The sequence below is a fragment of the Callorhinus ursinus genome, unplaced genomic scaffold (assembly GCF_003265705.2).
Source record: "Callorhinus ursinus isolate GAN/ISIS: 27379988/994484 unplaced genomic scaffold, GSC_fseal_2.0 scaffold4, whole genome shotgun sequence".
Classification (NCBI taxonomy): Eukaryota; Metazoa; Chordata; class Mammalia; order Carnivora; family Otariidae; genus Callorhinus; species Callorhinus ursinus.
Genome location: NW_027397066.1, coordinates 42,649,855 through 42,794,033, shown reverse-complemented (window position 1 = coordinate 42,794,033; position 144,179 = coordinate 42,649,855). Strand labels below are relative to the sequence as shown.

General features: G+C 42.4%; 1 long non-coding RNA gene across 3 annotated transcripts; it reads right to left on the bottom strand.

Moving 5' to 3' along the window:
- Positions 1–46,846: 46,846 nt before the first annotated feature.
- LOC112835981 (uncharacterized) lies at positions 46,847–127,690 on the bottom strand. Of its 3 annotated transcripts, XR_012377920.1 has the most exons (6): positions 127,145–127,690; positions 115,021–115,204; positions 113,339–113,580; positions 112,712–112,830; positions 81,381–81,433; positions 78,853–79,120 (listed from the first exon to the last, which is right to left on the bottom strand). It is a non-coding gene; the product is annotated as an uncharacterized lncRNA (long non-coding RNA). The 3 variants fall into 3 exon arrangements; XR_003211353.2 differs by lacking the exons at positions 78,853–79,120; positions 81,381–81,433 and adding an exon at positions 46,847–47,268; XR_012377921.1 differs by lacking the exon at positions 81,381–81,433 and having other exon boundaries at positions 79,083–79,120.
- Between the last annotated feature and the right edge of the window lie 16,489 nt (positions 127,691–144,179).

Genomic DNA, 144,179 nt, shown 5'->3' with positions numbered 1-144,179 from the left:
CCACACAGCTTTGGGTAATGAAGGCCACAAAATGCAAGAAAAGGTATAAACATAAACACTTCCTCCCTCAGAAATGTACAGGGGCTCCGATCTCTAGGTGATGAAATCTGACAAAGGTGTAAGACTGAGGGAGGGGAAGAGCAGAAGTGTAGTGGATATGAAGTCAATAGGAACTGTCTGCTTGAGATCGAAGATGGAGGAAGGGTAAATGAAATCTCAGAAAATTTTTCTGCATGGAACGCATAAAGGAACCCAGACCATGAAAGGGCGTCATGATCTCAGCCAGTAGCTCAGAAATCTGTGGGCAGAGACCACTGATTCTAAAGTAGTGATTCAGCTGTAAATGGAACAATTGGCCTGCCCATAACAGAACCTTCTCCATCACGTCCCAGATTCCAAACATCGTAAGGAAGAGAAATGTTAGAGGCTGAGCTGCCAACATCACAGGCCTGAGATGATTGTGACTATCACCTGCTGAAGACAGAAACAGGAGACCTACTCACCAGTCCGAGCCTGCTGCTGACTGCCCATTATGCTCTCTTTACACTTGTAAAATGGGTACAGAGAACCTGACTTCATCTAGTTCATAGAGATGTCACCAAGATAAACATGTCTTCTGGGCCAAAGGGGATTGTAAATTCATGCTTTTAGGCCCAGATCTACTCCGAATAAGTGCCAGATAAAGTTCTAAAAGAGAAAAATAAAACAGACACAACCCTCATTTCAAGACAAGGTAAACTTTTTTTTTTAATTTATTTTTTATTATGTTATGCTAGTCACCATACAGTACATCCTTAGTTTTGGATGTAGTGTTCCATGATTCATTGTTTGTGTATAACACCCAGTGCTCCATGCAGTACGTGCCCTCCTTAATACCCGTCACCGGGCTAACCCATCCCCCCATGCTCCCTCCCCTCTAGAACCCTCAGTTTGTTTCTCGGAGTCCACAGTCTCTCATGGTTCATCTCCCCCTCAGATTTCTCCCCCTTCATTTTTCCCTTCCTTCTCCTAATGTCCTCCCTGCTATTCCTTATGTTCCACAAATAAGTGAAACCATAGGATAATTGACTTTCTCTGCTTGACTTATTTCACTTAGCATAATCTCCTCCAGTCCCATCCATGTTGATGTAAAAGTTGGGTATTCATCCTTTCTGATGGCTGAGTCATATTCCATTGTAGATATGGACCACATCTTCTTCATCCATTCATCTGCTGAAGGGCATCTCGGCTCTTTCCACAGTTTGGCTATTGTGGACATTGCTGCTATGCACATTGGGGTGCTTATGGCTCTTCTTTTCACTACATCTGTGTCTATAAGGTAAACTTCTACAGGAATCAGCAGCACAAAGCAGGAAGAGTGTTCTTCCCTGCCACATGCACTGGAAAAATATATATGGAGCTAATATAGAGCTTTCTACTTGGGGAAAAGGGAGAGGGCAGACCCAGCTGCCTGTTGCTGCCTGCAGAGTGGTGACTGGACAGATGCTTCCTCAACTTTCACTAAAGGACAGTGGCCCTGAGTTTCCAGTAGAAGGCAGAGTTTTGGCTTAACAATGCAAGCAGTCTAATGAAGACATCTACAAAATACAAGGAGGGGTGATAATAGAGAGAAACAAAACAAAACCTTTCTGCTCAAAGTTGTACCTAGAAGTCAAAATTCTAAAACATAGAAGGAGAATAATCTAAAGAAGTTAGCCAACAACATAAAAATCAAGAGATTAATTCACTCCTGAAAACTAAACTATCATTTCCTTGGCACCTGTGACTCAAATGGGCCTATCTGAAAGTGACTATGTGAGTACATTTAAGGACCTCTAAGACATAGAGAAAGATTGCCATTCATAAAAAAGAACAAAAGGTCATGAGACAAATAGGAATAAATGATAATGGTAATAATAATAATCACAATAATAATAAAAATATACAGAATGCATAGATTTTAGAAATCTCAAAGATGACTTCTGGTTTCAGCTCCAACATGTAAAGAACTTGGAAGTCATCACTTTTGTCCTTGCAATAAGAAAAAAACTGAACAAACTAAAAACCAATAACTTTTCCTGAACCCATCAGAGAACTAGACAGACAGGTGGGTTCAGAGTCACAACCAAGATCTGATTTCCTGAAGCAGAAGATGCTGGAGCCCTGACCTGGTAGGAATACTCCCATGGTGGTTTTGGTGAATTGCAAGAGGCTGGGTATGGGCTAGCCTAAGAGTGAGAAATTCCTGGGAATCCAGTATTAGGAGGACCCCACACTTTCATGGGTTTTTATTCCAGGAACCCCACCAGGTTCTTATAGTCCTGATCTGAGAAAGATACCCTCGTAACTCTTACAGGAAGAAGGAAAGCATAATCCTTGTGAAATACACCCAGATCTTTCTCCATAACAAAGGCTTACTTTCCAGGGGAAAAATTTACTAGAGCCCTATCCCAGCAGAGTGGGAGTAAGGGGAACATTTCTCCCATTCCATCCCCTAGTCCTCTCATTTCATGTAGGAGGGGAAAACTGCTGAGCAACCATTGTGAAGGTCTCAGCCTAGGGATACAGGCCCATGGAAGGACAGATTGATTAAATAAAACTATAGAACACTTTCCCTCTCCCTTACCTTCCCACCACACCCATAGGGCTCCAGTGTAGTAACTGGGTTATGGTTGAAAGAGCTATAAGATGAGAACTCTGAGGAAGAGTTCTCAGGGAAACCAAAGTAAGAGAGGGAAAAAGGAAAACAAAAAACAAGGATACTAGAATAATTTGAAGGTTCTGGAATCTGTAGCTTCAGAAAAGATTAAACATAGCCCCGCTCCCAGATAGATTAATAGAAAACATCACACCAAATGTCTATTTACCTTGGTTCCTATAACTGGATGTATTACTATACACCATGCTCATCTTTTGACAAAAGATTGAAAGACATGGTAAAAGGTAAGAGAAAACACAGGCTGAAGAGATAAAGCAATCATCAGGACCAGACTCAGATGTGACACAGATCATGGAAATTTTTAGACAGAGAATTTAAAATTACTATGATTAACATGTTGAATGCTCTAATGGAAAAAAAAATGGAGGAACAGAGGGGTGTTATAAGCAGACAACTGGGAACTTGAAGAAAAAATCAAAAGGAAATGCTAGAAATCAAAAACACTACCACAGAAATGAAGAACGCCTTTGATGAGCCCTTCAGTAGTTGGGAGAGGGCTGAAGAAAGAGCTGGTGAGCCTGGAAATGGAAATTAATAGAAACTTCCCAAACTGCAAAGAGTAAAAGAGAATTAAAACAAAACAAACAAACAAAACCATTCAAACATTTTGGGACATCTTCAGAAGTGTTATATATGCATCGTTGAAATATCTGGGGGGGGGATGAGGAGAAATGCTTGAAGTCATAATGGACAAGAAATTGATAAAATTAATGACAGATTTTAAACCACAGATCTAAGAAACTCAGAGAACACCAAGCAGGATAAATATGAAGAAGACAACACTTAGTTAGGCATAGCATATTTAACCTACAGAAAACCAAAGACAAAGGGAAGATCTTGAAAGAAGTCAGAGGGAAAGAACACCTTACCTAGAGAGGAACAAGGATAGGAATTACAGCAAATTCTCATCATAAGCCATGTAAAGAAGAGACCATGTAAAATATTTAAAGCATTGAACAAAAACAAAAATTCACCAACCTATAGTTTTACATACAGTGAGATTATCCTTCAAAAGTGAAGGAGAAATAGACTTTCTCAGACAAAAACTAAGGGAATGCATTGCTAGCAGATCTGTCCTGCAAAGAATGTTAAAAGTTCTTTGGAGAAAAGGAAAGTTATATAAGTCAGAAAGTCACATCTACATGAAGAAATGAAGAATGTCAGAGAAGGAATAAATGAAGATAAAATAAAATATTTGATTGTTCTTATTCTTAATAAATCTAAAAGATAACTTTATTTGAAGGCATAATAAACATGACCTAGATGATTATAGCATACAGTTAAGTGAAATCAATTACAACAATATCATGAGCAATGGGAGGGGGGAATGGTGAGTACTCTATTATAAGGTAGGTACACTACATTGAAGGCAGTATATTGTTATCTGAAGATGGATTTACATTAGTTTAATCCAACTGTATCAATAATCACTTTAAATTTGAATGCTCTAAATACAGTAATTAAAAGATAGAGATTGCCCAAGTGGAAACAAACAAACAAGATTCAACTATGTTGTCCACAAGAAATGCCAGCAGAAAAAAAATGAAATTAAAAAATTCAATGGATGGAAAAAACTCAAGTTTGGTCACAGAGAGGGTATTTAGGAAATAAAATTCAAGAACAGCATCTATAAAGAACTTCTCAAACTCAACACCCAAAAAACAAATAATCAAGTCAAAAAATGGGCAGAAGACATGAAAAGACACTTTTCTGAAGAAGACTTACAAATGGCTAACAGATACGTGAAAAAATGTTCATCATCATTAGCCATCAGGGAAATTCAAATTAAAACCACATTGAGATACCACCTTACACCAATTAGAATGGCAAAAATTGACAGGGCAAGAAACAACAAATGGAGAGGTTGTAGAGAAAAGGGAACCCTCTTACACTGTTGGTGGGAATGCAAGCTGGAAAACAGTGTGGAGGTTCCTCAAAAAATTAAAAATAGAGCTACCCTATGACCCAGCAATTGCAGTCCTGGGTATTTACCCCAAAGACACAGATGTGGTCAAAAGAAGGGCCATATGCACCCCAGTGTTCATAGCAGCAATGTCCGCAATAGCCCAACTGTGGAAAGAGCCGAGATGCCCTTCAGCAGATGAATGGATAAAGAAGATGTGGTCCATATCTACAATGGAATATGACTCAGCCATCAGAAAGGATGAATACCCAACTTTTACATCAACATGGATGGGACTGGAGGAGATTATGCTAAGTGAAATGAGTCAAGTAGAGAAAGTCAATTATCATATGGTTTCACTTATTTGTGGAACATAAGGAATAGCAGGGAGGACATTAGGAGAAGGAAGGGAAAAATGAAGGGGGGAAAATCGGAGGGAAAGAGGAACCATGAGAGACTGTGGACTCTGAGAAACAAACAGGGTTTTAGAGGGGAGGGGCATGGGGGGATGAGTTAGCCCGGTGATGGGTATTAAAGAGGGCACATACTGCATGGAGCACTGGGTGTTATACGAAAACAATGAATTGTGGAACACTACATCAAAAACTAATGATGTACTGTATGGTGACTAACATAATAAAATAAATAAATAAACATTTATTCACCACCAAAAAATAAAAATAAAAATAAATAAAAATGATTAAGTGTGCTATTGAGGTACAAGAAGTTTTGATTGAGAGGCTTAAACATACCTTTTTTAAAAGATTTATTTTTATTTATTTGAGAGAGCAAGTGCAGCAGGGTGGGGAGGAAGGGGTGGAGAGAAAGTCTCAAGCAGACTCCACGCTGAGCACAGCGCCAGCTGCAGGGCTCAATCCCACAACCCCGATATCGCCACTCAAGCCAAAACCAAGAGTCAGAGGCCTAACCAATGGCACCACCTAGGCGCCCCTCAACATACTTTAACTAGGAGTTTCAGAAGAGGCTGGGGAAGAGTGGAGACACAATGTTCAAAGAGGAAATGGCTGAGAAATTGGCTCAGGACCAAAAAGGGATTTGAGACTTAGGAACACCCAGGGCGGAACAGAAAAGATGACAATAAATCCACACATATATGCAAGGAAGAGAAACTGCAAAATACAAAGAGGCTGTTTTAAAAGCTACCAGAAAGAGAAGACAGATTATTCTTCTCATTAGCAACAATGGATACCAGGAAAGCCAGGAGAAAAGAACCTCCAAATTCAAGGCATTGTATCTGCAGATGCTAATTAGGTTCAGGTACAAGTCCTAGAGAAACGCCAAATAGCAACCTAAATGATGGGAAAGTTTATTTGTGTCTTATGTCAAAGACCAGAAGATAATCTTCAGAACTACTATGGGGATACTCTTCCCTGCTCCTTAGGGATCCAGGCTCCTTCCATCTTTCAGATCTGCGGTCCCTAGGATGGGTCTGTCCCTCATCTCATAGCCCAAGAGGGCACTCCAGCCATCAGATCCACGTTCCAAGCAGCTGGATGGAGGAACTGGTAAAGGAGAAGCCAAAGGCACAACTGAACTGTCTATTGAGGAGGGTTCCAGAAGTGGATTTACAACACTTGCATCTACGTTCATTATCTAGAACTCAGTGACATAGCAACACTTCTCGAAAGGTTGGAAAGGGCAGTCTTCATTCTGTTGTGCCCAGTTAAAAATTGTCTTTCTACAGGAAAAGGAGACAATAGATCCTGGGGGGACAAGTAGCAATTCCTGCCATACTATGTATGCGAGAAGTTTGAGGGTTTTGTTTAAAAAAGAAGACATTTTGGGGCACATGTGTGGCTCAGTCGGTTCAGTGTCCAACTCTTGATTTCCGTTCAGGTCATTATCTTAGTGTCGTGAGATTGAGCCTCCCATTGGACTCTGTGGGGAGTCTGCTTGAGATTCTCTCTCTGCATCATCCTCTGACCCCCCCATGCTCTCTCTCTCTCTCTCTCTCTCTCTAAAATAAATAAATTTTTTTAAAGACATTTTAATTTCAAAAATCATAACTATAGCCTTATTTATTTATTTTGAGAGTGAGCGAGTGGAGTGAGTAGCAGAGGGAGAATGGTAGAATCTCCAGCAGACTCCCTGTTGAGTGCGGAGCCTAATGCTATGACCCTGAGATCACGACCTGAGCTGAAACCAAAAGTCAGACGCTCAACCAACTGAGCCACCCAGGTATCTCAACTATAGCCTTATTTAAAATAGCAAAAGCTAACAAAAATGTAACTGAGATCTAGTAAGATTTGGGAAACTATGGGTAACTTAGTTTCTATAATAGTGTTGCTCTCACATTCTTAGAGCAGGGTTTTTTTAACCTGGGTGTTCACGGATGGGTTTTAGGGGATCTGTCGACCTTCTGTAATTATATGCAGACTGTGGGGCGTTTGTGCCATTTCCTAGGAGATATTTCAGAGTTTTTGATAGGTTCCCAGAGGTGTCTAAAATTCCCAGAGGGGCTAAAATTAACTTTCAAACATGAGTTTAGGTTAAATCTTAAGAATTCTACTTAAATATTTATACCACTTTGAAGACTGAAAGCAAATTAGTTCAACCAAATTCTATAATATAAAAACTGCACATAATTAAATGGTGTAGCAGGTGTTCATAATGGGAAAATTTGCCCTATAGCCTCTTGGTTTGCACCACTTATCTGGTACAGAAACTCCTCTCTTATTAGTTATCTTCTTACATCTTGCCCACTAAGTAAATCACGTCCCCTTTAAGGCAAGACTTTGTTTCTTATACATCTTTGTATCATGTCAAACACAACTGCTTGCCCATAGTAATCCTACTGATTGTTAGACAGCCATTTAATTTTTCCCTAGTAACTACCTATCTGACTTGGCCCCAACCACTTCCTGTTGCCTAGAGGAGAGTCCATTTGGTGATATAAAGCTATTATTGTCCTTTTAATTTTTAACTTTATTTTCTGCTTCCTAATCGTTCTCTGAAATTAGGTTGCAGTGGTATGGTATCATTCTCGTCATAGAAAGGACAATGAGCTTGAGCTTTGGATATGTTAACTACCCAGTTTTGGATAATAAGCCCGCAGCAGAGTCCTATAGAACTCAAACTTCCTAATTCCCTCTTCTGCTCATACAGGCATAACCACACACTTTTTGCAGGGGATGAAGGGCAAGACTTGTCATTCTTGCTGTTTATGTTTTTTAAGATTTTATTTATTTATTTGACAGAGAGAGCCACAGCGAACACAAGCAGGGGGAGTGGGAGAGGGAGAAGCGGGCTCCCGATGCGGGGCTCGATCCCAGGACCCTGGGATCATGACCCGATCTGGAGGCAGATGCTTAAAGACTGAGCCACCCAGGTGCCCTCATTCTTGCTGTTTAGATACCACACCTAGTTTCTACCCCCAAGCAAACTTCTCCAAACCCTCTTCTACCATTGTGTTCTAGGCTGAGGAATAAGAGGATTTTATCAGTAATACACAACCACAGAGAACCTCAGACTTTCAAGCGCTCACCAAGCATCCTTATAGCAATCAATTAGGGTAGACACAATTGCTCCCATCAGCTTCTTTTTTGACAAATAAGGCAAATCACAACAAGAGTTGCTAACATTATTGAGCTATTTTATTATTGTTGCTTTTAAAGAGCACCTAATATATGTCAGGACTGACCTAAATGTTTTACATGAATCTAATCTTCCATGTGGCCCAAGGAATTTGGTGTTATAATATTTTTATCCCCATTTTGTAGATGAGAAAACCAAAGTGTGGAAAGATGAAGTTACTTGTCCAGTGTGACACAACTAGTAAGTGAAGGGGTCAGATTTCAAATCCAGACAATCTGGCTCCAGCTTGAGTTCTCACTCACTGCACCCAGGACAGGTGCCACAGAGCCAAGTGCCTTGACTAAGCTCGTGAGATTTTCAGGATGGTGTAGCGGTTTAAAGCATACACTCCGAAGTCAGGAAAAGCTGTGTATTAATTTCAGGTCCACTAGTACTAACCCAGGGAAGTTATTTAAACCTGATTTAATGAATATTTCAACCCTCTGAGCTGTTTCTCATCGGCCAAGTACCCATCCTTGTACCGTTCCTGCAGAATTGCTGTGTGGATGAAGTGTGAATTGCTTTACACATCGCCTGGCACAAAGCATGCACTTGATACGCACATCCATAAATAGAGACACATGGGATGTAAATGGAAGACCTGAGAGTCTATCCAAATATTTGACCCCTATCCAATCATATGTGTCATTTCAGAAAGTCTAGCTAGAGACAGCTGTTGACTCAAAAGACCTAAGTAATGAGGGGAGACAGGAAGCAGGAAAAAGTTGGATTGTGGAATCCAGCTTTGGCACGTAGGACTTCTGGTTTAAAACTCCTACGCGGTGCGTAAGAAGAGGCTGGGCTATAAGCAGCCTTCCAAACGCAGCCATGGGAAACGTTCAGGTCTAATTTTAAAATGGCTCAAAATGTTCCCTGAAGAAGCCTGAGCGCAGGGTGATGACAATGACCACACAGGAGACTTCTTGCTCCCCATAAAGGAGAGGAAGAAGGAAAGCTTAAACTGCATGTAGGCTAACAGACGGGAGGGAGGAAGCTCTTCCAGGAATCATGACTAGTGTCTAGTTCATCAGGAAGACAAAATCCAAGCCCAGATGAAGAATATTTAGGAGTGGAAAATTAAATGCAACTTTGCACATTAGATCTCATTAATGACACTTAAGACAAAGTTAAGAAGACTCGGGTGTCAGAGATAGTATTGCGTGGTAATAAATGTATTGATTATAGAATGCATAATAATTAAAAGAAGTTATTCCAGATAAGGCCTGTAGTTTCAAAGATATTTTAGGAAAAAAGGTGTTAAAAATTTGCAAGAGGTAACACAGTCCAGTAAATACAAGATCACTCCAGAGGTCTCTGTTTACCATTTTAAGGAAAGAAAACAAGCCCGGTAGTGGAAAATTCTGTTGGGTACTTTTAAATTGCCATTCTGGCTTTTTCCCTGGAGCCTAGAAAGGTTCCCGCATTCATCTACTAGGTTTGAATTGTAAAAGGCTCACTGCAAAACAGCATGGAGTAATTAATATGGCAGAAACTCATCAAGTTGTCTCCAGAAGGTCAAATGCATGATGCACAGAATACAATTAAAAGGTTAAACTGGCCTGTCAACTTTTACATTATTAGCTGCTTGTAGGGGTCAATACCTTTCAAGGATATGGGCCCAAGAGTGAAATTTCTAAGGAGCTGGCAGAATTGTGGAATCTTTTGTGTTTGCTTTAATCACCTGAGGCAAACATTTTAAAATCTCTTAAAAATGTTGAAAATATATAACATCTTTAAACCAACAGTCACGAAGAGACTGAGGTACATTTTCTAGTCAATAATAAGTGAAACAAGCAAATATATCCGTTAAATTGAAATCTTTAGTTCCATTCTAGCCAAAATAAGGTGCAAGAAACAAAATTCTCTGACCTCTGTGCTCCCAATCATACAAGACCTTTGGGGGGGATAAAGTCATTTCCACAATAAAGCAATCTGTGAGAGGAGAGAGGGCTGAAAGAGAAATGGAGCATCTGAGACTTTGTTATGCTACCCTGAATTCTGAACATTTTTAAATTAAATTAATAAGTGTATAATTAATTATTCAATCAGAAATGTTTTTTAAAGATTTTATTTATTTATCTGACAGAGAGAGAGCACAAGCAGGGGGAACGGCAGGCAGAGGGAGAGGGAGAATCAGACTCCCCACTGAGCAGGGGGCCCGATTCTGGACTGGATCCCAGGACCCTGAGATCATGACCTGAGCCGAAGGCAGACACTTAACCGACAGAACCACTCAGGCGCCCCTCAATAAGAAATTTTTAAAGAAAAAAATCTCTAAAGTGCATATATGGGTTTATGTGTGTCAGGGTACGTGGTCAGGAAGAATTTTAGAACACAGCTAGAAAAAGAGAGCTAGCTTGTTTTTGGAGGGGCGTAAATAGAAAGAGAAAGAACGAGCACCTTTTGCCACACTCTGCATTCTCACAACCAAAGGGCCCTGTAACCAATCATGACCATTCCCATCCCTCATTAAGACCAGATGGTTCTAGTAGAAACAGATATGCCCATATGTGTTCATAAAAAGGAGTAAGTTTACAGACACATATATACTATTTGTTGAACACCAATGTGGTAGATACTCTTTCAAGCATTTTAAATATGTGATCTCATTTAATTCATAAAGCAATCCTAGGAGAGGCAGGTAGTGTTCCCGTTTCCCTGAGTGGGAAAATGAGGCTTCTGTAGGTTCTCAAACTTTCTCAAGGTGACCCACCTAATAGCTGGACTCTAAAGCCTTTGCTTCTAGCACCATATCATGTTCTTATTCAAACACTGCCTGGCCCTTTGTCTTTGCCGAGAGGGGCTCTTACCACGTGATTAGAAACTGGGTTCACCATGATCTCTTTACATCCTAATTGACTTCTGGTGTCCTTGACATTTCTAAAATGCCCCAGGATGCCTCTTGGGATTTCCCCATCTCTCCTCTTTCTGGTTGGCCTTTTGCCTAAACTCCTAAGAGAAACCAGACAAAACAATGCAGGACAAAACAAAACCAGGCTTTATTTATTCCATTAAACTGTGGGCCTCTCAATGCCATGGGTTCCTCCAGAAAGTTTATGCCAATAACTTGAAACCCCCATGACCCTCTTTCTTAAGCCTATGTTCCTATTTAATTTTGACTCTGACCATCATCCCAGCAGGAGTAGATTTCCACTGATTCTCTTTTGCCAATGATTAGAGGGCCTGCTTGGAGATTCATATTTCTGAGACCCTTGGGTACATCCAGTTCTGACTCATAAAACCCAGTGAGGAATGTACAGCACTGATTTCTGCCATAAGGAGAAAATTGGCCACCTAATGTCATGTATGCAGAGGCCTCCCCCCCCTCCTCATCACTTCTTTATTAAACTACTCATGTCAAAGCAGGAGAGTATGCAGATGTTATTGTAGCTCAGAAACGTAACGAAATGATGAGCTGGGCATCTTCCCACTGCCCCGTCTCCCTGCACTGGGTTTCTGGCAGCTTGTCCACTGTGGTCTGCATCTGTAGGCTGCCCTGCCCCCTGGTTGGGTTGGTCAACAGGCGGGTGGAGAGTTGCAGCTGTGGTATTCATTCACACCTCCCTCCGTAAGGATTCACGGTGGGTTTCTGTGTCCCTTTAAGAACCTACAGCTCCTGTCATGCGCATCTCCCCACATAGCTCACTTTCCGGTTCCCTTAACTGTTCTCTTTAAGGTGATGGCTCCTCCATGGTGCTAGCCTGGGGCACTGCACCATCTCTCACTGTGCCTCCCTAAACCTGCCCCATCTTTGTTAATGGTCTCATTCTTAAACTCCCTAAATATTCATTGGCTGTGAGCCATCTTCCTGTTTGCTGAATTCTGATGAATACAGATGGGCATTCATGTGACTCGAGATTTTCCTTGTGTGAAAATGATTGCCTGTTTAATCAAATGACATTGTTAGAGATGGAGTCCAACCTGTGTACTGCATTGCCTGTGGTCTCATCAGAACCGAGATGTCCCCTCATGTGGGAAGGAATATTCCAGTAAGTGTATCAGGTTGTCATGCAAATGAAATGATGCCTCAGTGTCTTCAGAATGAGCTTGATCTGGGGGTCAGATTGGCTCACAAAAACCACCTGAGCCCTCAGGATGATTGTTTAAAAATCAAAATGAACCAAGTGGAAATGTAATCTTGACACTGGAGAGTCAAATATAATTGTCCCATCTAATGTCTTGGAGAAACCCAGAACATTCTCCTGGAGATCAATCCAGAGTCAAATGGTTTTCTAAATCCTTTATGTACACACTAAATATAGGAGCACTTCCCCAATATTTGTTATATTTGTTACTAACCTTTCTGAGGATGAGTTTAAACCATTTGAAAACCTTCTATTTAGGTGGGAGGCCAAACCAACCATGTACTTGCCTTCAAGGAACAAAGCCACAGCTGTTTGGGGGAAGAACTTAAGCCTGGAATGGAGTTTGCTTCTACTCAGTGATACAGGCCAACCACACCTTCCGCCTTTTCCTATGACCCAGACAGACAAGTCGTAGAAAGAAGTAAAGCAACAGGTTTGGTTTTCTTGATTTTATCTTATTTTTTTCACAAAGAGAATAAAGAGGATACAAGGCAGGAATGTAAGGAAAGTTGGTCTAAAAGGCAAGGAATGGGCACCTGGGTGGCTCAGTTGGTTAAGCGTTTGCCTTCGGCTCACGTCATGATCCCAGGGTCCTGGGATCGAGCCCCGCCTGCATCGGGCTCCTTGCTTGGGGGGAGGCTGCTTCTCCCTCTCCCTCTGCCCTCCGCTCCATTCTCTCTCACTCTCTATCTCAAATAAATAAATAAAATCTTTAAAACATCAAAAATAAAAGGCAAGGAATGAGCTCCTAGCCATCTTGAACATGACTTTTTGGGCAAGTGTTTTGGCATCATGTGCCCGTTTCCTCTTCTGCGGAGCGGAGGCCTGGATGAGCCTCCCTTCCACCAGAGCACATGCCATGGTCAGAAGTGAGGACAGAACAGGTAGCGTCCCAGGGGCCACAGAGCACAGCAACCGAGAGGACATAGCCAGGTCCCCCGAGCTGGGCTCCTGGACTCACCCCTTGGAAAGTGGGCCCTTGGCAAGTCACCTGAGCATTGCGATCCTATCAGTACCTCTCCTCAGAGAGTTGCCATGCGGATTGCAAGACTGAATATGCATAAATGTTCAGAACATGGCCTGATATGTGGGCAGCGCTAAGGGCTAACTGGGCTTACCAAGGCCAAGGCCGCCAGGGCCAGTGGGTCTGGGGGTGGGACGCCCTCCCATCCTCCGGCCCTGGGATTCCAGTCTCCAGCCAGGTGTGAGCTTACTGTGGTAAGCTAGGCCTGCACCGGGGAGTTTCTCTGAAGCAGCACAACCCTGAGTTGTTTGTGGGGCCCATTTAACACCAGCTCAGTCACAAGACAGTTTTTTGAGAGTGAGACTGTATGCTATTGTTTTTTTTCCCCTTCGTTATCTGAAACGAACAGTTTGCAATATGTGATAATACAGCCGGCATCTGTTTCTGAACGTTTCCACTCACGAGAACCCAAAAACTCCCATGAAGAAAAGACTCTTCTTTCTGCTGGGCTGGAGTCTTTCTCAAACAGCTTCTACTGGGAGATTAATTATAAAAGCCACTGTATTTCCTGAAAATGGTAAAACATGTTAAAGGATGATTGATAAATGGCTTGACTCTTTATTGCCTAACGATTCAAAAGAAAAAATGCATGTTTGAAAGAGAACAGGAGGTAATGGAAATCTAAGTAGATGGACTATAAAATGGATTTTATTAACTATTTACAGTGGCTACATAAATTCTTTTCATCTCTGCTCCAGAAAGTTCCCTGTCGGGGTTGCGGGGCCTTTCCTGATGCTTCTCTCTGATTTGGAGTAGAAAGGTGAGTGGCTCCAGGTGTGCAGGTTGTTAGCTAGATCCCCGGGGAAGCTTCACCAAGTACTGGTAACCTTGCCTTAGCGACGGTCTGTGTCCTTCAGAGAGAAGGTCCTCCACCGAGGAAAGGAAAGAACCACAAAAGACAGGTGCCTTTGCATGCTGGCGAATGTCTCCTGTCACCGTTGTCTCTGGCAATTTCCATAGTAGCAGAGCAAGAGGCCGCAAGTCAATCGTGCGGTCATTTCTTAGGACCCAATATAGAATCGACTCTACAACTTGCTAATCTATACATAACCTCTCTCTTGTCTCATTTGTGAAAAGTCTGCGAAATATTCCATATGTTTGGAATGAATTTTGACTTTTTAATATGGTGATTCCCTCTTGTCTCAAAAGGTACCATCACTTTTCCATCTCTTGTGGGATCTGTCAGGTCATTGGTGAGGCATCCAGACCCCCGGCTTCTCTGCTCTCGACCTACCTTCTGGTCCGTTTGCTGAGCATTGGGAGAGCCCTTGCAGTCGTGCTGTGTTACCCTATAGGTGGACTGGTTGTGCTGCAAAATGAGGACACCCAAAAAAACATCCTTTTAAAAAGAATGTGAAACTTGATATTTCAAAAGAAGCACGAAGACAGTCATCCCAGCGGCGAAAATATCAGAACATTGTTCTGCTGCTCCACACTTCATTATGATTTTGGTACCATTTCTATTTTTAATTATAGACGGGGGGAGGGGAGTGGCAGCCCCCTAATCTTCTTAGTGCTTAGGTCCTCTGAGATCTTCATCGAATCCTGCTATGGCTCTGGGCTTGGATGGGCATGAAGGGTCTCACATGGGCCTGCTGCAGATGCTGCGTTCATGCTGTGAGCTCCCCAAGACTAGAGACCGCGAGTCTGGTTGCCTTGCGATCCTCAGATCCTAGCACAATACTGGGCGCACAGCAGGTACACAGGGAGTCGCTGGTGCTGCTATTAACAGTCGCAGTGTGTGTTGCTATTAAGGCAGCTCAGTTTGACTGATGAAGCCAATGAATGTTTAAGGTGCTAGATAGCTCCCTTCTGGAGCCAGCGGAGGAGAGAGCCGTGTTTGAAGCAATTAGTATATGCAAAGCACTGTGCTGGGGCCTTGGCGTAAGTTAACTCTCTCTCTAATCCCAGTATCAGGCCCTGAAGTTGGCATTAGGTCCATTTTACACTAAAGGAACCTGAAGCAGCTTGACAAAAGTCATTCGACAGCAAATGAAATAGGAGAGTATCAGACCGAGGTTGGCCTGACCCCCTAACGAGTGCTCTTTGCATTACATGTGTTGCCAGACCACTTAAGTTCAATGGACCCACCTCTGGTGTACAAAACTAAGATAGATGCACGTCAAAAATAGCTCAGCCAGTCACCATCTTTCAAGTCATGTGCAGCAATTAAAAAAAAATTAAGGACCTATGTGCAAGATTGTAGGTGGGTGTGGGGTAGGAAGGCTTCCCTGCAAGTGTTAGGTCTCCAGGGAACAATTCCTGGGTCTGAATGAATCTTAGAAAACTCTTAGGACCTAGGCCCGCCCTTAGAGTTTTGAGAAGCGCTGGATTGGGGATGGAGCCAGGCACAGAGCTAGGAGCAGTGTGCCTGGCCTTGGATCATGTCTCACCTTCTCCAAGCTGGGAACATGGGGTGGGGAGACGTGGGGGGAAGTAGGCAGCGTCTGAGGAGTGGTGCCATGATGTTGGCAGAGGAAAGAGGAAAAGAAGGAAAACATTCCTTGTCCTCTTTTTTTTCTTTTTTTCTACCCCAAACGCTGGTTCAGTTCAAGACTATTTTCAGGAGATCTTGGACTTTCCACAATTAATCAAACTGTGGCAATGCCCAGAGGAACTAGAGAACAAAGTCTATAGGTCGTGGGCAGGAAAGGCAGCTGGGCGGGCAAAATAATCTCACCTTTCTGCCTGGGGGACATCTATACTTCCAGGGGGCATGACACAAACCTACTCTTCTGCCTGACAATGGAAGGAAAAGAGTCTGAACTGGAGAGGGAAAAGGTAGTAAGCAGCATAAAGGAAGAACCTTCTTAAATGGAGGGCAGAAACCTGGTATCCTGTGTATTCTTTTGAAATAGGAGTCAAAATCACCTGTCGGACTGGTGTGGGGCAAGACTGAAGTGCAGGGAGGTGGACAGAGAGCCTTTCAGAGTCCTTGCAGCCAGATGTTTCTATAATTATTTGTATGGCTCCTTTGGATAATTCCCCATTCTGTCTCATTCCTTCTAGTCTGGCTTTTCACTGGCTCCATTTACGGGAGAAAAGAGAAAGTTACTCCCTAGTTGCATAAGGCCAGGTTTGGGTCATTCGGTATAATAAAATGGGAAAGCTCACAGACCCCCACGTTCGACAACGAAAGAAGAAACTCACAGACCTCTGCTCATGACATGAAATGAGAACATGTGCATCTCACATCGTTCCCAGGGCACCAGGGCTTTTGAAGACCAGTGAGAGAGAGGAGGATGGGTTATCATATGCAATACTCCGTATCTGGTTTACCTGTCTAACCTACTCTTTGTTTTCCATAATATTTGGATACATTCTGAATTGTAAAATTTAATATCAAAGTTAAGGGTGTGAATAGAGTGTTAGGTATGATTAGTCATGAAAACGAGGTGGTTTATTTGTGCACTGACACGAAATTGAAGAACGCAGGCATCGAGTAATAATGAACCGTGTCAACGGAGAGGCCTAGGGAAGAAAGAAGAATGAGGTTTGGAAAAGAAAAAAAAATAGTCCCCATGGCAGGGGGCTAATTATCCTGACATCTAATCTTCCAGAAGGCTAACGGTTAGTTCACTTGCTAAAAGTCATCTAGGAGTGAGTCGCAGAGATATTTTTAAACATGCCATTTCATAATGCAGCCATGTCTGCATCTGATTGCCAAACCCTTAAGGACCCACTGTGAGAGCAAAATATGAAATACTCTGTTCAGCTTTGTGCTTCAGACACTGGGAGGTTATTAGCAATAATAAGCCCTTTGCCACCCTTCAAACGAGTTCCTGAAACTCGCACTTTGAGTGATTGCAGCACCTCTACGTGAATGGCCCAATACTCGATTTTGTGTCATTATTTTTGTCTGATTAGACTAATGGTTTTGGAAAGTGGTCTAGGCAGAGGGGTTGCGGGATACCGGAGGAATAAAAAAATACAAGAACAAGACGTAGGTAAGATTCTGGTGCCAGAACTCCAATTGACTTTGTTATCTCAGGCATTTAGATAAATTAATCGAGTTATAATGTTTCAGGCACTTTACATGAATTAGCTCATTAATCTCTGCAACAACCCCATGACGTAGATTCTGGCATTATCAGTCTTGTTACAGATAATGAAACTGAGGATCAGAGAGGTTAAGTAACTTGCCCAGGGTCACATAGGAAGTGACCCAGAGAGGTCAAATCTGCACCCAGCTTTTCCTCCTTGCAGAGTCCATGCTCTCCTCTTCCTTGGTATCTGACCTCCTGGAGCTGGTCAGTAATTACCATGTGTAGACAATGTACCACACACTGTGCTGGGCACTGAGTCATGGCTGGGCTACAGTGTGGACCAAACACACATGGCCCTTGTCCTCAGGGGGCTTCCAGCCCAGAAGTAAAGGCCGACGCCAAACAAATAATTTAAAATTCTTAAATAATCTCAAGTGAGCAAAGAACTCTGAAGAAGAAAGGAGCATTAGGTTTTTTTTCTCAAAAAAAAAAAAAATGAGGAAACTAAATTATACAGTCTCCCTTCCAACTCTATCATTCTACTCTCTTCAGAAACTTTATAACCCCAAGTAGAATGCAAGCCAAAGGTACAAATCATTCGACCTACAAAAATTTTGTTCAGCCCATAAAGCTTGCCCTGATCAATAAAAGCCTCACGTTCTTCAATTACAACAACTTTGCTTCTCTCTTTGAGGCCTCAAAGAGGGTCCAGCTTTGTTCTAATCCATAACATTTATAGAATACCTTTGAGTTGACCAACATGTTCCCACTCGTCCCCTCACTGAGTTTTCCCTAGAGTTTTGAGAGGTGGATGCTGGTCCTCTCATTTTGTAAGTAACAGTATTTACCGAGCCCTCTGTTATGTGCCAGACCCTGAGCTCAGCACTTCACATACTTTGCTCAGTCAATTCTCCTAACAACTCTATGAAGGAAATATCATGATATACATTGAGCCAGTCGAAGCTTGGGGAAGAATTTTGTCTAAAGCCCAATAGCTGGGAGGTGAAGGAACAGGGATCATCTGTTCCATAGCCTGAGCCCATGACACCTTGATCGGAGCTACGACTTTCCCAAGGCCATGTAGCCAGTGAAGGGCAATATCAGGGCTTGAGTCCTTTGTTCTTTCCTCCATAACCCAGAAAACTCCTATACCTAGGTCTGATTCTGGTGTTTGGGCACATAGGCTAGTGGAAAGAGATTCTGAAAGTAACTGATTCTGAAAGTGTAGATAAATTGAGGAATATGTTCTATTTCATTTTAAAATGATATATGGCTATTATCAGCTTGTTTTTTTTTTCCCCCTGGGAACAAAGAAGGTTTGCATTTATAAGGCAGAATCATTAGCAAAAGCATTGTCCATGTATGATTGGAGTTGATCCCCGCTGTAGCCTTATGCAATTTTGACATGTTTATTATTATGACAGTAAAAGTCAAGAAATGCAGAAACGTAGAATGCAGACACACTAAAATTAACTTCTAATGTAGTCAGCTAAAGAAACCAATCTCCAAGCCAATGCAATTGTCAAATGGTGATATTGCCCAAGAAAGTAGACTTTGAGGGGCACCTGGGTGGCTCAGTCGTTAAGCGTCTGCCTTCGGCTCGGGTCATGGTCCCAGGGTCCTGGGATCGAGCCCCGCATCGGGCTCCCTGCTCGGCGGGAGGCCTGCTTCTCCCTCTCCCGCTCCCCCCTTGCTTGTGTTCCCTTTCACTGTCTCTCTCTCTCTCTCTGTCAAATAAATAAATAAAATCTAAAAAGAAGAAAGTAGACTTTGAAAGCTTTAATCCCCTGAGATCTCTCCCTGGATTTCACTATGACTCAGTCTTGTTCCTCTAAAGCTCTTATGAGTAAAAAAATTCTCTGTGGTCTTTTGATAACATAAAATTGATAAATGAATAATATTATTTACATCAAATACAGTTTAATCTGTAAGTGCTATGTAATGCTATTCAGGAGAGATGACTGCTCACGTGTTAAAATTCAGTATAATTGCGGAAATCTGGCTAGTTTTAAGCAATGTTAATGTTTTTAGAGACTGGAATTTAAGTTATCAAGAAAAAAATTCCTGAGTATAAAAAGTTATCTATTCTTAGAAATAAGAGGCTAGGCGAAAGGGAGAGAGAGAGAGAGAGAAATAAAACATAATGGCCTGGGCACAAAGAGAAAAATGAAAGGTTCAGGTTAAAGATACCGGATAATTACCGCCCAGGTTTTTGACCAGCAATTTACTTCCCGGTCACTAGATGGGGCTCACTAGTCGAGGTTATTTCCCTTCAAGATTTGCATTTTGTGTCCAGCAACATAAAGAATTCAACTGGGCTTTGGGTTCAGCATATTAAAAGATAAGTGATTGGAAGGTATTCAATGGGAATCCTAATAAGATTGACTTTTTTGTTGACCACAATAGTCTTATTGAGCAAAGCTAGCTCTATCCCAATTTAACATGAAATAGGTCACTATTAGAAAAGACAGCTTTATTGTGTTTGTATTTGGGATTAACGGATAAAATAAATAGTTCTTTTCTTCCCACAGGGGTTGATGAGCCAGCTTTATTCTAAATGACTGAAGACTTCTGTTCTTTTCAACAAACACAGTCCTCCAATTAGGGGCTGCAAATAAGATTATATGCCCTGAATAAGTCTGAAAAGGTCCTTTTATAATTAGAAAGTTTGTGTGTGGGAAGTAGAAGCAGCATTAAGTGCTCACTGTGGCTTTATTAAGAGAGTGACATGAAGATTTCCCAAATCCTCCTCGGAGTGCTCTGAAATGATAAAAATAAAAATGATAGAAAACAGTAAGCATATTCCATTTCTTCTTCTTCTTTTTTTTCCCTGGAAGGCTTCATATTTAAGCTGTAGAAACAAGGCCGTGCTTTTTATTTCCCATCAGGCATATTTTGGAAACAGTGTCATTTAATAGCACAAAGATTGTTAAAATACAAGGGAACATAAATTCAATTAAGGGACAACATTAAGATCGTCTTGCTAACACAGGGCATTCTGTGTTAGAGAGATTTTTCTTTCCGTGTATTTTCACTTACACACTTTTATGCTTTTTGCTCTACCCCCTACTATGGCATAATATTTTGTTAAATGCTGTTGAGTTCCTGGCCTGTGGACACACAGTGGCAATTGTTCCCATCTAGAACCTTCCAGATCGACCAGATTTCAGTATGTGAATGGATATTTCCTGGGTGAATAAATGCCCTCCCCACAGCGCACTCAAGGACCCAGTTGACAGCTTCACAGAAAGATGCAGCCCCGCAAAGCCACCTGGGGTGGGGGTGTGGGGAAGGGGGCACAGCTTCCCCTAAACTCGGAGGGAGGGAAGGCAAGACTGACAAGGCAGAGGAAGAGCGGAGAGTCTCTAGGTATGAGGGAAAAACAGCAGCTCCTGGCAGCTGACACAAGCACATCCAGTCTCCAGCTCCGCCTCTTCCAAATAGACATTTCCAGTGCTTGCTTCCAGTAAGCCTGACGCTGTCCCCAAACTGGGGGTATAGCAGCAGACAGGACAAAGAGTCTGCCCTTATGGAACTGACGTTCCAGTCCCTTTTGAACTGTGTACCTTTCTTTGCCACACTGTTATCTTTAAAATGGGTATAATACCTACCTCACAGTCCTGGCAGACTGGAAACATTATAGCTAAGGGTTCAGCCAAGGCCCTGACACCTAGGAGGCATGCAGTAAATATTACATAAATGAATGCACACGCCCACATAATCAGAGACGGACTCACTACACCTGCTTTCCTGAACTTTTAAACCCACTTTAAAAAATTCCATTGCAGATACCATCTCCTAAGATTTAAATCCTGTATACACAAAATACACACACACACACCCAACCTTTAGAATCACTGAATACCTCCGGAGTGAGAAAGATCTTGTTGAGCACAACAACAAAGATCTTGTTGTTTTTTTCTAGTTTAAATTATGAAAAAGATGATTATTCAAAAATAAAATTTGATAATATTGATGTGCTCTTTCAAACTATAATTTCCCTACCTCATTCTTATCCAATCCAGAAATTAAGATCTATCTCTCCCTCTAGGGGTCACCATGCCAAATAGACAATAAATGTGGTTAACTGCTAGCCTGTTTAACCAACAGAAGGTTCATGGCCAAGTGGAACCACTTGTCATAGCAAGGTATAATTTAGACTAGTGGTTCTCCTGACTGCACACTGAAGTCATCCGGAGGAGCTTTATAAAAGCACCTAATGCCTATGATTTCTTGGCTCTGACACCGAAAGGCAGGCAATAATAACAAAATAAATAAGTGAGACTATATGAAAGTCAAAAGCTTCTGCATAGAAAAGGAAACAATCTGGGGCGCCTGGGTGGCTCAGTTGGTTAAGCGACTGCCTTCGGCTCAGGTCATGATCCTGGAGTCCCGGGATCGAGTCCCGCATCGGGCTCCCTGCTTGGCGGGGAGTCTGCTTCTCCCTCTGACCCTCTTCCCTCTCGTGCTCTCTATCTCTCATTCTCTCTCTCTCAAATAAATAAATAAAATCTTTAAAAAAAAAAAAAAAGAAAAGGAAACAATCACAAAATGAAAAGGAGACCTACAGAATAGGAGAACATACTTTCAAACCATATGTCTGATAAGAGGCTAATGACCAAAGTATATAAAGAACTCTTACAACTCAATAGCAAAACACCCAAATAACTCACAAAAAAACTTGAACAGACATTTCTCCAAGAAAGACATACAAATGGCCAACAGACACATGAAAAGATACTCAGTATCACCATCATCAGGGGAAGACAAATCAAAACCACAGTGAGATATAACCTTACACCTGTTAGAATGGCCATTATAAATTTAAAAAAAAAAATTAAGAAGCCCAAAATAACAAATATTGGCAAGGATGTGGAGAAGTCAAAACCTTGTATACTGTTAGTGGGCATGTAAAATGGTGCAGCCATTATGGAAAATAGACAGATTTTCCTCAAAAAATTAAAAATAGGGATGCCTGGGTAGCTCAGTCGGTTAAGTGTCTGCCTTTGGCTCAGTTCATGATCCCAGGGTCCTAGGATCGGGTCCCATATCAGGTTCCTTGCTTAGTGGAGAGCCTGCTTCTTCCTCTGCCTGCCACTCCCCCTGCTTATGCTCTCTCTCTCTCTCTCTCATAGAACTACCATATGATCCAACAATCCCACTTCTGGATATTCATCAAAAAGATATCAGGATCTTGAAGAGATATTTACACTCCATTGTTCATTGCAGTATTGTTTACAAAAGCCAAGACATGGAAACAACCTAAATGTTCATCAGCAGATGAATGAATACAGAAGATACAAACAATGGAATATTATTATTCAGCCTTAAAAAAGAAGGAAGTCCTGTCTTGTGCTACAACATGAATTAAACTCAAGGGCATTACGCTAAGTAAATACGTCAGGCACGGAGGGACAAATACTACGTGATTCTACTTATACACAGTATCTACAGTAGTCAAACTCATAGAAGCAGAAAGTCTAAGGGTGGTTACCAGGCCCTATGGGAGGGGGGAGAGGAAAGCTGCTCTTCAATAAGTAGAGAGTTTAAGTCATGCAAGATGAAAAAGATCCCCAAATTTCTGCTGCACAACAGTGTGCATATAGTTAGCAACCCTCTAGTACACCCTTAAAATCTATTAAGAGAGTAGATTTACACTGTTTTTTTTTTAATCCCAATTTTTAAAAAAGTACTTGGACCCATCCTAACCAATGAAATCAGAATCTCTGCGGGTTGGGGTGAACATCGCTTATTGTTTTCACTAATATTGCTGTTCTTCCTCTTTGGTTGTGCACATGAAAGAGTTCTATATTACTAGCTCTGTAAAGCTGCATTATCTTCTGTTGTAAGTATACATCCCCTTGCCCATATCTGTTCTCTAATAATAACTAGAATACTTAATACCTACTTTGATCAGTACTGTCATCCTTCAAGTTAGCTACCCTAGAAACTTGGGGGTCACCCCTTCATCGGGTCATCAAACACTGTTACTTCTACATCTTAAAGATCTGTCCATCCACCTCTCCTCTTACTCTCTCTCTCCACTACCACATCTTTAGAATGCTCTTTGTCTTTTCTGAAATCAAAAACTAATTATATTGCTCTCATTTTTCAAAAGTCTCAGCAAACAGCCTTGCTCTCTGGAGCAAAATTTAAAGCAAAGCCAATATACCCCTTTAGCCCATTCTACTCGCTAAAACAGAAGGGCGGGGTCAAATGAAAAGAGGTCAGCTTTCCATAGTATATTTTATACCCCTATAATTAACATTTCTTTCTGTGTACTAATCAAATTGGGGTTTGAGTTTTGAGTCACCCTTGCTATTCTAAGTGTCGCAATTGATTTGGATACGGCCGCGTATGTGATGGCCACGTCTCCGCCATCTCAGCCTGCTGCTCCAGCCTCGCCCTCACATGCGGACAAGGCTCCAGCATTTCCGGCCGCCTCGCGGCTCCTCAAGCGGGCCATCTCTCTCTGGCCTCTGAACGTTTCACAGGTTGTTCACACTCTCTGGAATATCTTCCCCACCCCTGCCCTTCTCCATCTGACTAACCCCTCTTCAGACTTCAAGATGGAGCGTACAGGTTACATTAGCTTAGGGGTTCAGACAGGGATGGTCACAGAAGTGGGTAATGTAAGGAACCTGGCAGGCAGCGCCCAAGGGCTTCTGAGCCTGTGCACTTTCCCTTCCAAAGCTGCCATCTGAAGCCAATCTGGCTAGCTCAGCTGAGTTTATAAGGACTCACTCATTGCCTCATCTTTGCAGGTTACCCAAAAGGGAATGCTCCAGAGGAAATGGCACCAAGCCACAGAATTTTAATTGCAGTTTAGAATTACAAATGTGAGTAAGCCAAAGTTGGAAAAATTTGCAAAACTGAGAAATCACTATGAATTTTGCAATGATGCCAGCAATGGTTGTGAGTAGGTCCGCACAAACATACACACAAGTTATATAAATACAAAAAGCTTTTTAAACCCATCCCCAACCACTAAAATGAAAGCCAATATGCTCTTTTTGTCTACCACCCGCTAAAATGGAAGGGAGAGGGGTCAACTGAAAAGAGGTAAGCTTTAGATAGCATATTTTATATCCCTACAATTAATATTACTTTCTGAACATTAACCAAATTGGGGTTTGGGTTTTGAGGGGGCCTCGCTCTTCTAAATGTTGCAGTTGATTGAGATATGGCTATTGATTTGCTTTTGAGACTATAATCCATTTGACAACCAGGGGAAATTATCTTCTTTGGATCTGACCTGCCAGATTTGATTCCCAGGAAACAATGAACATCCATTAGAGGGTCCATATATATTAATGAGCAAGAGGGTGTTGAACTGCATACGCTGTAATTATATCCCACAATTGCTTCTACATTTAAAACAAATTCTGATATTATTTGCATGCATCATTGAAAACCAATTATTTATACATGTTGCAATTTTGACTCATAAAAAATGAACACTTGTTTTATGCTTTTTGAGGAGGGATAAATGCAATGAATAGAATATAATGGGTTCTCTGAAATTATCAGTTACCAAAAATATTTCTTTTTAATCCAAGAAAGCCTGTTAAACAGGAATGTTTGCATTATTTAGTTTATTTACTTGCTTGCAGTTATTCTTGTTAAAATTTACAAGTCCAATTATTTGACTGTGACATTGGAATTATGTCCAAATAATTAGAGAAACATTTGCCTATTGGTAATTAAAGTTTCTGAGGTGAAAAGAACTTAAAAGATTATGTAAGAGATAATAAATAATATTATCTTCTGGTGAGTAACTGTCTCTTTAGTTCTTTGGGAAAGGAATGGTATTAACTCTTAATTTCTACTTAAGTAGGGCTGGGAGGGGAGGTTAATGAACACCAGCTACATGCCAGACACCATCCAGGGAACTGAAAACATGATGACAAATAAGCAAAACCTGTCCCTCAAGAAACTTGTATTTTAAAGGGCCACAGTGTCTGGGAGATGAAAATATCAGGTATGGGAAGATATGACAATATCCTCTCCATCAACACAGAGGGAGGCCAAGGCACTCTAAGAAGCTTGAATTAAGTGTGGGAAGGAGCATGAATATTTCAGAGGCTAGAAATATCTGCAGGCACATAAAGTTTGGGAACGTATACAAGGGGAGATTAAATTTGCTGATTTAACAGACAGATGAAGCCAAGTTTGCTCGCTTCTGAGCCTTCACACGTGGGAGACAGTGTAGTGTGGAGGTCACTGGCTCTGGAGCTAGGCTATCCATAGTCTCGGCTGTTTATTAGCTTAGGACTTCAAGCAACTGGCATAACAGTCTCCTGCCTCCGCTTAGACTTCTTGTGAAATGGAAGTAACACTTGTATTTACCCTGGAGGACTGCCGTGAAGGCTAGGTGAATGAATGCTTACAACAGGCCTGGGCCCCTGCAAGGGCTTAGGAAGTGCTACCTATGACTGTAAGGATCTCATCTGCTTCTCTCTCGACCCAAATCCTTCAGTGTCTCTAGAATTTTGCTTTAATCCATTTCCAATAGGTCATCTTAAGATTAACTCAAGACGTTTCCTGGGCCTGACTTGACAAGGAGAGGGAGTAGGGGACAAAATTGTCCCCACTGTCTGCCATTAGGTTTGAAATTACCTCATTAGTGCCTTCTTTTTTTTTTTTTTTCATAGTGCAGGCTTGAGGAACTTTGAAGAATTCCATCTCAAAATGCAGATTCCCCTGGGAGAGGCCTCTTCCAGTCTCAAGAAGAACAGAGGTGGCAAGTGTATGGCTCTGCGCTCTGCAGCTGCATTTGTAAACACGGCATTTGGAAGGAAAAAAAATCCTGGCCCAGAGCCACCTTTTTCCCCGATGCCCTGAGAACTGTTGCAGGTCCTTTCCCAAAGCTACATCTGTGAAAGGCAGAACTGGCAGGAACAATTCTCAATGCACAAGTGTCTGGGATGCCAGGCAGATGAAGAGCTCAGGCGAGCAGAGAGAACAGCCCCAGGCCCCTCCCTCTCTCGACAGGAATTTCAAGGGTGCAGACATTGAAGCCTAAGGTTTAGACAGACCACACGTATGTTTTCACTCTTAGGGTGTTGCGGTAAGGTGAATGCAGCATATTAAAATGAATACAGAATCAAGTAGCATCTCTCTTCCCCTCCTGATCTTCTATCTTATGGGGGGTGTGGTGAGAAAAGTTGCTACGGACAAGACAAGAGATGAAATGAAGAAGCTGATGTGGTGTCTGACCGGATCCGTGCTGTCCAGTAGAAAGACAGGTTGAGGCACATCTGTGAATGTGTGATTGTAAACATTCTAGTCACCACATTGGAGAAAAGGGAAAAAGGAGAAGTTCATTTTAATAAGGTATTTTCTCTAACCCCGTCGATCCAGGACATCGTCGATTCACAAAATAATTGATAAATTATTAACAAGATCTTTACATGCTTTTCTTCATACTAAGTTTTGGAAATCCAGTATGTGTTTTAGACTCACAGCACTCACAATTTGGACTAGGCACATTTCAAGTACCGAATTGCCACATGCTCCTAGTGGCTACCATTTTGGACAGAGCAGGACTAGACCCTTCTTTGAAAGGTACAAAAAACCAAAAAACTTCCACATTGCCAGACCAACGGAATGTCTACCATCCAAATGCATTGGGATAATCTGAGATTCATCTTTATAAGTTGTAGACTTTTCAGCCCCCAACTATGAATTGTCACTGGCTCTCTTTTCTGGCAGCAAGAGACAGCTGTCACTCCACCCCAAATCCCTGCTCTTCATATCACCTAGGAAGCATCTTTTTGGTTGATTTCTTTACATTTCCCAAGTTCCCAAGGAGTTAAGTAAGACTCCTCTGGGCATTCACAGTTACCAATTAAGGGTTTCTAGTTCTTCCTAACAAAAGGTCAGGCTGGGTAAGGGTCAAGAGCTGAAAATCCCAGATCAACTTTGGAACAATGCAGCCAATGTGGAGAATGGATTGCTCCATCCACTGTAAGGGAAAGGGGTGGGGAGTGGAAGAGCCTTTGTCCACCTCCCCATGATTTCCTTCCCTCCCAAACGTCCCCACCCAGTCCTTAGGAATCCATAATCCATGACCAAAACTTCTCTTATCATTCTGCTACTCACAGAATCATCTCTCTAATGCCATCTCCTAAGGACTCTGGCTTTCTCTATAGCTCACAGAGACGTTTTTCCTTCTCCCATACCTCAGGAGAGCCTACTGGGCCTAGCCCAAAGGTCTCCATTTTAAGGAAATCTTTTACTGGCCTGCAACTACAATAGTTGTTCATGAAATGAGTGTATGTTCTTTAAGCTCTCTGCAGTTTTCTATCATTCATGGTACTCCTCCTATTTTATAATTGTTATCAATCCGAGTGATTATAAAATTAATATCTATTCCCCCATATGTTTCACGCGGGCAGAAATGGAACTGTTTTGCCAACATTTTTTTTAAAGATTTTATTTATTTATTTGACAGAGAGAGACACAGCAAGAGAGGGAACACAAGCAGGAGGTGTGGGAGAGGGAGAAGCAGGCTTCCCACGTAGCGGGGAGCCCGATGTGGGGCTTGATCCCAGGACCCCGGGACCATGACCTGAGCCGCTTAAGGCTCTAAGGCAGACGCTTAACGACTGAGTCACCCAGGCGCCCCATGTTTTGCCAACTTTTAATGGAGAAATTATGGAGTATTACCCCACCCGCCAGCAATCCAACAACGCTATGGGGTCATTAAGAATTTAATACTGCCCCAAGCATAGAAAAAACTCAACCCCAACCCTCAACCAAATCTTCATTCACTGTTTTGTCTCTCTTTGTTTCATTTAGTCTTTAAACACAGACCGTTCTTCTTTGGCCCCCTTTTACAAGCCCTGCCTGAAGGTGGCCCACCCAGTCTGCAGAACACCCTTCTCTGCAGGGTGCACCCTCTTCTCTTCATCAGTGCCCACACCCCCCACGCCTGTCTCCCAGAGCCTCACCCAATATTTCAGAGACCATTAGAATGTTTCCTCTGGCTTATGGATAGACCAAGAACTCTGTGTTTCCATGGCTATATATTTTTTAAAGAATTCTTTATTTATTCTAGAGAGAGAGAGAAAGAGAGACAGAGTGCAAGCGCATGGGGGAGGGGCAGAGGGGGACAATCTCAAGCAGACTCCCGGCTGAGTGTGGAGCGCCACACGGGATTCAATCTCACAATCTCATGAGATCATGACCTGGGCAGAAACCAAGAGTCTGCCGCTTAACTGAGCCACCCAGGTTCCCCTCCATGGCTATACTTCTGAAGGGAAAGAAGCCATACCCTTAAATCCCTACCTTTTGTTGTGAACAACAACCACAAAATCACATCAGAATGCTTAAGGGAAAATATTGGCAAATCAAAAAGACAGACCATAAAGAAGCCTTATGTCAAGACAACTGCAAGCTCACATATTTCATAAGTCAGCCTGGGGTTCATTTTCCACTATTTCTGGCCTTGGCTATGACTTGTTTCAAGATCCTGCCAAATGAAGTAAGAATTTAGAAAGCTTCATGCAGGCTTCCTATTTTCCACAGATGACAGTAAACTAAAGGTTCTCCAGAGACATTTTGGTGAATGAAATTTTATTGTGAAGAGTGATTCAGTTCGGTGCCAGCAAGGAACTCTTGTTTGGAAAAACTCAGTGCCTGAAACAGTGGCTTTGGATAGTCCCTCTGGCTTCAAATATCATTATGAGTCACTGAAAATAATTCTCTTGGCAGCTTAGGAGGTCTCTGATTGCAATGTTTAGGTCCATGTCTGTGAACACCAGCACGAGAGGAAATGAAACATTTTGTTTTCTAGGCTAGGGCATGTGCTAAAATAAGTTATGATGAGTGGGACCTGTTCTTGGGGAGAAGAGCTGAAAATTCTTTGTGATTTGCAGAGAAACAGAAAAAAGAAAAGAAAAGAAAAAAAAATCCCTGCATAAAACATCAATAACAGCCAACGCTTGTAAAGGATTTTCACTTTGGTCCTCTGACAGAGACAGAAGGAACATTGTGGTCATTGCACAGATGGAGAAACTGAGTCTAAAACCTGCTGGGAGACTAAGAATAGCAAAGTCTGAACATGAGTAACTATTTCCTATTTTACCCACTATTCAATGCTATCACTCTCTCAATGTTATTTTTAAATTTAAGACCTCAATTTATCATCTTTGAATGATATCTGGAGAGTACATATACTATAAACACAAAGTGCTGCATTTTTATTGCTTTTTGCAAGTGACCGGAAAATCCTTTTAACCTACTAATAAGCTTTTGAAAGTTTGCTGAAGGGTGTAGCAATCATGTGTATTCCTGCAGAATTTGATATTATTCTTACAGATGTAGAGACAATGACATAGAACAGGAAAACATAATTACTTGTAAGCAGGGAATCTTTCATTGACTGGAGATTTCTCTCAGTAAATTGTCCTAGAGAGTAGGCACCAAAGGAGAGAAAGAAAGAGAGAATGTGTACCAAGAAGATCTCTTATCTTCCTTCCGGAGCAAAAAAGGACAGCATTATAAGAAAGAACTGTACACACACACACACACACACACACACACACACACACACACACACCTTCTTCTTTTCCTCCAGGCCTTAATAAAAACCCAAAAACAGCTTCTGCAAACAGCAGACCATTCCAGGGGAAAAGCAGATGTCCAGAGCACTCTGACTCAATCAATCAAACCCTGGACCTAAGAGCACAATTGAGCCATTTTCTCTTTATTGCAACAATTCATAAAATTGGAAGGAATAAAAAAAAAATCCATCGTTAATCCTACCAGCCCAACAGGACTATTTCCATGTTTGCAAATTCCCTTCCAGTTTTCCTTAATATGCTTATTTTTTCTGAAGTCCCTGTGATGTAGTTATGTTCCTTGAATTCTATCAACTATTTCAGAAGAAAAGTTTAAGTTGAAATACCAACACACTCTTGTTTCTGTGGTGGCCATTTTTATGTACTTTGGGAGTTATTTCAGAAGCTTATCTCCTGGGCAAAAGTTTTTGGCATCACTCCTTGTACTCAAGTTAAAAAGAATCTATTAATATTGTCCTTGACTCCCCCACACAGCCCAGTGTTTGGTCAAAATGCAAATTTATGTGACAACATATATTTCATAATAATTTCTTTCTCTCATCTGAAATTACTTTAACAAATAAGGCCCATAATTTGTATTTAACTAATTGAAATTTATTATCATCACTTCGGGGCAAAGCATCATCCAGGCGACATTAATAGATGCAGTGTGGTACATGATTGACAGTTTGTACCATTGGATCATGCTGTCTGGTGTTTAAACAATGCCAGGGTTCAAGTGATTAAATCCCACTACAGAACTGGTCATTTTAAACAAAATGATTTCATTTACAGCATCTGATTTGCATAATCACTCAGCCTCTCTAGGGAAATATTACTGAGGGAGAGATGGACAGATTGATCCTGCATTCCTAGATATAAGGTTTCAGAGCTGAATTTGATACTTGGATCTCACAGGTGGATTTTTAAATAATATTGTCAATTGGAATTTTTGCCATCTAAAAAATATTTCTATTTTGGTGGAGTTTCCCTTCGGAGTCACAGACAGTCGTGAACAGGAGGAAAGAAGGTATTTGAATTTGCCCTTGAAATAAGAAAAAAGTACAGCAACTCTACCTCAAAATACAACCAAAATCCAATTTGGCTTTTGCCAGCAAACTAAATTCTCTGTTATCGATGTGCAGGTCACATCTGGGAATTTTCTTGAAAAATCAAGAGACAATTACTTTTCTAATGACTCTGAGCATAATCTTTCCCAATAAATAGCAAAGGAAGCAGATGGACAACTCGTATATTCCAAATATATTTGGAAGGTAGACTAATTTTCAGAGCTGAAAACTTTGGAAAGAAGCAATATATGGCTTTCATCCTCTACGTTGAAAAAGAAAGTATTGGAAACTTAGCAGTTTGTTATGGGCTTTGCTTTTTAAAGGAATCTGCATGTGGTATCTCTCACCAGCTGCTTTTATCTTTTATTATTATTTTTAAGGTCTGTCATGCTCCTTGAGCTTCGTAAATTTTTGAACCTTTTACTTCTTATGTCAAGTTCAAATTTCACAGCATCCTTCTCATTCACCCACTCGCCCACCCCTGGCTGCATCCATTCGTCCATCTACTCGCTCCTTCAGTTGTCCTCATAATTCATAGCGCTTCAGGAGCTGCAAATATAAAGTCATGTAAGACACAGACCCTGGCCTCAAGGAACTTTGACTCAATCTCTAAAGGACATTTCTTTTTCCCTCTCTTTTTTTAAAGATTTTATTTATTTATTTGACAGAGAGAGACACAGCGAGAGAGGGAACACAAGCAGGGGGAGTGGGAGAGGGAGAAGCAGGCTTCCTGCTGAGCAGGGAGCCTGATGCGGGGCTGGATCCCAGGACCCTGGGGTCATGACCTGAGCCGAAGGCAGACGCTTAACGACTGAGCCACCCAAGCGCCCCCCTTTTTTTAAGTAGGCTTCACACCCAGCATGGAGCCCAATGCAGGGCTGGAACTCACAACTCTGAGATCATGTCGTGAGCTGAGATCAAGAGTTGGATGCCCAACCGACTGAGCCACCCAGGCACCCCTTAAATGCCATTTCTACAGCAGGAATTATGTATTGCCGGAGAGGCAGATTCTCCCAGGGTAAGTCAGTTCCTGTGTGTAAGTTGAGAGGTACATAATTTTAAGTAAACTTAGTAATTAAACAGAGAAAAAAGGAGGACTAGGTTATGAAGAAGAGAGTGGAGAAGAATGAGAAAGATTAACTGATCTGACAGCTACATACTGCATCGTTCATTTACCATTGTGAAATAGTCATCGAAATAGAAATGATTGATTACATTATTAATTAGCTAAATAATAAGGATTAAATCCTAGTTCTGGTTGGCCTGGGATTAAATCCTTTCCTAATGTGGAGGTTTGTTAGCTCTACTGGAGAAAAACTTCAAAACCTAGAGACTGTAAGGAGGAGGAAAGGGGTTGGGGGTGAAATGGAGGTAAAAATTCTTTTTTTAAGATTTTATTTATTTATTTGAGAGAGAGAATGAGAGAGAGAGTGAGCACATGAGAGGGGGGAGGGTCAGAGGGAGAAGCAGACCCCCCGCCGAGCAGGGAGCCCGATGCGGGACTCGATCCCGGGACTCCAGGATCATGACCTGAGCCGAAGGCAGTCGCTTACCCAACGGAGCCACCCAGGCGCCCCTGGAGGTAAAATTTATCATTTATGATCCATGTATGAGCTATTTTAACTTGGAAATAGTATCTTTTATAGAGGTGTTTAACTGAACTTCCAATGACCATCTTGGTCGTAATACTCTCATGCATGAGAAGAAACTTTGTATTTATTCTGGGCCAAACCCAGGAGATCCAAAGAAATCAAGCTTATAAAGAAAATTGAGAGCAGCCTAAGGGCACAGGCATATTCTTGAGGCTTTCCTTGGACTTTTGGAATTTTGAGTTGTTTCTGTTTTTTTGAATGGGAATAGGTATTTGGGAAAAAAACACATAAGGGGGAGTGTTATAAACAGATTCTTCTGTTCTTAGATTCAGGCTGGGAAGTAATAAAAATGTCAGGATGGACAGGGAAACATGAGCCATTTCTTGAAATGCTACATGACCATGCAGATTTTATGTTTTCCTATAAATTTTTTTGAAATTATTTTGCAAAGCTAGAGCAGAGGATATGGGCTGCCCTTATGAACTATTCTCATAGGGCAGTCACAGGAGGTGGTTTTTCTGAAGAGTTACATGGAGAAAGATTCTGACTTCCATGTTACATTTCACCACAAAGTACCTTACTCAGTTCTTCCACAAGCTGGTCACAGGATAACCTAGATGTGATTAAGGATCTCACGGAGTCATGTCAACATCTGGTGCTGCATTTCCCACATCTTTAATATGCTCTCCTTCACTATGTCTTTTGCTATTGTTATCAATGATATCATAATTAACGGCAGGTGTCACTCCTTGTCAATAAATTCGATATATTCAATAGTTTGCAAATTTACAGCATTGGTAGAGTAGGAAACATTTATTTTTCATAATATGAAACCTCAAGGGCGCCTGGGTGGCTCAGTTGGTTAAGCGACTGCCTTCGGCTCAGGTCATGATCCTGGAGTCCCGGGATCGAGTCCCACATCGGGCTCCCTGCCCAGCAGGGAGTCTGCTTCTCCCTCTGAGGGAGTCTGCTTCTCCCTCTGACGCTCTTCCCTCTCGTGCTATCTCTCATTCTCTCTCAAATAAATAAATTAAAAAAAAAAACATAATATGAAACCTCAAATTTCATCTGTGTTCAGATTGGATTGCATCATGCCACTGACTTGCTGTAAAAAAACAGGAAAGGAAATCAGGAGACACGCTTCTTACTATTTACCCTTTTGTTCTGTTTGAAAACTTTGCCATAAATATGTATTACCTATTTTTCAAACTCTATGCAATATTTAAATAGTTAGTTAAAATCACCTCTGAGATGTTTTGCAGCAAAGCTCGTTGAGATATCTCAATAAAAGGTCATCTGAGGTCCAGTGCTGCTTTCATTCAGATTTAGAACAATCAAGGGGAAAAACATAAAAGCTGAAATATTCAGGAGAAGCAAGATTTTGTTTACGTAATTTAAATTTATCCCAAACTAACAAAGACCAAAGCAAGTACTGAAATTTGCTGTAATAATCATCTCTGCAAAATGGGGCAGCATTTTATTATCTCTCTATCCACTGTTAACAAGGAGAAAACAGCTAATGACGACAACAGATGAGCAAGTGACAGAGGAGATGGTTCTCATCAGCTCAATCTCTTTGTACAGCCTTCTGTAGACTGTCACTTTTTAGTGTCTTCTCCTCACTCATAAATCCCAAGGCTGTGATTGAGGATAGCTTTCCTGGGAACACAATCTGCCTCTCCTGGGCAGAAGAGAAGCCATGGCGGGCAGCTTCAGTAGAACCCGATGAAGGCAACAAAGGATCTGAGTCTGCCCCAGGGACATACAAGTAGCCACAAGGACCAGAAAGATGAGGCTCAGGAAATCATTATGAGCATAGCCCTGATGTGAAACTAGTAAAAAAGAAAGTATGATGCAAGACGTTGGCTAGTGTGTACTATTTACAGGGAAGAAACGTGCAAATTTCCAGTTATTTCCTCATGCCCAGCCTCATCACCTGCCTGAGTTCCTTTTTCAAATAACTCCATGGGACCAAAGCAATATTCCCTGAGTCTGACTCTCCTTTAAGTTTTGGCTTCTCTCTGGCACGTATCACCGTTGAACATATTCTTCTTAAAACTCCCTTCCACATCACTGAGACTTTTTAAGAGGGCAAGGCTATGTACCTCTAATATTAGTAATAACAGCAATAATTACTACCAATTAGAAAACATCTTCTGTGGACTTGGTACTTTGCCTAAGCCTCTTAGGACTACCCTCTGATACCTCATTGGTATGATTATTCCCAGGAGAATCAAATAGAGGATGAAGGGATTTAATTTACATTTCTGACATCACATTTCCTGTGTTCCTGACCCTGTTACTTCCTAACAATGGGACCTACAGAATACAGCGAGCTACCTACAGAATATCTACCAAGCAGTAGCACTGGGGCAGTTACAAGAAAGTAGGACATGTTAGAAGAAGTAGTTTTAGAAACAGACAGATCCCTGACCCTGATACATGAAAAATGCTCAGGGATTGATAATTACCACCACCACCACTCCCATAATCATCACCATCAGACTTGAGCTCTTTTCTCCAGGAACTCTTGCTCACTCCAGTATATTATACTTCCTTATAAATGCCATAGTGTCCATAGTATAGTAGATACTCTTTAAATGTCCCTAAAATACTTGCTGATGGATTCACTAATTGTCATTTGTCTTTCCAGATATGGTAATATCGACAAAAGGACAAATCAGTAAAGTAACAAATTGGCATTCTGTTCTATGAATCGGGATATAAGCGTTTTGGCTAGAAGACCATTTCCTGAGTTTCAGCTCCTCAGACCTGCAGGAACCCAGCACAGAAGGGAGAGACTTCAGGCTATCCTTCAACCACCATCTCCAGCTACAAGTCCAGCTAACAGAGTCACTAGGGAGCCGGAACCAAGGAAATCAGAACAAGCTTTAAGAAGCAAGAAAACCCCAAGAAGGTAAGTAATCCCAGCTAAATGCTTTGTTAGACTGAAAGGAACATGGTCTTTTGTGCTTTAATCTTTTGACCTTGTTAATGGAAGGCATGGAGTAAAATTGTGTTTACCCAAATTTCACTACAGCAGAGCTAGGAAATCAGCTAACATCGGAAGTTAGCAGAAAGGTCTTAAAAACTTCATCTTCTGAAGCCAGTCGTAACATTGGCATTCAAATGAAAATGAAAAAGAAAAAAAAAGCACTTCCAAACGTAAAAGAGATTTCTATCTTCCCATCATTTCAACAGCAATCACTATAAAATATGTTCTAAAACAAACACAGAGCACTAAAAATTCCACTGTTTAAGCTCAAAGTCAAACATCTGTCTTATTGCCTTCTAGTTTCACCTTGGTTCCCGAGGGTCTCAACTAAAACTGCAGAAATTTGGAGCTTTTCCCCCTTGCATGCATTTTCAAGTGTTAGTTCTGAGATGTTTAATCATCTTCATTAATCATTCAGCCTAAATACACATGGAAAGAAGGAGCATGTATAGAGCAGAATCAGCCTCCTGATTCCAAAGGATGTGGGGAGAGAGTGTAGGACGGTAGTAAAAACCTGGACGGACAGACATGCGTTTGAATCCTGTCTCTGCATCTTACTTTCCAGGTGACCTTGTATATTACTTAAGCTTACTGAGTCTGTTTCCTATTTGCGAGAAATAATAGCAATAATACCTGAGTCATAGGGTTGTTGCGAAGATTCAAAATGAGAGCTTATAAGGTTTTTGCCTGGTATTTAATAAGGAATAGAAACCATTATACCATTATTGTCCTCTTTCACATGGATGGGAGAAAATTAATAAGAACTACCATTCATTGAGCACCTATTATAGATCTTGTATGCAGCAGCATCTAATTCTTAAAACCATGTTGTAAGAGCAATATTATTACCCCCATTTTATAGATGAGCCACACAACTACCATGCAGTAGAGCCAAGGTTCAAATTCAGGTTTCTCTCCCTAGAAGGCCCGGATCCTTTCCTCTATCCTTCACTACTTCCTTAAAACCAAGAAAAAAATCCAACTAGTCACCCAAACACTGGTAATTTTCAATAGCGAATTTCCTCTTCAAGAAGCTTTTCCTAGTGGCCAGGCAAATTTTGCAATGTTATCATAACTGATTATGAGCCAGGGATCCTACCCAACCCATGCTTCAACATCTTAGTAATGAGACCCACAAGCCTTAGACTTGTCTTGGTCATTCTATACATCTGGTTTTGGATGGAACATGGTGGTAAAATCTTCTGACTTTGAGAAACTATCACCTGTCAGTTCTAGCAAAGTTGGATTCATAAATATCTTTGTCTGGGCTGCTATTACAAAAACACCATAGCCTGGATGGCTTAAATAACAAACATTTATTTCTCATAGTTCTGGAGGCTAAGATCAAGGTCTAGAAGTCCAAGATCAAGATGCCTGCACGTTGGTGTCTGGTGAGAGCCTGTTTCCTGGTTTATAGATGGCCTGTTCTCATGGTGTCCTCACAGGGCAGAAAGTGGGAGGGAGCTCTTTGGGGTCTCTTTTATAAGAGCATTAATCCTATTCATGAGGGCTCCACCCTCATGACCCAATCACCTTCCAATGGCCCCCACCTCCAAATACCATCACTTTGGAGGTTAGGATTCAACATATATGGATTTTAAATGGTCACATTCAGTCCTTAGCACTAAGTCAATATTTGCAAGAATAAAATCAGTGGGTTTTTTATTTAAATTCAATTAGCCAACTATAGTACATCATTAGTTTTTGATGTAGTGTTCATTGATTCATTAGTTGCATTAACACCCAGTGCTCATCACATCACATGCCCTCCTTAATGCCCATCACCCAGTTACCCCACCCCCCACCCACCTTCCCTTCTGCAACCTTCAGTTTGTTTCCCAGAGTCAAGAGTCTCTCATGGTTTGTCTCCTTCAGCGTTTTATCCCTTGTGGGGTTGTTCATTATTCCCTTGTAGTCATCTCCTTCTCACTGGTTTGGTTTTTGGTGTGAGATCGCAGGATCATATGTGTTACAGGAGTGATGGGGAATGCTCCATGGTTTCACATCAACCATACTGTCCATCCATAGCTCCTGTAGGCAGCCTGACATTTTGCCCTTGTACTGTACTCCGTGAAGAGGATAGGTGGTTGGTAAAAGACTCATTTGGAATAATAATGTATGTTACTCCAACTGCCTTCTCCATGTTCAACAATTCTGAAATTACCTTTGTATATTAGGTTAGAAGGGTGAACAACTCACTTAACCTTTATGAGCCAATTTATTGCCTGTGTAAAATAGAGAATTTGGATTACATTGGGTTCTTTCTAGCTCTACAATATTATAATTACATTATTCTACATGATCACCCAAACCATTGGTTTTCCCAAAAGTAGAAGATAGTCTTAGAATACATGATGATGAATTATATCTATATTCAGGAGATATTGATACAGATTATCTTAAAAGGCTTTAGAATTGAATAGGTTGAATAGATTGAATAGATTACAGTCACTTAGAGTTGAATAGACTGCAGTCACTTAGAGTAAAAAAAAAAAAAACCTAACCCTAAATAAAAATGTGAATGATGCATATGTGTATCTTTCTGTGATTACAAATATTGATAATTTAACAATGTATCACTAGTGAGCTCCCTTGTCATAAGTGTATCATCTTATTTCATAAAAATAATAAATTGATAACATATAAACACATGTGATAACTAACACATGAAAGGAAAAAAAAACACCTAAGTACACCAGTAGGGCAAAACTATTTTTTAAACAGTTTAATTCCTTTATAATTTACATAATTTCAAGGTTAATGAAAAATACTTTTACTAAAACAATTTTTATTTTAAATGCATTCAGAAATGTTTTGTTTTTTCTAACTAAAATAGATTATCTTAAACTTACCTATTAACCATTTCTTTAAAAAGGGCTTATGTAAAACATTCATTAAAATAGATTTGCAGGCCCATTTTGTGAGGCAGGAGATTGGAGTCAGCATCTTAATTTACTATTTTGATGGAATCCATAGGATTTTCATTAAAAGCTGAAATACTTTGAACTCAAGTATTTAAGCTTCAAAACCAAGCTGTAAGCGCTGGAGGAAATGTAAGTCAAATTTTGATTTAAGTCAACCTAAGATCCTTAGCTGAAAAAGTACTTACATTCTAAAAATATTTATTAGATTAGATTATTTTTGTATTTTGGCATGCACACATACAAACACATGTACTTCTCTCCTGTGAATTCTAGAAATCAAATGACCACTCTTTTTAAGGCATTTAAAAAATGATTATTTTTATATTAATTTAATGAATATTTTTATGGGATATCTATCTGTGTGCCAAATGGAAATTCCCAAAACAACTCAAAAGTAAAGCATCAGAAGACATAAATGATAACCAACCTATCAAGAGAGAAATTGTAAGGCATGGGTAAAGCCCCACTGAGCTATTGAAATTAAGTAACAAAGAACCAAAATATTGAACCCTTCTCTGGGGTCACAGAGATGAACACATCAAAGTACTGCAGAATAGGTTCTTCTCAATAGCAGGGATGGGGTCTTATTTGTCTGTAACTCACCAGGACCCAGCATACTATCTAGCACATAGAAGTTGCTCAAGATAAATTTGCCTTCTTTTGGGCGCCTGGGTGGCTCAGTTGGTTAAGCGACTGCCTTCGGCTCAGGTCATGATCCTAGAGTCCCGGGATCGAGTCCCGCATCGGGCTCCCTGCTCAGCAGGGAGTCTGCTTCTCCCTCTGACCCTCTTCCCTCTCACGCTATCTCTCATTCACTCTCTCTCAAATAAATAAATAAAAAATCTTTAAAAAAAAAATTTGCCTTCTTTTAGGGTCATAAGCCATTGCAGGACACTTAAGTGTATTTGAGACATATGTGAAGTTGCTGCTTACTACCTCTATTGCCAGTAGGATGTAGGGCATTTGGGGTTGTTTTTAATTCAAAATTATTAGGTCTGTCTAACTGATGGAGGTTTGTTGGTGCCAAGGGGTGGCTTTGAAGGACTTTGCCCTTTGTTCCATTTTCTCCTCCTCAATATGCAGACACACAATTCTGTAACCTAGATAATTGATATTTTCTTAACCTATTGATACAGGCTCTGTGAAAGAACCTCAGAGCTCCCTTACTCAAACCTTCACTACCACTTTGTCACTCCCTATTCTCTCACTGATGACTGGGGTGAGCATTCATTGTTAGGGGCAGTCTTTCTTTGTTAAATAACTTGTAGCTCCTGGAAACTGAATGTTCAGTGAGCAAATGGCCCCAGATCCTGCTGTGATAACCAAGAGGACAAACTAGTCAAGAGAATCACAGGTTTCCTGTTACAAAGACAAACTCATCTTTAATGATCAGATGAAAATGCAAATTTAGGGAAAACAAATCAGGTTATTTGGAGGACAACACACACTTGGAGGATATTCATGTCATTGTGGTTTCCTGAGGAAAGAGCCTCTATTTTGCTTGCAAGCAAAATGTCGCTTCTAATTATTCAAACTGACATCCCACAGGAGCTTTTATGAAAATTGAGTAGATCCAGAAGAATGGGCAGGCACCAGGGTTTTTATTTTGGAAAATGGGAGAGGTCAGCAAACTGTAGGTAGTTCTGATAAAAGGGAATTCTTGAGTGGCTAACCCCAACTCTCTTGGTAACAGAACCTCGTTGAATAAACTTGGGCAGCAATACTTCTTCTGTTTCCTCATCTTCTATTAAAACAGTGAAATAAGTGCTTTCTTAAGTAAGAGTCCTTTTGTGGCACCCAGTATAAAGTAAAACATGAAGATGAAGAGAGTTTTTTGAGATTACCAAATGATGGTCTTTGAAAAATTGTTGCATATTTTATTGTAATAATTATTATCATGAGCTTTATTAATGACTAAGATGCCCAAATGGGGAAATATCAATTTTTTATTACCACAGTGTCCCATAACAACTACGAAATCCCCACTGCATTAAAAAAAAAAAATTATTAACTCATGAATAGACATGTTGGCCAATTTGGGCTGGGTTTGGCTGGGCAGTTCTTCTGGTCTTCTCTAGGCTCACTCACAGGTGTGGTGGTTAGCTGGTTGTCACCAGGGCTAGGACGGCCTTGGCTGGGAGATTGGCACAATTCCACCCTTCTCCATGTTAGTCTCATCCTCCAACAGACTAGCCTGGACGTGTTCTTGTGGCAATGTCAAAGGGCAAGAGCAAGAGCAAGCCCACTTTCACAAGGCTTTTCCATGTCTCTGCTTGCATCTCATTGGCTAATACCTCACTGGCCAAATCGAGTCACGTGACCAAGTGCAGGGTCAGAATGGACATGCATTGCAAGAACGTAGACTCAGAGGTATGAAGAACTGAGGCCAATAAAGCAATCAATCTACCACACAGAGCATGCTATTCTAGTTTATCTGGGAATATTCATCTATGTAACTTTATTTTGGTAGAATTAAAACAGAATTTTGACCGTATCAAAACCCTTTAAAGCAGTGTTTCTCCAGCTTTTTTTGACTGCAACTCAAAGTAAGGAATACATTGTACACACAATGTGACTCATTTCTTACAAAACCTTCACAAAATATTACTTCTTCTTACTGGGAACATTTCTTCTTCTTATACTATTTAATTTTTCAAGGTGCTAATTGTCCACTAAATTAGTTTCAGGATTCCTTAATGAATTAAAACCAATAGTTTGAAAAATACTGATTTATAGGGCTTAGCCTTCCCTGATCCATTTCTTGAGTGAGGGAAGAGACCACAAATGTCTGGCAGGGCCAGAGAAGCCAAGCAGAATATCTGAACTGGGAATGTTACAGTACAACTACAAATGATCCATAGATTTTAGAAGTGTGGGCATAAATAGTCTGAGACCTGGCTGCATCTGGCCACCCCCAGATCCAGGTGGCCTTTAACATCTTGAGGCTGAGAAATGGAGGAAAGAGAGGAGAGTGTTAACAGTCATTGAAACACTTGGCTAAGTTCTTTAATATAGCAACATTTTCACAAGGAAACTGAAGTTTGGAAAAAATAAGTTAGCCAAGGCCACACACTATTTGGTGGGACAGAGATTTAAAGGTCTCAAGTGCCTCGTATTCCATTAAAACCCTCATTTCCATGGCACAAAAGGAAGAGAGGAGTAGGAGTCAAATTATTCACACCAAGAGTAATTCATACTAATGTGTGACGACATAAACCTGCATTTAGCAACAACCCACTAAGAGTAAGACATTGCTTTGTGGTATATTTAGAAAGATTTGTAAGAGGGTACCCTAGATGAAACAAAATTCTTATTTCAAAATGTAGGAGCAGAGCAGTTAGAAAAAGTGCAATTTAAAATGTTGCAGCTTTTACTATATAAGTGGGGGAAGGAGGACCCAGGTGGAGATTTGAGTTTACTTTTGAGGCAGACAACTGTTTTTGTTCCTTTATTTGTTTGTCTTTTCTGGAACAACCACCACTTTGAGACTATTAGTTATGTAAATCTAAGGCATATTCCACCTATTGTTCATGGGAAAAGCCCACATGTAGGAAAGTAACCTAAATTTTTCAATGTAATCTTCTGTTTAGTCCGGTAAATTTGGAAGATGTTTGAAAGAGAGCTGCATCTTGCAGACCATTTGTCCCTTAGAGAGCAAATATTCTTCTAAATACAACTTTAGACTGCTTGGTACCTCTTTAGTAATATGTATTTTTGGAGAAGTTTGTGTATGTTTCTTATCTAAGTCATTGTCTGCAGGGCAGCAGACAAAGCAATGGACGAGGCTCAGTACACTCTAAACTGAAAGAGAATGGTAAAGTCTCTTTGTTGTGTTATGGGAGACTGAAAGATCAGATACTGACAAAAGCACATAATGTCAAACTAGCATTGTGGAATCTTGGACATGGAAGGCAGTCATAAAGCAAGACCCTATCTCCCTGGGATTTTCTGGGGAAAAAAAAAATCCTCCTTCCAATGTCCATAAGAGAGAGTACTCCTTCCTGGAAAGGAAAATGCTGACTGGAAAGATGGGGCTTGGCCTGGGAAGAAGAGAACAAAAATTCCTCTCTTATGACTCTGTGATCTTGAGCCTGGACTACAAACCCCATCCACGAGCACCAGATCATGAGTGTTGGGAAGTACACCAGCCATGGTCACCTGGCAACAGTGCAAAAGAGATACAGAGAGGTAGGTAAACCAGAAGTCCCAAGGATGGGTCTGGTGCTGGAGAGTAGTTAAGTAGATCTCTATGCTCTAATCCTCTCTCTCATACCTTCCATGCTTTAGAGAATTGAAGACAAAGGCCAATCCAATATTTAGGATAAAGTAAGAAAAGGAAGAACACTGTCTCATACCAAGACCAAAAATAATAGTGACAACAGTGGTCATGAGTGAAAGACAGCTTTACTAAGCAGAATGAGAAACTCATAAAGGTTATTGGCAGTAGAAGTGGGATGGTCAAATGAGGAAGATGGTACAGAAGAGTGTGGAGTGTAAAGGATCTGAACCTACGAGTACCTCAAGCAGTTTCCTGAATGGGAAGGTCTCAGGAATAGCTAGGAGACACTCTGAAGATTCTAGCAGGCAATCAGTGGGTAAAGGGTGGGAGAGAGGTTTAAAGCATAATTTGGATGCCTCTTTCTGGAAATGTGGTGGTACGATGGATATCCTAAGGAGCCCCAGTATGAAACACCTTAAATGCTGGATAAAATTTTCATAATATTTCAAATGCTTAGCTGAGTTTTTTAAAAAATGAAAGAAATGCTCATAGAATAAAAATAGAAAAAAGGCATGAATCTGGAGTAGTAATTGGGCATTAAAGCTAAATCTTACCTTCAGGAAATCTGCCAGTACATGGCTGTAAAGACTTTTTTTGTTTTTAACAGGATTATACACATGTGCTGGGGTCAGGAGAAAATGCCTGTGGTTTATGCAAGCTAGGAACGCAAACTGAGGCCCTTGCATAGAACCAGGCCTACAGAGTCATCAACCTCAGTGAAAACAAACTGGAAAGATTAAATTAATACCACGGCAAGAACACAGTAAGAGCTCTTGCCTCTGTCAGCTTCGACTCTGGAAAACAAAGTCTCCTCTGAGAATTATTAAGCACAAGGTGAACATTACATAGGTTTAGTGTCAAAATTCACACTACTTGGGTAGCTTGACCCATCCAAACTGAGAATGATTATAGGTTAGTAATGACCCAAGGTGCCTGGAAGAAGCAATCACAAACCTCTGGGGAAATGAACCTTAATCCAAGTCTCAAAGAATTCCCACAGAAACATTCCAATGACCATAAGCTCACATTAAAAAGAAAAGAAAAAAAAATCACAAACACATAAACAAACCACCCTGAGGAAGAGCCAGCAGAAATACATAACAGTATCAGATATACAGGAATACATACATTAGAAAAATTTGATATAAAATTTAAGTTAAGTGTAATATGTTCAAGGACATTAAAAGAAACATTAAAAATATGACCAAGGAACCATAAAGTATTTTTTAAAAGACTAGGAGTATTTGATATTAAGGAATTACAGTGAGTTTTTAAAGGGGTAAAAAACTTATATTGTTGGAGAATCCTTGGGTATCAGAAATACATACTGAACTATTACAGGTAAAATGATATGATGTCTTAGATTTGCTTCAGAATTATCTGAGGGGGTAGAGGAAGTAGGTACAGATATAGAGGAAATAAGATTAGCCATGAATTGTTCATTGTTGAAGCTAGGTAATGGGAACACAAGAATATACTATTCTTTTTACTTTGGTATGTTTGATATGTTTGAAGTTTTCTTTTAATGAGCAGGCAAGTATGAAGAAAAGCCAGATAGGACTTCTAAAAGAAAAAGTATACTAAATAAAATTAGAAACTCGGCGGACATATTATATAACACATCAGGTAGAGTTGACAAGATAATTAGGGAACCAGAAGATAGATCTAAAGTAATTGCCAAGAATGCAGTACAGAGAAGCAAACTGTATAGCAGTTTGAAATACCTGCAACGTAGATGCAGGGGCTAAAGTACATCTAATAAGATGTCAGAGGAGAATAAAAAGAAAATTGGTAAGAAGTAATATTAAAGAACTGTTAGGGAAGAATTCTCCAGAATCGATGAAAGACACAAACACTCAGATTCAGGAAGCTGAGCAAGTCACAAGCAAAGAAACCCAAGCCTGGGCTCATCATGCTGAAACTCCAGATCACAATAATAAAGAAAAGATCCTTTAAGAGAAAAAAGATGTATTATATGGAAAGGAAGGGTTAGACTGAACATTGACTTCTCAACAGCAGCACTAAAAATCAGAAGACAGCAGAGAAATATTTTCAAAAAAAAAATGAAACGGCACTATTTCTCTCAATCTACACAAAAGTGGATTTTAGTTGGATCAAGCACATGAACACGAGTCTAAAAACTTAAAATATTTTCCAAGAAAATAATAGGGATTATCTTAAGGTTTTGAAGTAGGGAAGACTTTCTTAAACAAGGCACAAAAAACACAAACTATAAAGAAAAATTTTGATGTATTTGACAAAACTAAATGACCATAAAGAAGGCTTAAACGTAAGCTACAAATGGGACACGTACTTGCCATAATATAGCCAACAAGTGATTAGTATCCAGCATGTAAATACTTTAAAACTCCTCAAATTTAATAAGAAAATGGCAAACGACCCAATAGAAAAGTAGAGAGAAGTTATAAAAAGATAATTCACAGGAGAGGACACTTAAGTAGCAAATAAACATATACTAAAAATGCCCATACTGTTGAGTGCAAAAAACAAGTGATGGAAGCATTCCTTCAGTCCAATTCCATTAATATCTATTTTAAAATATGCAAAACTAAAAATATATTGTTCAGAAATGTATTTTTGTCAGGTAATAACTGTAAGGAAAATAAGAGAATAAGAAATACAAAATTCAGGACAGGGGTTACCTCCAGCAAAACGGTAAGTGATATGATTAGGAAGAAGTACAGAGGAGAATTCAAAGGTACTGATCTTATATATATCTGTATACAAATATGTTCTATATACACATTATATGTTAGCTCCTATTATGTGTTAGATTTCTCTTTATATAATGTTATTTATATAAAATAATATATATTAAAAACAGTTACATATAGATTAAATACACATGTATTATTTGTTATATACTGTTGTGGTGGATAGATTGCAAAATGGGTCCAATTCCACCCTTCTCGGGGGAAGAAATGAGAGGAAAACTATCCTTCTTGTCATAGACTATGGAAAAAGATTTTCTTAAAACAAGGAAATTCCACACAGACAGTTTTCTGAACAGGACTGCTGACTTCCAAGTCTTGTTCAGTTGCTCACTTCCATGTAAATCATTTTTGTTAGACATGTGGTTTTATAAAAATGGATGTGTTTTCCATGCTTCCCTTTTCCTGTAAAGGCCAAGGATCTTAAAATAACCTGACTGAGCTCCAAGCTGAAACCTAAACATGACAAAACATATAAATCCTCCCGGCCCTATCTGATACAGAGCTAATTACACACCTCAGGGTTTCCCTCTGCCAGAAACAATGAGCTCCATCTACCTGCCTCACTCAACAGTGACTGGGAAGGTGGGCAGCGGAGGGGGTGTGGGTCCTGAAGGAGTCTACTAAACTTGAGATATTTCCAGAAGCAATCCTTTTGTATCCCCCAGGTAGGGAGTTAATGCATCTGAGGGGTAATATTTCAAGTGCCACCTTAAAAATAATCTTAACTTCAGAAGTTTTAGAGTCACAAAAAAATTGTGAGGATAGTACAGAGAATTCCTATATGCTCCCCCATCCACCCACCCACACAGTTTACCCTGTTATTTACATCTGACATCTCTTGGTACATTTGTCACAATTAATGAACTAGTATTAATATGTTAGTATTTTTTTTTAAGATTATTTGAGAGAGAGCGAGCACGAGAGAGCACAAGCAGGGGGAGTAGCAGAGGGAGAGGGAGAAGCAAGCTCCCCACTGAGCAGGGAGTCCGATGTGGGGCTCCATCCCAGGACCCTGGGATCATGACCTGAGCCAAAGGCAGACACTTAACTGATTGAGCCACCCAGACGCCCCTTAATATGTTACTATTAACTGATTAATGTTTTGCCCAGATTTCCTCTAACGCCCTTTCTGTATTCTGCATATTACTAAGTCATCATATCTCCTTAGGCTCCTCTTAGCTGTGGCAGTTTCTCAAACTTCCCTTCTTTTTGATGATCTTCAAAGTTTGGAGGAGTACTGGTTGGATATTTTGTAGGACGTCCCTCAAAAAAACAAAACAAAACAAACCACTGATGTTTTACTCATGATTAGACTTGGGTTATGTTTTTTTGGAAGAAAACCCACAGAGGTGAAATGCCATTCTCACAAAGTGTCATTTTTTATCTCATTTTTCTTTTTAAGGTGGGTGTAAACATGCAGGAGTAAAAATGTACAGAAAAGTAAATTGCAAGGGAATAAATCAAAATATTATCAGAAGCTATCTCAGGATACCAAAGTTACTGGATATTTGTAATTTCTACTTTTTGCTTGTCTGTGCTTTCTAAATGTTCTGCAATGGACATGTGCCTTTAAATTGGGGTGGAGGTGGGGGGAAGATGTCTGTTTACAGAGTGGTCTATACCTGTCTGAAAAAGTACTTAGTTTCCTGAAATGCACAAGTTCTTCCCAGCGTTGGTAAAAATAAGGAAGTATTTGCAGTTCTCCCATGTCATGGGGAGGTGGCCCTTCCTGAGCAAAGTCAGAAGAAATCTCCACTCCATATTACAGCTGTTTCTTGGTCAATCCCAACACCTTGACAGAAAGCCAGGGAGGAAGTCTGGAGGGGGAAGGAAAAGAGTGAGAGATTACTCTACAAAACTATCCTTACTTCAAGCATGGCAGCACCAACAGTTCTCTCCTCTGTGTCTCTCTGTCTCCCTGTCTCTGTCTCTGTCTCTGTCCCTCCCCCCTTCATTCATTCCTTTATCTTCTCAGCTAGTATTTATTGAGTGCCCTGAAAATTGAGAAAGATCTCAAAAGACATCCCTATCCTCAAGGCACTTACATTCTAGTGGGGTCGGGGCATCTGGCCACAAATACTCTGTTGGGTGGTGATAAATGTCATGAAGAAAAAGAAAACAGGGATAGATCTGGAAGGAGCAAAGGGGATTTGCTATTTTAGAGCAGGTGGTCAGGGAAGTCCTCTCTGATGAGATGACCTTGAGCAGGGATTAGGGTTCTATGCAGAGGAAGTGGCAAGGGCAAAGGCCCTGAGACAGGATTTGGGGTCCTGCAGGTACGCTGGGGATGTGAGAGAGCCAGATCATGGAGAGCCCTGTAGACCTACAGATAGAGGGCTGTATTGTGTTAAATGGGAAATCATGGACAGGTCTTCGGTTGAACAGTTGATATGATCTGAATTAAGTACTTAAACAATCACTTCTGTTTGGAGATTTGATTGGGGGTGGGAAGGCTGGAGTGGGGCATGACAAGGCAGGGAAGCTTGTCTGGAGACAACTGCATTAGTTATGGCGAGAAAAGATGATGAATTAGAACAAGGTGGTAGCAGTGGAGGTGTAAACAAGTAAGTAGATTCCAGATATAATTTGAAGAAAGAGACAATTAACTTCTAGGTTTACTAGAAGTTAATTAGATATACTAATGAACTTCCAGGTTTCACAGGCACATATAAAACTACTGTGTACCCAAAAATATTACTTCACCCAGGTTTCAGACTTTGAATTGGTTGCAATTTGACAAATTCTTTTATACACACACACACACACACACACACACACACACACACACTCTTTGAGGAGATAATGAAAAGGAAAGAGGACTTTTTTTTCCCATTTATTTTTCTTTTCAATTCTCTTCTCTCTCCATTCCCCTTCCCCCAAAACCATCCACTCTAACATAGTTGAGTCTTTAAACAGGCTTATATCCTTGCTAAATTCATAGAGTTGTTTTATGTATTGCATTTCTTATTTACCAAGAGATATTGGCTTAAAGATCTCATTTTTATTTATTTTTTTACTCAATATTATGTCTTTAGGATCTATTCATATTGCTGTTTGTACATCTAGTCGTAGCTTTTGTTTACTGTGTAGTATTCTGGAGTATCTATAACCCTACTGATGAATAACTAGGTTACTTGCAAATTTGTGCTATTATAACATCACTTCTAGGAATGTTCTTTTTTTTCTCTTTTAAAGAAGGAGAGAGGGTGGGGGACACAGGGAGACAGAGAGGGGGAATCTCAAGCAGGCTCTACACCCAGCACCGAGCCTGATGCCAGGCTCAATCCCCCAACCCTGAGATCACAACCAGATGCTCAACCAACTGAGCCACCCAGGCACCCCTAAGAATATTCTTACATAGATTACATTATGGTCTTCTTTGTGGGTATCTCTAGGATAAGAAAATTCTCCTTTCTATTCACATCCTTTTGCTTTTTTCCAATTTTAGGGGTTCCTCATGTTCTGAATATTAATGCCTGTCAGTTTCAGACATTGTGTTTATTTTCAGTCTATCATCCATATGTTAACTTCCTCAATAGTTTGCTTTATTTGAACTAAAATCTTTCATTTTAATGTGGTCAAATGATCTGTTATCTTTTTAAAATCCTTAAAGTATATAGAGTTCAGAAGAATCTCAAGAAGGACTTAGACACAAGGTAGGAATGTGATGCACAAAAGAGCATGTTTAACACTGGCAGATTGCATTTCTGTTGAATGGGGCATGATGTGAGAAACATCAGTGTTGAAAGTTTCATCCACTTATGGAGCTATGTCCTATCCCTACTCATTTTCCTTCCCCTCCACACCTTCTCCCTCGGGAGGTCACATGCTCCACTCTCTTTTTTGAGCACTGCAATTGAGAAAACTCCTATATTCAGCAGACTCTAGCCAAGACCTTTTTTTAAATTCCAGATTCACATTTTCAACTACCTGATCTAGGATGCAGTAGAAATGTATGAATTTTACCTGCCTATCATTTTCTCTCCCTCAAACAGAACAGAATTATAATAGCAAACACTCACATACCACTAATTACATGACAGACATTTTTCCTGTGCTTTACAAATAAGAATTCTTTTAACCCTTATAACAACGCTGTGAAGTAGACAATATTATTATTTCCATTTTACAGATAAGAAAACTGAGGTTCTGAGAAATTAAGTGACTTCCCGAGATGATACAACTAGTAAGTGGTAGAGCCAGGACATACCTTGTATCCATGGGGAACCTATGCTATACGTTTGGGAGTGCAGTTGACACCATCACACCCCTAGCCCCAGTACCTGGCACATGACTGGTTCAAGGATGGGCATGTGATCCAAACTGAGCCAAAGTCCTTCGTCCCTGGAGAAATGTTCTATGTTTGCTTATGATTCTAAGGTGGTGTGTATGAATCTTAAGGACCATCATAATCTTCACATAAAAGAATCTGACAAGAAAGAGAGACTAATACCTTATGACATCATTTGAGTCCCTTCAGCCAACCACAACAGAAGCCAGCATGAACCTCGACTTTGTAGTTGTAGGAGTTAATCATTTCCTCTTTTTCTTAGCCTAGTTTGAACTGGGTTTCTATTACATGTAATTTCAAAAGTCCTGATTACAATTAATGATCCGTGAGCACTTTTGTCAGACCCCTGGCTGCTATCATCATTTAGAAAGACTCTGATGGCAGAAATTCCCACATTATGAAGTCAGCTTGTCAATGTGCTTGTCAATGACAATTTCCCCCGTTGTCATACACATGAATTCAAAATCCCAAATTCCAGCCTCCTGAGCAACCAGGATGCAAATATGTGACCCAGGCTCTGATGATCCACATCCACCTTTGCTGGTGTAGGAGGGTGTCCTGGAGAGGTCTGTGTGTCCAGCTTTCAAGAGTCGCGGGAGTTACAAAGACAAGTTCTTGGTGTAAAAGCAGCCTTGTTGCTGGAGGACCAAGAGATGCAGTCAAGTTCCTTTCACTTCCTGTTTGCCAGCTGCAACAACAGCAAAGGTAGCACCTTCTCAGGGCAGCTCTGGGATATGGTTTGGGGCATCGTTGTGTAGGCTTAGCCTTGAATCGGTTTCTCCAGATCTCCTAACAATTCTGAGCAGTAATCAACATCCTTTCATAAATCGCATTTCTACTTCAACTAGGCAAAACAGTTGTGTTCTTTGCAGGTAAGAACTCTAGCTGATCTGGGCAGTCATTAAACACAAGTTTCAAAAGAAGAGGAGCCAGCTCTCTCATTTGCCTTTGTATCCCCAGCATATGATACATTGCCTGACACATAATGGTAATTAATAAATCATAAAATGCAACTACAGTCATATCACTATTCTGCTCACCATCCTGCAAAGGAGGGGGAAAAAAAAACACAAGAAAAACTGCATACAATCCCATCACCAGAGAGAATGGCTATTAAAACTTCAGTGACTCTACTTTTGAATTCTTTTCTGTATAAATATAAACATAGACATATAAAGAAATTGATTTTTAAAGCAAAATTTGATTATAAGATACATGTTTTTAATCTGTTCTTCTTTTCTCCCTTTCTTACTTTTTTATTTTTTTATTTTTTTACTTTTATTTATTTATTGAGAGAGAGAGAGAATGGTAGAGAGAGAGCATGAGAGGGAAGAAGGTCAGAGGGAGAAGCAGACTCCCCGCCGAGCAGGGAGCCCGATGCGGGACTCGAACACCGGGACTCCAGGATCATGACCCGAGCCGAAGGCAGTTGCTTAACCAACTGAGCCACCCAGGCACCCTTCTTACTTTTTTAAAAACTCAATACATCCTAGACATTATTCCACATCAACAAGTTTTACCTACATCATCATTCTTACTGGCTAATGGCTTTGTATAAACCATAATAAACCAACTTCCCATTTGTGGAATTTTAAGTTGGTTCTAGCATGTACGTACTACATACGTAATACATTTTATATATGTATTCAATTGTTATTATATTTGCAGTTATATATATATCACATATGACTATGTAATATTCGAGGCTCTTAAATATCTTTCACCGTATATCTCTGCTCACAGGACTGGAAACTTCTCTCTTCATTTCTCCATAGGAACTGCCTCGATTCCTACACCTTTTACTCTAAATCCCCTGGGATCAAACCAGCAAAAATTAGAAGCATATCCAATTATCCCTATTATATATTAAAGGGTTTGGGGATTTGTTTATTTGCTTGCTTATGCGTTTGCTTATATATTTATTCATTTATTTTGCTAGATTTGTGAAAAACAAAATTCATTATACTTTAAGCCTAGATTTTGCATTATGTTTTCAGAAGCAAACAAGAAGTTTTCTCAGGTGAGTTTTAAAAAGCCACCTTACGTGTGCATGTGGTGACATATTCTAGGTAATTAAGTATAATGAACCATGCACTGTGGAGAAAGCCCTGAATCAAAAAAGAAACAGATCTGGCAAAGGAGAAGAAATATCTGCAAATTGCCGAGGACTGGGTCTGATATGTGAGGCCTGCCAATTTACCTGTTTTGTGAACAGCACAAAATCCCACTGGGCATTGAGGACCTCCCCGGAGGCTCTGTAGGAAGAGACGGGGCCCCTCGTGAAGAGCAAACACATATTTCCAATTTGGGGCACCTGTGGTTAATCGTCTTTTTTGTCTCAGGGATAGCTTTTCTGCCTTTTCCCCAGAAATGTATTATCCTCTCAAAGATACCTCAACATAAATAATAGAAAAATTGTAAAAATGAACAAATGTACTCCTCTGCATCCGAGTGGTTGCCACGGCAACGAGTGAACCACCAGTGTAAATTTCCTACGCGCCAGCCTCTCACTGAAGGACCCAAGTCTGCCTCTCTTCACCAGAGGCTTCTCTGCAGCTGAGCTTGGGCAGCCCTATTTTCATAAAGTTAGAGGACATTGAAACCTACTGGATAAAAGCTGCCCACCTTCTAAATCACAGATCTCTCAACTTCTCTCTCTGTAATCTCACTCAAACTGCACACCCAGTCGATTTCCTAATGGAATCAGCAGAGAAGTGACTCATACCAGTCCTAAGTGTTCATTAGAAATATTGGTACTAATGAACTAATTTATTTGAAACATGCACTTAAAAATCACTCTTCCTTCTGTGTCCAGGTTAGCAAACCATTTTCCGTCTAAGTGACATGGGAAGCTCCCCGTGCAATTGTCATAATCTCTTCTATATTTGGGGGCCGTTTTCATATTCTATCTTTATGTTCTTGTATCTTTCTCTTTCTTCCCCCCTTCTTCTAATTCCTCTTCTTCCTAAGGGTTTACTTCCATGTCAGCAGTTAATGTCCAGAATATATTAAGGAAAGCATTATTATCAGGATTCAAACTGGGATATAGCCAGAAAAAGCCAAAAGTGGCAAGAGCTTGGTGGCAGAGAGAGGGAGAGGGTCAGTGCCAAAAACGCCGCATGTTTGGGTTATGTTTGATAACTATGGAGGGGATGCTAGGACCCCAGAGTCTCCCAGTCAAATTGGCCTTTGATCTCTGGCCCCCTCAGAACCCTTCTTCCCCAACTCCATCTCTTCCCTAAGGCTTTTAAAGGGTAAAATTCTTCATGTCTGAAAGACTCTTGACTGGTTCCGGAAAGGCACTCAGTCCTTGCATTGTCCATTGGCCAGCACCGAGGGGAGGAAGGAAGCTCATTCCTCAAGACTTTGAGGATCTTGGACCCCTTTGATCTGATGATGGCTAAACACCTTGCCCCCAAAAGTGCACATGCAGACACACAAGCACAATTTCACTAAAATTTTGGTACAGTTTCTGAGGGTTCATGGATCTGCTCTGGAACCCAGGGTAATAATCACAGAGCAAAATGTTTTAGTCAGGAGGAAGGGGTATGACCCCAGATCCTGGCATCTAGTTTTCTGTCCTAACAGCATTTCATGCATGAGTGCCGATTAAACATTTCTTTGATGCCTAATTTCTGGCTAGATACTTTGAAAGAGCAAACAAAAGAAAAAGAAGATATATAATCCTCATTCTGGAATATTTTGTAGATTAATGAAGGGGATGGGAAAGGCAAATATCTGAAAGTAAATAGAAAATAATACAAAAGCATATACACACATAGTGGCACATGAGAGCACGCGCATGTGTGCACACACACCCACTGCAGGAAGAGACCCTGGGGGCTGGAATTAGTCACAAAAGCCTTCCTAGGGGGCGCCGGGGTGGCTCAGTTGGTTAAGCATCTGCTTTTGGCTCAGGTCATGATCCCAGGGTCCTGGGATGGAGCTCCCCATCCAGCTCCCTGCTCAGCAGCTAGTCTGCTTCTCCCCTTGTGCTCATGCGTGCGCATGCGTGTTCTCTCTCTCAAATAAATAAAATCTTAAAAAGAAAAAAAAAAGCCTTCCTAGAAGAAGCAATTCTTGGATAAAAATCCAGATTACAGGTTGTACCGCACCACAATGGGAAGAAAATGAGAAACGTTCAAAGAAGTTGGACTCTCTGAGGTTAATAGTGTGATGGATATTTTGGCTTCCTTATTAATGCTATTGTTAATTTTTTCCACATCCGGAACTGGCAAGGAGAAAAGATGAACAGTTTATAGGAAATGAGGAACTTTTCTATTTGCCTAAAAGTAGCACGGCTCTGCATATTCTCTCATCATTTTTAAAACAGTTGTGGAAAACAAGGAGTGCCAAGAGGCCATTTCCTTGTCACCCGGGGCAGAATTAACTGAAGTCAGAGTACGGCTCTGTTATGGGAAGAGTTCATGGAAGACATTTCTTAGGCAAGGAGAAAAATAACAAAAGGGTTTTTTCCAACTTAAAATATTTATATGAACAGGAATACTGCGCTATATCCATCAACTGTTAGGCAAGGCAAGAGTGCAAAACCAGGCAACCTTCCTTGGGGCTAAGGCTCCACTGAGCAGCTGAGCTATGGAAGGCCGAGTTTATAGAAGAAGGCATAACCAGCTCTTGACGATCCATATGTAACAGTACTGAAAAGGAGGGTCTTCCGTCTAAAGTATGTGCCATTGGCTTTCCAAAACAACAGGAAAGGATGTATACTTTAGATAGAAGGTTCTGGTTTCCATCATTTTTTTTAAAGATTTTAATACAACTGTCCGAGCTGACCAAATGATTTAGACAAACCTAATCGTGGCTGTAAAAATAAATCATTGCATTGAATTTCCACTCCAAGGCTGCATATCTAAAGTTCTAGAAAATGACATTTAAGAACATGAAGCTTTCCTAGACACAGAGGCAAGAACGCACCCAATTTAAAGTTCTTCAAGGCGACAACTTGCTCCCAAATTGTGTAGATTAGAGGACTATTAACAGCTACAGGAATAACCTAAAATATCACATGAAAGCAAAGTAGGAAAGTGAACAATATTATAAGAACTTGAACATTTCTATTTTTTCATCTGATTTTTAAATTGGTGACATTATTGCTGAGCAAGGACATTATAAATTGGGAAAAAAGTCACTCCTGAGTATTGCATGAATATGCCACTTGGTTTTACATTTAATTAAAGTTATTTGGAATCACTTGCTAATTACTTGAGAAAAAGAAGTGGAAATGGTCAGCAAGCCCTTCTGTTGGTCACCAAGGAAGGGGATGGAGGCTGGGATCCAGCGTCCATCCCTACTGCCCATAAGGCTCACTGCCTTGATGTCCCAGTTGCCCGATCAAGGAGCCCGATCAAGGAGCCCGTTGTGATCCTCATCCTACCCAAAGCCCCTGGAGCAGCTGGTACCACTCCTCCTTTCTTGGAGCTGCTTCTCAGAGGCTATAGCAGAACGCCCTTTGCTGTCTCCTCCTTTTTCATGTGGTCTTTACCCTTTCTCCATCCCTCGGCTCTATTTCCTGTATCTCTCCTTCCCCCTCTCAAGTCTTGAGTCTTCACCCAAGTCTCCATCTACTCACTCATTCAACAAATACTTATGGAGTGCTTCCTGTGTGCCAGGCACTGTTCCAGGTGCTTGGGATACATCATCATAGAAACCCAAGATCCCTGCTCTTGTGGAGCTGCCATTCTAGGGGAGCATCCTAAGTAATGCAAACCAGAAGCCTGGGAATCTGTCTTCGACTTGCCCTCCCCACTGCCACCGCCCTAATGAAGGTTATTTTCACCTCCACCTCATGTCTTTTTTTTTTTTTTCCAAAGATTTTACCTATTTATTTGACAGAGAGATACACAGCAAGACAGGGAACACAAGCAGGGGGAGTGGGAGAGGGAGAAGCAGGCTTCCCGCGGAGCAGAGAGCCCAATGCGGGGCTCGATCCCAGGACCCTGGAACCACAACCTGAGCTGAAGGCAGATGCTTAACGACTGCGCCACCCAGGCGCCCCTCTACCTCATGTCTTAACAGCAGGCCCATGATGACCTCCCATCTCTTCCTACTTCCATGCCCCCTCCACGTTACTATGAAATAATGATTATACTTTAGAAAGAGGAATCTTTTTAAGCAGCCGTGTAGCTCAGGGTCTCAGTGGCTTTTCATTACCCGGAGGGTAAATCCAAAGTGAGGCCTTGTGCCACTGAGCTTCCTTCTTCCCCTAGTTCCTAGCCTACTCACTCGGCACCCTGCATACTCCACCCCAGACACCCCAAGGCTTTCCCCACCCCTGTGTCTCCTGCAGAGCAGGGACAGTGTCCCCACCATTATTTCCTGGTAAAGAAATAATCATAGCAATAGTTACTGTGTATTAAGTACTCATTTAATGGCTAGACTGTTGTCAAACACTTCACAAACACTTGAATTCATACAACAATTGTGTGAGGGAGGTACTATGGGTATTGACTCTGCTTTACAGAAGAGGAAACTGATGCTCAAAAATATTAAATAACTTGCCCAAGTTACACAGCTGTGAACTATTCCAAAGGCCCTGCTCTCTGCACTGGCTGAAGCCCCGCCCCAGCCTCCACACCTCCAGGACCTGGCCCACATCTGCGTCTCACTGAATTCTAATTAAATAATTGAATTTTGCTCTCTTATATCTGCATCTTTTGTTGGAAACTACCAAGAACATCTTAGGAAGTGGATAAGGTATACATAAATTCCCATCGAAATTAGTTAAATTAACAGGGATATCTTAGCACTCTCTCTTCAAATCTCAGAATCCGATCTTTCAAGATCAGTGTAAAGTTTTCTTTTCTTCTCTCCTTCCCTTGTCTTCTTAGCTTTAGAGCATGCCTTGGAAGACTGTGATGGTCAGAAGTCAGACAGGATGAAAATAAAAGTGTGGAGGGGATCCTGGAGAGAGAAGAGGATGAGGGCCCCCTTTGATGCCCAAGGGAAAATAGAACCCACCTCATGGCCCAGCTAATTTTCTCCCCTTGTCTTGGCTTCTCCCTCATTCTGATCTGGCGAGGGTGACAATAACTATGGGCAGAAGTGACAAGGAAAAAAATATGAGCTCCCCTGTCCTTGTTCTGGAAGCCTGGTTCCCACAGATAACTCAGAAAACCCCCCTGGGAAAGTAGTCAGGTTAAGGGAAATGCTCTGGCAGCTCCAGGTAATAGATTTTCTTTGGTAGTCTCAAATCCAAATATTTTGTCCTGTTTCCACTCACTGTAACCCAGCATTTTAATCCAAACATTATGGAGCTTCCCATGGCCCCAGGAGCAAGTCAGAAGGCAGAGTTACCCTCTATCATTTCCCTGTTTAAGGGTCAATGGCAGCACTTGATGGAAATGTTCAGAAGGGAAGGGCTTTGAATCCTCAACCCAAACTGATGTGGCCATTGAACCACATGGGCCCACACAGAGGGGAGCAGGGATGAGGGGCCACGGGCCAAGGAGGAGTGCCTGTGACACAGTCATGGACACCATGGGGGTGGTTCCCTGTGCTAGGATGAGGGTGGGATGAAAGGACCAGTGTCTGTTTCTCCTTGTTGGTCTGAGTAATGTCCACAAACTAAGATGGAGCTTTAAAAGAGGGATCTCCCTCACTCTCCCACGTGACCTAGATTGTGTATGGATGCCTCATCCAGGAAGACCTTCTCCTTGCTCCTACAGGCTGGAGAGGAGGCTGTAGCCAGCCTGGAGGCATGGCTTTGTCCCTGCCAGCTGTCAGGAAGGAGAGGGTAGGTATGGTCAGCCCAGGCCTGAGACCAGGGCTCAGAAGGTGAGCCAGGAGGTGGGGGAATTGGTGTGAACTCTGTTCTGCAGCACATAGGAACTACTCCAGAAACCAAAGTTTGCATAGATGGCCTTCCTGGTGGCTCTGAGGTACAGGTCTCCTCCTCCTCCTGAAACAGCTCCCAACATCAAAGGAATAAATCACCCATCTTTTCAGTAGCCCTCAGCCTCCCCATCTCAGAGCCTCAATTGTGCCCTTGCCAAGCCCACCACTGTCTTGGCTTAAAGAAGGAAGACGGGGGCCTTTTTGTTTTAGGGGCAAGTGTACAGCAAAGCTGCTGGTGGTAGGGCAGCATGGAGGAGGCCTTCCCTTCCCAAGGAACTCTGGGGGCGCACCTCCTTCCTGCCTCCGTTGTTCTCTAGAGCAGCGGGTCCAGCTCCTCCATGATGACAGGCCCCATGGAGCGAAGGGGTTCAGTCCAGGCTCATTGGCCCCCAGAGCTGAGGGTCTTAATCCAAACTCTACATACACACATCTTCTCAACTTCAGGAAGAGCAAGGAGGGGCAGGAAAGGAAGCAAGCAGCACTGAGTGACCCAGAAGAGGGGGTGACAGGGGACTAGAATAGAAAGGTGTTGGGGTGCCTGGGTGGCTCAGTCGGTTGAGCATCTGCCTTTGGCTCAGGTTGTGATCCCAGAGTCCTGGAGTGGAAGCCCATGTCAGGGTCCCTGCTCCTCGGGGAGCCTGCTTCTCCCTCTCCCTGCCACTCCCCCTGCTTGTGTTCTCTCTCTATCAAATAAATAAATAAAATCTTAAAAAAAAAAGAAAAAGAAAAGAAAGGTGTCTGTGCCACCGATCCAAAAGGCAGGTGGGTCCAGGCAATCCTCGAAAGGAAAGAGAAGTTTTTTGGGTTTTGTTGCTGCTGCTGCTGCTGTTGTTGTTTTGTAATTTACAAATAATCTCATTTCATCCTTATTTTGTTATCCCCGTTTCATAGATTAGGGAATTGAGGCCTTTTGAAGTTGAGCTTTGATATTTGACAGATCAATGTGACCATCTACACTGGAATGTCTTCCTCTGTCACTAGATGGGTTGCCAGTATGTTCTAGACTTCATGTCCCACCAGGCTGAGACTTCTGCAGGGAGCATGTCAGGTCATCATGTCCACCATCCTTGTTTGCACAACTCTGCAAGTGACATCCTTGAGGTCTTGCCACCTGCCTCTGCCAGCGACCGAGGGCCCCTGGGCAGGTTTTCCAGAACCTCTTCTCAAAGTGAGCCAGTTCAGAGGTCAAGAGACACTTCCAGGAGGGAAGTTATCAACTTACTCAATGTGGATTTGCTGACTTACAAGACCCCTCCAAGGCCTGGGGACAGAAACCCAGAGCAGCTTATAATGAAGGGGAAAGGAAAGAAAGAAATGTAACAGGCAACAATGTTTGATTTTGAAGAAATGATGCAGACGTGTGGATAAAATCAATATCAAAGCTAGTAGTACTTAGATCCCACAAGACCTGTTTGGGCTAAGGTGGTGGGTGAAGAAAGTGTTAACAGAACAGTTAACCTTCAGGGGCGCCTGGGTGGCTCAGTCAGTTGAACGTCTGCCTTTGGCTCAGGTCATGATCTCAGGGACCTGGGATCAAGTCCTGCATCAGGCTCCTTGATCAGCGGAGAGCCTGCTTCTGCCTCTGCCTCTCTCCCCGGCTTCCTCTCTCTCTCTCTCACTCACTTTCTCTCAAATAAATAAATAAAATTAAAAAAAAAAAGAACAGTTCACCTTCAGCTATGCTTTTCTCATTGTCCATCAGTTTCCAAAGAGTTATACACAAATATATGGTTTCTGGTACTCCTTGGCTTTATTAAATAACTAGCTGACTTCAGCTACGCTGACATTCATGGGAGCTCGCCTCAGGGGAGGGTTGCCTTAGGCCCTGTGAGAATCAGACTCAGTGCTACATTGTTTTTTTTTTTTTTTTTTTTTGCTTCAATCTTTTATGGACATCATGATGCTGGTTTTTAATATAAATCTTTTTATGATGAGTTTGAGGGTAGCAGAATGACTTTTATGAGGACAAACCTGGTTACTATGTACGTAATTCATTGGGGCTTTTAAGATGTAGAAATTTGACTGCCTGCCTAGTGTGAGGACTTTTTTGTTGTTGCGCATCCAAGTTTGTTTATGAAATTCTCCTGCACCAGATAATATTGTTGTATGATAAGAACAGATCGTGTTTATGTGACCTTATGGGATGATGGTTGGGGTTTGAGGGTCTCTTCTTTCAAACACTCACTTGGTATGGAACATGCAATGACTCCATGTAAAGATGGTGTAATGTGGTGAAATAGAGAGGAGGCCTAAGAGCTCTATAAGAACAGGGGACTAGGAAGGTGGGTGCCATGTCCTCCTCTTTTGGGAAACCTGGAGATCCCATGCTCACCACACACAGGGCAGGCCAGGCTCCTCCACCGTGGAGGTAGGGATGCAGATGGGCAGGTGCACTATCCAAATGGGCAAACCCAAGAGGATCCATCAGACAAAGTGTCATAATGGAAGCTGTAGGCAGAGTTTCCAGGGGCCACAAGGCAAGTCTCCACTGGAATTCCCAGCCAAGAAAGATAACTCTTAGAAAAGGCACATTCCCAAGTTCCGACCCTTCTCTCTAATAAAGTGTCAGCTGACACTAAGAGTCAGGTGCTCTGACTCTTTCTTAGACAGTGTTCAATGATTTGCATGATTTTATCACCTAATCCTTACAGCGATCTTGATGGAGGGGAAACTGAGGCTCATGGAGATGAAGTAGCTGCCTGAGGTCACACAGCATTTGTACTTCTAATGATTAACACTCTACAAATCTGGTCTCATAACATCGAGTAACAAACTGGTTCAGTGTGTTTACAATCAGTCACCATCTCTCCTCCCAGTTTGTCAATTTCTTGTGACTTCCCTACAGTTCATGGCAACACCCATTTCCTTCATCATTATCTCAATTCAAGCCCTTACCAAATTTTTGGTTTTTATATTTGCCTCTTTATCAGTCTGCAGGCCACCAGCCTCTCTCCCCACATCCATCTCCTATGCCACAGTTTGCTTGATCTTGATACATTCTGTAAGCCGGTCAGGTCCCTACGCCACAGTCCTCACAGACACCCAGTTTAGTGTGATAGAGGGGCATGAGGTTTAACACTAGATAGTCCTAAGCATGACCCCCGGCCCTGCCTATTACCAGGTGACCTCCAAGCCTTGGTCTCCTGATGGACACACCTGCTAGCCTCCGAGAGTCAGCGTGAAGACAGCATACACTAATACGTGTCACGCCGTTTCCAAGAGCCCTCGCTGCCCTGTGGATAAATCTACCCCTGGAAACTACACTATGCTTCCCACTTCCCTTTCTTTCTACTAAAGGCTCCGCCACATAAAGCCCTTCAGCTAGCTAAGCTCTGCCTGGACCTTTCACCGTCCTTCCCGACTGCCTTTGTACACATACGCCATTTCCCATGCCATCTCTTTCCTCCAACAAACACCGACTCATCCCCAGGGTAAAGGGAGTCTGCCTCTTCCATTTGTGCTCCTGGACCTTCCATGGCAGGAGAGCCTTCCTTCTCTCTCAGATGTTATAGAACAGGTCCAGACCACTCATTAAGGCACTAATCTCTACCCTATTTCAATTGCAATATTTCCTGGCATCTCATTTGTCCTATCTCTCTAAATATACTTTAAGGACCTTGAGGGCAGGGCCCAGGCTTCCAAAGCTTTCTCTGTCTCCTCATGTTGCCTTCCCTGTCTTCTTGCACCAAGTGAGTGCCCAGTAACTGTGATTGAGGCCAGAGCACGGATGGGACAGAATGGGAGCGGGTTCCGGGGCATCTCACTCCCTTCCATGCTGTGCTCCGTCTACCTGAGGCTCCCTGGTTCCCAAGCTCTCTACCAGGACAGGACCACATGTGTCTGCTGCTTGCTTGGCCCATCACGCAGACAGATCGATGTTTAAATAAATGGGGGGGGGGGTTGATGATGACAGCCTGCACTAGAACTTTAAAAATGATGAGCTATTACTACCCTGGTTCTCATCTCCCAAATAACATCTTTATGGTCCCCACCAGGCCCCTGGTAATGAATTCCTTCAGTGTCTAAAGCAGTGCGGTGGGAATTAATCAGTCCACTTGTCCTCCGGGCTCAGTGGCGTGCTGCTGGAAGCTCAGAAGTAGCATCTGCTTCATTCTGCCCTCTGCTGTCCCTTATCTTTTCTGCCAGACTGTAGGTCTGGGGACCAAGGTCACAAAGGTCATAGCTTATAGATCATCCTACTTACTCCGGGGGCTAGCACGTGCTTGACACAGAGTCGGTATCCTGCGGCTGTCACCCTGGTCAATATGGCCTTCCTGGAATTGACCTGCAATTCTCTCCCTCCTAGAGCTACACGACCAGCTCCCTTGGGCATGGGTCGGGCAGGTGACAGGTGTGCTCAGTGGGTGGACTCAGTACTCAGCACCGTGCCACTTCCAGGCTGAATTTCAGCACTTATTTGCTGGTCTGAAACCATCTACAGGTCTATTTTCCCTCTGGCCATGGGCAACAGCATTGTTTCAGGTAATGACCGCCCCATCCCCACTGAGTAACTTCAGTGAGCAGAGCCCCCTTGCCAACCCTCAGTGGGTACATAACGTGAACAAGAAGTAAACCTTGGGTGTTTTAAGCCACTGAGATTTAGAGATCGTTATTACAGTAAACCTGGCCAATCTCTACCAATATCCCCCAAAAATGTTTAGTGACGGGAAAAAGAAAGGAATTTGGGGTAGAATGCAGATTTGTTTTGTAAAGTCTTTTCTGGTAGTTAAGGAAGAAATTCATATTAAGGAGGATATTTGCTACAGTGCTCACCCCTTTCCAGAGTTGGCATTAAAATACCATCCCATGGAGTCAAGTGAATACCAGTGCAGCAACCGGACTCATCGAAAAATAATAATTAAATAATAATGGATAAGAATTGTGGTCATGGATTGAATGCTTATTAAATTCCAGGCACTGGGGGTACCTGGGTGGCTCAGTTGGTTACATGACTGCCTTGGGCTCAGGTCATGATCCTGGGGTCCAGGCATCAAGCCCCACGGCAGGCTTCCTGCTCAGCAGGGAATCTGCTTCTCCCTCTCCCTCTGCCCCTTCCCCTGCTCATTTTTTCTCTCTCTCTCTCATAAATAAAATTTAAAAAAAGAAAAAAGAAAGCACCTCCTCAAAATATTATAAAACAAAACAAAACAAAAACAAAACTCAATTCCAGGCACTGGACTAAAAGCTTTGCGTAACTGTCCCATTTAACTTTTACCGTGACGTTACAAAGCAGTTATTTGTGCCCCCAGCTCCCACTCTGAAGACGATAAAGCTAAGATGGGGGGAAACTAGCTCACTTGCTCACAGGTGCACAGGTCGGACGTGACAGGACCCCGCTCTGAGTACTCAAGAGAGATGATTTCCAGTCCTGCTAAGACTGCCCAGAATTTCCCTCTGACTGTATCTGGAGAACATGAGGTTGGCACTGAGATGGATGCAAGGTGGAAAGCTCAACCGAAGAATTCATCTCTAAATATAATGCCAATCTATTCCTCTTGACGGACAATCCACAGGAACCCTGCCTTCATTTCATTCAAATGGCTCTGATTCATGAGCTTCCCCGGGCAGAACCCCCTAAGCTAAGATCTTAAGGACAAGTAAGTGTTACTCAAGGAAAAGGGTGAGACCGAGGTACGGAGCAGGAGTAGGATGGAGGGTGAGCTCCAAGTGGCAGGTGCGGACGGGAAAGCCAGGGGGCGCACACAGGTGTTTACAGGCTAATTTGTTCGGGGGCGGGGGGGGGGGGGCACCTGAGTGAGAGATCTGAACAACAACCCAGTGTGGAGTCTGTATCTGTTTTCTCAGCTGTTCAATGAGTCATTAGATACGAATAACATGGGGCAAGTGGGTACCGTATGCAGGGCTTTATCCAAAGTGCTTCACGTGTATTGATTTATCTTTGCCACAGTCCTCTGAGGTAGGCACTGTTATTGACGTTCATGCCAGAGATGAGGAAACTGAAGCACAGGAAGTTTAAGTAATTTCCCCAAGGGCACACAGCTAGTGAGTGATGAAGCTAGGAAGTAAACCTAGAACCCTCCCGAACTACGAGGATCTGAGTTCTAAGATAGAAGTTCCACGAAGCCAGGGATTTTTTTCTATTTTCCTTTGCTGCAGGATCCCTGGTATCTAGAATATGATAGGAGGCCTTAAATAAGCAGTGGTTAAATGAATAAATAATACAAGTAAATAGTCAACTAGAAAATAGCCAAGTAAAATATTATAGTTTTGCTCCTCTAAGAGGTCTAGAGTTGATTTCTTTCTTAGTTACTTCTAACTGCGTAAACCCACCCTGAATGCCATCAGAACATACTACTGGTTCTCGTCAATCACACATGCATTTGGTATCCCATCTCTTCTTTTAAAATATCATTCCATTCCATCCAGCAAATGTTCCCTGAGCCCCTCTTAGGGGCCAGGGTTTCCAAAAAGAATATGCTCGGATATCAAGACTGGAGCTGAATCCAGCAAAGAAGCAGATGTGGGAGCAAATAGTAACGATGCCGTTTGACAATGTCATAATAAAGGAATGTATAAAGACCTTGGTGAGCAGATATGCGAGCACTGGTTCTCCTGCAGTGGGAGTTTCTTCTAGAGGGAAGCAAATGTGAAAGAAGAGTTGCAGGAGGCCAAGCACACAACATGTGGGATGGCATTCCAGCAGAGGAACCGTATACACAAAGACATGTGGTGTTAAAATGCATGAGAGTCCCAAGGAGTCAACTATAATTCAAACACAAGTGAGCATCCAGCGAGGAGATAGGGAGAGTATGATGAGATCAGCTTGTAAGAGACTTGCATGCTAAGAAATGGGGGCTTTTTCCCGTGAGCCCCCAGCGCCATCCGATTTCAAGCAGTATGGTAACACAGTCAGATGGGACTTCTTCTGAGGAAATACATGTGGAGATAAAGATATTTGAAATGACTATTTCTATTCAACTACTTTTTTTTTTCAATCTCCTTGGGGAACCAAAAGGGATTGATAAGCATTGTCAGGAGATCTGAGTGAGATAGGCCCAGCCCAATGACAGGATTTCTGGCCATTTCTGATAATTTCTTAATCTTATGGAGAATCTGAACAGCCTTTGTCTTTGTCATTCGTCGTATTTTCTAATCCCCACTTTGGTGCCTGATTCGGTGCCTCCATTTAATCTTCTGAAAGATTTATTGCCCCAGCACTTCTGCATGTGATGAGCTCATCTGATGTCGGTTACCATACACAGAGGCTGGTGGGGAGATAGTTGGTTACGGTTGGCGACATGTGACAGGTCTGATCAAAATGTACTATGTGAGGGAAATATTGCTCTGGGGAAGTAACTTGGCATTTCAGCCTCATGCAAGGGCCCATTGGGGAGAACGGAGGAGGAGATGCCAATTTGCTAATGGGAATCTCCAACCTTGAGCCCCCTTCCTGCAGAGAGCTTAGATGCACATTGGTAGGGATTGTTTGCATTTAGTTACATCTCGGAGGCTTTGGTGGAAATACAATCTCTAAATATTGAAGGCAAAGCTGGAGACACAAAAATCACTTTGCTTTTATTCGCCCCAAACCACATACACTCAAACAGATGAAATATGTATGAAGCGAGAACCATCTGTAAACGTGCAGGAAGTGAGTCCCCCTGAAGCATCTGGGGCCTTGTCCTGATGCCCAGGTACCTGCCTGGGTGACTCATGACAGAGATGAAGAGAGAGTGGCAGCGATACCTTTGATTCAGGCTTTTTGTGTTTCACATGCAATTGCTCTCCATGCAGTCTTGAAGATGCACTTTAAAAATACACTTGTGGGGACACCTGGGTGGCTCAGTCGGTTGTCTGCCTTTGGCTCAGGTCATGATCCCAGGGCCTTGGGATCAGCCCCACATCGGGCTCCCTGCTCAGCGGGAAGCTTGCTTCTCCCTCTGCCACTCCCCCTGCTTGTGCTCTCTCTCTCTCTGACAAATAAAATCTTTAAAAAAATAAAAATTAAATTAAATAAAAATGCACCTGCCCACATTTCAGTCTCGGGCCACTCTCTCTGCAGGCTTCCCTGAGACCGCCTCCTGTGGACGGGGATGGACAAAGTAAGAAGCTTGACACAGTTGGGGCGTGCTGCGGGATAGGCCGGTGTGCTGAGGAAGGCTGACGACCGCAGCTAGCTGCTTTGTCTCAAGAAGGGGCATCTTTATCTAGCTTGCGTGAGGCACCACTGGCCTAGCATTTTGGGGGGCAGAGGGTTGGGGTCCACATGGTGTGGGGCACTCTTGGTGGGAAGCCTGCTATTACTATTTCTGCCAGTCTGGGATCAGGAGGTAAAGGCGGGAGCTGGCTGCGGATGCTGGCTGGGGCGGGGGTCAGGGGGTGGCCCAGAGGCAGACAGGTAAGCCCTCCTTACACACCCCATGGACTTCCCAAGTCTGGGCTACCTCCTTCAGAATAGCCTCCTGCCCCCCAACCAGTGCTCATCATCCAACACACAGAAGCCCATCTTCTGTGTTGCTCTGGGGAACTCAGCAAAGATCTCGTGATTCTCCCAACATCCCCAGCCAGGCTTCCATGCTATTCTTCAGCATCCACCCCTGGCTCCAGGGAGATGGGAATGCCCACACCGCCCCTGGCTCTCATTCTACACAACGTCCCTACCGTCTCGAGGAGGCCCCTCGAGGGGCTCACCTCCCCACCTCAGACATGCCTCTGACCTTCTCCTGTTCCCCACCCATTCAAACCCTAAACTGGTGTACAGTGTCAGGGGCAGTGAGCAGCAGGGACACCAGGTTCGAGGAAGAGTGACAGAAGAAAAAAGAAAGCGAGACCACTTGCCCCTTTACAACTCTCCCTGAGGACCGGGCATTGGCACACCTGCCCAGATACACCTACATGCCTGGCCCTGCCCCCAAGCACCTCTGCAAAGTCACAGGTAAAGATGGATAAAGAGAAAGGAGTCAGATGGAAATGCAGGAACCATGAGCTAAGATCCTGATACTGGGTCACCACCCTGATTCTGCCACGTGCCAACAAACCCATGATGCCACTGCCCACAGAACCGAGTCCAGATTGCCAAGTGCAATGTACAAGATGACCTAGCTCCTGTTGATCTCTCCAATCTCATCTCCTTTGTGCTTCGCTCCTCTTGGCCACCCTCCTGCCCTTCTATATATCCCCACTCCTCCAATCTCCCCACACACACCCTCGGCTCCAACAATACCAGACCTGTACTTTTTCAAATATCTCATACTGCCTCTGGCCCCAGGGCCTTTGCTCATACTGTTTTTTCTGCCCTCTGTGTCCCTCTACCCATCTACTCCACAAACTCTTTTTGAGCATCAGGTAGGTACCAGGCACAGAGACCAAGAACCCATAGTTCCTGCCCTCATGAGCTTATGAGAGCTCTCTCTCTCCACATCTACTTGGTGAACTTCAATCCATTCTTCAGAATTTGGTTTTATCACCATTTCCTCTGAGACACACTCTGCTTCTGCCTGAGCAAGAACCCCTATAATGTTGCCCTCCTCACAGAATGAAGTTCTCTGCTTCCCAGAAGTCTGGATGCCACGACCCTTCGGTATAGAGTGCATGCAGTACGTAGATACTGCAGCAGACGGGTGCAGTGGACAGAACAAGCTTCAAATCTTATTTGGGGGGCAGTGTTTCTCCCAGTATTACATGCACATGGATATACATTTGGACACACATGCTTTAAGTGTGGGATCTATTGATTTGGGGGGATCTATTGATTCTTTTGGTAGGTGTTAGATGGTAGCATATGATTTCCCTTCATAAAAGGCACATAGATAACTTGATATGTAATGAAATTGAACAAGGTGCAACTTACATTTTTCTCCTCCTCTATGAAGTCTTCCCAGAGAGCATGTACCATGGAGTTAACTCCATCTTACTGCTTGGGCTACCAGTACAAAATACCATAGACTGAGAGACTTAAACAACAGACATTTATTTCACACAGTTCTAGAAGCTGAGAAGTCCAAAATCAAGGTGCCGGCACATTCAGTTTCTAGCAAGAGCCAGCCTCCTGCCTCCTTATACATGGAGGCCTTGTAGTGGGCCATGTAGATGCCCTGTCCTTTTCGTGTCCTCACATGGCAGAGTGAGAGCAGCTCTCTGGGGTCCTCTCTTCGAGGCACCCTAATCCTATCAGATCAGGAATCCACCCTTGTGTCCTCACTTCACCTTAATTGCTTCCTTACTCCTCACTTCCTTACCCACCACACTGGAGGCCATAGCTTCAACATATGAATTTGGGGGGAACACAATTCAGTCCATAGTACCCTTCCTCCTTTGTATCCCTTTGAAGCCCCAGCCCTCACAATAACCTGATTCCATCCTACTCAATTCCCAAATAGAAAGACCCTGCATGCCTGGTGACGTGTATAGGACTCTGACACTCACTTACTCTCAGTTGTAGTTTTAGGGAGCTCTTAAAAAGTAACTCCCCAATACTTGGAAAGTATAAAATGTACCAAAAAAGAAAACTGAAAGTCACTGATAAATGCCATAACCCAGAGATAACATTTTGATGTGCATCTTTCCAGATGATCTACATAACTATCTCCTCGTCTATATTTTTAATAGAAACTGTGCCATCCTGTAGAGAGGCAAGCTTGTAGCTACAGAGGACTCACATACTGATTACAGCTCAGTCTGGTTCTCTGAAGATTGATCATGAATGAAATGACACACTCAAGGATCTCATAAGCCAAAAATTGTTCTTAAAATTAGAATCTCAAAGAATTTTAGAGACTCACTTTTTATCATGACACCTGTCACCAGAGGGTTGATGTGGATGAATGCTCTCTCTCTCTCTCTCTCTCTCACACACACACACACACACACACACACACACACACACCACACTTCCATTCATTGCTTTGGGATAAAGAGCAAGTATTTATCATGGCCGGGAAGGTCATGCATGGGCACATGCTGGCTCGTCTACCCTGCAGCCTCATCACACCACTCTGTACCCTGTCTTTCAGTGCTTCATACACAGCATGCTCCCTCCCACATCACGGTCTTGCATATGCTGGACCCTCTGTCTAAAATACTCCCTCATTCCTCATGCCTTTGCTTGATCAACTCCCACTTCTCTTTTAGATCACAGCATGGAGGGGTCTTTCTCAGAAGCCCTCCCTAATTCCCAGATGAGCTCAAATTTCCCTTCTATACATTCCTGAAACACGTGGTACCTCCTTTCTTGGCACTGATCTGGGTTGTGATATAACATTTATGCCTGTCTTCCCAGATGGGGAACTCCGTCCTCTTCACTAAACCCCCAGCCCCTAGCCCTGTGCCCATCACACAGTAGGCACTCAGGATCTGATCAAGGAGTGACTGAAGAAGAATGCATACTTGATTTTTTTTTAATTCACATTTTCTGATAAGATAAGCAAAACTGAGGCTCTATGTTTATTTTCCCTCTGAGCTCACACAGCCAATTAGACATAAAAGGGGTTGAGACCAGAGCCCGGGGCACCTCCAGCTGTTCGTGTGCTACAGGACAAGGCTTCCTCCTGTGTAATCAATGGCCCCAGCTAAGCTGAGTGGCGGATTTCCCAAATCGAACTTTTTAAGCAAGGTCAGAAAATGGGGGTTTATTTTTCTGGGGAAATGTGGAAACTGCAAAATTGTGAACAGGATAAAAAGTTATGACTTATGTTAGAAGGAAATTGCTTTTCACTATAGAAAATTACTGCATGCTTTTCATCTCTGAACACAATTCCATCTCTGGTTATGAAATCATATTCTTTTCCATATATCACTTTTTTCCTTTGCTTCTGTCTATAGTATGTAACAAATAAAAGCTATTTTCCCTTAAAAAAAAAAAAAAAAAAAGAAGAGACATAGAAAGAGAAAGTGACCAGGCAGATTATTTTCTAGGGGGTCACCATTTGTTCCTTAAAAAAAAAAAAATGCAATCTGGGTTTTTTTCCATAGGACAATTACCGATATTGATTTTGGTTGTATTGAACAGAAATAAAGGGAGAGAAAAGGCAAGTAGGTGGTAAACATGTCCTAGAAAACATAACTGCTGGTATGATCAGTACCTGGCTTGTTGAGAGCACCGACAGAAAGAGTTCCAGACAGTAATGGCAGCTCTGATGGGGGGGACATCTATGACAAGCACAGTGGGCATAAATCTTGGTTCACACACTTAAGTGTACAAGAAACATAGTGGTTTGTTTTTTTATTATCTCTCAAAACTTTTCATGATAAACCTCATTTCTTTGCAAAGTAAGCACCCTTCCCCCACTGTGTTTGCACCAGTGTCCTAAATCTCCAGGGTGCTGGGGCATCTGGAGGTGCATGGAGAAGACCTCTCAGTCCACACAGATTGGCATCAGGGTGGCCCTATTGACATGGCCCTTCAGGTCCTACACCACCTAAAGTCTTCCAAACTGGATGCCCCATTACCGAGGCCCTTTCACTCTTGGATCTTGTCACCATCTTTTCTACAATGCCAGGAAGACAGGCGGTATGGAGAAAGTCCAGTGTTATGGGTGGAACTGTGTCCCCCCCCAAAAAAGGTATGTGGAAATCCTAACCCCAGGTACCTCAGAAAGTTACAGTATTTGGAGATACAATCTTTACAGAGGTAAGCATATTAAAATGAGGTCATTAGGATGGGCCTTAATCTAATGTGACTGTGTTCTTATAAAAAGGGGAAATTTGGACACAGAGACAGACACACAGGGAGAAGACAGCCGTGTGACTGGAAGAATGCACCTACAAGCTAAGGAACAGCAAGGACTGCCAGCAAACACCAGAAACCGGAAGAGGTAGGGAAAGATTCCCCACTAGAGCTGTCAAAGAGCGCATGGCCCTGTTGACACCTTGATATTGGCCTTCTAGCTTCCACAACTGTAAGATGATCAATGTCTGCTGTTTTAAGCCACTCAGGCTTTAGAACTTTGTCATGGCAGTCCTAGGAAATAAATACAACCAGTGGTCCCCCTTCTCCTGGTCAAGACCAATCTACTTCCCTCACGGGCTTAGGCTTTGGAAAACAAGGACAGAAAGAACTGCAGGCCATCTGTTCTCCTCCTGGAACACGTATTTCCCCCAAGGCAGTGAACACAAGGCCTGCTACCTGCATGGACAGAGAGACACAAAAAATGGGGGTAGAAGGGTAAGAAAAACAAACCCATGGATTAATATCTCAAAATATGATCCAAGCCACATGGTAACAGTAACCTCAGAAGTACCCCTAGAAGGAGGGCATCAAAGTCCTCAGCGGCCCTAACACATGTGCTCTAGTGTCTCAGCTGGGTGAGCTATGGGGCCATTTGGATCAGAGTCCGCATAAATGAGGCACTCATACCTCTCCTTCATAATCCAGCACCTTTGTAGGTATTGCTAAGCCATCACTGCGCTCTTCTCCCTGGAGCCTGGTCTTGGCCGTCAAATCCTCGGTGCAAAGTTCTAGGCACCTACCATTGAACAATCGAAGGTGGTAATTAAAATGGGTAACGTAGTGAACAAGCACAGCAAGTCACAGGTCCACCTGCTCTGAGCCTGCACCAGGAAGCTGGGCTGTGTGGGAGAAAAATCAAATAACTTCATGGATTTGAGACTTCACAAATTTAGTCTTTGGTTTCAACCAGGTCCTTTCATGCACATGTGTCTCTTCCATTATCTATGCCTCTGCAGTCAACTTCTTAGCCCACACCCATCAAGAATCCCAAACTCTGCTTTTCTCAAACTTTCCACTCCACATTCCCCCCACCAATCCATGCAACAGTTTCACCCCTTACTTACAAAAGACCAGAAGTACCACTCACTTCCTGTTCTTCTCCCAACACAATTACCTGTATCCTCACCCAACATTTCCTTCTTCCTTCTGCCTCAGTGGACTTAGAATTCCTCCGTCTCTACCAGCCTCATCGTTCTGGGTCCTCTGCCATCACTCTCTCCACTTCTGTGAGTTTGAGCTACTAGACTATAGGAGCCTCAAGGCCCTTTCTGTTGTGTTCACTAAGTTCCTGGCACCTAGTAAGTATTCAATAATTATTTATAAATGGATATGTCAATCATTCTCTTTCTCTTGCATCTCAGTTTCTAGACAAATGTTATCCCCTTAGCACAAGAATATGCTAAAATCCTTTCTGTTGAAAAATCAGCAAACAACTTTCTTTCAATCTATGAATATCCGTCCAGCAACCCGCCCCCCCCATCATCTCTTTCCTCCCTTGCAGCTAAATTTCTTAAAGGAGCTGTACATATTCCCTTTTGCACACATTCACTGGCTCACCCTGAGATGCCCCTCCCCTATTTATTCCTCAACTCAAGACAAGCTGGCCCCCCACTGTCTCACCTTTGTGCTCCTTGAAAGGGGTCTCTCTCGCCAAAGTCACAGGTGGTTCTGTGACAACCAATGGAAACCCTTCCATCCTGACCTGGTTTGCTCTCTTGTTGCCCTTGACACTTCTGAACAACACCTCCCCACTGACATCTTTGCTTCTTGTTTTCCTTCCCCTGACCACTCCTTCTCCGTCCCACTGAGAGCTCTTTTTTCTCTTTCCTGTCCTCCTCCCTCCTCCCTCTGGACAGTTTCATCTGTACCCACATTTACTCTCCAGCCTAAATTTCTTTCCAAAACTGCAGCCCCCTATCTCATACTGGACTTTTTCAGCAAGAGTCCCCAGAGCCCTCCTAAGTGTACATGTGCAGAACTAAGCCTATCCTGTTTACATCTCAGACCTGCTCTCCACCTGCACCTTCGGTCCCTGCAATAGGCAACACCATTCATTTTGTTGCCTAAGCAAGACACCTGGGAGTCGCCCCCAATTTCTCCCTCCCTCTCACCTTTGGGTACCAATTAGTCACTAAGACCTGTCAAATTTACTTCCTAAAAAGTGCCTTTGAATCAGGCCATCTCCCCATGGCCAGATCCTTAGTTCGGGTGCCACCCTTTCTCATGCAGACTCCTGCACAGCCATTCTAATTTCACTCCTTCCAATCCACATCCTCCTGTGGTTAGTTATTTTTCAAAAATCCGAATATGGTCACCTAATTTCCTGGCTTAAATCAGTTCAGTATTGGGGGCATCTGGGTGGCTCAGTCGGTTGAGCATCCAACTCTCAATTTCAGCTCAGGTCACGATCTCAGGGTCATGAGATAGAGCCCCATGTCGGGCTAGCACTCAGCATGGTGTCTGCTTGGGATTCTCTCCTTCTCCCTCTGCCCCTCCCCCACCTGCATATGTACGCATGTGCGCTCTCAAAAATAAATTAATTAAAATAAATAAATAACTTCAATACCCCCCTTCACCCAGAGCTCTCATGCTGTGGCATAAAAGACTGCTAGTCTGGCTCCTGTCACTCCTCACGCCCCATCTCCAGCCATGCTCAGGGTTCTGTGCCTCTGCACATTCAAAATGGTTCCCTTTACTGGCTGACTCCTACTTGTTTATCAATACTATATTAATCAGGACTCCTTTGGTCATACATGATAAAAACCAAACTCAAAATAGCTTGAGATAAAATAGAAATTTATCATCAGGATAATGTGTGGTATAATGAACTCCATGAACAGGAATGTGCCTGGACTTTGGATTATATTAGTTTCTCAGAACAGCCATAGCAAAGTACCACAAACTTGGTGGATTAAACAAAGAAATTTATTTTCTCACAGCTGTAGAGGCTAGAAGGGTGAGATCAAATACCAGAAGCATTGGCTTCTTAGGAGGGCTTTTCTCTTTGACTTGTAGATACTGTCTTCTATTCTTCACATGTTCTTCCTTCTGTGGGCATCTGTGTCCTAACTTCTTCTTAAAAAGACACCAGTCATACTGGATTAGGACCAACCTAATAACTTCATTTTACTTTCATTACCTCTTTAAAGACCCTATCTCCAAAGACAGTCACATTCTGGGGTACTAGGGGTTAGGGTTTCAACGTAAGAATTGGGGATGGGTGGCAAGTTCAGCCCATTCTGACCCTCCATCTCTAACCCTTATTCTCCATTCTACTTTATCCATTTGCAGACTAGCAGACAACATGGCAGCCGACAGCCTTGACTTTTCCATCATTAAAAACTTTAAGGCTTCAGTCATTAAAAAGACTATCCCAACTTTCCCATCCCTGGGCCAGAAAGTCCTGAAGAAAAGAACTTTTGGCCCATGTGAGGTCAGAGCTGTCACAGTGGCATCTTCAGACTGAGTTTCCAGGGAAAAATAATGAAATAGCTCCTATTCCTATTCCACAATTTTGCCCAAAATACATATGAGAAAAAGTAAATTCTTCATTTTCTTTCTTTTTTTTAAAAGATTTTATTTAATTTTTTGACAGACACAGCGAGAGAGGGAACACAACAAGCAGGCGGAGTGGGAGAGGGAGAAGCAGGCTTCCTACTGAGCAGGGAGCCCAAGGCGGGGCTCGATCCCAGGACCCTGGGATCATGATCTGAGCTGAAGTCAGACACTTAACAACTGAGCCACCCAGGTGCCCCTAAATTCTTCATTTTCTAATTGTCTTACAAAGTCCACTTTTTGTGCCAATTTCCATTCTTCCTTTCAGCAAAATTGATTAAGAAAACATTCATTTTGTAGGTAGGCTGTCTTGGTGAACGTATGTTCCCTCAGGCTATGTTATTTTAATTTTGACTAAACTGAGAAGATTGGAATCTGGGAAGAAGGACAATATACCTCCAGGTGCCCACTCCAAATAAATGTTCCTCACTTGTAAAACTAGTAGAAAGTGTGTTCTCTCACCCAACACACATATATACTGCCTATACGCCAACCCAGCTTAGTCTTAGAGTAGGTGGGACATTCTAGTCAGCCCCTGCAAAGATGACTTTGTCACAAATGCTGCATTCCCATACTGTATGTTGTTTCTGTCCTGCTATGTAGCAGGGTGATTGCTCTGAGGGGGGGGGGAAATCTGGACCCAGTACATACAAAGGATCCACCAGCACTGCGTTGTTGCTATGCATGGAATTGTGTCTCCCCAAAACTCGTATGTTGAAGTTCTAACCCCCAAAGTGCCGGTATTAGAGTTGAGGTTTGGGGGAGGTAATTAGATTTAGATGAGGTCTTGAAGGTGAGGACCTCATGATGGGACTAGTACCTTTATTTAGAAGAAGGGTCACCAGAGCTCATTTTCTCTCCTGCCATCTACATACAAGCCAGGAAAGGAGCTCTCCCCAGAAAGTGACCATGCTGGCACTCTGATTCTAACTTCCAGCCTCCAGAACTGTAAGAAAAGACATGGCTATTGTTTAAGCCTTCCAAACTGTGGTATTTTGTGATGGCAGCCCTAGCAGACTAAAACATTTTTTCCCCTTTTATTTCCTCCTCCCTTCCCTTCAACATATTAAATAATCCTTTGGCGGTGAGAGAAAACAAATCTAATACTGACTTGACTTCAAGCTTGGCTGTGATAATTCTAATTTAACTAGTTTCATCCTAGATTTTGAAAAAAGAAGAAGAAAATCATAAAAAGAACTCAGTTCTCAGAGGAAGCACATCAACTTTCTACAGGATTCACTTTAATTTTTCTCCTTTCCTTAAAACAGGGGTCAACCAACCCTTGGGTAAGTCATCCGTGATCAGAGTATTGTGGTTGAGAGGCACAAAAGCACAGTGTTTGGCTCTTGAAGTAGACTGCCTGGGTTCAAATCCTGGCCTGGCCCCTTACTATGTGATCTTGGGCAAGTAACTTTCACTGGGCCTCAGTTTCCTCATCTGTATAAGAGATAACATTAATGGTATTTTAGAAATGGCAGTTCCTGTAGGCATCCTACAGATGACATGAGGAAAATGGTACCTCAGGAGAAGGGAAAGGTGGTGGACAGGTTGTCCTTAGTTATTAAGAAAGCCTCAAAGCACATAGCACCTACTCCAGGAAGCCTTCTGGAGTACAGAGGAGAGTCTTGCTAACCAGACCATAAAACTCCACAAGGGCAGTTATCCAAAGACCTAGATAAACTGTATGTTTGTATTCTGTTAAACATGTTTAAATCTTGCTACAGAACACAGTGTGTTCTGAAGACTGGCAGTATCAACACTGCCTGAAAGCTTATCAGAAATGTTAAATCTGTGACTCACTGGCATCCAATCTGCTTTTATTTATTTATTTTTTTAAAGATTTTATTTATTTATTTGAGAGAGAGAGAGAATGAGAGATAGAGAGCACAAGAGGGAAGAGGGTCAGAGGGAGAAGCAGACTCCCCGCTGAGCAGGGAGCCCGATGCGGGACTCGATCCCGAGACTCCAGGATCATGACCTGAGCCGAAGGCAGTCGCTTAACAAACTGAGCCACCCAGGCGCCCCCAATCTGCTTTTAACAAATCCCCAGGTCATTCATTCGCACATTAAAGTTTGAGAAGCACTCATTTAGATGTTGCCTCTTAAGTTGATAAGAACCTCTTGCACCACCACTCCTGGAAGGGATGCATAGAGGGAAACTGAAGGGGGGTTCTCAGGTCACAGAGGTAGTGAGGGTTCCTTAGTCCCACAGTCACTGGTCACTATGTGTCTATGGAAGGAAACTGAGGGAGGCCAGGGCACCTGCTCCAAGACCATCTCTTCCATAAAGGTTTTTGTCATATCCGAACCAAAGTCAACTGTAAGATACTGAGTCGTGAACACCACGTTAAGTATGAAAGTGTGACATATGTAAAACACAAAAATTGAATACACAGGTAAAATTGGATCATTTGCATGCAGTTCAACCAATTGGACCAGTTAGAGTCCATTCTATCTCCTCAGGACTTGATGTACACAAATTATAACTTGTTTTTACCTCCATCCTACCACTTACTATAACGTTCTCTAGTCCTTTTTTACTTACTCTTTTCCCCCAAGCTCATCGACAATGGGACTTGTGACTTTCATTTTGGTATCTCCGACACCTAACACAGTGCCAGAGACACTGAAATGTACACAGTAGGCATTCAAATAAATGTTTGTTGAAATGAAAATGAATGGCTTTCTACACTGTTACCTGTATAAATACAATAGAAGGAGGTTATATCACACTCTGCTACAGGTGTCTTGTTAATCCTAGAATTTATTTTCTTATGTTGAATTACAAAGAAATTAATCTAGACATTGTTTATGTTTAAATCATAGCTCTTTTCGCAATTTGGATGATACTGAGAGAAAACATATCAGGGGGGACAAAAAACAGAGATGTGTAATGGAGCAGGGATAGCCAAAGAAGAATTTCTGGATGGAAAGTTTGAGGAGGGGAATTTAATAGGAAAAGAAGGAAAGAGGGGTCCCTCACCAGCTTCTAAATATAGTGAAGCAGCAGGGAATGCACCTGTGCTTGGATCACCAAATCATCCTGGGGTCAGAAACAAGAGTGGGCCATGGGGAACATTTCAGCAATTCATAGCTTTCCTGTAATACATGTTATGATGTTCTGCAACAAATTTTCAATGTGGGAGGAAGGAGATTTCCTGCACCACCAAGGAATTCTCCATCACCAGCTGGGTATCCTACAATTCAACTCAGTTCTGACACTGTCATGTGGAGATAGCAAAAGATCCCACCAGTTAAAGGTTCAGTCCCGTAAGACTGCCCCCCACCCCGCCACACACACACTTCAGATGCCAACAAGTCCAGGTTGTCACCTGGGCTTCTGACCCAAAAGCTGCAGATCGGAGATCCCGAAGACTCCCTCCTAGGGTTTGATTAATTTGCTAGAATGGCCTGCAGAGCTCAGATAAACATTTTAACCTACTAGATTACCAATTTATTATAAAAGAATTCAGGAACAGCCAGACGGAAGAGATACAAAAGGCAAAGTATGGGGAAAGGGCCCAGAGTTTCTGTGCCCTCCAAGCACACCATTCTCCCAAAATCTCCATGCCTTCACCAACCCAGAAGCTCTCCAAACCCCATCCTTTGGGATTTTCATTGAGGCTTCATTATATAGACCTGATTGATTAAATCATCAGCCATTGGCTATTGAACTCAACCTTCAGCCCCTCTCCCTTCCTCGGGAGGTCAGGGGAATGGGACAGAAAATTCCAACTCTCTAATCACAGGTTGTTTCTTCTGGCAACCAGCCCTTACCCTTAAGTGCTTTCCAAAAGTCACCTCATTAACATAGCAAAAGAGACCTTTATCACTCTCATCACAGGAAATTCCAAGGGTTTTAGGAGCTCTGCCAGAAAGGGGAAGGAAAACCAACCAAATATATATGTCTTATTATAAATCACTTTATCAGACATGTCTCACAAGTACAGGTTCTGTAATGAGTTTGGGACTTCTTGCAGTCATTGGCGTTGTCTCTACTGCTATCAAGAACCATTGGGCATTTATGCTGGCACACTTGGGAATGCCTCCCATACCCTAACCTCCACGGTCTACTCCTTATAGTGAATCAGAGCCAACCATGTGAGGGTTGGTGGTGCAATATACATCTATGATTTTTATGTAGAAAAGAGAACTAAGACATAGTCACACAATCAGACAGATGGAGATCACTGATCAGAAGCTATGTTGGAGGATGTGGTCCCAGTGCCTGGCCAAATGAGCCAGTTAACTCTGCTTCCTTGAATTCAACTAACCACCAGCCATAGATCGTGCTGGACCACACGGTGTCCCATCCATGGACAGGGCCTGCCCTGTACACTGAGTTTATGGCTGAGTACCCATTTCAGTAAGTGTCTTCTCTATAGGAAGGCAGCGGCCAAGAGAGAGAATTTAGAGAAAGCTGAGGATGCTCCCAAGTTCACCACCACTACTGACACAGGGCAGAGAGGAACGAGGAATGTTACTCTAGTGGAAGTCCCTCACACAGACACATGGGAGGAGGAATGCAATGTTCTGTAGGAAGTCCTGTTTCCACTTTCATGAGGCCTCCCCTAACACCATCCACCACTGTTCCTTTAGGGATCCTCAGAAGTCTACAGCTTGAAGTGTTGATTTAGCCACCAAAAAGCTCATCAATGGATCTAGCCAATACATTAATCAAGGATCAAATAGTACATTAAACTGGGGCTGAAAATACACTCTCTTCTAATTCTCATACCCAAATATGTCTTCCGATATAGTTCATCTGAGGTTCTGAAATTAGATGTACTAACAACATAAAGATACTCCAGTAATTAAAATGCCTCTTTGCTGTCAAATTCTTGGGGGGGGGGCGGATTTAAGTCCAAGGATTAAATCCTCTTGTAAATTAAACCCCCCCAAAAATCAAACTTCTAAAGTAAAATATGTTGCCCTTGTGAGCCTAAAATCCAAAGTTTTTAAGTCAGAGAGTTCTTGATGCAAAAAGAAAAAGGGGGGAGGGTTTATAAATTTCAGACGGGAATTCAGGTTTTTTATTTCTGTAGCCATCCCCTGTCCTCCTCTCATTGGGATGGATATAGTTTCTTCAAGCCTCAAAGTCTCTCATGAAAGTCATCTTTTTAGAGAATCCAAAAATTTAATATAACACACATAATTATTATAGTGTTAGCTTCATACCCACAAATTTAAGAAACAAAAGCACTGTCAGGTATTCCAGAAAAAAATGGGTTCCTAGAATTAGTGTACGAGGTTGCCAAAGACCATAGCGGAGGCTTGGTATCTGAGGAGAAAACAGAAAATTGCAGAGTCAGTCTTCCCAGGAGCCTTCCCAGATGCCCAGAGCTGGAACTTAAGTCTGGCTGGGAGGTTCCTCCACATAGACCTTAATTGTGACACCATTTATGTGTCATGTCTAGGTGGAAAATATCTCCACTCTGAGCAAGCACTTCTTAGAAACGTGATGACCATCTCAGACAGCAGATTTTATATGAGGACTTTCTTTTCCTTGCAGCCCATACAAAACCTCTGAGCATCCATTGTTCTTTGAGTCCAGTGTGTCACATCTCAGTCATGAACAGAGCAGAGGCTGTTAGGGACACTGGCCCCCAGATTCTCTTGGAACTGTGAACAGACAGTACTGAGCTGCAATGGTGCTTTGACCATCTCGAAGGCAATCAGAATGGGTCACTTGGTAGAACCTCCTTCTTGGGGAATTGCCCCCCGCACCTTCATGTCTGCTTCCAGTGAAGAACCACCCTTGGCAGGTCCCTGAAGTGAACGCGCCTTGGCTGAGTCCAGAACCTATGCCCTGGGGCAGCTAGTGAGGACTCAAACCTCTGCCACGTGCTCCTCAGAACGCAGTTTTCCTCAGGTTTGGATGGTTTCAGGCTGCAGGGACTGGTGCTCTCTGCTCTGTCTTTACTTGCAGCAGGGGGATGTACAGCAGTGCTCCATTTCCCTCTGTGATTCCCCTGTGTCTCTCAGAAAAGTGAGTTTCTAAGAGTTTAATCTCCTTCTAGAGCTGATCCCCTTTCCCCTCTCCTGCAAAGACCCAACACGTTTGCCAGATTCAGATGTCCTCCTTCCCTTCTCTCTCCCATGGCGTCTGGTGTTTTTGCTAACATATTGCTCACATTTGTTCTATTCTTCCATAGTGGGAGACATAAAGTCAGGGAGTTATAAGACTGACAAAAACAGGCATTGTTCAAGTCTTGTTCATTGTCACTCTCTGAGTAGGGATAATCCCCTGGGAGATATACTCCCGTCAAACTAACATCAAACCCAGGCCTGCCTGCCTCTGCCTGGTGGACTGCATCTTTGCTCAATCTTCCTTTAATGTCATAAATCTATATTTTTATTGGTCAGGAATCCCCAGGTAGTGGGCAAAAACCTACAAGCTTCCTTACTTTCATCATTAATACATCCCAGTACTACAGTGTTTTATGCTGGTTTGTCTACTCAGTCCTTCTCAAATCTATCCCCCTATTATGGAATGTTAACTTAAAGTCTCCAAGGGTGTCTCCCTAACAGCTCTTACTCTGGACTCCATCAATGTCTCTAAGGGCTGCTTCTCTCTGTTTTTCTGGATCTTAGCTACTTCTGGGGAAGCCATTCTGTTAACTTCTCTTGCCTCTCTTCATCTGTTAGATTTCATGGATCCCCAATCCAGATTTTCAGATCTTACGACAACTAAAACATCTCCCGCTGCCTAACTTCCTAAAGTCATTACCTATATGCACCTCCTCTTCCTGTTTCTCTATCTCAGGCTTCTGTGGTCTTCTGAAAATATACCAACCTTTTTCTTAAGGAAAACTTTCTCTTTCTCCAGTTTTATCAGCCTGCTCTCCTGTATCTCACTTTCATTCTTCCTGTATCCCCGTCCTGGTAAGAATGAAGCATATTTTTCATTCTACTCTAGTTCTTCCTTGATTTCCAGAGCAATCTGATTTTCTAGAGTCAGAAATTTCCAGGCATAGGTCCTTGTAATTGTTCTCTTGGACTAAGAGTATGCAAGAATGTTATGTAATTGTTTCTCTGCCTCATCTCAAGAGCATGACACATTCCCTTTATAAGGATTCTTCTTTTTGGGGGCGGGGAGGGGTGGGGAAGGGTATCTGTTTATCACGCTGTGTGGATAAAGCCATCTACAACCATGGTCAGAGCTTATATAATCAGTAAATCCAGAGTCAATATGAAACCGCTTAGGAGTCAACAGACAAGCCAGATAATTGTGGGTAACTACTCTGGTTCCCTCCTGGGGCCCTGTAGGCAGTTAGCAGATTTGGGGGTGTCCTAAGTCACATTGTCTCCTAGGTCTGACACTAACAATTTAAACTATAATCTCATATATTAGTGTTCTGTAGCATGCGTGAAACAGATTCTTCTTTTCTTTCTTTTCCCCCCAGATTGCAGTCTCTGCCTGCAGACACAGCTGAGAAACACAATAAAGGCAGCAAATATTGTTCTGCCTGCTCATGTCTAAAATGATCTAATCGCTGACACAGCCTTGCCTGCAAACCAGTGCCTACGCCAAGCAGTACCTGTGAAGTTTCAAGTCAGGTGGCAGCACTCAGCATACTGGACTGAAGAAGCCCTGTCAGAACAAAACCAGCCACTCCCTGTGAGTAGTTTCATTAAGAGCATTATCCCACCCAGAGAGAAATCCCAAGGGCCCCACCCTCACTGAGCCTAAGTCTTACCCAAAAGCAAGACTACTTCAGAGGCCCCACTTTCCACATGCTAGTTTGCTCTTCAAAGGTTCATCCTTATCAATATGGCATGGTTCGGGGTCCATACAAGAGATGTTATGGTTTTAGGGAGCCCAAGATATAGCACCCGTCCTCCTCCTCATCCATGTTCAGATAATTCCCAGTTGAGCAGATGAAGATGAGACTATCACCCTTATCGTCAATAAAGCTGTTGGAACACGTGGCCTGGGTCTATAGTCAGGTGGTCCTGCTGTTGACTCACCCTTGAGTCCAACACTTACTCATCTGGACAAGGGCTCATCACCGCCCCCCTCCCCCATCCCAGGATAAGAGCAACCAGAGTTGGGACCTAGACCTGGATTCCTGCCACTGATAGTTCTGGGACATGTCACCATAATGGACCTCAAGTTTAACTAGAAGGTCCTTGAGACATCTTCAAGAACCAATGATTCTCTAGCTGCTGAGGGAATAGACCTTTTCTGTTTTGTTCTTCAAACCTGAACTAATCCGTCTCAACTTCTTGCCAGGCAGGCCCTAAAGCTCTGAAGGGTCCCATGCAACTGGCCTCCATTCACAAGCCTTCACATGTCCCCCTTCTAACTCCTGCTGTGGGCCATCGCATCCTAAATTAGCCTCATTCACCTTTTGGTGGCTCCTTCCAGCCTTTCTTCTCTTTGTACCCACTATTGGTACCTGCAGACATCTCTGCTATTTACACAATTTCCTTGTCCATTCACCCATCTTTGGACACTTAGGTTGTCTCCATGTCTTGGCTATTGTGAATAATGCTACAGTGAACATGGGCTTGGACCCCTTAAACTTAAGTCCCAGAAACTTTCATTCGCCACTCTGGGAGCCCCTAACTTTTCCCTAGCCCCTCTCAAGTCATGTAAACATCACAGTGCATCCCCAGGCCTCAGGACAGAAAGGGAATTGATCAAAAGAAGTTTATCACAGGTGCCATTCATAGAAAGGTATTTCTCTCTCTCTCTCTCTCTCTCTCTCTCTGTCTTTTTAAGGCATTTCTCTTTAACCCATGAGTCTGCCTAAAACTACTTTGTCCCTTTTCTGATTGTTCACCCTGGGGACAAAACCATCCAGCTTCTCCACTGGGGGCACTTAAATTTTAAAGATCCTCTCATTTGCATGTCATTGGGATCCTGGGGGAAGCTATTATTATTTAACATGTATCAGGAGGCTTCAACTCCTTGATGCTTCCCACAGATCTCATTCTCACTAGTTATATGTTTTGTACATCCCCTGCTGGCATTTCCCTATAGTATCTCTGCTATATGAATGTTGATAAATGCTATATAAAAATCTATTAAATTAATCTAATGGCTACCATGCTGGTGCCCTAATGACATGGCAGGTAAGAGGGTCTTTAAAGTTGAAGTGCTTCCAGGAAAGCTCAGAATTGTTCCCCTCAATGGACAGTGGTCTGCCTGACCAAGCTGTAGCTATTCAAGGGACTTCCTCACAACCTCGAACTTCCGTGCCCAAATTGGAGGCTGCGTGTGGGGAACCACTTTGCTGGGGCTCTTAGAGACAAACTCTGAGAGCATCCAGATTTATTACTTATGTTTTCTCTTCCATACTTGCCCATCTCTGCTTCCTGTGCCCTCTTCTGTTGCCATTTTCTTTCTTAGATTCTACATATAAGTGAAATCACAGCACTTCACTTGTCTTTCCTTGGCTGACTTATTTCACCTGGCATAATGCCCTCCAGGTCCAACCATGTTGTTAAAATGGGAGGATTTCCTTCTTTTTATGGCTGTACACATATACACCACATTTTCCTTACCCATTCATCCATCAGTGGACACTTAGGTTGTTTCCATGTCTTGGTTATTGTGAATAATGTTTCAATGAACATGGGGATACAGAGGTCTCTTCAGATAGTGATACCATTTCCTTTGGACATATATCCAGAAGTGGGATTGCTGGATGATTTGGTGGTTCTATTTTTAATTTTTTGAGGAAACTCGATACTACTCTCCACAGTGGCTGCACCAATTTACATTCCCAACACAGTGCATCAGGGTTCCCCTTTCTCCACAGTCTGGCCAACACTTGCACTTGTTATCTCTTTTTTTTTTCAAAATTTTATTTATTTATTTGACAGAGAGAAAGAGCATGAGTGGGGGGCAGATGGGGGAGGAGCAGAGGGAGAAGCAGACTCCCCGTTGAGCAGGGAGCCTGACACAGGACTTGATCCCAGAACCCCAGGATCATGACCTGAGCCAAAGGCAGACACTTAACCAACTGAGTCACCCAGGCGCCCCTCTTATCTTTTTAATTATAGCTGTTCTAACAGGTGTGAGGTGATTTTTCTTTGTGGTCTTGATTTGTATTTCCCTGATAATTAGTGATGTTGAACATCTTTTCATGTACTTGTTGCCCATTTATAGGTCTTCTTTAGAAAAATGTCTATCAGGTCCTGTCCCCATATCTAGATTGGATTATTTGGGGTTTTTTTAATTGGTATGGAGTTGTAGGAGTTCCTTATATAATTTGGATATTAACCCCTTATCAAATATATGGTTTGAAAATATTTTCTCCCATTCCACAGGTTGCCTTTCATTTTATTGTTGTTGTTTTTTTTTTTTGCCATGCAGAAGCCTTTTGGCTTGATGTTGTGCCACTTGCTGAGTTTTGCTTTTGTTGCTTGTGCTTTTGGTGTCATAACTGGAAAATCATTGCCAAGCCAATATCAAGGAGATTTATCCCCTATGTTTTCTTCTAGAAGTTTTATGGTTTAGTTCTTGCGTTTAAGTCTTTAATCCACTAACTTAATTTTTGTGAGCAAGGTAAGATAGGGGTCTAATTTCCTTCTTTTGCATGCATATATCCAATTTTCCCACCACAATGTATTGAAGAAACTACATTTCCCTATTGAGGATTCTTGGCTCCCTTGTCAGATATTTGTTGATCATATATGCATGGGTTGATTTCTGGGCTCTAGATTCTGCTGCATTGGTCTATGTGTCTATTTTCATGCCAGTGCTATACTGTTTTAATTACTACAGCTTTGTGACATAGTTTAAAATCAGGAAGTGTGGGGCGCCTGGGTGGCTCAGTCATTAAGCATCTGCCTTTGGCTCAGGTCATGATCCCGGGGTCCAGGGATCGAGCCTGCATTGGGCTCCCTGCTCCGCGGGAGGCCTGCTTCTCCCTCTCCCACTCCCACTGCTTGTGTTCCCTCTCTCACTGTGTCTCTCTCTGTCAAATAAATAAAATCTTTAAAAAAAAAAATCAAGAAGTGTATTGTCTCCAGCTTTAGTTTTCTTTATCAGGATTGTTTTGGCTATTTGGGGTCTTCTGTGATTCCACATGAATTTTAGGACTGTTTTTTCAATTTCTGTGAAAAACGCCATTGGAATTTTGATAAGAATTGGACTGAATCTCTAGCTTGCTTTGGGTGGCATGGACATTTTAATGATATTGATTCTTTGATCCATGAACCTAAGATATCTTTCCATTTATTTGTGTCTCCTTCAATTTCTTTTATCAAAGTCTAATAGTTTTCAGTGTACAGATCTTTCACCTCCTTAGTTAAATTTATTCCTAAGTATTTTATTGTTCTTGAAGCTATTGTAAATGGGATTGTTTTCTTTATTTCTTTTTCCGATATTTTGTTGTTAGTGACAAGAAAGCAACTGCCCTTTGTATGTTTTGTATCCTGCAACTTTATTGAATTTGTTGAGTAGTCTAATAGGTTCGTGTGTGTGTGTGTGTGTGTGTGTGTGTGTGTGTGTGTTTCATCTTTAGGGTTTTCCCTATATAAGATCATATCATCTGCAAACAGACAATTTTACTTCTTCCTTTCTGATTTGGATGCTTTTTATTGCTATTTCTTGCTTAATTGCTTTGGTTAGGATTTCTAGTACTATGTGGAATGGGAGTGGTGAGAGGGCACACTTGTCTTGTTTTTGGATCTTAAAGGAAAAGCTTTCAACCTTTCATCATTGAGTACAATGTTAGCTGTGAGTTTATCACATATGGCCTTTATTATTTACATTCTATACCCAATATTTTAAGAGTTTTTACTGAGATATAATTGACATATAACATTATATTAGTTTCAGGTGCATTATGATTTTGATATATGTATATACTGTGAAATGATCACCACAGTGAGTCTAGTTAACATCCATCACCATACATAGTTACAATTTGTTTTTCTTATCATGGGAACTTTTAAGATCTACTCTGGTAGCAACTTTCAGATATACAATATAGTGTTAACTATAGTCACCATTCAAGTTTTTAACATGAAATAAATTTTTCAAATACTTTTTCTCCATCTATCATGATGACCATATGATTGTCTTTCGTTGGATTAATGTGTTGTATCACATGTAATAATTTGGGAATGTTGTATGATCTTTGCATCAGGTGTGCTAGAACTTCTCTGTTGGGTTTCTGGACTTCCACAAAGCCTCTCTCTCCTGTACGTGCTTGTTTAAATCAGGGTTCTTTGGAAGCAAGACAGTAGAAAACTCTTATTCCACCATGATGATTACTCCCTATATTTTATTTATCTATTCATCAATTGATGGACATTTGGGTTGTTATCACTTTTTACTGTTAATGGATAATGTAGTTATAACTACATCTGTGTACAACTTTTTGTGTGAACGTGTATTTTCATTTCTCTTGAGTCTGTACTTAGGAGTGGAATTTCTGGGTGATATTATAACTCTAATCTTTTGAGAAGTTTTTATATTCTAATCAGTAATGTATGAGATTTCTGATTTCTCCATATAATCATGAACACCTATTGTTATCTTTTTTTATTCGAGCCATCCTAGCAATTGTGAAGTGGTATCTCATTGCAGTTTCGATTTGTATATCCCTGATGGCTAATGATATGGAGCATCTTTTCATGTGTTTATTGGCTATTTGCATATTTTCTTTGAAGAAAGGTCTATTCGGATCCTTTGACCATTTTCCAATTGGGTTATTTGTTTTTTAGTTGACCTCTTTTATACATCCACATCTCTCCATCTCCCTAAGACACCATCATGTTTCACCTGGACCACTACATAAGCATCCTAATTAATCTTCATGTGTCCACTCTTGCTCCTTTCCATTATACTTTTCATACAGCAGACAGAATATTTTTAAACTGAAAATCTGAAAAACTGAAAATTGTTAAGTAATAACATAGTGACTTAACAAGTTTATGCATTATGCTATGCTCACCACAAGTTCCATCACTTCTTTTTTTTTTTTTTTGAAGATTTTATTTATTTATTTGACAGAGAGAGACACAGCGAGAGAGGGAACACAAGCCAGGGGAGTGGGAGAGGGAGAAGCAGGCTTCCCGCGGAGCAGGGAGCCCGATGTGGGGCTCGATCCCAGGACCCTGGGACCATGACATAAGCCGAAGGCGGACGCTTAATGACTGAGCCACCCAGGCACCCCCATCACTTCTTTACTTAATATCTTTCAGTAGTTTCTCATTGCTTTTAGGACAGAGCCCAAATCCCTCCACGTAACCCACAAGGCCCAGGATAACTTCTACATCTCTATTTTGAATGTCTCCTTCCCTTACTCTATGCTTTCCCACGCCATCCTCCTTTCAGATTCTCAGAGCTCCAAATTCCTTTTCACTTCTGAGCTTCTACACATTATACATGTTATATTTCCAATAGGTTTTTACTGAGCACCTGTTATGTGACAGGCATTGAGCTGGATATTGAATGTGCTACGGTAATCAAGACCAATACTGCTCCTGATCTCTTGAAGCAGACAGTCTAGATAGAGAAAAGGACTTGTAAAGAAAATTAAGTAAATGGCCACATAATGCCAGTTGCAAAGGGGGCCAGGAAGGAAAAGTACTGTATATTGTTTCCTCTACTTAGAAAGTATTTTTCTCCTGATGACTAACATAACATAATAAAAAAAATAATTAATAAAAAAAATATTCTTCTCCAACTATTCAACTAACATGTCACCTCCTCAGAGAATCCTTCCATGATTTCCAGCTTAGGTCAAATTCTCTGTAACGCACCCTATAATTTCCCTTCAGAGCTTACATCAAAAATTTAAATCAGGGGGCAGAGCAAGATGGCGGAGGAGTAGGAGACCTGGATTTCATCTGGTCTCAGGAATTCAGCTGAATAGGGAATCAAACCATTCTCAACACCTACAAACTTAAGAGGAGACCGAAGAAGAGAGTAGCAACAACTCTCTGAACAGAGAAGCGACCACTTACTGGAAGGTAGGACGTGCGGAGAAGTGAATCCGAGGCGATATTCGGGAGGATAGACGGCAGGGGAGGGGGCCTCCGTCGGCCGCTTCTGGCAAGTGCTAGAGCCGCGGAGCACAAAATAGGAACTTTTAGAAGTTGGCTCCGCTGAGGGACATCGCTCCAGTGGCTAAGCTGGGGGTGGAACCCTCGTGGGACAGTGTGGTCTCAGGAACCTCAGCGTCAAGAAAGACCAGGGGTGCCTGAGTGCAGCAGAGCTCCCAGGTATTGGAGCGGGGAAGCCGGCTGCAGAGACGGAGCCGAGGCGGGGGCTCTCAGCTCGGGGTTGCCATAAACTGTGATCCGCGGCCCAGTCGGGCCGCTGCTCCTCCAGCAGGGACCCAACAAGCAGCAGATCCGGGGAGACTCCCCTTCCTCCCCCGGGAGGAGCAGTGTGGGAGCGCACCGCAGGGATCTGCTGGGTTTGGAGACTCCACACGGGGTCGGGAGCCAGAGATAGAAACTCTCGGTCACAGGCCGGGTGAGCACGGAGTGCGGCGGGAGACCGGGGACACGAGAGTGACTGCTTTTCTCTGGGGGCGCACTGAGGAGTGGGGTGCCGAGTTCTTGGCTCCTCCGGGCAGAGATTGGGAGGCCACCACTTTCACCCTGGTCCTCCAAAGCTGTACGGAGAGCTTGCAGGGAACAAAAGCGCCCCAGAGCAAACCTGAGAAGATTGCTTAGCCCAGACCGACAAGGGCAGGGCAATTCCGCCTCCCACAAAGACATTTGGGAACCACGGCAACAGGCCCCTCCCCCAGAAGATCAGCACGAACAGCCAGCAAGCCAAGACCAAGTTTACCGATCAAGGAGAACAGGAGAACTCCAGCGCTAGGAGAATACTGCACATAGAATTCATGGCTTTTTTACCATGATTCATTAGATTTTCAAGGTTAATTTTTTTAACTGTTTTTTTTTTTGAATTTTTCTTTTTCCCTTTTTCAACCAACATCTTATCAATCCCTTTTTTAAAAAAAAATTTTTTTTTATTTTTCTTTTTTAGAGTCATATTTTTATCCCTTCGTAGTAGTTACCCTTATTTTTGGCATATATATATAAGTTGTTCTCTCTTTAAAATTTTGAGATACAGTTTCTTCTAACAGATCAAAATATACCCTAAATCACTGGTATATGGCTTTGTTCTAGTCTCCTGCCTGATCACATTCTCTCCCTTTTTTTTTTAAATCTTCTTTCTTTTTTCAAACAACTTCTTATCAATTCCTTTTATAAATTCTTTTAGACTTTTCATCTTTACAGTCATCTTCCATCCCTTCATTGTATCAACCCTTATTTTGTACATATATAAGTCTTTCTTCCTTTAAAATTTTAGGAGGCACTTTCTTCTAACCAAAATACACCCAAAATCCAGTGTGTGGCACTGATCTATGCACTAGCCTGATCATATTTGATCATATTCTGTTTTTTTTTGTTTTGTTCTGTTTTTGTTTGTTTTTATCTTTTTCTTTTTCTTTTTTTTTTTCTCCTCTTTTTTCTTTCTTTCCCTTTCTTGTCCCCTGGTTTCAGGTCTTTTCTGATTTGTATAGAGTATATTTGCTGGGGACGTTGTTAACCTGTTAGCATTTTGTTCTCTCATTCATCTACTCTCCTCTGGACAAAATGACAAGATGAAAAAAATCACCTCAGCAAAAAGAACAAGAGGTAGTACCGTCTGCCAGGGACCTACTCAATACGGACATTAGTACATCGGACCTAGAGTTCAGAATCATGACTTTAAAGATACTAGCTGGGCTTGAAAAAAGCGTGGAAGTTATTAGAGAAACCTTTCTGGAGAAATAAAAGAACTAAAATCTAACCAAGTCGAAATCAAAAAAGCTATTAGTGAGGTGCAATAAAAAATGGGGGCACTAACTGCTAGGATAAATGAGGCAGAAGAGAGAATCAGTGATATAGAAGACCAAATGATGGAAAATAAAGAGGCTGAGAAAGAGAGAGAGAAACAACTACAGGATCACGAGGGCAGAATTCGAGAGATAAGTGATACGATAAGACGAAACAACATTAGAATAATTGGGATCCCAGAAGAAGAAGAAAGAGAGAGAGGGGCAGAAGGTATATTGGAGCAAATTATAGCAGAGAACTTCCCTAATGTGGGGAAGGAAACAGGCATCAAAATCCAGGAGGCACAGAGAACCCCTCTCAAAATCAATAATAACAGGTCAACACCCCAACATCTAATAGTGAAACTTAAGAGTCTTAGAGACAAAGAGAAAATCCTGAAAGCAGCTTGGGAGAAGAGATCTGTAACCTACAATGGTAGAAACATTAGATTGGCAACAGACCTATCCACAGAGACCTGGCAGGCCAGAAAGGACTGGCATGATATCTTCAGAGCACTAAACGAGAAAAATATGCAGCTAAGAATACTATATCCAGCTAGGCTGTCATTGAAAATAGAAGAGAGATAAAAAGCTTCCAGGACAAACAAAAACTAAAGGAATTTGCAAACACAAAACCAGCCCTACAAGAAATATCGAAAGGGGTCCTCTAAGCAAAGAGAGAGCCTAAAAGCAGCATAGATCAGAAAGGAACACAGACAATATACAGTCACAGTCACCTTACAGGCAATACAATGGCACTAAATTCATAGCTTTCAATAGTTACCTTGAATGTAAATGGGCTCAATGCCCCAATCAAAAGACACAGGCTATCAGATTGGATTAAAAAACAAGACCCATCAATATGCTGTCTGCAAGAGACTCATTTTAGACCCAAAGACACCCCCACATTGAAAGTGAGGGGGTGGAAAACCATTTACCATGTTAATGGACACCAAAAGAAAGCTGGGGTGGCAATCCTTATATCAGACAAATTAGATTTTAAAACAAAGACTGAAATAAAAGATGAAGAAGGACACTATATCCTACTTAAAGAGTCTATCCAACAAGAAGATCTAACAATTGTAAATATCTATGCCCCTAACATGGGAGCAGCCAATTTTATAAGGAAATTAATAATAAAATCAAAGAAACACATTGACAACAATACAATAATAGTGGGGGATTTTAACACCCCGCTCACTGAAATGGACAGATCATCAAAACAAAAGATCAAGGAAATAAAGACTTTAAATGACACACTGGACCAAATGGACTTCACAGACATATTCAGAACATTCCATCCCAAAGCATACACATTCTTCTCTAGCACCCATGGAACATTCTCCAGAACTGATCACATCCTAGGTCACAAATCAGGTCTCAACCAGTACCAAAAGATTGGGATCATTCCCTGCATATTTTCAGACCACAATGCTTTCAAACTAGAACTCAATTACAAGAGGAAAGTCGGAAAGAACTCAAATACATGGAGGCTAAAGAGCATCCTACTAAAGAATGAATGGGTCAACCAGGAAATTAAAGAAGAATTAAAAAAATTCATGGAAACCAATGAAAATGAAAACACAACTGTTCAAAATCTCTGGGATACCGCAAAGGCAGTCCTAAGAGGAAAGTATATAGCAATACAAGCCTTTCTGAAGAAACAAGAAAGGTCTCAAATACACAACCTAACCCTAAACCTAAAGGAGCTAGAGAAAAAACAGCAAATAAGGCCTAAACCCAGCAGGAGAAGAGAAATCATAAAGATCAGAGCAGAAACCAATGAAAAAGAAACCAAAAGAACAGTAGAACAGATTAACGAAACTAGGAGCTGGTTCTTTGAAAGAATTAACAAGATTGATAAACCCCTGGCCAGACTTATCAAAAAGAAAAGAGACCCAAATCAACAAAATCATGAATGAAAGAGGAGAGATCACAACCAACACCAAAGAAATACAAACAATTATAAGAACATATTATGAGCAACTCTATGCCAGCAAATTAGATAACCTGGAAGAAATGGATGCATTCCTAAAAATGTATCAACTACCAAAATTGAACCCGGAAGAAATAGAAAACCTGAACAGACCTATAACCACTAAGGAAATTGAAGCAGTCATCAAAAATCTCCCAACAAACAAAAGCCCAGGGCCAGATGGCTTCCCAGGGGAATTCTACCAAACATTTAAAGAAGAATTAATACCTATTCTCCTGAAACTGTTCCAAAAAATAGAAATGGAAGGAAACCTTCCAAACTCATTTTATGAGGCCACCATTACCTTGATCCCCAAACCAGACAAAGACCCCATCAAAAAGGAGAATTACAGACCAATATCCTTGATGAACATGGATGCAAAAATTCTCACCAAAATACTAGCCAATAGGATCCAACAGTACATTAAAAGGATTATTCACCATGACCAAGTGGGATTTAATCCCTGGGCTGCAAGGTTGGTTCAACATCCGCAAATCATTCAACGTGATACAATACATTAACAAAAGAAAGAACAAGAATCATATGATCCTCTCAATAGATGCAGAAAAAGCATTTGACAAAGTACAGCATCCTTTCTTGATCAAAACTCTTCAGAGTATAGGGATAGAGGGTACATACCTCAATATCATAAAAGCCATCTATGAAAAACCTACAGTGAATATCATTCTCAATGAAAAGCTCTCAGCTTTTCCCCTAAGGTCAGGAACACGGCAGGGATGTCCACTATCACCACTGCTATTCAACATAGTATTAGAAGTCCTAGCCACAGCAATCAGACAACAAAAAGAAATCAAAGGCATCCAAATCGGCAAAGAGGAAGTCAAACTCTCACTCTTTGCAGATGATATGATACTGTATGTGGAAAACCCAAAAGACTCCACCCCGAAACTGCTAGAACTCATACAGGAATTCAGTAAAGTAGCAGGATATAAAATCAGTGCACAGAAATCAGTGGCATTCCTATACACCAACAACAAGACAGAAGAGAGACAAATCAAGGAGTCAATCCCATTTACAATTGCACCCAAAACCATAAGATACCTAGGAATAAATTTAACCAAGGAGGCAAAGGATCTGTACTCAGAAAACTATAAAATACTCATGAAAGAAATTGAAGAAGACACAAAGAAATGGAAAAACGTTCCATGCTCATGGATTGGAAGAACAAGCACTGTGAAGATGTCAATGCTACCTAGAGCAATCTACACATTCAAAGAATCCCTATCAAAATACCATCCACTTTTTTTCAAAGAAATGGAACAAATAATCCTAAAATTTGTATGGAACCAGAAGAAACCCCGAATAGCCAGGGAATGTTGAAAAAGAAAAGCAAAGTCAGTGGCATCACAATTCCGGACTTCCAGCTCTGTTACAAAGCTGTCATCATCAAGACAGTACGGTACTGGCACAAAAACAGACACATAGATCAATGGAACAGAATAGAGAGCCCAGAAATGGACCCTCAACTCTATGGTCAACTCATCTTTGACAAAGCAGGAAAGAATGTCCAATGGCAAAAAGACAGTCTCTTCCACAAATGGTGTTGGGAAAATTGGACAGCCACATGCAGAAGAATGAAACTGGACCATTTCCTTACACCACACACAAAAATAGACTCCAAATGGTTGAAAGACCCAGATGTGAGACAGGAGTCCATCAAAATCCTAAAGGAGAACACAGGCAGCAACCTCTTTGACCTCAGCCGCAGCAACTTCTTCCTAGAACCATTGCCAAAGGCAAGGGAAGCCAGGGCAAAAATGAACTATTGGGATTTCATCAAGATAAAAAGCTTTTGCACAGCAAATGAAACAGTCCACAAAACCAAAGGAAAACCGACAGAATGGGAGAAAATATTTGCAAATGACATATCAGATAGAGGGCTAGTATCCAAAATCTCTAAAGAACTTATCAAACTCAACACCCAAAGAACAAATAACCCAATCAAGAAATGGGCAGAAGACATGGACAGACATTTTTCCAAAGAAGACATCCAAATGGCCAACAGACACATGAAAAAGTTCTCAACATCGCTCGGCATCAGGGAAATCCAAATCGAAACCTCAATGAGGTACCACCTCACACCAGTCAGAATGGCTAAAATTAACAAGTCAGGAAACGACAGATGTTGGCGGGGATGTGGAGAAAGGGGAACCCTCCTACGCTGTTGGTGGGAATGCAAGCTGGTGCAGCCACTCTGGAAAACAGTATGGAGCTTCCTCAAACAGTTGAAAATAGATCTACCCTACGACCCAGCAATTGCACTACTGGGTATTTACCACAAAGATACAAATGTAGGGACCCGAAGGGGTACGAGCATCCCAATGTTTATAGCAGCAATGTCCACAATAGCCAAACTGTGGAAAGAGCCAAGATGTCCTTCAACAGATGAATGGATAAAGAAGATGGTGTATATATACACAATGGAATATTATGCAGCCATCAAAAGGAATGAGATCTTGCCATTTGCAACGACGTGGATGGAACTGGAGGGTGTTAGGCTGAGTGAAATAAGTCAATCAGAGAAAGACATGTATCATATGACCTCACTGATATGAGGAATTCTTAATCTTAGGAAACAAACAGGGTTGCTGGAGTGGTGGGGGGTGGGAGGGAGGGGGTGGCTGGGTGATAGACATTGAGGAGGGTATGTGCTATGGTGAGCGCTGTGAATTGTGCAAGACTGTTGAATCACAGACCTGTACCTCTGAAACAGATAATGCAATATATGTTAAGAAAAAAAAAAGAAGAAGAAGATAGCAGGAGGGGAAGAATGAAGGGGAGTAAGTTGGAGGGGGAGACGAACCATGAGAGACGATGGACTCTGAAAAACAAACTGAGGGTTCTAGAGGGGAGGGGGGTGGGGGGTGGGTTAGCCTGGTGATGGGTATTAAAGAGGGCACGTACTGCATGGAGCACTGGGTGTTATGCACAAACAATGAATCATGGAACACTACATCAAAAACTAATGATGTAATGTATGGTGATTAACATAACAATAAAAATTATTTAAAAATTTTTAAATCAATTGTTTTGTTTTTATAATTATTTGCTTAACATTTATCTCCTCCAACACATCATAAGTCTTTTTCCCTACTGTGTCCATATTACTCTCATATTAAGTTCTTAAACAGGTATTAGTTGAATGAATAAATGAATGCAAGAATAGAATGAATGAATGATGACTAGCAAAACTTCAACATGACATTTATTGTCTTAGACCTCCCACCTCTTCCATTGCCATCACTCAAGTACTGAGTAATGCCTGCTTTAACTTAGTCACAAGAATCCATCTTTTCTTTTTATTCCCTCATTCCATTAATATGTGCCCAAGGCAGAATAGTTCACTTGTTCTCCTCAGAGATGACACTGGAAACGTCACACTCACAGTCACTGGCATATAAGGAACGAGGAAAGCACTGGAATCCTGAGGTAGGAACTATATGTATATAGTGCTCAGTAAAAACCTATTGGATATGTAACATGTATAATGTGTGGAAGCTCAAAAGTGAGAGGGAACTTGGAGCTCTGATAATCTGAAAGGAGGCTGGCATGGGAAAGCATAGAGTGAGGGATGGAGAGGTTCAAAATAGAGATGTAGAAGTTACATAGTTAATTGTAGTTGGAGCCAGAAGTATGTTTCAGGGACAATAATGAACATGCTCCAGGCTTCCTTCTGCCTGGCTGGCCAGCATGTTGCTAGCCTCTATTTTATTTTCCAGCTATTCAGGGTCCAACCAGAACCTTCTCTTGGCAACTATATGTGAAAAGAGCCAAAGAAAGCCCTTCCTGGCTAGTTTTCCAAGCGTAAATCCTAAGCAGAGACAAAGGATAACCCCCGCACTCCTGCTTCCCTCCAGATTCCCCCACCTTCCTGCTCTGAGCCTTTCTCATATCAGCTCTTCCCTGGCCCTTGCCATTCTCGCTCACTTTAAACTACCACCCTATGCCTCTTGCCAGAGCCTGCCCTTCTCATTCCCACTCCGACTAACCCCCAGGTCTTCTTATTCCCATGTCTCTGTTCCTTTATGGCTCCTCTCAATCCACATCCCCAGATACAAAAGTCAGGCATGCTTTATTCATCTTTCTTAGTAAATCCTACTGGGCTACTTTTGATACATATTTTGATGAATAGTCAACATTTTTAAAAATGAGATTTAACAAAAATGAGTCCCTGTAATATGGATATTTGAGGAAGAGATCCATACCTGCCTGCTCACTGGGCCCTGACCACACACCTGCTTTTCCTATAACCTGTCACTGTCGTTCCAACCTTTGTTGATTCCTTAAGGTCAGAGACATGTCTTTAACTACTACACCTTGGTACCAGCCACAGAGCTCACATGTGGGTTGGTATTCAGAGCAAATTTCATGGAAGGAAGGAGAGAAAGATGACAAAGATGGAGAGGAGAGAGGAATGGGATCATCTCAAGTTATACAGAATTCTATTTCTTTAGTACAGAAGCTAAAGCTGTCCAATATGTCTAGAAGCTGAACTGTCCAATATGGTAGTCACTATGCACATGTGGCTGTTAAAATTAAAATCAATTTAAATTTAAAATTCAGTAATCAGCACTAGTCATATTTCAAGTGCTCAAAAGCCACATATGGCTACTGGTCACCATATTGGACAAAGCAAATATAGAACACTTCCCTCATTGCAGAAAGTTTTGTTGAACAGATTCTAGAAGCCTCCTAAATGTCCATAAACATTTAGTTCGGGGGAAATAGGGAAATGTTCGGTGGTGGTTTTGCTAAGGATGTGAAGAAAATAAAGATTCCAGTTCTTAGACCCTAAATATACTGCAGGCACTTCTACTTGTGTTTCTTTAAGAAGAACAGATAAAAAAAACAAACAAACAAAAACAAAAACAGTGAGATGCTTAGTTTATCTGAATTTAAGAAGGTAAAATGAGTTCATGGGCATATTGCATAAATTTGAAAAAAATGTAATCTAAAAAAAACCCCTTTATGATTAATTATTTCTATTATTCTTAACCCTAACTTATACTTAAACATCATCAACCTGCCACAGGGATCACATTAGTCAGGCAAGTGGGCAAGCCCTGTAAGGGAACATCATCCTAATTGTTACCCACTAATGCAGACTTTGTGAAATTGCAATTTTTTAAATATACCAATTTAGTTAATAATACGGAAACTCTTAAGGAAAGTCTCTCTTCAGGCTATTTTTAAAAAGTACTTTAGCAATAATGGGCACACATTATATACTTTTTATACTTATTAAAGTGCATTCCAGTAGGACTTCTGCTTACAGAATTTTTATTAACTTAGTTCTTGTCATTGTATTTACTTAAAAGAAATAAGGTAAAAACAAAAGTCTTTAGCTCAGAATTTTCATTAATTTTAAGTCAGAGCTTTTCCTCTCCCACCCTCCTGACCCTTCTCCTCTGCCACCTCTATTCTGAATTAGAGCCATTTTCCTATCTTCCCAGACATTGAAGGATCTGCTCATTCACTGGAAAACAGGGCACCATTTTATTTTAGGCAATTTCTTCAACAGTGAGGTAAGAAGAGCTTCTGCCAAAGTTTAGGAAGAGAGGAATATTGAAGACGACAAGATGACGCACCAAATAGAAAGAAAGCAATACATCCCTTGCAGAATGACAAGAAAATCTGTGACAAATAAACCAAGAGAACAGTCTTAGCAACATATTCCAAACTTCCTGGGGTTGTTTATCTGTTCAGACAGATAAGAAGTTTCTATATATAGCTGTGCTGTAGCAAAATACTTTTCAGCTCGGGCTATAGCCAAAGAATTGTAGGTAAAGCACAATGGAATTTTTGCAGCCAGAGAAAATGTTTTTGTTTTTTTTCAGTTTGTAAATCAAATATGCAAGGTATTCATTCACATGCCAGGCTCTTTTCTGAACCATGCCATCCTCTTTGATGGGGTAGAATCAAACACTGAATAATTGTAGCCAATGCACATTAGTAAATAATTCAATATTGACCCAAATCTTTGGAGATCGGAGGCTTAGCTCTCGCCCATTGTTCTGATTCTAAAGGTCCAGAGATACACCCTGGTGACCTTCCCAAACAAAGAAATCCAACGTGTGAGTAACCACTAACCCTCACTGAGATAAGATATTCTTGACTCTAAGTCTCAAACCTGAGAATGCATGACCTCCTGGAATAAGAGGGCGCCTGGGTGGCTCAGTTGGTTAAGCGACTGCTTTTGGCTCAGGTCATGATCCTGGAGTCCCGGGATCGAGTCCCGCATCGGGCTCCCTGCTCAGCGGGGAGTCTGCTTCTCCCTCCGACCCTCTTCCTTCTTGTGCTCTCTCTCATTCTCTCTCTCTCAAATAAATAAATAAAATCTTAAAAAAAAAAAAAAAGACCTCCTGGAATAAGACTATGACCTCAAGGTCCTCAGACCTCTTGGCAATGCCTCCTTTTTGTTTGGTCATTGGAATACCATTTAATACCTTGGTGATCTTAACTATTAACTACTTTCTGCCTCTTCTAAAATTATGTAAGCAATTAGTAAGACATCTACTTGAGTCCAGACCTTACGTGAGCTCCAGACAGCCCTGCCCTCAAACTTGTTTCACCGATGGTCTTCCCCATGTCAGTCAATGGCAGCTCCCCTCTTCCAGTTGCCCAGGTCAAAAACCTTGGGGTCAGCCTTGAGTCCTCTCTCTCTCTCATTTGACACATATAAACTCCACAAATCCTGGATCCGAACACTTCTCACATCGCCACAGCTATCAGCCTGGATCTTCAGTGACCTTCAACCACATTTGCTAATTTCACCTCCTAGTGAACATTTGGCAATATCCACAGGCACTTTCCAATGTCACAGCTGAGAGGGCACTACTGGCATCTAGTGGGTAGAGACCAGGGATGCTGCTAACCATCCACCAATGCACAGAACAGCGCCCCACAACAAAGAATAATCACCCCTACGTATGGCATTGTTGAATCACTATATTATACACCTGAAACTAACATAACACTGTATGTTAACCAATAGGAATTAAAATGAAAACTTAAGAAACTGAGAATTACCATCCCTAAAATACCAATGGTGCCATGCTGGAAAAGTCTTGCCAAGACCACACCACTATCTCTCTTGCCCAGATGATTTCAGCAGCCTCCTCACTGTTCTGATTCTATTCTGGCCTCCTCCCCCCTAGGTATTCCCCACACGGCAGCCAGAGTTATCCTGTTAAAATAAGTCAGTTCATGTCATCTCCCTGCCAAAAACACTCACTCTGCTCTCCATCGTGTTTGGAAGAATCCTCGTCTCTTTAGGCTTTAAGAGACTTCCTCCCGGCCCTCCAGCCACACTAGCCTCTGGGTTAGACCTCCAGATAGATTCTTGTCTGGAGGTCCTACCCTTGCTCCCTCTGCCTAGAACACCTGTGTTGGTTCAGAAACTCCGGCACTTCCCAGGTGCAAAACCGGCCCTGGGCGCTGGAGGGCAGGGAGAGACCCACGTGCGAGGCAGCCACTCCAGGCTGGCAGGAGTTAACAAGCAGGGGAACTCACCAGGCTTGTCTCGGGCACCACAGCATGAGCAGCTCTGCGCATCTGCCCACCAGAATCTTAAAGTCTCTATGGAGACCTTAATAAGGTTCAGTCTCACATACCACGCAGGTGTTCTCAACTCCTCGCGCTCTCGTGGCTCCATCCCTGATAGGGCTCCCACCTGGGAACGCTGGGCAGGGCATACAGGCAAGGACAGCGGGGTGAGGAACCCCCAGCGGCCAGGTCAGGTCAGCCCATGGATCAGCCAGTGGTCACGGCTGCTCCATGACCTCCTCCCACGACCTCCTCCCACTCTCTCCCCACTTCTCCGTGTGGCCGCCACCTTCTCGCATCTCAAGTTTTAGCTCAAGTGTCAACGTCCTCAGGCAGGCCAACGCTGACCCACTCTATTCTGAGTCACAATCCCAGCCCCCTGCGCTGGCACGCCCTGTGTCCCTTCCCTGTTTTATTTTTCCCACTGCACTTGGCACATTCAAATTCACCGTGAACTTTACTTATTTATTTGGTTAAATGTCTGCCTCCCTCCATTAGAAGGTAAGCTCCCTGGGAGCAAGGATTTTTGTTTGTTCCCTACTCTATTTCCAGGGCTAGAACAGTACCCAGAATGCAGAGAGTTTTCCATAAATATTTGTTGAATAGAAGAATGAAGGAGAGAAAGAGAAAGAAAGGAAGGAGGAAGGGAGGAAGGAGAGGAGGGAAAGAAAGAATACCTGTGCACTAAAGATAAATTAGAATATACAAATAGGCAAAAGGAAGAAAAAACCATCTGTGATCCCACCATCCTGAATTAACTACCATGAACATTGTGTTATGTATCTTTTCAGATGTCCCTCTGTCTCTTTGAGCATGTGTGTATTTTAAGCCAAAAAACAGACTGTGAGAAGCAGAGCTTGAATCCCAGCTTTGCATGTGACCTTGAACAAGCGTCTCCATCAATTCAGGCTGCCACAACAGAAAACCATAGACTAAGTGGCTCGAACACAGACATTTACTTCTCTAGAGGCTGGGCAGTCCCAGATCAACACTCTAGCAGATTCAGTGTCAGGTGAGAGCTCCCTTCCTGGTTCATAGATGTCTTACTGCGATGACCTCATATGGCAGAGGGGACACGGCAATTCTCTGGGGTCTTGTAAGGGCACTATTTTTTATAGGGGCTCTGCCCTCATAATCTAGCCACCTTCCGAAGGCCCCACCTCCAAATAGCATCACAATGGGAATTAGGTTTCAACATATGAATCTGAGGAGATACAAACATTCAGTCTATAGTAGGGAGCACTGGAATTTCCTCCAGCCTCAGTTTTCTTATCTTGGAAATGAAAAACATACCTCCTACTTGGAGTATTATAAGGGTTGTTTAGGATAATGCAGGAAAAGAATATAGTACAATGCCTGGCACACAGTAAGCATGCAATAAATGGTAGCTTTTATTATCATCATACTGTGTGTGCTATTTTGCATTTTGCTTTTCACTTAGTATTTCTGAATGTATTTGTATGTCCATAAATATGACTCTATGACAATTTTAGTGGCCTTACAATATTTCATTATATGGATACATCATAACTTATTTAACCAATCCTCTACTGATAGATAACTAGTTTGATCCTGATTTTTTTTCTGTATCAATGTAGAGATAAATACCCTACTTAGACTCTTTTCCCAGATCCTTAAGTCACTGAGTCACATATTTAAGGCTTCTGCTATCCACTTTAAAGATTTTATTTATTTATTAGAGAGAGAGAGAGAGAGAGAGCACAAACAGGGAGAGGGAAAAGCAGACTCCCCCACTGAGCAGGGAGCCCAGTGCAGGACTCGATCCCAGGACCCTGGGATCAGAACCTGAGCCGAAGGTGGACACTTAACCTACCGAGGCACCCAGGTGCCCCTGCTATCCACTTTAGAGAATACTTTTATGGTGTCTCCAATGGAAAACTGTTAAGACATTATCCGAGCTTTAAAGGTTTGGCATTTGAGAAAGTAAATACCCACTTTGAGGAAATCATCCCATGAAAGATGTCAATGGTGACCAAGCCTGGGAGGTTCATCATGGTAGAAGAGGCTAGTTTAGGTAAGCGGCAGCAATCCCCACAAATGAAGCAGTGCTGTGCTTAGGGATCCAGTATGCGCTACCAGTCTTGTTAGGGTCTCCCCCATCCAACCCAACCCACCATACTCTTAGAAGCCTAGCCCCCAGACCTGGGTCATTTGGCTGAAGAAGTCAACCACGTGACCTACCTCAACCACCTTGCTTAAGGAGATGGGAAAGTCAGATGGTCAGAGAAACTGAGGGGAATGAAGGAGATCCCCTGTAACACTGCTCCATCCTGGATGACTTGGGACCACGTCTGAAGCTGGAATGCACTGGGAATGGATGACTAGAGGGTCAGGGAGGCCCACTCTCCCCTTTACCCCCCGCTGTTGGCACAGACATACTTAAGACACTCTAAAAGGTGGGTTTGCTGCCAGCATGGCTCTTTAGCTGTCTTCATTAATAATGTAAAATGGAACATCTACATTTTCATAGTAGCTATCTCTCCACCATTTGTACCCGCCTTAGGATCAATATTTTTCTCTGAGTTTTGTCAAAATGAAAATGACAGTCCTAGGGTGCATTTGGAGAGCCACTGGAAGTTAGGGAGATCCCCATAAATGTTGCCACCTCAGGCAAGTTGTAAGAAACACCCAATAATAATTTAAAATGCTTGATAGCTTTCCCAACTGTTGCATTTTAAAATGACTTAGAAGAAAATGAAAAGGATCCTAAACAAGCTGTGAAGGAGTTATTGGCATCTTCCTTAAGAGGTATTCCCTGGGCAAGTTAACACCCAAATTAAAAAGAGTGAGCTGAGGTAGATATGTGGTAGCTACTCAATCAATAATTTAATTATAAGTAATGAGAATAGACTAACCTGCTCCATCAGCAGGACTTTGAGCAAATGAAGGAATATGCTTTGATGGCCCTCCCAGTCAGGCGCAGGTGGCCTGGACTTAGGTCTGATGTCCCTGGTCTGCATTCTCCTGCTCTCCATCCCCCCCACCACCCTCGATCAAGAAATGGAATAAAGGCATGGCGCCAGGGTGACTCAGTAGGTTAAGCATGGGACTCTGGATCGCGGCTCAGGTCATGATCTCAGGGGTATGGGATCAGCCCCGCCTCTGGCTCTGCGCTCAGTGGGAAGTCTGCATGAGATTCTCTCTCCCTCTCCCTCTGCCCCTCCCTCTGCTCATTCTCTCTCTCAAATAAATAAAATCTTAAAAAAAAAAAAAAAGAAATGGCACAAAGGCAAGAAACTGAGCTGCTCCTCGCTGCTAGTCTTTCTGATGACAGTGGGTGTGGCACTCCTGCCCATGGAAATGGTAGAATGTTCCGAGGCTGCCCAGGCTCCACTCAGAGGTCAGTTCTGAGCCTGCTTTCAGAGAAGCTGTCTGGGCCTGTCTAGATTGGGGTGTGACTCATCCCACAGCACCCACTTTTCTTCTCCCAATCCCCACTTTGCTATATGCATTTCTGCCCATTTTTTCCCTTGTCCAAAACATTATTTGCCCATGCTTGACTACATACTTAATAGTGTTCCTTTTTTTTTTCTCAACTAGGTGTGGTGAGGAATCAGGTTACTGTTACTATTATTACTACTAACAATAACAATAGCTAAGTGCCAGGCCCTATCCTAAAGATGCATTTAATTCTCACACCAACCCTGTGAATTAGAACTATGTAATGGGTTTTGATGATGCCCAATGACTTTCATCACTGCTTCCCATCAGTACAGAGAACTAATTGGAAGAGAGACATGGGTATTTGGAAAGTAGAGATCAAAATGTTCTATATTGCAATATAGTGGATGAGGGAGAACTTGGGCTTCCTAATACTGCACCTCAGAATCAAACTTACCGCCTGGTCCCACTGCCCACTGGGTCATTGCAGAATCACCTCCAGAAGCCTGGCCCTATAAAGCTTAGAGCAGAGCTGAACATGGCCTTTCTGTGAACAGCCAGACATGGAGCAAGTCAGGGGAAGGGTAATAAGGAGCAGAAAGAAATAAGGAGCAGGATTACCTGATTCATGGAAACTCAAACCCAGAGCAACAAAGATCTCAACATTACTATTATTCCTAGGGTCGTATAGCTGAGACACTAACACTATAATGTACTTTCCTGGACCAAACTCCATCTATCCTGAGCCATGAGGGGACTCTGCACCTAGAGTTGAGTGGGAGAGAAATTAGGGTTGAGTACTCCCAGTCTCCCCCACCTGGTTTTCAGAGGCCCTGGGGGACATACTTCTGTACCTGCCCCTGTCTGGGCAATCCCACAAATACTAGGTACCTACTGTGAGTCTAGAACTGTGTTGCCAGATAGTTCAGTAATATTTGAGTAAATTTATGCATGAATGAACACATGAATGAATCTTATGGAACTCACCATTTCTAGCTCTTCGATTTTTTCTCATTTGTTTCAGCATACTCTGTGCCAAAACTTGTTATAATCCAGATAGTCTTGATCACAGAGTATGTTGGAAATTCCAGGACTGCTCAAATGGAAATGAGAGAAAACTAGCTGGGACAATAGAGGGCAAAGCTTTCCAGAGGAGGTTCAGCCGCTCAGCTCCAAGGCCAGGGGCCATAGTGAACTCAAGTCCAGTGTAGTTCTGGCACTCAAGGTCTAAGCCAAACATGTGGGGAGGGGAAAATTTTGAGGCTGTGATGACTGGCATAGGTCAGAAAGGATCAGGAAGCTGGGTCCAGCCCTAGGAAAAGGGGGCTGGAAGATGAGAAGGTCAAGATCCCAGCTGAGTGGAAATCAGGGGTGGCCTCTAGTCCAGAGGAATTTGGAGTGCAACCAGGAAGTGAGGATGAACTGAAAGCCAGACAAATGGACAAATCAAACATTCTTCAAGGGCAGGGAGGGAGGCAGGCTGTAGACCCTTGAGTGGAAAGAGAGAGCCCCCCTACCCTGGCTCTCTAAATGTCCAGCTCCCCTACACAAACAGGGAAGAGAGGAGCTCCTAGCATACCACAGTCCTGGACATTGTCCTGAGCCTTGGCTTGGGACAGAGGTGGACGCAGAGTCCACGTGCTCTTCATGACAGTAGTGAGGGTGGGTGCTGTCATGGCTATTTTCTAAGGGTAGGATGACCAATTAATTTATTGTCCAAATCAGAACTCTTTTAAAGAGGAAGTAGCATTAATAATTACTAAAACTAATGACTGAAAATACTGACTTCCCTTGTAACCTTCCAAAAATATTTCCCGAGCCTGCTTTAAAGAAGCAGACTGACAAAGGAGCAGGTGTTTATAAATGGGAAACAATGATTTCAGGCTCCCTTTGTCTCCAATCCAGGAGGCTGGGTGCAGTGGAACCCACTGCAGGCCCACCCCCACCACATCCTGCACTGCATCCCACACCACCTGCAGTCACCTGCAGCTGGGGAGACAGCTTCATTCAGCCTGTGACAGCTTCCCACCTCAGGTGCCTGCCACTCTTTGCTGCTCTACCTGGGGGCTTTCTCACTCCACGGGGCTTGCTCTGATGCCAAGAACAACTCAGAAGCATGGGCAAATTAACTCCTCTGGGAGACAACCTTCAAGCAACAGGAAGCAGCAGTTGGTGGATTTGCCCCTACCTCCCTGTATTGTGATAGATGGCCCTGTGACAGCTCCATGTGCTTTCTCAGGGACTCTCAGTGGGATTGGGTGCACTGCCCACAGCAGCAATTCATTGGCTTTTCTCTCTTCACTCTCTTACTTTCTCTACTCCTTCACTTTGCTTCCTGGGATCATCTCCCAAATAAAATAAATACCTATGCCCATGTCTTGTCTCAGGGTCTGCTTTGAGAGAAATCCGAGATAAGACGTGAGATAGTAAGGGAAATCTCATTCAAACCTATGTTTACTGAGCTTTTATTTGTGCCGGACCTTGGGGATAAAAAGGTAAATAATCCAAAATGTCTGCTCTTGCCAGAAAAAGGAGGTGGTCAAAGCAAACATATATACAGGGACCAAGTCACCAATGCTAGGTCTCCCAGATATAGATAGATATGATACAGATACAGATAGATACAGAGAGAGAAGGACATTGATTTCTTATGCGGAAGTGGCTTACACAATTATGGAGACTGGGAAGTCCCATGCTCTGCCCTATCTGCAAGCAGAAGACCCAAGAAAGCCAATAGTGTAATTCCAGTCCAAGTGGGAAGACCTAGAGCCAGGGGAGACCATGGTGTAAATCTCAGTCCAAGGGCAGGGGAAGACTAATCTGGCTTCTGGATGAGTTTGCCCAATGGGAGACATGGCCAGGGATCGGAGGACAAAAGAAGACAGAGGTTAGGGCACTTATTTACCTGTCCTCCCTTTTTCTTCCATAGTCCAGGCAGCAGTTGTATTCTTTCTCTACCTAAAGCCACAGTTCTGGCCAGACAACTCCTTTCTCTATTCCAGCTCTCATCAAACTCTGGCATCACCGTTCATTCCTCTTGCCATTCTAGGCCTGGGATGATAATGCTTTCCTGCTGCTACCAGTCCTTGGGTGCCCTTAGCCCTGTCCACATCACCCTTCAGTTAAATCCTTTGAGAGTACCTTCTGGCTCCCTGCTGGGACCCTGACTGATACAGGGGGTAATTGTTTTATCCAAATGAAGCCTGACACAAAGCAGAGGCAGAGGGAGTGTACAAAAACATAGAGATTCAAGAGCTCTCAGCTTATCAGCCAGGCCTGGGATCTCATCTGAAGGCTCAACTGGAGAAGCATCCACTTCCAAGCTCATACGATTATTGATTATCAGAATTCAATTGCACGGAGGACCTCAATTCCTTGCCAGCTTCTAGTCAGAGACTGCGCTCAGCATCTCACCATTTGGGCCTCCCTGCCATGACAGCTTGCTTTGTCTAAGTCAGTAAGGGAAAGAAAGTCTTGTAGGAAGACTGAAGTCACAGTCATACGTACATCAATCACAGAAGTGACATTCCATCACCTTTGCTATCTTCCATGAGTTAGAAGCAAATCACAAATCCTGCCCACACTCAAAGAAGGGCATTACACCAGAGTGGGAACATCAGGAGGGGAGGATCATTGGGGATCATTTTACAGTCTACCCACCATGGGAGGCAGAGGGAGGGGGTAATTCTTCAGATTTCTTACTTACAAATGGTACCATTGATCAAAAAGGGAATTGAAAAACAAGAGGATCAGGTTCGAGGGGGAAAGAGTGTTGTAGAAAATCTCAGGGTCAATGGGAATCAGAACAGGATGTTGTCTCCTGAGAAGTTTAGAACTGACCTCAGTCCAACTGTGGACAGAGAGAGAGAGAGTTAGAATTTGTGGAGAAAGGACAAGGTTAGGCCACTGAGGACCCTGAAGGAAGTTTTTCCAGTCCTATTCATTTTTCAGAAAAATCAAGTGATAAAGTAGACCTGTGACCAAATTCTCTGTAGCCAGGATGCAGGGGAAGAAAACACACTTGTATTTTCAAGAGCAGGAACTGCAATTTTTAAAGGATGCATTTTCACGTTTACTGAAAGAGAGCAAGAACCAGACCAATTGTCTCAAGCTCTGAATTTATTCCCTGAAGAAAGAAGATTTAGGCTTCTTTAGAGAGAAAAACGATACTTACATGGACCTCTGGAGTGCCTAGGAGTGCGTGCTTTGGATTCAGAGATAAAGTAGCTAAACGGCCGAGCAGGGTGTGGGACGACAATGTCAGGATCACTGGGGCAGGAAACTCGGAAACCACTGGCCTACTCCCTACTGCACTGCCCCTGAGCTCTATGATAGGCAGCCTGCCACCCGACCTCCCTAAGCCTCAGTGTCCAGGCCTATTCCATGGGGAAACCATCTGTCTTTACCCTCCTGATCTGTCCAAGGACCAAACAAGAGTATTCATCCCATAGAAATTTAGAAGGCACCTACTCTGTGCAGGACACCACAGTGACTACAAAAAGATTTAAGACTCAGATCCCATCCTTACTTGGCTTACAGGCCTGTTGATATGTGCGAATCTGCTCTATAAACTAGAGAGTGGACAATAAATGTGAAAATCTGCCCAGAGAACACTGTTCTATAGTGCCAATGCCATCCCTAGGCTGGTGTACAAAGCAGAGGTAGATAGAAAGTTTGTTGAACTGCCTACAAAAGTTCTCTTTTCTGTGACAGTCTAACATTTTCTGATATGATCATACTTTTTACCAATGCTTACCCATTCATATAACAAGCATGTCCTGATGTAATAACTTTTTAAATCGATCTCATTTAATACTGCAGGAAGTAGAGACAATAGAGAACCACACATCAGCTTGGGATCTTTGAATAATACCCCTAATCTCTTTGCATCTCAGTTTCTTCATCTGTAAACTAGTAATAACAACAATAACAGACTATCAATCCACCCCAAACGAGAGGACCAGAAGACAGAAGGGGATATCAAATTGTTCTAAAATGACAATACAAAGGTGAGCTAATGTGACCAGGCTCTGAGTCTGTTGGAGCTCAGTCTGAAGATCCTAGGGGCAGATCTGTGAGCATGCAGCTGCAGCTGACATTGGCAGAGAGCTTAACAATCATTGTTCAGAGTGATTCTCTCCCCAAAATACTACGGCATGCTGCTTCTTCTGGCCCTTGTTAACAGAAACAGAAACCAAAGCACGGATGCTGAGGTAAGTGAAGTTATAAGTCCCAAGTCCCGACACTCCAGTTGAGATGCTATGCCCGTGACCACCCAGCTTCCTGCATGACCGTGGGCCACACCAGCTCTCAGTTTCTGCGCTGACCCTAATGATTATCACGGGGCACCAAACTCCTAGGAGCTGAAGTAAAACCTTGGCTCTGAGTTTCAAAACAACAACAACAACAACAACAACAAAAACCCTTCGGTTGAGTTCGAAAACAGCCAGGACTGATCCGGATGGTATGAAACCATTAAAAATACAGTTATGGGCATGAACTTGCCTACCTTTGGTTTTGTTGGATATCCATTTTTTTTAACGGGCAGGGGAAGATGTATACTCACCATTTACTTAAAAGCCACTATCTACAAAAAGAAGTTAAAAAAATTAGAATTAAATAAAAACAAAAATAAATAAATAAATTTATAAATAAATAAAATTTATAAATGAATAAATTTATAAATAAATAAAATTTATAAATAAATAAATTTATAAATAAATAAAATTTATAAATAAATAAATAAATGTCCACTATCTGCAGGTAAGAAGGAAGCTCTAGCACCTGTCAGCAGCTGCTCTTCGGTGGGCATGGACTCACCCCAAGCCAGTCAGACACACTCTCACCTGGTTCCCTTCACACCAGGAGTGTTGAGGATATTACTGTCCCCCCCATATCCACTTTCTTCTTGTTCCTTTTAGCAATAGACCCCCAGTTACCAAGTATTAGCAGAGCCTATACCCACAGAGGGAGAAATAAAATCTCCTAAGCACCCTCGAGGCCAGGCATGGCCATATGATTAAGTTTGTGCCAACGGAATTAGCAACTTCCCTAAAAGGAAATGACAGTTCCTGACCCCCTCTTCCTCCTCCTCCCTTTGGACTGGAATGTGGATAGAGTGGTGTTGCTCTAGCTTTCATCACGCGGACAAAATACCACCTGAGGGTATAGCAGAGCAATGAGAGAGATGGAACCTGGGTTTCTGGATGTCTTCCTAGCTCAGAGCCACTAACCCTAAACTTACCACCTATTTCCAAATTATTGTATAAGAAAGACACAAGCTCCCATCATACTTAAGCTACTGTATTTGGCGGTATTTTGTTTTATCAGCTAAGCCTATACCCTAACATACCTGTGCATTTGTGAAAATATGACTTTAATGTAGACTGACCCCACCATCAAAAAATTTTTTTTACCTGATCAGCTCTTATAGATGTCAGACCTGGGACCAGGACATTGAACATCAAAGGGCATAATGAATGATGAACTCAAAGATCATGTGCTGCTTCTTCTCAGTCCTCAGAGCTTACAGGCAAGTATTAATCTCTTGGACTACTGAGTACATGGAAAAGAACTTTCATGGGCGCCTGGGTGGCTCAGTTGGTTAAGCGACTGCCTTTGGCTCAGGTCATGATCCTGGAGTCCCGGGATCGAGTCCTGCATCGGGCTCCCTGCTCGGCGGGGAGTCTGCTTCTCCCTCTGACCCTCTTCTCTCTCGCGCTCTCTATCTCTCATTCTCTCTCTCTCAAATAAACAAATAAAAATCCTAAAAAAAAAAGAAAAGAACTTTCATGGTGGCTGATGTGGAGAAGGGCTGAGGAAGGAGGAAATGATTGAACATTAATTAAGCATTGACTATGCATCAAAGACTATACTCCATGTTTTACAACCTGCCAATGGTGGGATGTAAATATTGTCCCCATTCTCACTCCCCCTACCCTGTGTTAGGTGAGGAAATGGGCTCAGAAAAGTTTAATTTGCCCAAAGTCACCATGTGTCAGAGCCAGAATTTGAAACCCAGTCTACTGGTGTCAAAGCTGCTTCTCAAGAATGAAGAATCAGGGCCGCCTGGGTGGCTCAGTTGTTAAGTGTCTGCCTTCAGCTCAGGTCATGGTCCCAGAGTCCTGGGATCGAGCCCCGCATCGGGCTCCCTCCTTAGCGGGAAGCCTGCTTCTCCCTCTCCCACTCCCCCTGCTTATGTTCCTGCTCTTGCTATCTCTCTCTCTGTCAAATAAATAAATAAAATCTTTAAAAAAAAAAAAAGAATGAAGAATCAGTAAGAGCAAAAGTGGATTGCCACCTTACAACAATTGTGAACCTTAAAATTATGAGTGCTTTACGCTCATCTTCAAGCTCCAATAAGACCAAAAGAAATACAACTCTGAGTAATAAGTAAAAGAACCCTATATTTTTTTCCCTGTAAAATGTTGGTGAATGCTGCCCCTGCCTCTGCAACCCTCTGCTTCAGGATGGGGAACAGGCAGGGCATGGTGTTCCTGACACCATGCACAGTGCCTGTACATAATGCCATTCTATTCAATCATGCTTCTCCTCCTAATTCCTAGGACTCTCCATCCCACCACAGGCAGAGTCCGGTTCTCCAGGGGAACTCAGATGACTTGGAGGGACCAAAATCTGGAACCAGACTCACTCACCAAGACAAGTTCCAGGAGGCCCAACCACCTGCCGTTGTTGGGATTCTAGATAAAGTCCTTACTCTCCTCAAGCTCATATTCAACAAGGGAGAGATAGAGAATAAACACATCCATATATGTGGTGAAGACATTCATTTGGGTAAGGAGATAGAGGGACAGAGGAGGCAGCCATCTTATGGTGGCAGAGGAGGTCAGGGAAGGCCTCTCCGAGGAGGACATTTGAGGACCACTCATTTTCTGAGTGAAACAAGAGAGCAAGTTAGTCATACAAAATAGGGGAAGAGTGTTTGGGGATGAGGACTCACAAGCTCAAAGGCACCTGAGGAAAAGGTGTGCCATTTTTGAAGTACCAGGAAGACCAGTGAACACAGGAAAGATAGATTCCTTGCTCCTGTCTCTCCCCCTCATATGCCTGTGGTCCCTGCATGGACTGAAATGTCAGCACTCTCCAGCTCAGACGGGAATTCAGGTCCCCGTTCCTTGGTGGCAGCTGGGAGAGACTGGGCCATGGAGCTAGTTACAGAGACAAGGCTTGGGGCCAGGGCACCAACAGCAAATCTGAGTGCAGGGCAGGAACTTGGTGTCAGGGACCCAGGAACAGGCCAGTTCGTAGACCTGGGACGTGAGATCAGAGTCAACAAATAGAGCAGATGTCTGGATGTGGAATCTCAAGGAAAGGGTGGGAGGCCCTCTACGACCCACACCGCCCTCACCCCCACACAAACTGCAGACTACTCCTTTGTTTTGGTCTCTTCTCTGCCTTTTATGTACTCCTTCCTTGGCACATCTGCCACGAGGCCAGGTACTCTTTCTGCCTCAGATTCTTTGAACTTGCTGTTCTGTATTTCTGGAATTCCCTTCTCCTGGATGCCCTCAGGGCTCATTCCTTCACCTACTTCAAGTTCTGCACAGATGTCACTTTCTCCATGACCACCTTCTTCCAAACTACAAACACCAGGTCAGGGGAGAAGCTCCCTCGCTAAGGAAGGGGACCTTGGGGATGGTATCTGGTCCAGCTAAGGACAGACACCAAATGTCACAGCACTTCAGGTATGAGTCAGACAGTGAGAATGCCAGATGCCAACCCATCCTGGCATGAAGGATTCCCTTCTGAGAGCCTAGAGAGATTTGGGGACCAAAATTAAAACTCCAGGACTCATAGATATACCACTAGTACTTGGTCTGTGTACATGAGTTGTTGTTTTGTTTTGTTTTTTTAATTTTTGGAGGGGACTATAGATAATACATGTACCAGGTTCAAAATTCAACACTTACAAAAGGGTATTTCATAAAAATCCCTCCCGCTCCTCTTGCCATTCAACTCCCTCCTCCCTCCCCTGAAACCCACAGATGTCATCAGTGTCTGGTGTATCCTTCCAGAGATATTTTATAGCTGTCTTACCAAGAATGTTTATATTTCCCACCTTTTACCCAAATGGTCGCCTACTTACTATACATATGCTCCTTGCTTTTTTCACTTAAATGTCTTAAAGATATACTCATCCCTCCTCTTCACTCCTCTTTCTAGCTGCTTCGTAATCTCTGTGGGAGTACAATCAGCTTTTTTTTTTTTTTAAAGCAGTTCCTTTTTGATGAACATTCAGCTATTTCTAATCCTTGGTCATCACAAACAGCACTGCGGAGACTAACTGGCATGGGGCATGTCCCCGTGGCTACATTCTAGCAGGTCAGATCGCTAGTCAAGGGTGTAAGCATTCTCAGTTTTGACAGACAGCACCTAACTGTCCTTCCTGGGGGAGCCCCTTTGCCGGAGTGTGTGTGTGGTTTAACCTTGGTCCTCTCAAGCCGAGAAGCACACGTGGCTAAAATACGACGACGTCAGCACAAAATCCACTTCAGCATAGCTGGAGTTCAGTAACTGTTTGCAAGGTGGGTGGGAGGGAGGAGGAGTGGAGGAGTAGATGGGGGAGGGAGAGAGGGGTGTACAAACAAACCTATGATGAAAAATGAAAGACAGATTCAGGACAGCCTCCTTCCAGGAGCTCTGTGTCGAAGTCCACACTGACTCCTCTGCTTTTTATTGTCAGGGCCACAGAAGTTTAAGACTTAATCCTTCAGAGGTGCCTGGGGTGGCTCAGTTAGTGGAGTGTCGGACTCTTGATTTCAGCTCAGGTCATGATCTCAGGGTTGTGGGATCGAGCCTTGTGTTGGGCTCTGCACTCAGCTGAAAGTCAGCTTGAGATTCTTTCTCTCCCTCTCCCGCTGCCCCTCCCCCTCAATGCTCTCGCTCTCTCTCTCTAAAATAAATAAATCTTTTTTAAAAAAAGACTTAATTGTTCATATGTGTCCCTTTTGTGTCCTCAGATTAAGGGCAAATTCCTAAAGGACCACAGAGACTGGCTGTGAAGTGCATAGCAGAGGGACTCCCAGCCCCACCATTTACTCTCTGTAGGACCCTGGGCACATCACAAAATTGCCTGATGGAGATGATCACCTTTAAACCTACCTACCTGCCCTGCAGGTGGTGCTGTGAGAATTCGACACGTTGGCATATGCCTGGCCAAATTAAGCCCTCGGCAAACGTTCACTGTTCCTTGTGATTGTGCTTCTATTGTATCTCTGCCGTGGCCTAGAGTAACAGTGAGCACATGAGAGGCATTCCAATAAGATTTCACCACTAATTCTGTACACTATAATTAACCACCGGTTTTAGTTAGAAGATGCCATTCTTTCAGCATGCATATTGCTTTTGATTCCTGCTGAACATCTCAGACCTTACTTGCTTAGCTCAGGTCAAGGCAAGCTTTGAGCAAGTACACATTAACTTATTCCATGAATATTTAATTTTATCTACTATGAGTCCAGATTACAGAAGTGAACAGGACCAGCAAAATCTTTGCCCTCGAATTTTAATGGAGAGACAGCCCATGGAGCTGAGGTAAGAGGGGCGGCCACTCTGGGGAATTCACTGCATGAAATGACTTTGTTTGGGACATTGCAGAGGCGAAATTATCCAGTGTCCCTGACTGTTTGCTCTGCTCTCCAGTTCATTTATTTTAGCTATGAAGCTTTACCTAAATGCTCTGAATTTCCTCTTTCTTGAATATCCCTTTAATCAGTTCCACTCTCCTCCTCACCTCCTTGATCTTGCTCCTCAAATATAGTTGCTAATGATGTGTGCATGTGTCAGACTTGAACAAATGTTGAGCTGCAAACTGCTCCACGTCTGTTAATTTCATCCTCGACTCGAGTGGGGAATCCTTGAGTTACAACAGATGCTGCTTCCCCGGGGCTTTAGCGCCCATTGATCAGCTTTGTGGATGAGGAAGGAAAGGGAAGTTTCCTCCATGACTTCCATTTGAATATAATTTATTGTGTTCTGAAAGAAAAGTGGAAAGAAGAAAAGGTACTGACAGGCTATAACACCAGTGAATAGTGATGAATGACACTCAGATTTCAGTTTCAAAGGAACATGCTTTTAAGTCAATAAATGATTGCAAGTGTGGTGAATTCTCCACGGCTGTGCCAAATGGGCTCCTTTTAATGGTCAAGGTGTTGGGAGTCCTGTGGGGAGTCCAGATTCATAATTATAATAAAGAAAATAATAAAATAATTGCATAGCTTTTAAGAGCAAGGACACTGTAAACAGATTTCGTGCATTTGAATCCCAGCTCCCGCCTTGGGCAAGTTACCTAACATACCCTCCAGTGTCAATGAGGATAATAATAACACCTTAGTGGCAGGGTTGTTGGGAAGTTTAAGTGAGTTAATAGAGAGAAGGTGATTAGAATCATGCCTGGCACTTACCAAGCTCCAGACTGATGTTTGTTTCATGCATTGTGATCAGTAGTGAATGTTGTCCTCTACCAGGTACTGACCTACTCTCTGCTCTCACCACCACCTGCCCCATGACATCATGATTACCCCTACTCTTTAGAGGAAGGGATGACCGTGTCTTGTCTTCTAAATCCACTTGAATTTCTGACTTTGCTCTCACCCTTATTTATATGGGTATCTTCTGTTTGTTTATTTATTTGCATTTCCAATTATGTATAGAAAAGAATTTAAAAGACTGGAAATGAATACCCCCAGAACTATTCATAGGATTATGAGGGTCTACTTTTCTTCCTTCCATTTTTTTTCTGTGTTTTGCTATCTTCTAAAAATAATTGTGCATGTTTTTACAATGAAACATATAAAATAAATGTTTCAAAATGAAAGAAGAGCTGATCGAGTCCATTCTTCCTTGTCCTCAAATAACTTAATCCACCTCCTCATCAGGGCATATTAAGAAGAAATCAGTAACTCAATGCCACATAGCAGACAACACTGGCTCTGCTATTCTTGTTGTTTGCCAAAGGGTCGTTGCTTTCTCTGGACTCTCACTTGACCTCCCAGATGCCCAAGCCCATGCAACAACATCATTTCCCATGAGGAATTTCTTGTACCTACATTCCACTGAGAAACACTTGGGGGAAAAAAGGTGCATATATATATATCCCAAACCAATTAAAATTAGAAGGAAAATAAATAACAACAGCAGCAGAACCTCCCCCTACAGAAAGGTGAATTGCTTGAATTTCAGGCGGTTTGTTAGTTCCTTGTGAATTGGGCACTTCTATTATCAGGGCCTCGCCTGCATCCGAGGTTAATTAGATGTTACCTTGCAGCCATACAGACCATTTCTCCTGTAGCAATACTACTCAAACTTTTATTTATCTTTTCTAGTTTCCTGCTCACTTGAAAATCTGTTGAGAAGAGATTGTAGGCTTGATAGATTGGATAAAAAAGAGAAAATAGAAAATAAAGGCAGTCTTACCTCACATTCACCTCATTGAAGAAAGCACGCAAGCCCTTGGGTAGATTGTTTGTGCTCAAGCATTCAATGGCGAGTTGAAGTACTTTTCAGTCAATCTCTAGGCTTGACAAATCTTTGGCCTTTAGTGGAAGATGGGTGATGGCAATGGGGAGCAAGGCATGTTCCTTCCACTCCAATTCTGCAACTTAATGTTACCAGAGAAACCCAAGGGGAAAAATTAGAATTGTCCAAAATGTCTAAGTGTGATAGAACTTTTTTATCGGTTACATATTACCAAACTAATGCTGTACAATAAATCACCCACAACTTAGTGGCTTAAAATAGCAACAGCCATGGATGATTTCTCAGATGGGTGGTTCTGCTCAGCTGGGCTGGCTCAGCTTAGCTTGACTGGATTCACCCATCTGTGGTCAGCTGTGGTTGGATTGGGCTGAGCGTCCATTGGGCTGCCTTGGCCCCAATCTACATGCATGGTCTCTTAGACCTCAGCAGGCTAGCCCAGGCTAGTGTGTATAGGCACACAGTCTCTGAGTCCTAAACTCAGAGCTGACATTCCATCCCTTCTGCTGCATTCCACTGGGCAAAGCATAATAGAAGCCCACCCAGATTCCAGGGAATAGCTGCAAAGTCATGTTGCAAGAGTATGGATACAAGGAGAGATGAAAATTTGGGGCCACATTTGCAATCAACCTACCATAATCTTGATACTCGAAAGTATGTGAAATTAGAGATGGCAATTGAGAAATACATTTCATTGTTTTTTTTATACATTTCATTGTTGAAAATTGTTTTGAGATAGTATAAATCGTAAGATTTTCATCAAAATCAAAGCCAAAAAATATTCAAAATTTTAATTAAGGACCACCTGAGAAGACATCAGCCATAACCACATCAGTTTGTGCTCCTGCCTCCCACAAGAGGGTTTTCCTCCCTGTAAGGTCTTCTGATCTCACAGTTTCTCTAACACAATCTAGTGTTAACAAAAGGTAGAAACATAACTTGAGCAATTTTTCTGTACCCAAATAACACCCCCTTTTAAATGCAACTCTAAAAAGTCTTTCTCAAAATTGTATACATTGTACAATTGCAACCATGCAAAGCTCTGTATGTAAGAGAACAGAGAGGCACCAAGAATACACAAAAGGGAAAATAGTTATATTTAGATGATGAGATGATGGTGTTTTTCTCATTTTTCCAAATGCTCTTTAATGCTGGGGTTATACAGTCTTACAATAAAAAAGGAGATGATATAAATAAGTTGAAAGCAAAGATTAATGAGCATTTATCTTCAATAGTGTACACATTGTACAACAACAAAAACACAGTCCTTGTCTTTCCATTTTATAATCTTTGAGGCTGACAATGAAATATTCAAATGCCAAGAAACACAAAAGCAGTTCAGAATTGTACTCGCAGAAGAGTTATGTGACTCCACTATCATTACTTAATTCATACGAAGTGTCTTAAATAAGTGGTTTTATCTTCATCTGGTTATTTTTTTTCATTTATAGATTTCTATGAATGTGTCTAATGATGACAAGCCGGCAGAGCCCATGTGCTGAAGCACATCTAACAATGCGATCACAGTAATTTTAAAAATAACAAAAGAATAATCATGGCTATATATTCTCTGGGTGGTTTTGAATACAAATGCAAAAATTTTGGTAAATGTCATAATTAATGTATCTGAAGCCAAAAAGCAAAACCTAGCTCAGTAGGAAACATGTTAACCAGAGTGTCAAATAATAAAGTTAACTTAATGCAACAGCAAAGGAAACATGCTCCATATTTTGTTTTCTAGAGTTGAGCACAAAGCTTTTAATCTTAATTAGATACTTGAGAAAAGGACGCAGCACTGTTGGAGTCAGAAAAGTAGTTTTTGCTCTTAGGACTTAGCTTGTAAGAGGTGGATTGATGATTCCAGCCTATTCTTAGATTCCGTGCCTGCTTCAGACTTTCCTACCAAGACCAGAAATAACCACAATAAGAACATTTTATATCCATGCTGATTCTTTTAAAATTATTTTTGCACACATTTTCTCATTTAATACTCCTCCAACCCAGCAGTTTAAATAGCACAGACATTATCATCCCCATTTACTAATAAAGAAATTAGGACAAAGAAATGTAAGTAACTAGTTCAAGGACATACAACTGGTAAGTGGCAGGCTGGTCGGTATTACCTTTAGGAGCAGCAGAAAAGGAGTGTGCTGGGAAAAGACACCTATTACTAAGAAAAAATATATAATATTACACATTTGATAGAGAGAAACAAAAACTACAAAAGTCAAAAGAAGATAATTTAAAATGCCCATAATTCTACTTATCAGAGAGACACACTTAGAGCATCTTGGAGTAGCTCCTTCCAAATACCATGCTCTTGCTTTGTATTTCACTTAGCAAGTTGAAACAATAAGAAGAGAACTTGTACATTCTCCCCCACCAACTCTACCAACCCCGCATCTGTGCCTACATACTCTGACTTCCCTGGTGCAAAGATGAACTAGGTCCCTATCTATGTTCTATTCTGCAGTCTATTCAGTTCCTTTCACCTTTCTTTCTTTCTCTTTCTTTCTTTCTTTCTTTCTTTCTTTCTTTCTTTCTTTCTTTCTTTCTTTCTTTCTTTCTTTCTTTCTTTCTCTTTCTCTCTTTCTCTCTTTCTCTCTCTCTCTCTTTCTTTCACAGAGACAGAGAGAAAACACAAGTAGGCAGAATGGCCGGCAGAGAGACAGGGAGAGGATGAAGCAGACTCCCAACTGAGCAGGGAGCCTGATGCAGGGCTCGATCCCAGGACCCTGGGATCATGACCGGAGCCAAAGGCAGAGGCTTAACCAACTGAGCCACCCAGGCACCCCTCCTTTCACCTTCTCTAAGATTCACTCTGCAGTAGCTTCTTGTCAATACCCTCCCATGCCAGATCATTTCCATCAGTAAGCAAACACCATAATTTTTCTCAACTGAAACAAATAGTGAACAAATCTTGGCTGCCCCCACATCCTTCTCCCACTCCAGCCCCATTTCTCTGCTCCCCTTTACAGCACGCCATCGGCAAAGAGTTCATTAGACTTTCTGGCTCCAGTCATCTCTTGAACACATTCCAAGCAGGCTTCTATCCTGGCAACTCCACTAAAACTGTCCTTGTCAAAGCCAATAACCTTCACATTCCCAATCCGATGATCGGTCCTCAGTGCTCTTCTTAACCCTGCAGCAGCATTTGTCACCATAGATTGCTCTCTCCTTGAAATACATTCTTCCTTTGGTGCCTAGGACATCACCCCCTCTTTGTTTTCCTTTACCTCAATGGTCACTTCTCACCTTTGCAGGCTGTTCTTCTCAATCCTCAACCTTTTCACTTGTAAATGTCTACACCCTCTCACTTGGTCTCATCAATCCCATGGCCTTAAACTACTCATCTCTAGCCCTGACCCTCTCCTAAACTCCAGAATCACATGTCTCCACTTGGACATCCCATAGGCAGAGCTGACACTCACTGGTGTCACTAGGGTGTTACCATTGGTTTCTAAGCGCCATAAGCTCTGAATAGTGGAAAATCCTTTCTGATTGGCCAGTGTCTGTGGAACATCTGTTGATACTTTTTAATATCACCCCTACTGGGTAGGCGTCTCTACTTTTGAATGGCCCAACTGAAATCTTGATTCTTGTCTCCCGCTACTTGGTTTTCTCCAAGTACTTCTCCATTTCAGTAAATGTCCTAATACTACTCTTCCTGCCAGGTATCCTCCAGATACCTGCATGGCTTGCCCCTTCACTTCATTTGTGTCTTTTCAAGCACCAGCAGTGAAATCCTCCCTCAGCATCCTACTTAACACAAGAGACCCTACCTTTCCCACACTGTTCTTTATTCCCTTACCTCTTTTGTTTTTCTGCATTCCTTTTCTCATTAAATGACTTATGAGATGATAGACCATGGAAGAATGTGATGTATGATACAGCAGGTCTGCTCATTCATTTGTTTATTTTCAGTGTCTTTCCACTAAAATTAAGCCTTAGGCAGGCAGGGACATATTTTAAATTTTGGTTCACTGCTTTATTCCCAGGGTCTAGAATAATGTTTTACACACAAGGCTTTCTGTCTTCTAGGCGGAAACATAAATTAAACAGATAAGTGGGCAAATTTATCATGACATACAGACATACCTTAGAGATTTTGCTGGTTCAGTTTCAGACCACTGCAATAAACGGAATATTGCAATAAAGCAAATCAAATGAATATTTTGGCTTCCCAATGCATATAAAATGTTTGTTTACACTATACTGTAGCCTAAGTGTGCAATAGCATTATGTCTAAAAAACAATGTACATACCTTCATTAAAAAATAATTTCTCGCTACAAAATGCTAACCATCATCTGAGCTTTCAGTGAGTCGTAATGTTTTTGCTGGTTGGAGGGCTTCAATGTTGAATGCTGCTGACAATCAGGGTGGCGGTTGCTGAAGGCTGGGGTGGCTGTGGCAATTTCTTAAAATAAGACAATGATGAAGCTTGCCACATTGATCAATTCTCCCTTTCACAAACAATTTCTCTGTAGCACACGATGCTGTTTGATAGCATTCTACCCATAACAGAACTTCTTTCCAAATTGGAGTCAGTCCTCTCAAACTCTAAGTTTATGTAATAAACTTATCAACTAAGTTTATGTCATATTCTAAATCCTTTGTGTCATCTCAACAGTCTTCACAGCATCTTCACCAGGAGTAGTTTCCATGTCAAGAAACCACTTTCTTTGCTCATCTGTTAGGAGCAACTCTTCATCCATTCATGTTTTGTCATGAGATTGCAGTAATTCAGTCCCATCTTCAGGCTCCACTTCTCATTCTATTTCGCTTGTTATTTCCACCAGACCTGCACTTACTTCCTCCACTGAAGGCTTGAACCCCTCAAAGTCCTCCATGAAGGTCAGAATCCACTTCTTCCAAACTCCTGTTCATGTTGATATCTGAACCTCTTCTCATGAATCACAAGTTTTTTTAATGGCATCTAGAATGGTGAATCTGTTCCAGAAGGTTTTCAATTTACTTTGCCCAGATCCATCAAAGGAATCACTACGTGGCAGCTATAGTCTTATGAAATGTATTTCTTTAATACTAAGACTTGAAAGTCAAAATGACTCCTTTTTCCATGGGCTGCAGAATGGATGTTGTGTCAGCAGGCATGCAAACAACATTAATCTCATTGTCCATCTCCATCAGAGCTCTTGGGTGACCAGGTGCATTGTCGATGGGCAGTAATCTTTTAAAAGGAATCTTTTTTTCTGGGCAGTAGTCTCAACAGTGGGCTTAAAATATTCAGTAAACCATATTGCCAAAGGATATGTTATCATCCAGCCTTTGTTGTTCTATTAATAGGGCACAGGCAGAGTGGATTTAGCATAATTCTTTCTTTAATTTTCATTTATTCATTAGATCATTATTTTTTACATTTAAATTCAATTAATTAACATATAATGTATTTTTTTGTTTCAGCGGTACAGGTCTGTGATTCATCAGTCTTATATAATACCCAGTGCTCATTACAACATATACCCTCCCCAGTGTTCATCACCCAGTTACCCCATCCCCCCACCTCCCCCCCTTCCAGCAACCTTCGGTTTGTATCCGAAGATTATGAGTCTCTTATGGTTAGTCTCCCTCTCTAGTCTCGTCTTGTTTCATTTTTTCCTCTCTTCCCCTATGATCCTCTGCCTTGTTTCTTAAATTCCACATATCAGTGAGATCATATGATAATTATCTTTCTCTGATTGATAAGGACTTTCAGAATGGTGAGCATTAGCTTCAACTTAAAGTCACCAACTGCATTAACCCTCACAAGAGAATCAGCTTGGCCTTTGAAATTTTGAAGCCAGGCAATTCTCTCTAGCTATGAAAGTCCTAGACGGCATCTTCTTCCAATAGAAGGCTGTTTTGTCTACACTGAAAACCTGTTGTTTAGTGTAGCCATCTTGATTACTCATCTTAGCTGGATCTTCTGGGTAACTTGCTGCAGCTTCTCCATCAGCCCTTGCTGCATCACCTTGCACTTTTACATTATGGAGATGGATTCTTTCCTTAAACCTTATGAATCAACCTCTGCTAACTTCAAACTTTTCTTCTGCAGCTTCTTTCCCTCTCTCAGCCTTCATAGAATTGAAAAGAGTTAAGTAAGGCCTTGTGCTGGATTAGGCCTTGGCTAAAGGGAGTGTTGTGTCCACTGTGATCTAACCAGACCACTCAGACTTTCTCCATATCAGCAACAAGGCTCTTGCTTTCTTATCATTCATGTGTTCACTGGAGTAGCACTTTTAATTTCCTTCAAGAACTTTTCCTTTACACTCATAACTTAGCTACTTGGTGCAAGAGGCCTAGCTTTTGGCCTGAACCTTATCTCCAATATGTAACTACCAACTACATACAGCTAATGAACACTTGAAAAGTGGCTAGTCAGAACTGAGATGTGCCAGAAATGTAAGATACATACTGGATTTCCAAGATGAGGTACCAAAAGCAGGAATGTAAAATATCTCACTAATAATTGATCATATTTAGTATATGTTAGAATGATAATATTTTAGATAGATGGGGTTAAATAACATGTTGTTAAAATTAAGTTCACCTGCTTTTTACTTTTTTAATATGGCTACTAGAAAATTAAATTTACATAGATGACTCACATTTGTGGCTCTCATTACATCTCTAGTCTAGACTCCTGAGGGAGGACAGTGAAATTCCATTAATTATTCATTACTCTGAGCTAACCAGTCATTCTTGCAGAAATCAACACAATCCAAGGCTCCAAGCCTTTCATATCATAGCCTTAATTTGTTCAGATTGAAGCTTCCTACCAATTTCCTTAGGAAAATAAGAATTTTTATGTTATTATAGATTAAAAATAGCCATTGCATTTTATGTGCTTATTCTGATATTGTTTGTCTTGTTGGCATCTCCAAACTACAGTCCTGTGGTCTTCTCTGAAAGGAGTGGGTGCTCCCTGCATTGATCATACAGGTAGAGGTCAGTGGGCAGACAGGAGGATGACACTTGGAATGTGAGCTCTTAGGCAGGCGGATGAGGAAATCTTATATTTTTCATTCATGAAGACACTCTCCTATGAGAGGCTTAAACAGGCCCTCTGCCCATGCTCAAGTTTAGAGAAAAAGGCAGCCCTAATGAAGTTACAGCCAAATATGTATAAGCTGCAATTCACAGGCTGGCCTTTGTGGTTCATATCACTCTAAATATTGTCTTTTGTTTCCCCTAAATCTGTAATAGGGTCCAGGCAAATGCTACAGCCATATCTTAGTTCTGTTGTGGGATAACAAAGGAAGGATAAAGTATCCAGGTTTGTATATATTGTTTTGTTTGGTTTTTATTTTACAAATATACCTTTTGCATTTTCCTGTCATTATATATTTTTCCAAAGAGTTATTTGAAATAGCTGCATAATATTCCACTGTATAAAAACAATAGAGTTTTACATGTCTTCAGCTGGGTCCTTCCTTCCTTCCTTCCTTCCTTCCTTCCTTCCTTCCTTCCTTCCTTCCTTCCTTCCTCCCTCTCTCTCTTTCTTTCTTTGTAACATTACAATGACCACCATTATGCATGATTCTGATCACGTCTGATTTCCTTGAAGAATTGTAGAGTCATAAGATAAGAATACTGTTGAGGCTTTTGTTACATTTTGGAAAATTGACATTTGGAAACATCATACCAATGTATTCCATCACTGGCATCTCTAGATTCTTGTAACTTCAAGATTTGGAAGAATTGGGCTTATATCCCATCTATATCAACAAGTGGAGGAAGAATGTGTGGTTTTGAGGGGGCCACCATTTGCTCAGAGCTTAGTGTACCTGAGACCCCAAAATAAAACTTGTTGACCTCTCCTGATTGACCCTGCATGTTTGGTACAGTAGAAAATGTACAGGCTTGGGAACCCCTGGCAGCAGGGGAAGGAATTCTAACCCTTCTGCTTGTGAGTTGTGCCACTTTAGTCAAGATGTTTCACCTCTTGGTCTCCTGGTCTTTCACATGGAGATGCCATTACTTACCTAGCTGAACTGCTGCAAGATTTAGATGAAAGTATGTTAAAGCACCTGGCAAAAACTTGTCCTTAATCAATGCTAGTCCACCACCACCCCCCACCAGATTTCCCTTCTCCAGGTTCCCCACCCCACCAGTGCCTGCCTCTTATTTCCCCCAAAACTGCACCAGTTGGTTCTCTAACACTTTAGAATTCTGAGTTTAAATGAATTATTTATCACTCTTTGATCTGATTTGAGCCTAAAGTCTCTGATTGAAGGTGGACAGTTTTAAAAGTCAGGGGGAGGAGTCTTCCTTTCTGTGACTCTGCCAGATCCCCTCTGGCTGAAGGACTTCAGCTCTCTGAGTAATAACCAGGGTGTTTGGTCCAACAGCCTCTCAAATGAAAACTTCCATACGGTTTAAAAAGTGCCTCCTTTGGAGAAATTCCTACTTGCTTCTGTGGTTTTCTGTGTCGAACAGCTATCCACGACAGCAGAATCAATGCCAGGAAGTTTCTTGCCATTGACCACGTCATAACCGTCGCTCGTATCTGACTACTTTCCATTTGCAAATGAGTATGAGTTCAAGATGAACACATGACTAAATACCATTTGAATTCATGTTTTGGGTGGGGGGGATGGGGAAAGCAGATTTTATTCAACACTCCTTAGGTTATTCATTGATGAGTGTTTATTTAGCACTTGTTATATGCCAGGGACTGAGGCAGGTGCTGAAGATCAGTGGTGAATAGGAAAAACATAGTCCTCTCCTCAAGAAGTGTTCTGCCCCTGCTAGAGACAGATAATAATAGATGGTAGGGCGCCTGGGTGGCTCAGTTGGTTAAGCGACTGCCTTCGGCTCAGGTCATGATCCTGGAGTCCCGGGATCGAGTCCCACATCGGGCTTCCTGCTCAGCAGGGAGTCTGCTTCTCCCTCTGACCCTCTTCCCTCTCGTGCTTTCTATCTCTCGTTCTCTCTCTCTCTCAAATAAATAAATAAAATCTTTAAAAAAAATAATAGATGGTAAACAAAAACGCTATAGAAATCATTGTATAATGTAAAATGTTGCTAAGAACCACAAGGTGGAAAGGTAATGTCTTGACTGTTGTCTGGGGTAACTAATCTAGAAAGATGGGAGAAATTTAAACAAGACCCTAAACGAGAATGAGGAAGAAAAGCCATTAATTGCAGTAGATTGTATTTCCTTCAAACGGTCAGGAGCACATGTCTGCCCCACATGCTCTTCCAATGATCTGCTACTCCGCCATCACGTGGTGGTGGGTGTACCTCCTCCCTTTGCCCCGGGGCAAGTCTCTGTGACTGCCTTAAGAGGTGGTGTGACTTTTGAGGTAGGGCATAAAAGGCGATGCAGCTGCCAATTAGTGTTCTCTCTTGGGAGCGGCCCCTGGAACACAGACACACAGAGAGGTCCCACGGGGCAGAACTGAGGCCCGAGTCCTCAGCCCTGGCTGGACTCAAAGCGGCAGACACCAGCCTTGCAAAGCAGGAGTTGCAAGATTTAAGATGCAAATGCAGGAAGGTGTGCAGATTGGGTGGTGGGAAGAGGGTGCGTTCCTCTTGGATAGAACCTATTTTCTCCGAGAAGTGCAAAGCAAAGTTGCTAGTCCAGAGTGAGGGGGCTGGAGGAATGGGGAAGTCAGGTGTTTGTGGAGTAAGGGGGAACAAGCTCATTAGAAAGACTGCTAATAAGATTACTGAGCAGTGTCAGGATTATTGAACATTATTGAAATAATACCAATCCATGAGGGTTCCCCCCACCCCGAATCCTTTATCAGCTGGGAAGCAGGCACAGAGAAGGCAGGTGGTTGGGGCTCGGTTCTTCCAGAACTGGGAGACAGCAAGGACAGGGGATAATACAAGGAGTTGGCCATATTTTCAAGAGAAGAATTGTAAAGATGGTTTAAGGGAAGACAAGAAATCTGATGGGACAAGAGAGAGGTTGATGGACTGGAGGGCACAGCGGGGGTCAAAGAAGAGCTCTGGGGAACAAGGCCTAAAAAAAAGCCAGCAGAAGGATAGGCGATCGAGGCAGGAAAGTGGGATTTTAAATGGAGAGTTTCAGGTGGGGACTGAGGTCACTGCATTATCATTGGCCCATGTTGACAGCCTCATTCCTGCCTTAATACAGACATTTCTGATGATTATAAAGATTGTATGGTAAAAAATAATAATAATAAAAATAAGGTGCAGCAGAAAGAACGCTTTGGAGTCAGATGGACCTGAGCTGGGAATAGGGCTCCATTGTGTGACCCTAGGCAAGCCCTTTTATCTGCCCATTTTGGGCCTCTATTTCATTTTCTCCTTATCAGTGTCAAACAAAACTGTAAAAATGAAATAAAGTGATAGATATAGACAGATAAAGATATGTAGATAGGTATCGATATATATTGATAGTCAGGTCTATATGTATATATAGATGTATATTCAGATAAATATCTGAAATAGATATGTAGTTATATCAATTTATATATATGTATCCATTATATATATATACACATACCAGATATATAAATAGTAGATACATAACTATATATCTCATTCAGATATAAATCTATATAAAGATATATATCAATTTACATGTATTATAGATATATAACATTCTCAGCACATGGCCGGTACTCCACAAATGTTAGCCCATCACACACAGGCACACACTCCTAATCACCCGTTTTTTTCACACTTAAGAAAATAAGAACCAGCTGATTTAAATTATAAGCCTCCGCTAGTGCTCACGCCTTAAGAATTGGTACTTTCAGACCCTGGGAAGCCTTCTCGGGCGTCTGGGAGACAGAACCGGCTGTGTGAGGCTTTCCCAGGCACTCGGTTTGCATCAAGCAGATGCCCACAAACCTTTCATTCATAAAGCACCCGAGCCTGGGCTTGGGTAGCAGAGCAGACTGGAAATAACCAGGTCTTTCATGCACTTAGGCACAGAATAGAATCTCTGCCACCACCACCGCCCCCCCCCCCCCCCCCCCCGCCCCGGGGAAGGCTGCTCTTGACTTTGCAGCAATAAATAGATTTTTTTTAATGTGGATATCAATTTAGAAAATATATGGATACCCAGTGTTCATCATTGGGTATCAAAATGGGCTTCACTGTCCCTATAATTTAGAAATGACACTACTCGAGAGCCATCTGGGTACAGCAGCCAGGAGGCCAGATTTTCTCACCTGGGCACCTTCATTTCAACTACTCTGTTCCATCAGAACCCCTATTTCAAAAATTGTGTCAGTCTGTGTATCAGGCTCTATGTCCTGGTTTGGGGTTTTGAAAATAATGATCCAGTCAGAGCCAGAGGAGAAAGTAGGCCATTCTTTTCTTCCAAGCTTGAAAGAAAATTATTTATTGCAAAAACATCATAGCAAACAACATGACCAGAAATTTTACTGAAAGAAAAATTCACCCCTGAACCAAACATACCAAGAAATCAAAATATTTTCTTTTTTTGTTGTGCCCTTTGCCACTCCTAATTTGTGAAGTATTTGTGATCACAGAATAAAAAAAAAAAAAAAAAAAAAAAGGCAATGTCAAGGTTGTGTGAGCTCCCAGGCCTGCCCTCTCCCACCCTCTAGCCGGGCAGTTCTACCAGATCTAGAGAAGCAAATCCTTGGGAGTGCCTTCTCCTCCTCCCGAGCCCACCTGCAGACCGGAGCGCAAATGAAGCCCCAAACCCTCAATCAGTGTTTCAAAACATCACCTACTGAGTGTTGAGTCGCCTTCGGAGACACAAAGGGGCGGGGGGGCGGGGGGGCGGGGGGGCGGGGGGGGGGGCGTAGGGAAGAAAGAGAAGGCCTGGTGCTACCTCTCCGCAGGCGTTGCCATGGCAGCCGGCAGGGGGCAGCGGAGGGGGCGACCGGTGACAGTGAGAGGCCAGGGCCCAACTGCGGTTCTGGCCCCGGTTCGGGGGTGCGGGATGCAGCTGCCTTCTTTGTCCCCTGTGAATGAAGCCACTGATTGTAGTTTCTGGGGCAGTTTCCCAAAAGTGTGTCATGAGAAAGAGGCAAGATGTTAATGTGCTAAGCCGAGAAAAAACAACTCCGCGGCCGGATGAGCTGGGCCATGAGAGTTAAGGAAAAACAAACCGGTTTCTTTGTGCGGGCTGTCTCCGAGCGTGAGGACGGCGCTCTCCGAGGGTGCTGAGGCTCGCTGCGTGGACGCCGGGACGAATCGGTGTTTAAGGGAACACGCTTCGGGAAATGCAGCCCCGAAGAGCCACCCACACGGCTGCCCGCAGACTAGATGCCAGATTCTACTAGATTCTTCCAGATACTTCGCCGACAGAGGAAGCCTTCCCCTTTGCTTCCCTCCCCAGGCCTGGCAATAGCCAACCGGAAGGGAAAGATGTCAGGCGCCGAAAAGCGGGTGCAGAGAGGCCCAGAGGGGAGTGGGAAGGAAAAGGATCCCCCAGGCGATGCCATTTACCAGCACTGCTCTGCTCCCGGTTCTAGCGTCGCCAGGCAGTTACTGAGGGAAGCCACTGCTGTCACCAAGACGGTGGCAGCCCCCCAAACAGAAGGTTCCCCGCCCTGTTCCACGGCCACCTTCCCCCTGCGCTGGAGAAATCCCAGCCTCCCCCGCTTTCCTTCCCTCTCTCAGTCCTCTCTTCCCGATGTTTATGGGAGCCTGGCGGATGGGGTCACAGAGGCCCCGCAGCTGAAGCTTCTGGAATGACTCACCTTGTTCCAGGGCCTTCCTCTTCCGTCCAAGTCTCCTCCTGTGACGTCGCAGGGGGTCACCCCATTCTTCCACCCTCTAATCCAATGGTTCCCAACCTTTAAAAAAAAAAAAAAAAGTCCCAATGGCCACGGCTCATCCCAGACCAATGAAATCAGAATTCTAGGGATGAGACTCAGGCATCAGTCATTTTTTTTTTAAAGATTTTATTTATTTATTTATTTGACAGAGAGAGAGACACAGCGAGAGAGGGAACACAAGCAGGGGGAGTGGGAGAGGGAGAAGCAGGCTTCCTGCGGAGCAGGGAGCCCGATCCGGGGCTCGATCCCAGGACTCTGGGGTCATGACCTGAGCCGAAGGCAGACACTTAAGGACTGAGCCACCCAGGTGCCCCAGGCACTGGTCATTTTAACAGCTCCTCAGGCAATTCCACTTGGCAACCAACACTAAGAACCACTGATGGAGTCCAAGGATGGAATTTTCTCCTTCAGCAAGCCTGATCTCTCAGGAAGCAGGTGCCTTTTTATCTGGAACCCAACTCATCTTTTATTTTCAGTCAAAAGTGTTCTCTCTAGGGTACCCAAATCCTAATTTACTGGTATCTTCCGATTATGACCAGAGAATTTTCTGGAACAGTTATGTTCTCTGCTCTGGGGATCAAGCTTCACTTCTATTTCTCTGAGCATCTCCACAATCCCATCTATACATTACGGAGCATAATTAGGCAGAGTTACAGTGCTTGCTTCCAAGAGGCTAACCACTGGCAATCTTTGGTTCTCAAGGATTTTTTGCCAATTCCCAAGTTCTGCTAACCCCAATTTCACCATCTTGGTGCCATTTACTCTCATTCCTGCTAGGAGTGACACCCTCAGACACATCTCTCACCATTTCTCTTATCTGAAAAGCCTGAGTGCAGTACGTTAGCTCCCCTGCAAGATTTTAGTCGGTGTTTAGAAGGCTGCTGCAGGCTGCCCCCTGGAATCTTGGGAAATAAACAGAAAATGCCACCTTTGCTAAAATGAAAATAATAGAATCAATTAAAAAAAAAACACGAAGTAGGCTTTCTGATCTCATCTAAATAACCTACTGTAAAAGATGGGTTTGTAAGGATGGTACAATTGAGCGTAAACTCAATCAACTAAAAGAACAGATGATTAAAGTGTAACTTTAGATCTGAGATGGATTTAATGCAAAAACAAAAACAGTATCCTTTAAATGGAGAGGACAAGACAATTTGAGGTAGGGAGAAAAATTAACATTTCAATTTAGATTCAATTTAATTTATAGAAATAAATCTTCATTTTAACATACAAATTGATAGGAGTTGGGGCGTCTGGGTGGCAGAGTCAGTTGAGTGTCCTACTGTTGGTTTTGGCTCAGGTTGTGATCTCAGGGTCATGAGAGTGAGCCCTGTGTCAGGCTCCACACTCAGTAGAGAGTCTGCTTGAGATTCTCTCTCCCTCTGCCCCTCCCCCACTAAAATAAATAAATAAATCTTTTTAAAAAATTTGATAGTATGTGTGTAAAATAAATAAGTAAATAAATAAAGTGGGCTTAGTGCTCAAAAAGTTTTAATCATAGGGATGCACAATAAGAAAATGTTTGAATATTGCTGTTCTAAGCAATTATAAAATCTCAGTGTCCATAGAAAGCCAGTGGTCAACTTGGAATGACAAGGAGATGGTGAAAATAGCAAGAGTCGGTCAGTGTTTATCCAGCAGTACTGAGAAGCAGGGTGTCTTGACCAGAAGAATGTTTATCAGACACATATCAAAGTGTGTCCAGCTATTATGGCTTAAATGGCAATTCCTTCAAGTGATACACAGTTCCCTATGCCTGCAGTGCTACTTCCAAGGCAACCTTCTGATGGTAATTTGACTTCTCATGCAGTTTTCCCTACAGGGACATTATGGATACACCAGTCAACTCCTAACTCCAGGTCTCTTTGGAGACTCTAAAATCACAAATTAGCTTCTTGGTTTATCAGGCAGTTTGGCAGTTTGGGTTAGGGTTTCTAGTAAGTTGGGTAAATGTGGGTCAGGTCTCTTGAGCCTGATCATCTCTGAAGGGATGTGAGACCCTGGTCCTCTCTGAGGCTCTGTCCTGGACGCCATCTTTACACAGCACTACAAGGTCCTCTCTAAGCTACTGGTCTCTTTATTTGGCATCACTTCAACACATATAGAACTTGATTTGTCTGAATCCTGAGTAGACCGGGTTTTCTTGGTCTACCTATATTTTCAGGAAAGGGAAGTAGGTCTCATTGTTAGGCACCCAGTAGTAGAATCCCAAATACTACAGGACACACAAAATGAAGTATAGATAGAAACAAACCCAATGTCCATCATCTGTCAAATGGATAAAGAAGACATGGCATATCCATATAACGGAATATTATTTGGTCTTAAGAAGGAGTAAAGTTCTGATACATGCTACAACATGGATGACCCTCAAAAAGGTTATGAGAAATGAAAAAGGCAATCACAAAAGACTACATATTATATGATTCCATAAATATGAAATGCTCAGAACAGGGAAACCTATAGTGCCGGAAAGCAGATTAGTGGTTGCCAGGACTGAGGGAGGATGGTTCTGGTGGAGAAGGCAGATGAAAGCTAAGGTTATATGGGGCTTCTTTATAGGATGAAAAAATGCTCTAAAATTGACTGCACCTATCTGTAAATACACTAACAACCAGTGAATTATACACTGTAAATGGCTGAATTTTATCGTATGTAAACTATACCTCAATAAAGCTCTTTTCAAAAATGAAGATGAGGGGGCACCTGGGTGGCTCAGTCGGTTAAGCATCTGCCTTTGACTCAGGTCATGATCTCGGGGTCCTGGGGTAGAGTCCCACATCAGGCTCGAAGCAGGGAGCCTGCTTCTCCCTCTCCCTCTGCCCTTGCCCCTGTTTGTGCACTTTCTCACTCAAATAAATAAATAAAATCTTAAAAAAAAATTTTTTTTAATGAAAATGAGTGAGGAATACTTCCTGTGTGTCTTCCTACCAGGATTTATTTCCACAGGTCACTGTTTTACTTCCCATAATTACTCTCCAAGTGCAAAGAAGAAAATTCAAAGGCTCACGAGACTCAGAGTTCTCCTAGGGGTCCAGGGAAGTCATCCTCTGAAGCCAACAATCCACACCTCTGTTCGTGATAAAAAAGGGAGTTGTGAGCAGAGCCATTCTGATCCCCACCTCATACCTCTCTGTAGTTCTGATAACCCCAATATGACAAACATTTCACAATCAGAAGAAACTCAGAAAATTCCAGCAAAGGTGATAATCTGGATGTTTAAAATACCTACCCGATCTGTATAGGAAGATTTAGATTCATAGAACTTCAGGCCTGGAATATCTCACAGAATTTAAAGAGTTAACTCTCATTGGATAGACACGAGATGTTTGATAAACTCCCTTCCCACAGGAAATGGGGTAGAGATTTCCTCTGTCCTTTGCCCACTTCCTCCCGGGGTCATTTGTCTTACTCTCTTCTCTCCTCCCCACCCCCCAATTCCTCCTTCTAGTTTCAAAAGTTTGAAATTGCCTTTCTGTGTAGTAAGAAATTGAATTTGTCCTATCCTACATTCTTCTAACTCTTTAGTTTATAAGAAAAAACTTATGCTTGGTCTTCCAAGCTCTGGTACTGAGTATTTAAAGAAAAGCTTTTGGAATTTGGAAAAACTAGTGGCTTTTTTCTCTCAAGTGCCTGGCTCCTGCAATCAATATATGGCTTTCCCAACTAGCCAGTATTACTGAAATGGGTATCAAGAGTCTATTTGGGCCATCAATACCTCAACTTTGACTCTTTATTTCTTTTGCATTCCAACTATAAAAATCCTGATCCTCCCTGAGGACGTGCTTCTGGTTGGATATTTGGAAATAATGTCAAAAAAATAAAAAAAAGCATAGTGCCATTTATATATCTAGAAACTAGCTGATAACTGAAGCTTTCTAGTCGAACATTCTATGATTCTATGACTTGAATCCAACCAGCCCTGGGTGCTCCGTGATCCTCCCACGGCAATGGGGCACACCACTACCAATCTTTCATTCTTCCCATAAACTCCTGAGTGGCACCTCCTCCACTCTCTCCCTCCCTTTTCCATTTTCCCCATATGGCTGGGCAACGGTCTTCTGAAATCCTCTCCCAATGGGTTGTCAATAGTGGGAGAGAATGGCCACATGGCCCCTGAGTTCTGCATCACAGCCTGAAATTAGCCTATTCTTTGAAATCTTGAAAATTTGATTTTGTCTTGAAGTTTCATGTGTATGTTCCATTGTCCTCCAAAACCAATGACTGTTTCTTTTAAATATTGCAAATAAGTTTTAAATGTCCTATCGAAAGTTACTTACTTAGCTCGTTCTCCCAGTCTCTGAATAAAATTGTCCCTCCAATATAAAACACTACTTTGGTTCTGTGACTACTAATAGACTCTAACACGTTGTTGAGCACCCCCTGGTAATGCGCACACATTTCAAAAATATGTGTAGGTAATTTGCCAATACCAAAGCTGTGTTGGTATTTCAGGCCCCAATAGCACTGACTGTATCAGGGAGTTGAGACAATATTTGTGAAACTAATTACCTTGGAAGAGAAAAGAAAGAACCAGCCACTTTGAGCAAGGTTAAAGATCTATTCAGAAAATAATGAGTAAAAATTGTTTTCCTCATTGTTCAGAAAAACCACCAGATCTTCAGCATTTGCTGTAGTCATATATAACATCTATAACTCTGGAGCATACAATGAGGATAATATTTGGGGAATGATAAATCACCAGATTAATCCTTGGCTGTCTTCAGTTCCAGATCGTACTCGAATATCCAGAACAAGAATCATTTCCTGTTTTGAGGTTTGAGATCATAGACTTCCTTGGAACCATAGAGAAGGTGGTCCTTTCCACAGGTCAGTAACACTACAGGGCTGGCTGCTATAGGGGAGGGAAAGCCTGCCCCTTCCAAGCAGAAAGAACCGTAGGGGAGGAAAAGGGGTAAAAGGAAAGGAGATACAAGGGGGCTTCCCCTTCCCATCTTGGGGCCCTAACCCCAAAAAGGGACATTGTCTTGGTTTTCCATCCAGTGTAACAAATTAGCACAAATTTAGGGGCTTAAAACAACACAGATTTATTCCCCTACATTTTCCATGGGTCAGAAGTCTGGCATGTCTTAGCCAGGTCCTCAACACAGGGTCCCTCAAGGCAAAACTCAAGGTGTTGGCTGTATTTCCATCAGGGAGGGGGGGTCAAATAGAGAAAGAGCTGCTTCCAAGCTAATTCCAATCGTTCCCAGAATTCCTGTTCTTGCAACTGTATGACTGGGTCTCATGTCTTGCTATCTGTCACCCAGCGATGGCCCTCAGCTCCTTGCCATATGTCCCCCTCCATAGGCTTTCTCATAATTCCAATGCCTCTGACTCCCTGTCTCTGACCTCCAGACCTGATCAAAATGTTCATGTGATTGGCTCTGGTCCAAGAGAGGGGTAACCTCCCTCTCTTAAGATCAACTAATCTGCCAAATCCCTTCACAGCAGCACCTAGGCTAGTTATTATTGAATACAAAGGAAAGATGTGAACACACCAAGGGCTGGGAATCTGGGGACATCTTAGAATTCTGCTTACCACAGACAGTCACAAACACCCAGATATGAATGAGACGGAATACATCTGGGCTAGTGAATGCTCTCCCTTGCATCCTGGGGGTAGGTTTCAAGCCTCTGGGAAGAACCTACAGCTGATGCTCCCATTCCTAATATGACAAGGGCAGTGATGGACATTGTGGTAGAGGTGGATAATCAAATGAGCCCAAGATAGTGCTTCTGGTTCCCCCAGTGCTCCCCATGATGAGCAGATGACTCAGAAGACATTCTACAAGGCCACCGAGGGCTGGTGACCTGGCCTGACAGCATAGCTAAGGGGATGGAGTAGGTGGGGACTCTGAGATCAAAGGCCTCAAACAAGAGCCAGAGACTCCAGCAGTGGGCCCCAGAGCAAGAGCCCAACAAAGCAGTCCAAACCTGCCCATCCTCCTTGCTCATTCTCCAAGGCTACCCCAAAGCCAGGTAGACAGGATCCGGAGCATTTCCCAGGGGTCCAAAGACTTGGGCTCCTCCTCACTGGTGCAAGTCTGGTGAACCGCACCTTTCCCAGTTATACCAGTGCATTCTTGGGGAAGGGAGGGGAGCAGGGGAAATTGGAAAGCCTGAGCAATGGTCCTAAAGAGACAGAAGGGGATTCTTGGGCATAGGACTTTGAGTTTTAAAACTGGGGAAGTCCTGGTGAATGAAGATGTCAGCAGCCTAGCCTGAAGAGATGAGGGTTTTAATGATTAAATTGAGCTAAGATTTTAAACTAAGTTGCACCAAATTGACACACACACACACACACACACACACACACACACACACACACTACCCATCTCAGAAAGGTTGAATCAGTATAAAGAAATAACAAGCTGCATTTTCTTTGCTCACATACTTTGTAGTGCTAGTAAATTTCTAATTCTGTTTTACCATTTTCCTAAGCATTTTCACCCATATTCTCTCCTTTTATCCTCACACCAGCCCTGTAACATAGAAAGAAAGAGAATATGGGGAGCATATGAAAGATAAGACTGGCAGACTTGCCTAAAAGCACGTGACATCGAGTGCCTTGCAGGCCAGGAATGGAACCAGATTTTCTGATTCCCAGTCTTCAGCATATGACGAATCTTTGGAATCTAAGAATTTGCCATCTCTACTTATTTGTTTCGGTGATTTGCTTAATCTCATTAATAAATTAAATCCTGAATATTTATCCATGTCAAATCCTATTCATTGGGTGTCTATTGGCTGCATGGCTGTGTTCAAGACCACAGGAGGACACGGTCACAGCTGAGCAACAGCCCCCCAGGCGGTGGGCCTCACCTGCCTTCCTTTTGTGGATGACAATAGCAAAGCCAGAACAAAGAGCAGGTCCAGCCAGAACACTATCTCTGTATGATGCTTCCCCCTTGTGGCCAACTTGCTGCTTTGGACAGGAAGTAATGATCTCTCCAAAGGTCTTCCTTGCTAGGGATTACTCACCTACTCAGGTAAGAAGCCTGGATCTCAGTCTAGGGGCCTGGAAGGGATCCCCACCAGCTCCTTGCCCACAGATTTTACATAAAATCCTTACCTTGTGGATAAGGGAAGTGGAGGTTTTCTCACAATAAATCTGAGGGTCCAAAGATTTAGGCACACGGCTGGGGTCTCTGCACACAAAAGAGTCTCCAAATTTCAGCCAGGAACTTTATGGCTGCTCGTGGGCTGACTCTCTAAGACACAGTCATGCTTTCCCGCCAGCAAATACTCAATGCCTCTTGAGGATGTCAGTAGGTTGTAAGCAATGGCTGATGTCAAAGGATGGCTGGGGGAGGTGAGTTAGTTGGTGGTTAAGCACCCCATGATCTCCAGCAGAGGCACCCTCAAACCCTCCTTGGTGTTCTTATTCTTTCATTATGCATATATTCCTTCAAAGTTATGTAAATTTGAATAAAAGCATTTTTCGAAACTTCTATTTTTATTTTTATAAAAAGGACCCAGGGCCCCCTTCCAGCTCCCTTGCCATCTCTAAGCCCCTCTTGTTCACTATCCTGAGGCCAGCACAGGCTGCAAGATTATAAAGGCCACAACCTCACTTATCCGTGGGGCCCAATTCAGGCCCCTAGGGGGTAGTAAATAGGGGGCATGTTTAGCTCAGTATATGGAACCTTGTTCTGCACAGTTTCCGACAAGAGCAGAACCAGTCTAAGACAGCAGAGTGTGAGGGCAGAAACATGGGCAGAAAAATGGTAGAGGGAGTGGCAGAGGAATCAGCAGCAAAATCCTGAATTAGTTTTTTCAAATCAGAAACACCAAGAAGACAGCACTATGGTAACCAGTGGGTTAAAAGATGTTTCAGCTGAACTCATTTCACACTGGGTTTCTATCTGTTGGTCCAGTGTAAGTCTAGGGTCCCAATGCAGAGGACCTTTAGAGGTGAGATAGCAAACACATTCCTATTTATGTCCTTCCCTACCACTGCACCGTTAATGAGAACAAGGATGTCAACAAATGTTTTTGAGTTAATGAGTAAATGAATGAAGGATCGTGTCATCGAATGAATAGGTACCAATGGCTGTGCCAGATACCAGGTATACACAAAGGAACAAGACAGAGGAGATCTGCCTTCGAGGCACTTATAACTGAGCAAGTAATTAGAAAGCTGATAAATTCGAAGGACAAGTACAGTGAGCTATGGGAGCCGACAGCAATCTGGCATGGTTTAGGGAGGCGTGGATCTGACACCTCAAAGAATGCCTGGAGATTCCGTAAACAAAGAGGTAGGGATCCAAGGAAAGAGCATTCCAGGCAGTGAGAACTGAGTATGCCAAGCTTGGTCTGAGATGGGGAAGAACGTAGCTCATTAGCAAGACCATCACGAAAACCAGAGCAAAGGGGAGAGGGATACAAAGTCATGTGGGCAGGGACCAGATCATTCAGTGGCTTTTAGTCCTTGTTATTGATGGACTTTTCCCAAAGGGCAATAAGAAACCATTGATTGGTAGGAAGCTATGGAGTGACATAACGGGGTTTGTGTTTTTAAAAAATAATAATCTGTCTGGCTGCTGTGTGGAGCACGGATTGGAGGGAGGAGAGAGTTGGCAAGGCTAGACTAGTTAAGAGGCTGGGGTGGCTGTCCAGATGAGAGGTGATGTGGGCCTGACCTTGGTGGTGGTCAGGCAGGTAGAGTAGCGGGAAGATTCAGGAGGGACTTAGGAAGCAGAACCTGGAGAATGTAAGGAGCTGGGAGATGTCAGGGATGCCTTCCAGGTCTGGGGCTTGAGCAGCTGGTGCATGGACTCTAGAAGAGGAGCAGGTCTCTGGGCTCATTTGGGGACCTCTTGAATTTGAGGATCCTGTGTGTCCTCCATGAAGAGTTATCAAGTCAATAATTGGCCATATGAGTCTGGAGCCCAGAGAGAGTTGTCACTGGAAATAGAGAATATATTGATGGTTAAGAAAGCCAGGTGACTTCAAGATAAGAGAGGCCAAGTGACTCCACCTAACAGCCACTGAATAGATTGGCATTCAGTGACTATATTAAGACAGCCCCGCAACTCTCTGTGTGGTGATTCCTCTTGCATTTTGTTTTCTAGTCTCTGTATTCTTCTGGGCATTAGAGAATTGAATTTTCATATGTAGTAGAGGCAGCTAGTTCCCTACCCCAAATCCATTCTCCCTTCTGCCTTAATAATGGACTCCAGCATTGTCCAAAGACTCAGTGTGCCCAGCTAGAAAACTGTATTTCCCAGCATCCTTTGCTGTAGGGTTAGCTAATGGGATATAACTGAAAATTACTGAGTGAGACGTCTAAAAAAGTCCTCCAAAGGGGGCACCCTCAGCAAGGAGGCATGTGTCCTTTTGCTCTTCTACCTTCCTCTTTTCCCTCCCTGGAACTTGGGCCTGATGGCTGGAGCTCCAGTGGCCATCTTAGACCATGAGGTAATCTTGAAGATAAAAGCCACGCACATAAAGGGTGGTGGGCTGGACAAAAAAAAAATATTTCCTCGGTCTCTGATGACTACGGAGCTACCACTCCAGCCTAGGTGACTTCCAGGCTTCTTTGATGGGAAGTAAAAAATGAACCTCTATATTGTATAAACTACTGATATTTGGATTTTTTATGGTTTATGGAGTCAAACGTAATCTAACTGGTAGATCATGCATATGGATAATCAGACAAGACAGTGAATTCAAGACCATGTAGGAATGTACAGGAAAGAATAAAGCAGGTTAGGCTGGTGCATGAAGGAACAAAATGCTCTTTCATATATATCATCAGGGAAATTTTCCATGTCTCTTGCAATGTCTTGAACTGGCAGTACAAGAGCCAAAGTAGATCAGCACAGATACCTCCCCTTGGGAGTCTATTAGCAATTGAACATCTTTGAATCGCATGGGAATGTTAATTCCGTGTACTGAAAAGAAATACAGAAATAGTGCTCATTGTGATTAAGATCTAACAACTACAATTGAATAATTGCGAAGTTTAGAATATTTCAGGCAATTTAGAGAGTGCAATGTCTCAGCTGCATGGGATGCACACCCATTCTGTACAAAGTACCCTCACAAAATTTCTGGAAAAGAATTTTTAAAAAATATATATTTAAAGCTCATGCTATTATCCGTTCCCTTTGGTTCCTTAATTCTTCCAGAATTCTGTCCCCAGGTTACCTGACCAAACGAGTGAATGAGGGCTGAAATCCAGCTTGAATTTAATTCCTAAAGACTGCCCTGGGGTCAGGTGGGGTCAGCCTGGAAGCACTGTCACTTTTTCCCATTTGTTCACCCGTAAAGAGGCTTCTTTTAGAAACTGACACAAAGATGTTCCATGTACTAGCTGGTTCTCTGGTGGCTACATGGGCCCACCTTAGTCCTGTCTTCTGAAAACCACATGGGTTTAAACGGCATTCAAGAAGTTGAAGAACAGAAAAGCATCCTAGGCGTCCCTCCAAACAGCAAAGAAGACGGTTGAAGCCCTTGGATGGATTGAAATAAAGACAACTGGTATTACAAGAAGACAAATATGGGTAACCCAGGCAGAGCCATATCCGCTAAATAAATATAATCCCAAATGGAAGAAAACATCTCACTTCCTACCAAGACTAAGGAAATGAGGATGTGGCCAAAGGGGAAATTTGGGTTTCTTTCGAGCTTCTATTGCTCTCTAGCAGCCCCTTGTGGTACTTGAAACAATCTACAGAACAGTGCCTCTATTCCAGGCCCCTCTCTCAGCTCTTGACCTTGAATGTGCTAGAATCCTTGTCCCAGGCACAAGAATCTTATAGACCTTGCAAGAAAAAGTTAACAGTAACCAAAATAAAAGTAGGAGTGAGTCTATTTCCTACACACCAGCGAAACTCAATTCTGTAGGAGAACCAGTTCAGTTAATAAACTCTCTCCCCATCTTCATCTCTAGCTCTTTTGCTATCTCCATCTCATCAGCCTCCAAACACTTAATAAGCTCCTACCATGTACCAACCCTATGACAATAGCTTAGGTAAATAGATGCACACAACAATATCATACTTTTGTAGGGCAGAGAGCTAGCAGGTAGGCGAGGGTCAAATCATGGAAGACTCTATATTCTGCTGAGAAATTTGAAGGAGATAGGGAGACATGCAGTATTGTAGCAAAGATGTAATGTCGTCAAATCTGTCATTTACCAAGGCTCATTCTGGAAACAGGGTGAAGCTGGGTTGGGCATGGATATAGGGGAGAATGACAAATTAGGAGAGAGAAAAGTCAAGAGAGCCTGACCCAAGACAAATGTAGGAGACATAAAGAAAGAAGAGGACACACTGAAGAGATACTTAGGAGCAGAACCGAAGGGCTTAGCAGATGGCTCAGCTTTCTAACTAAAGCAACCAAGCGGCTGATAATGCCAGTACCTGATGCTACAAACGTAGGAGGTTTGGAGAAGAGTAGGGGGTGTAGAGATTGCAAGAGGGAGAATTTGATGAGACCTTTATTTTTTATTGTTATGTTCATCACCATACATTACATCATTGGTTTTGGATGTAGTGTTCCACGATTCATTGTTTGTGCATAACACCCAGTGCTCCACGCAGAACGTGCCCTCTTTAATACCCATCACCAGGCTAATCCATCCCCCCACCCCCTTCCCCTCTAGAACCCTCAGTTTGTTTCTCAGAGTCCATCGTCTCTCATGGTTTGATGAGGACTTTAAATGGTTTCCATGAGAAGACCTTTGCATTTGGAGTCAGGCTCCTGCCCTGATGCCATGTGGTTCTAACTGTATTTTCTTAGACCATGTTCGTCTATTTGACAGCCATTAATCACAGGGCCAAACTAATGACTAAAGTTGTCTATATCTTCCCTGCAATCCAAATTTCATAGGTACACAAAAATCACATTACAAACCCTCCAACCAGTCCCAAGTCCATATACCCAGCCCCTCCTTTATCCAACTCACACACACCATGTTGATTTCCCCCATGTTAAAACAACTCAAACAACCAGGGACAGCCCTTAAGCCCCAAAGCCTCCTGGAATTATTCAAACTAGTGAGTCCTATGACATCTACCCTGCCCTGCCTTGCCTTTCTGGTAGAAATCCCAATAAGGCTATATCTATTCTACCTATATTTTTTCCTTTTCATCTGCCTCCTGACTGACTCTGGTGCTTCCCATGTGGCCCTGCACAGTGCGGTGTGTGCCCCCCTCCTCTTGGGAAATGTAAGGGATAAGAATCTTCTTTCAATGCCATTGACTTCTCCATGTCATCACTCAATGCCCTTTATATTTATAAATTAAGGGGAAAAATAATCACACCTCTTCCTTTGTGATTCTAGACATGCTACTTTCTTTGAACTTTCTTTCATTTATCTAAAATATAGGAATAATAATAATGAGTTACTTCGTATGGTCGTCATTAGACTTACATCAAATATGTGACAACAGTCTTTGCACATTATGAACATGTTCATTATGTAATTAGCCCTCAAAATCTCATCTGCTAGGGCCTTTTCCCAGTAAAATCAGCTTCTGACTCTTTTTTCCCTAACAATATAGTCAACGGATCATTTTCATGAAGCATCATCCCTGTCCAAGTGAAGAATATCTTATCAGAACCACGTAAAGTCAAGCAACAGACACATGTCTACAAGGAGTTGAATTGTTTGGACTTATCAAATGTAGTATCACAGACAAAACTCTGCTTAGTTTAAAGAGGGAAAATCAGTAAAAAGTGCTCCCCTAGTATATAAAATGATGGCTGGATTTATGATCATTCTAGTTCGACCTTTTCAGGAGTCCAACTAAACGGAACTTGGCCATTAAGACTTCGTTAAATGCAATTGCTAGTTTATAAAAACTTCCCACCAGATTCTTAATTATTGTTGTTCTAAACACAATAAATGGAATAAATGATGTTTCAGGAAGGAAGGGAAGACAATCTGTGGAGGGGAAAGGGAGTAAATAGAAAGAAATGGCCTTTTTGATAAGCAAAATGGCATTATTGTTGTTCCAAGAAATAAAGTTTCCACAGATATTTCTCCATAGTTTCAAGATGCTAACGGGGAAGGGCTCGTCCAAGACTAGTCAGAGCATCACAATCAAGATGGCGACTCTATTTAAGGGAACACAGCGTGAGGAAATTCTAGATTTCCTGGAGCATTTAATACGAACTCCACTTGGTTCAGAACGAGAACAGATCATAGCAGGACAATGACCAGGGTGAGGTAAGTGAGACGCCGAGGGTGCCAAGTCTAAGGAGGCACTTGGGATTTCCGACTGTGAGCGCCCCCGCACCCCCACCTTACAACAGAGCCACAAGGGTAAAGAATTTCCTTTCTAGCATCATTAACATAGAGAAGCTCCATCAAGTGGCTAGCCCTCAGCTGTAGCATAATCATAATGCAGACTATTGTGTGCTATACTCCGCACTCAAGCATGCCTCTGTGGATAGACTGGGTTCTTTGCCAAGTAGCCTCCGTCAAAACCTAACGAGAGTCTGAATTTGAAGAGGGATTGAGACCAAACAATGCTTGCTTATTCATACCAGAAGTGGAACAAATTCTCAATCTTAGTGAGGTAAAAGGCAATGTTTCTGAGAAATTCACCTCAACTTCTACAAATACAAATATGTGCTTCTTATGAAAGTAACCACCATCCAACACCACCCATGTATTTAATTCCAGTAGCGCTCAGCATTTTGCCTCTGTTTTTTCCTCCCTTTCGCCTCACTCCAAGTTTCGACAGGTTGCCAGCAAAGCTCTGGGTTTTAACCCATGCATATATGGCCAATTAATTCACAACAAAAGCAGCAAGAATATACAATGGAAAAAAGGACAGTCTCTTCAATAAATGGTGCTGGGGAAACAGGACAGATATGCAAAAGAATAAAGTGAACCACTATCTTACACCATACACAAAAAATTAACTCAAAATGGATTAAAAACTTGAATGTAAGACCTAAAACAAGAAAACTAGAAGAAAACATATGCAGTAAGCTCCTTGACATAGGTCTTAGAGATTTTTTTTTATCTGACTTCAAAGGCAAGGGCAACAAAAGCAAAAATAAACAAGTGAGACTACAAACTAAAAAGCTTCTGCACATCAACAGAAACCATCAACAAAATGAAAAAGAAACCTACCTAATGGGAGAAGTTATTTGCAAATAAATCTGGTAAGGAGTTAATATACAAAATATACAAAAAACTCATACAACTGGGATTGAGCCGCATGTCGGGCTCCCTGCTCAATGAGGAGTGTGCTTCTCCTTCTGCCTCTGCCCCCCAACTCATGCTCTCTCTCTTACAAATAAATAAATAAATAATTTTTTTAAAAAACTCCTAATAAAGAAAAAAAAAGAAACATCATACAATCAAACAATTCCATTTCTGGATATCTACCCAAAGAAAACAGAACACTAACTCAAAAAGATCTATGTACCCTTAGGTTCATTACAGCATTATTTATAATAGCTGAGATACAGAAACACTTAAGATGGATAAATAAAGATGTGGCATATATATATATAAGGAATACTACTCAGCTATAAAATGAGTGAAATCTTGCCATTTGTGACAGCATGGGTGGACCTTGAAGGTATTACGCTAAGTGAAATAAGTCAGACAGAGAACGACATATACCACATGATTTCACTTACACATGGAATCTAACAAACAAAATAAACAAACTCAGACTCACAGATACAGAGAACAGACTGGTGGTTACCAGAAGGAAGGGGAGTGGGAAGGGGGTAAAATTAGCAAAGGGGATATGAACTGAAATGAGCAAAGAAGTACAAACTTTCAGTTATAAAATAAGTAAGTTATGTGAATGTAGTGTATAGCACAGGGAATATAGTCAGTAATATTGTAGTAACTTTGTATGGTGACGGATAGTAACTAGACTTATTGAGGTGATCATTTTGCAGTGTATACGAAGACTGAATCACTGTTGTACACCTGAAACTGATACAACATTGTTTGTCAATTATACTTCAATTATTTTTTAAAAATGGGGGTTTTATTCAAAATAAGGAATGTAATTCTTCCCATAAGTCTGAAAGGAATGCTATAATGATAAATGAGGACATTCAATGGAAGATTTGATTTTTTGGGATTTAAGAGAGGCTCTATTTAAACACTTTTCAGTACTTTGCAAATGTGTCCTACTGAATACCTTCCATACAGGGATGCCTGGGTGGCTCAATTGGTCAAGCATCTGCCTTCGGCTCAGGTCATGATCCTGGGGTCTGGGATTGTGTCCCTCATCAGGCTCCCTGCTCAGCAGGGATTCCGCTTCTCCCTCCACCTATCACTCCCCCTGCTTGTGTGCTCGCTCTTTGAAAAATAAATAAAATCTTAAAAAAAAAAACTTCCCATACATTCACAATCATGATTGTTTTTCTTTTTTTCACTAGAGAAAAAACAGCCATTATGTAATAGGTATTTTAGATTGATGCACATGGGCAGGAACTTTGAGATCAACATTGAATTTGGCCTCCAAAATTGCCAGAGACTTAAGTGTTGCTTTCTCCATTATTCTTCTGCCCTGCAACAAATATTTACTAGGCACTTACTCTGAACCAGGCACTGTTCTAGGTACCAGGGATATATCAGTGAAGAAAACAGATATAAATCCTGTAATCATATAGCTTACATTCTAGCAGAGGAGACAGAAAATAACAATCAATATATCAATAACTTATACAGTAAATTAGATGCTCATAACTGGAGGAAAAAAGAAAAAGTAGAGCAGGGTAGGTGGAAAAGGAAGTGCTGGAGGTAAGGGGCAGTGTGTGGGGATAAGGGGGCGGATGGTACCAATGTCAATATTAAAGAGGAGGTCAGGTTTGGCCTTGTGGGAAAAGTGAAATTGAATAGACACATGAAAGAAATGAGGGAATTATCCAAGCATAGCTGGGGACGAGGATTCCAATTCAAAAGTTATACGTGAGTGTGTACCTGTGTTCCAGCAACAGCTGTGAGGCCAATGAGGTTGGAAGGGAGTGAACAAAGGGAAGAAGAGAAGAAGTTGGAGAACTGGCAGAGGCCAGACCTTGAAGGGCCTTGACACCTATTTTCAACACCTTATATTTTACTCTGAGTAAAATGGAGAACCATTGCAGGGTTTTGAGCCAAGGGGGTAACTGTGATTTGACTTCATTTTAAAAGGATCACTCTGGCTGTGGTATTGAAAAGAGTCTACTATGGGAGGGAAGAGAGCAAAGAAAGGTAGACGTAAGAGTAATCTGAGCAAAAGGTAATGGTGCCTTGGTCCATGTGGTAGCAGTGCAGGTAGTGAGAAGTGGCCAGATTCTGAATATATTTGGACGGGTTTCAGGTAGAACCAAAGTCTTGGCAGAGTAATTGCAGAATGTGAGAAAAAGAGAGTTGTCAAGAATGACTCCA